Source organism: Conger conger, chromosome 2 (genome assembly GCF_963514075.1).
Source record: "Conger conger chromosome 2, fConCon1.1, whole genome shotgun sequence".
In the NCBI taxonomy this organism is placed as follows: Eukaryota; Metazoa; Chordata; class Actinopteri; order Anguilliformes; family Congridae; genus Conger; species Conger conger.
Genome location: NC_083761.1, coordinates 9,480,930 through 9,604,355, shown reverse-complemented (window position 1 = coordinate 9,604,355; position 123,426 = coordinate 9,480,930). Strand labels below are relative to the sequence as shown.

Below are 123,426 nucleotides of genomic sequence, written 5' to 3'. Positions count from 1 at the left end.
CCGGTTCAGAACGGTTCAGACCAGCTCCACACTCAACATGGTTTGCTGGTAGCTGGTCATTTCGAGCTGGTCATACCTGCATTTTACAGCCGGGTAACAATGTAAAGCATTTGAATATGCTAATAGACAAACGTATCGGTTGTTTTAGCTATTTTGACCCTCAAGACATACACTTTATTGATATCTTAATGGTAATATATTTGAGCCTTCCAAAAAACTTTGACTTTGTTGCGCAATATGTCCTCAATAAATACATACCATTTTTTTTGGAGTGATGACCCCAGTCAAAATTCCTAAGCAATGTGACTTAGGAATCTTTGTAAGAATCAAGATTTGTGACACATACGCACAGATTTCTCTGACAGGTAAAATTATGTTCCAATTAAAATTATTGTATACATGTGCTTAATTAATACATCAAAGTGTATGTTTCAAATGTTTTAAGTTATAAACATTGACTGTAAAGCTAGAAATGTATTACTTTAAAACATTTAAGACAGTAGGTGACTATTTAAAATCCTGCTTGATACCAATTGAGTCAGACCACAATGTTTGAAGGCCTGACACTCAGTGGCAGAGGACTGTAATTACACAATATAGAGAAACATTTTTTGAAATAAGGATACTATATTTATGTACAATTTCAGTATTCACAGAAATTTAGGTGGTATAAAAATATGAACCACAGGAGACATCTCACAGTTGAATGGCTTTCCTTAACTTAAACATAAAGCAAAGTCTGGCAAACCATTCTTTTCATAGAGCCAGAACTCCTCAATTTAGCGCAGAGGGGAATCTGTTTTTTTTTCTTTTATTCAAGAAAACAGATTTTTAGCCACCAGATGTCATTCTGTTAATCATTTAATCTTTATTGTGCCAAAATCAACCAGCATATACTGTACTGCTATATATTATATTCTGGTTGAGATGATATGTTATGGAGTGTATGCATACATTAATAATCAGAGCTACACATACACATTTAAGATTCTGAATCAGCAGTATCATCGATACCAGGTCAACAAGGCCACCATTCAGAGCTACCCCTTATCTGAAACAGGAAGTGAATGACAGGGGGGGGGTGATATGAGACTTCCTCCCTCTGTCACTCTACAGCGCTGTGTTTCCTGTGGAAAGGCTACCTCAGAAGAGACACCCTGAGGTTGAAGGTAGACCACAGGTCTAGCATCTGGACTTTCTGCATATCCATCACTTCACGATTAAAGTGACTTATTTGTTATTCCGTTGAACTCCTTTTAACTTCCTGTATAGAAAGTGAAAGAAGCACACTCCTGTCTGGGCACGTGAAAAAACTCCCCCCCCAGCTCAGTGAAATCCTCAGAGGGGCACAGGGTGAGAGCCTCAGCAGTATTGTTTTCAGGACTGAGTGATGAACTCAGTGGTGTGTGCTCCGTGTGTCTGCCCTGCAGATACGATGGGTTCAGGATGGATACTGAAGTGGCCAAAGTCAAAGCTTTGTGGTCATCAGGCCTGAAGTAAGAGCCAGCACTTTCAGCTTACGATGTCGTCAGGAAGCTTGAACAGGCATGTAAACAGATCAGCTGCATAGCTGATGTCGCAAGACTTGTTTTTGTAAATACTCACAGCAATTAAGGGGAAACGGATGTGTGGATGTCCTAATGGGATTGATTGTCCTTGAATAGCTGCAGTAACTTGATTACACTTGATGCACTAATACTTTATAAACAAAACTGTAAATCTTAAAAAACATGTGAGGTATGAAATTCAACTTATTTCCTGGCCGCTTCTTCTATTAGGCTTGCTTTTAGTTAAGGGTCTAACTAAAAAGGTGAGACAAGAACTTCAAGAGGTCAGTCCAGACATTGAGGTTGAGTATTCCCGCAAGACAATGATCCAAAGCAAACCTTGAAATCAACCATGAAGTACCTCCAGGAAAGACGGATGAAGGTTTTGGAATGGCCACCCCAGTTCCCAGACTTGAATATTATTGAAAATCTGTGGAGATATCTCAAACACCACATATATGCAAGGGGGCCAAAGAATATTTCTGAGCTAGAGGTGTTCAGTTCTAGATTCCAAAATCTAGAACTGAAAGACTCTTAGCTGCTTCCAGGAAGTTTACAAGCTTGTCTGAGTTACAAAGTACTAACTGACAGGATTTCCTAAGTTTTGCACTTTTGAAACTGTAAAAAAAAAAAGAAAGAAAAAAAGGAAATGTGTTATGTGCAAAATTGTACCATTTTGAGGTCAGGTTTGCTTCTGTTCACTTTCTGACCAGGGATGCCCACATTTTTGTACATTACTGTATAGAAGCAAGCTGAAGGTCTTAACTGTTCATTTAAAGTGTTGTTTGTCAAAATATGATTGAATACATGGAATCCACCCCCTTTAGCACTGCGCTGGTGTTGCAGAGTGTGGCACTGTTAAATTCCTGGCTAGTCTGACCTCAATCCATCTCTCCCACCATGACAATCTGCCACAAACATCCTTTAGTTCTCTTTATTGAATCCATTTTTCCTCAATGCCCTTCAAGCTGTTCTCCTGGCGTACCATCAAAATGATTGGTTCTCTTCAACAAATGTGCTTACAGTCTGGGATTTGTGTGGATTATCTTGCTTTGTCACCATTTTGTTTTTACTACTGTTCACACTCCTTGCATAACCAGCTGAGTGAAATGCAACCAAATCACGTGTTACCCTTTGGCAGAACAAACAAGGCAGATTAACCTTGGATGAATACGTTTTTATTGGCTAGATTAAAAAGTCTCGTCACCCAAGGCCAAGACGATGCTACTAACAGCAGCACAACCTTCTAGTCCCTGTACACAGAGGAAAACCAGTATGATTGTTTCTCCAACTTCTCCAAGGGATTAAGAACAGCCAGAATCTGTGCACAGCATTCCTGGCAAAGTATACAAATCCAGCTATTGCACATTGAATTACATCATGTACATAGTGTCTGGTAGAAAAAGAAAACTGGCTTCACAAGTTCTGAGGTTCAAAACATTTGCATTCTCTTTTACAGTTCTGTCTCGGTTGCCTGTTACCTGTGTGCTTCCAGGAAGCTTTCTCCTTTATGTTACAGCGTATGGCAAGAGTCGAGACCTAAATAGAAAATCTAAATGCCCTTAACTGTGTAGCTTTAACAGAAGTGAGGGGGCTTGGGGAAGGCATCAGGCTTGGGTTGGCCTGTCAGTCGGAAGTTGGTCAGGAACATCCATGCACAGATCTGCACTACAGTGCTGCTTGGGGCCAGATATTTCGATGCACAGCCCCTATGTTTTTCCCCAAATTGGCCCTCGTATGAAATATACCTCAATATATCCTGCTAATGTAAGCAATCAGCAATTAAAATAAAAAAAACACAAAATAAAAACAGGAAAAACAAAAACCTAATGATAGTAACAAACACCATGTACAATTTCAGTTAGAAATATATAAATACTTTTGTCAATGACTATGTATACATTCTGCATATGTGTAAATAAACATTTTAGACATATATTATAGAAAGTGTCCAGGGGTAAGATAATCAGAGTCACATTTTTGTTACTTTCAGGAAAAAGAAAGATGATTGTTCATCCTGAGCGTCAGCGACAACAAACAAATAAAAAAACGGTCCGAATGTATCCAGTGTTAAGACAAGGAAATGTAATCCATGCGCAATGCCATTTCACACTAATACCCATTAACACATCAGTGGAGTGTAACTCAAATTAGCTTACAGTACTGTACCATGTACATGAAAATGCTGAATACATTGTATTGTCTGCTGTAGCCATTTTTTCTATCACGTGAGAATGTTTTTGATTTTTTTTTTTAATACAATCAGCATGCTGGACAGCTCCAGTTGATAATACTGTGCAATTATCAAGTCCATAAAATATAGAAAGGAAAATAATGCTGAATTTCACTGACCAGTGAACAAATGTTACACTGAACATGCGCCATCTTTGATCCACACTGACAGAGTACGGTGGCTGAAGAGGACCATGTTTTACCACCCCAAGGATGTGACCGTGTGTGTGGGTGTGTGTGTGTGTGTGTGTGTGTGTGTGTGTGTGTGACTGTGTGTGTGTGGATAGGGGAGGTTGTGTCACAGGAAAATCAGCCTTGGCAACATCGAACTGCAGCATTAGGAACAGTAAAATCTGTGACTGTGATCGCTCTGCCCATGGACAAATACAAACAACATTCCAAACAAATATACATACATACATACATACATACCTATATATCTGTAATTTACAATACAGTGATTTAATCCATAATCATCTCTTAAATAAAATTGTGGTTCATTGCACTTGTTAAGAAATTAATACGATTTTAAAAGGCGAATGTCAAATCTGATTTTTAAAAAGGTGGCAAAAAGATACTGTACCGTAAGCCTGATTTAGAACAACAGTAAAAATAACAAGATTTGCAATATACATATTTGCAAAAAGACCCTCACATATACATATACATGGATGTATGTGTAAATATATGGGTACATATACATGCGCGACTAGTGCATATATATATATTGGGTATACATTTACACGCATACACACATACATATATAAAATAAATAAATACATGAAAACATTCTTGGTTCATGGTTTCCTTCAAAGCGGTATTTGGCACAGTCTTTGACTCACCATATTGTCTGCGTGCGTGCGTGCTTGCCTTGTGTCCGTAATATTGCTCCGTCCTCGCTCGCGCCTCCCTGCAGTTAAAGGGACCAAACTCTTTGGTCTGGGCACTTCCTGGCTGGTCCGTCCGGGTGCGTTGTCATGGATGTGGACAGTTGAGCGGCCCCGTCCGCAGGGGACGGCCGCGGGTCGGGTGTGGCGTGCGGGCGCTCTCTCTCTCTCGCTCTCTCTCTCGCTCTTGCTCTCTCTCTCTCCCTCCCTCTCTCTCTCCCTCCCGGGGGCGTGCGGGGCTAGATGGCGCCCTCAGTGTGCACAGTGTGATTGGGTTTGCCGTGCGGCACGCAGTTCTGCTGCGGGGGCGGCTGCTGCTGGTTCAGCAGGTTCGACGTCTCGTCCGCCAAACCGTCGTGGAGCTCCGTCAGAGTCAATTCGATTTTGGTGTACTCGCCGTCCGTGGACTGGGGCGTCTTGTCCATGCGCGAGGCCATGATGGCGTTCTGGTACTGCTGCCGCGTCACCTGGCACACACAGAGAAACACAGACTCTGAATATACATACACAATATTAAAGGTAGGCTACAATAGGCAATTTTGGACTTCTAACGGCCAAGAGAGGAAGCAAAAAACACCTTCAAACCACAACACTGTTTATCCCACCCCCTTCTCTGTAAACGCGCTGACGTTGAAACGCCATTGGCTGTGCCAATTAGAACCAATTTTCATCCAATGAGCTTGAATTATTGTCCACTTATACAATGTTCTGGTACAGAGTGTCGGGCCGTCAACTTTATATTTTGAAATTTAAGGACTAACATGTCAGTGAGCCTTTTTCAATGACAGGAAGGGATTTACAATGGTCTTGTAACAATGTTTTAACACAAAAATCTTATCTATTATTCCTTGAGAGACAGAATATCACAAAATAATCCACAATAACAACATCATATACATTTTATAAATTTATTATCGTATTTTTGCATGAAATAAGTATTTATTTCATGATGTTGTTTTTATATGATGTCGTTATTGTGGATTATTTTGTGATATTCTGTCTCTCAATGTTAAAATGTACCTATGATTAAAATTGAACACAGTTCCATTCTTTGTAAGTGGGCAAACCTACAAAATCAGCAAGGGATCAAATAATTACTGCTCCCACTGTATATGGGGTGATCCCGGACCAGCCCCCATGGGTACAGACAGCCATACATAAAATACAGTGTTTCAGAGCAAGAGATTTTTGAGATACATTAATTTATTTAATGTACCTTTTCTTCTTTTTTTGGAAATAACTTTGGCAACAACTCATGTCATGCCAATAATGGTTGGATAACTCCTTGACATTTAACAGGAGCAGTTGGGTGAATGAGAAGCATCAATTTGGATAAAGGCGCTATATAAATTCCAACCATTTATCATTTACCACTTCACTTACAGGTGGGATGGAGAGAGAGAGAGAGAGAGATATGAGGGCAAGATAGTAAGAAACAGGAAAACATTCATCAAGCGAGAGAGAGAGGCAGAGAAGGGAAATGCAGAAATGGAGCGAGACACAGAAATCACGACAGAGCTCATAACCCACACTAACAGGTTTTTGAGGTGCAGTTTTACAGCCCCACAGTGCCCCTCACCTTGATGTACTGCAGGTCGGAGACTGCTCTGACGGAGTAGTCGGGCACGTACACCTGCAGGAAGGCGTTGAGCTGGTTGTTGCTGCTCCCCAGTGTGGGAGTGATGGCTTCTATGCGGTCGCTGCGGTTCAGAGAGTCCGAGTGGTTCAGTCCAAACGGTCTCGGGGGAGACTTGTTCTCTGAACGGCACAGAGAAAGACATGATGCAGCCGTGCATTTCAGCTGTAGCACTGATCAGTGGAAACAGATCGTTGATCTGAGCATTGTGGGTAAGGTAGTTCTCAAGTAAATTGGCCGGTAACAGTTCCATCATTAATGTAGTTATTTCACTGCCCCGCAAGAGGGTAACCTATTTACTGTGTAGTACAGCACAAAACTAGCAAAAACACTCCAAAAAGGAAGTCTGGCTGAGACTGTGTTACTGTTAACTTTCAGCACATTTTTTTAATTTCACAGAATATGCAATAAACTGAACATGCCATAACATAACTCCACAAAAAATGTGGGTAAAACAATATCCTTTTCTATTTTACCTCAATCATGCAAAATAAAAGAAAATGTTTTCTTTAATAAGAGACCTCATTTTAACTGTGTGTGTTTAGTGTGTGTATTTGTGTTCAGTTTAAATAAAACAATATCAGAAAACACTGTGAGAAGAAATATGTGTAATTAAGGAATTTCTAACAAACACACACAGTAAATATACAAAACCATAAAACACAAAAAACCTCACACACAAACCACTTGCAAGCACAATCACTCAGTGGGTAGTAAAACCGCTCTTTTATTGGCAGAATTCCGAACACAAGATGGCGCTCACAGCACAGAGAACAGAACATGGCCGCGGCCTCTCAAACAGACAGATTTAAACATGTAACAGTTTTGCCAATAAACAAACGGCTTTTCCGTCGATTCGTAGCGGAGATGCTGCATCTCAGCTGACCTTGCATAAAAGTACACCGAAAACAAAATCAAAGGGGGTGCGAAGGAAAAAATAATGATAAAATGCCTTTTTCCAGATGGAAGACTTGTTCTTTTTAATTAAAGACAGATTATGTTTTCCACTTCTTAAAGAAAACGTTGAAAAGGCTTCCCCAGGGCAGCAGTAATACTGCAATTTGGATGGAATGTATATAATCCCGGTTTGGATGTCTGCATAAAGCAGCGCGACGCAGCACAGTAGCTACGCCCGGGCGAGTGAACCGAATGTGATTAGGACGCTACCTTCCCGTAGTTCCTGGTGTAATTTGGCAATCGGAAAATTCTCGGAGCGGAGGTCATTAATAGAGGTAGGTCAGGCCAGCCTCTGGCCTGGTTGGACTGAGAGTGTCTGCGCTAGTGTGGGCCCAGCGGGCTAATTTTAATTCATGTGGTTGTTTACAGGTTCGAGCTAGTGGGAGGGCCCTGGCAGGAATGGTGGCGGGGCTGTACGCTACTCAGACAGGCAGCACTGATCGAGCCACACACTGGAAACTACAGAAAAGCTTAACTTCCTACAACCTCACGCAGTCCGTCTGCAGCAAAAGCGAATATAACAACTTTTATATTTATTAACACAATGTGGGTTATTAGGTTAAAAGGTTCATATGACTGGAAATCCTTAGCAAATTAAAATAGAAAAATGCTAATAATTCGACAAAATCTGTTGTGATATCTTTACGATGTTAACATAAGAACATAACATACGGGTTTTTTTGTGCCATGCAACATGGAGTTCAGGGGGTAAGTTTACATTAATATTAAATTAATATTAATATTTGATACTTATTTTCTGTGTTCTTATGCTCTGTAACCAGGCTGACGTTGTTAGTACTTGCTTTCAGTCTTTTCAGAAATTTGTAGAATACTGCTGTATTTGTAGAGGAGACATGGAGGTAATTACTCAAAGATATAACAATACGGAGCCCTTTAAAGTGACAGTCCACAAACTGACAGGTCGTCCATTGGAAATGACTTTTGCCTCATACTAAGATAAGACATATAAACTGAGAAACAGGACAGACAGACAGCTGGGGATTCAGACAGGCAGAGAGAAAGGAAGGTTTACGTTACCTGGGGATCCCGCTAGAGACTCAGCCCTACTGACCACGAAGGTGCGAGACAGGGAGAGAGGAACTGGAGAGAGAAAGAGACAGAGGGGGGGGGAAGAGAGGAGAAAAGACTGGTCACCCCTGGGAAACAACACCCCCGCCCCCCTACCGCAAACAAACACACACAGGCCTTCAGTATGTTTCCATCTGTACCTGAACAATGTGGCCTGGATCCAGTCTGTGCTTATTAACCGTGACTCACTGCATAAACTCACTTCACATTATTGTGACTCATTTCACATTATTTCTTTCCCACAAACAGTTCAGCAAAAGTTCAGAAGTCCTCAAAATGAAAAAAAGCAAAGGCATGTTTGTGAAGGGTAGAAGAAAATAAATGCACATTTATTTAAGTCAAAGTCATGCGACAATACTGTAAAAAAAAAAAAGGTCAGCACCCCATACAGGAAGACTCACTATGGTACCCTGCCCTGACGGAGAATCCAAAAATCCTTAGTAGAAAGGGTTAAATGTACAGACTAGCTTCATGGTTGCACTACATACACTGAAAAAATGTTCATTAAAAATGACTTTCAAAAGTAGTGTCCAACGATCCTAAACAAGAATAACACATGAGCCAAATCGTTGTTCATTCTCCAAGTTAGGTCACTTTTGATATTTGTTTGCAGCAGCCTGAGACGCTGCTCTTGAAAAGGGTGCAGTTCTTAATATTCAACAGCAGGTGTCTCTAAAAACATGAGTGAATGAAAATTTGTGAATGAATGAGAGGATGTGAATGAAATTCTAAACCGTGAAAGAGCTGCGCGGGTAGCGAGCCGACGCATAACAACCGGCGAGACGAGGCGCTCGTTCCAGGACGCTATCTGCCGGTGCTTCGCGAAAACATCAACATGCTCGGCTCAGAACGTGCGGCGCTTACAGGCCCCTCCCCCCCAGGCGGGCTGGCCTATGACATCACTGAGCAGGCTGCTAAGGAGTCCCTGCGCGCGCAGTGATGACGCGGCGGCTTGGTTACCTGGCGACGCTGTCAGAGCCATCACTCCGTAGGAGGAAAAAGCTCCGGCTTCAAACTTCATCCCCTCCTTTCCCGCTTCCACCTCCACCTTTCCCTGTCAATCACCGCAGAAAAACACTGTTTCCACCAACTGGCTTTTTCTTCAGGTGTTTCACAACACTGATGTAATACTGTACAATATGCCAGGATAACTGCAATATACTCTGATGTCACAAGAGCACAGTTTTACATAAAATATGAAATTATAGCAAAGATATTACAATAAATATGCAAACAATCAAATTATTCAAAGAAACAGTGACAAACATTTCTCTATGAACTGCAATAAAAAAGAAGCTTAGTGACGACTGAAGAAGCACACTGTATTACAAATACTCCTATGGCTGCAGGGGTTTATGGGAAATTGGAATTGGACCCATTAGAGGCCTACAGTGAAACCTCACACACAAGTGTTTTTTAACGGCTGTGACCCTTTCCCTCTGCTCTCTGCAGCTGGGGTTCACTGGGAGTAGCTGGGCGTCAGCGGCCTAACCTGGAGGATGAGGATGAAGTAGTCGACGGGCTTGTTGCGGTGGAAGAGGTAGTGCTCCGGGGTCCTCTTGTTCTTGTCGTCGTACTTCAGCTCCTGGATAACGTTGGGGTGCTTGAGGAGGCGAAGGAGGATCTTCTCAGACATCTGAACAGGGCTGAAGGGCTCTACTTCTGTCCACAGAGAAGACGGCAGAAGGCCAGACTGATCAACCTTCCTATGTCAACGAATACGCATCAAACCGCGTGTACAGGCGGTCGCCAAGCCTGTGATATCAACCAGAGCTACAGAACGATGGGACATTGCTGAACTTGAGAGCATGCTAATATAATTTGGGACACTTTGAAGGAATACACAATATCAAATCAATATCGGATCAAGCTTGTGTTTAATTTTCTATTATTTTATGTCTCCAATTCTGGGCTGAAACTATTTGTGCCGTCTTTGTCAACTTTCAACAATAAACAGTGGTGTGTTTAACTTGTCAGCTGGCAGTCAGTTCTATCCTGAACTGAAGTAACAGGCTCTAGGGTACCTCTGAGTATCTGCACTAATAGTATGAGTCTGTTAATTCATGATTAGCAGGCGGGTTCATGTTCTGACTAGATCCTGTCCCGAACCATTACTTAATCAGTTTAAGCCTTGAACAAGTGTTTTAACTTTCCTGGTTCACCACAAATTTGCGCTCATTCTGGACCACTAGATAAAAATACACCAGGGGCAGATCTTACCAGCACATTTAATTTATGAAACAACCACAGGGCCCGTATGGGTCCCAGGACACGATAAGGCGTACGCACGGATGTGTTTTTTTAGGTCAGCGGACGGCCTTTCTGTAGCTAACCCCTCAACAGCCAGACTGGGCAACACTAGGAGGAATTCAGGCAGTGACACGCCGTACTTGCCTGTTGCCAGGAAACGCAATGTGGCCAGCAGAAGCTGAGGTGATATTTTAACCTTCATCTCATTGTCTGTGGGCTTGAAGGCCGAGAAATCCTGCTTCCTTTCCCGATGGGTGATTTTCTTTTTACTCTTGTTGTCAGCTGGGGGGTGAAATCGGGGTGGCGGGGTGGGGGTGGGGTAGGGGTAAGGAGAGAAACAAGAGACAGCACACCTCAGAAATGACTCCTATTGAATTTCAATGCTATCTAATCAGGGGGAAAGCCCTGCTAGTTTAATTGTCTTCGGCACGGTAAGTGTTCACAAAGACGCTCTGGCAGCAGGCAGAGCCACCTTTTATGTGGCTGTCTGCTATGCTATGCATATAAATGATCACGGGACTGATTGTTAAAATCTTCCGGCAGCCTTCCTGAGAGACGTGAACACACTGAGTAGCATTTCTCTAAGTTCAGGTTCCTGAGTGCTACACCCACCGGCAGCTCCTACCCACAGACTGCAGCAGCAAAGCTTAGGTATATACGAGAAAGCAGCCATTTTAACACAGCTGGCCAAATTGGCACAGCACGTATGTTACCGAATCACATACAATCACATCAGTGCCACTCTCCGTTAAGTGTTGTTCACATGCTGCATTCAAACAGTTTCCATGGCAATAGGAAAACAGCAAGCTTAATTGCACAGTCATCATACAAGTTGGCTGCAGCGGAAGTAACTTGTCAGTAATTTGTATTTGTGAGCAACAGTGGCTCACCATAGGGTTTTCCTTTTCCTTTACTGTGAAAGCCAGCATGAACAGATATTGCATACACCGGTGAAAGGGAGTTTTAAAAAAATATGTGACCTGCTCTATCAAAATCAGTCGTATTGACCGCAAAATGTATTTTGAGTTTTAGAAATGAAACAAAATATGAGAATGTAAGCTACCAAAGTTATCTCTCTACTCCAGATATCAACAGAGTTGTGTCCTGTCTCATTATCAACCATGCCAGCAGGTTGTCATAAACATCTGTAGTTATCTAAAACATCTATCCTTCATCACACAGAACACTAATACACTAATAATGAATCATCCTACATTTTTTTAAATCTGAAAGTGGATGATCATTTTAAGTATGTTGTAAAATATACAAGAGATCATGTTGACTATTATTGACAAAAGGGGTAATATAACCAAATGAGCAAGCAACCACCTTAATTATATAACTAACATGGAGGACAACATAGGAAAGAAACAGCCTATGCCCTCCACACAGACTGTCCATACATGTACTGACAGCGCCCACAGGGTGTGCACACAGGTCTGTCCAGCACCAGGCCTTATGAAATGACTGTTTGCTGTTGGGCACCTACTATACAAGTCTGTCTCGTCCAGGATCTCGGACTTGATGATCTCTTCAATGACGTCCTCCAAGGTGACGATGCCCAGCACCTCGTAGAAAGGGTCCCCTTCGCCCTCGTTGTTCACTCTCTGCACGATGGCCAGGTGGGATTTACCTGGAGGCAGACGCACAGGTTCAGGGGACAATATCGTTTAAGGCTTCAGTATTTCCAGAAACTACTTATTTCAGTTTCAGGAATTGTAAATGCATATATTTAAATTTTAAGTGTATTATATGATATATGATAACTCACAGGAGGAAAAAAAAGAAATTCTTCCTCTACCAAGGAAACAATAATATGTCATTCCATGGAAGCTGTACACCATTTTGAGATGTTCCCACATTTTTATACTAAGTGCCAAGTTGTGAAAGGCACCTGGGTTTTAAAAACGAAACCATAGAAACAAGAGGCCCTCCACCCAGACAGACAACAGCCTGCCCCCTTTACTCCACTGCCACAGAAATACCCCCGCTCCTCCTTTCCCAGGGCCCTCCACCCACAGCTTTAAAAGCTCTCTCTCTCTCGTTGTGAATACTGTCAACCAAAACGCTAAACAAATTCTTTTCCTATTCTCAGCTTGTGATCATTTAAAAGGAATTTTCCAGTGGGGAAAGGCTAATATTAGACCCCGAAATGAAGTTTCCATTCCACTTGGGCGATATTCTCACTGATGGCTGCCGTGTGATGTGATTGTCTTGTTTAGGCTGGGACACTCGGGTCCCGTCCCTGTTCTGTAGAAAGACCTCCAGCCACTCGTCTCACCCCGCACTCTGTGTTTGGAAAGGAAAACACCAGGAGGCACGTAATCCAGAGGCACGGCCCCTGAGGGCCCTCTCCTGCCTCCCCGTACTGCTGTAGTCCTGAGAGGCAGAGGGCCCCCAGCCAAATACGGCCACAGTGCAACTGGATCAGATCAACTGGATTCATACCTTGTTTGCTTGGAAGACACTCATTTTTACCCAAAAAGAACATAACTGTACTTTTAGGGTATATTTGGGAAATTTGATCTGAACAAAAATGTACCTCTGCTGTTGCTTTATTTCTTAACGTGGAGCAGCTAGCCATTCGTGCTCAAATAGCACTGGACACATTTGGGATAAAATAACTAAATTAAGAATATGTGTGTTAATTAGAAGTACTGTATTCATAATTCACCATCTTCACAATTCCTAAATTAGTTATTGACAGTCAGGATTGTACAGTTCAGAATATATAAAGGAGGGTTGGCAGCCTCTCTGGGGTAAAGTACTGATGATATAGCCTAAGATTGTGATTCATGTACACGTACGTTCTTAGTCTGAAATCTCGCGGAGGATGCCTGCTACACATGGTCATAGTTAGGGACTTTCTCATCGTTACTGGCCCGGTGGACATCACTGGGAGTTGTGTGGGTGGATGTTGTATACTTCTCAACTCAGGATGGCACAAGGTTTGGCAGTGTTCAGGTTCCTGACTGGAAAATGATGCAATGGGTTCCTCGCTGGAAATCGACGGCGTGTTCTTTACTGGAAAATGTGAGGGCTTTGTTTTCTTGTGATGCTGTTCATCCTTCAAAAGAATCCCTGTGCAAATTAAAGTGCTTCACAGAAGTCTAAAGAATAAACAGGCTGGTGGTAATTGTTTGTTGAAATGCGACTCAGGTTATATAATTTTTTCACTGCTGTGTGTAAAACTACAGTAGTTCCCCATGCTTGGTCCTTGAACATCCAATTGAAAGAAGGTCTAGTTCTAAGGACACAAATTAAATCTGCCTGCATCAGACGTAGATAACGATTTAATCATCTAACGATAAATTATGTTTAATTATTGAAATATCCACGTTGCTTTTAGTTTTAGTTTGAATCCTTTCTCTTCTCAAACAGGTTACCGGAAGCGTCCATACTGATATCCATCGCAACATTTTCTCTTCGTTTAATTTATGTGGCTTCAAATTAAATTCTTTCTTTTTCAAACAACGCACAGCACAGCCACGAACACCGGACACTATGGTGTCACTCCAGCACTGTGAGCCAGAGCGCAGCACTGCACAGACGTACCCAGAGTCCGTGGGACTTCACCGAACAAAACCCAAAATCTCCGAAAGGAACACAAGCTGCCCGGGATAAGGGTGGCCACTGAGCATATAAATAAGGACATTAATGCAGGCATGTCCTGCTGTCCGCTGGGCCGCAGAGCAGCTGTGGACGTCTCTGGGGGCTCTGCCATGTGTATGCGGCACCCAGTCCAGCCCAGAGACGCTCACAGAGTGGCCTGCAGTGCCCGTTTCCCCGGGTTCTGGCAGGGGAGGAAATTCAGAGGCAGTTCGTGTGTTGCTCACTATAAAAGGTACAGTGCTGGAGCTACATTTTGTGTTCCTTAAGGAACACATTTCACAAATGTACCCCCGAAGGGACCATTTCAGTACTACAAGCAAGCAAAAAAGGTACAAATTACTAGGGGTACAATTTTATGTACCTATAGGGCATCACTCCAGGGTCAAGTATTGTACCTTTTTAGGGACTTTTTAGGGTGTGTGTGGCATGAAAGTGGGGAAAGCAAGAGTGGAGATTAGCCTGTGTCAACATTAAGTGCTCTTTACTTTTTCAAATATTCTGATTACAACTTAGGGCGGCATGAATGGTGCAGTGGGTAGCACTGCCGCCCCACAGCAAGGAGGTCCTGGGTTCGAATCCCGGTTGGCCGGGGCCTCTCTGTGTGGAGTTTGCATGTTCTCCCCGTGTCTGCGTGGGTTTCCTCCGGGCACTCCGGTTTCCTCCCACAGTCCGAAGACATGCAGGTTAGGCTGATTGGAGAGTCTAAATTGCCCATAGGTATGAGTGTGTGAGTGAATGGTGTGTGTGCCCTGGACTGGTGACCTGTCCAGGGTGTATTCCTGCCTTTTGTCCAATGTATGCTGGGATAGGCTCCAGCCCCCCTGCGACCCTGTTCAGGATAAGTGGGTTAAGATAATGGATGGATGGATGGATGATTACAACTTGTTCATAAATACACCTTTTATTTTCTAGATATAAATTCATATTGTTATATTAGTGAATGACAGATCACTAAGACAGTTCGACAGTAGCAAGAATTGTACAGCAGTCTATTGCTGACATCCTCAACGCTACGCATTTTTGTCTCGTAAAAACAAAAATGAGAAAATATCTCATGGCTCTGTTCACCTTTGTACTTGCTCTGTAATTAACATGTGAACTATAAATGCTGTTATACTTTGATGGTACAATGTCTAAAATATTACGGCATAATTCAGCAATACACGGGGAAATTGTGCTCTGAGACCAGGGTACTGCAGACAGGTGAGGAGGTGGGGAGCTTTAGCCTCGATCTGCCGGGGAGCTTTAACAGGGTCTGTCCGTTAGTGAAAAGCAGCTGAAAGCAGGGCACTCTACCTCCCAGACTAATAAGAGCCTAAAGTTGAACCCCTGCAGGCCAGGTAAGTCTGGGCCGGGTGAAGTCAGGCGTTTCTGACACAATTCCCCAGTTCCAGCTAATGCGCGCATGCTCTAAAATAACCCTGATTACAACCACGGTTATCTGTTTCAGTCAGGTCAAAGATGATCAAGAAGAAGTGTCAGTTGTGCTAACAAAGATAAATGCTTATCTCTGATTAACTATTAAATGTATGAATGTACGTGAGCGATGTGTCCTGGAAAGAGACCCCATGGCCAGGATCCATTTTTAAGGGCCAAATGCAGTAATGTATAAACTTCAAAGAAGTCCATAAGCTGTGTTATTTTTCAAGTGTTTTATAGAATGAGGATTGTCTAAGAGTTATTCCCCACATGACCTGGCATTAAGCATTTGTAGAACAGTGTATGAGAAATTCTTGTCATAATGAATAATGAGTAATAAATTCCTGAATAAAAATACAAAATGAAAAGTTCCGAGTTTTTGTACAGCCTTCGGTTATGACGTGTCCTTTTTCACGTATTCAGATTCCTGGAAAGTGAGGGGGGTACACTTTGTGCTTGAACTGTGTGACAGTAGCCTATGTTCAGACAGAGAGTTCTGCCTTAAATCTTTTCTGTCTCACTGTCCCACAAAATGACTGCATACTTTCCACTTTCCCACAAAAAAAGAAAAAAGGACAGGAAAATGCGACTAATGTCTTCCAAAAATACACTGAAGACAAACACGCACTGTTTATTCATAGCTCCTTGGCTGCTATAATTACGGCTGGTTTTTTTCTCTTTTTCATGGCGGATGACCCCTTGGGCCCCTGGGAGCCGAGCGGACGGTGGACAAGCTCTGGAGAGGGTCGATCTGTGGATGGCGGTATTGGCGCCCACAGCTGAACCTATGGACCAGGCCCAGGAGACGCAGAGACCGTGGCCTCCGCGGTCCGCTCCTCTGAGGGATGGCCCAGCCAAACTCTGTAACAGCGATCAGCGCAAACGCGGGCAGCGGGAGCAGGAAACTGAGCACATAAAATGTTCAAAGCCCCGATACGTGCTGACCAAGCAAGAGAAACCATGTGTGCTGGACTGGGCGATTCGTGATTCTGCTTCAAGTCTCACGAGTCCTCTTCAAGTCTACTTCCGTTAAATGGTTATCGCGGAGATAAAAATGAGACAAAGCAAACAGCACGTCTTGCGTGAACCCTAAGCTCTTAAAGTTACAAAACCATTTTCAGTTTCAGAACATCTCCCCATTATATCACTTGATGTTAAGTACTGCTCATGAGACCCAAACGCAGACCAAGGGATATTCAGAAATTGTTGTTTATTCAGTCCAAAGTCAAAAGCCAGATAATCAGAGACAAAGCAGCCAAAATTGAGATGCCAAAGAATGGTAGTAAAACAGTCCAGGGTCGAAAATCCAGAATATCAAAAATGCGAGGTATAAACAAGAGCAAGGCAGCAGTGTATTCAAAGAGAAAAATAAAGAAAGTCATAAACCAAAAATCAAACAGGCAGAGAAATCAGAACGGATAAGGCAAACTCATAATCAGGCAAAGGGTGTCGGGAATCTCAAATAAACAGGCTTGCAAGAACTTGGCTCTGAGTATTGATCAACGTTCTAACAAAAAATACAACTGAGACTAGGGTTTAAATACACAGAGGGATGAGACAAAATAGACGGGGCAAGGGAGTGAGGATGAACTAACAAATAAACATCAGGTGAGAAACAAGAACGGGTAATTAATACAATGACGAGGGAGAAATGAAAACACGGACTGGATTCACAAAGACACACATGTAATACAAAAGGCTCCAGACCAGGGAGTAGACAATTGCAGAGTTAAGGAACATAGTGATAGGGGAGAGCAGGTGCAAACACTTCGCTGAATCAAGGCAAGCAATTTGAGATTGAGGCGAAGTTTACGTGATTAAAGTTAGTCTGTTAGTTTACGTGATTAAATTACCATTACCCAAAACTAGTGACTGTTAGTTAGTTAGATAATTTGTGTGTTAATATAATTTAGTGCTGTACAAAATCTATGTTAGTATTTATTAGTAGATTACTGCTGTCTACAAACATGAATGGAGAAAAAGCAGGAAGTAAGCGAAACGAGACTGAGAAGGAATCGTGGGAAACCGAAGAATTCCGAATCCAACCAATAGTGAATCACGCAGACAGGGAAGTGACTCAAGCTCAGAATACATTAAGACACAGACATCACAGTGGAAGACGAATGCAATGAAATATGAATAAATAAACAGAGGACCAGACATGAATAATGAAAGAGAGCAAATATACAAGAATAACGATATTAAACTAACAGACAAAACTCAGGAACATTACACTTGAAGTAGGGCTGGCCAACCCTGTTCCTGGAGATCAATCATCTGGTATTCATTCAACCCGAATTTGGCACGCCTGATTCTACTAATTATCAGATCAACAAAATCTTCAGGTGTTGAATGAGATGTGTTTTGTTCTGGTGGGAATGTAAACCTACAAGACAGTAGATCTCCATTGGGCAGGCCTGGTTTGAAGTATACATCCCAAAGTACAGGGGCTTATGAAATCAATGCTGCAGTGAAAAATGCTGTTCTCTTATTTAGCAGACACACGTAAATCACACAATCAGTATCACAGCATCTCCATTCCTTCCATATGAATTCCATGCTCTGACATTATCATGCAATATATTTCCCTGCTCTAATACAAAAGAAATGAATGGAAATTTGTTTTAACCTCATTTGCTCTCAGTGAAATTACACCCAAACTGCATTTTCACACTTGGATTTAGAGGTAACACCCACACGCCTCTAGTAGTGCTCCAGGAAGCTACTAAATGCAAGAAAGCAGTCAGAATGTGAGAGAGATGTTTTGTAAATTGGACCTGGATTTTAGTTTCCTGTCTCTCCACCAAATTTGTCATAATTTAACCCTGTTTAAAAAAACAGTTCGAACTAGGTTTTTAAACAGTTTGTAGCTGGTTGACAATTTTAGACTAGGCCTATATAAGGATATACAAGGATAACATTGTTTAACCAGTGATGACTGTATGTTTAGAACAGCACTTCATGTGTATTTTACTAGTTATGGATGACTAATGACTAAAATGTTAATGTAATGTAAATGGTTGACCATTTTAGACTATATAAGGATATACTGAACATGGTTTGTCCAGCTTAAACGATGTTTTCAAACAGCTGGTAGGTGGTCATTTCCTGCTGGAACAGGCCATTCAGCCCAAAAATGCTCGCCATTTTCCTACCGCTAAAGTGTACCTAATGCTTAGTCGACCTAAAAACTAGATGCATCCACTGTATCAAGCCTGGTCTTGAAAACTCCCAGTTTCTGAGTCCATTATATTACCTGGCAAGCTATAACCACTCTCTGTGTGAAAATATATTTCCTAATATCTGTGCGGAATTTATTATTTTGTCAATTTCCATTAATGTCCACAAACAAGACTCTCCTGTAGTTCACTCTGGTTCTCCCTTTTCATGAATTTTAAATCGTTTTATGTTCGCGACTGGACTCGGGACAGAACCGGGCAGCAGCAGACCGGAGGGACGAGCCCGGCTGAGGCGGGAGAAACCGGAGCGGAGCGGAACCCTCATTACTCCGCCTGAGAACCTCTCCCAAGGCCTTCGGAGACTTCCATCTGCTCTTTTCCACCATTCCCAGCTTATTTATGGAATGCAATTTGTCATATTTTTCCATAGTGGAATTTCCCTATAAATAGGCAGTGAGGCTGCAGTCCTGTGTCTGTGTCCAGCCACTGATGCCGGTCTCAAATATTTTAAGGTTTGATAAATATAGTAAAATCCCATGCAATGGGAAAGGATTGAAGAATCCTTGTAGCTTTTGTAGCACTTCGGAGCATGATAAGACACTAAGCCAGCTCTTCCATTATACCACCTCCGGACCCTCGAATGTAACCGCTAATAATGGGGCAATTACACACACACACACACACACACACACACACACACACACTTCTAAGATCCCAGTTTTAGTGTTGTTTGGATGTACTTCACAAGGTGATTGATAGTTGTGCTTTTTTTGCACTAATTTTAAGAGTATAGCTTTAGGTTTATCACTGTACTGCCCATAAGATGCCAATGTGACCGAAAGTGGTCGATACTACAAGAACTTTCTTGTTTTTGGTTTGCATGGGGCACCTACAGTAACAGGTAATTGGAACAGCAACTAAATGCACTCCAGGCCATGCTATATGATGCAGGACTCACCACAAAGTACAAACGTGTTTATCGCAGCAGGACCATGCTGAATATCGCAGATCACAATGGGAAGGGGTAATGTGAAAGCTGAAGACCAGAGAAGATCCAGAGACCGCTACACTTGGGCATGCCTTCTACTTCAATCAGCAAGCTTGTTCTATTCCGTACACTTCCTTGTTCTGTGTGATCTTGAAAAGCAGTGATGGCTTTTTGCTGTTCTATTAAAAGTGTCAATTAAAAAAAGTGTTTTTTCAGAGAGACCAAGGTTAAGCCTACTCAGGTATGTAGTGTGACACACTAACCTATATTCTGAATATCAGTAACTAAAACTGCTGGCTGTAATGAAGAACCACTGCTCTGAATGTGCAGCTAGAAAAAGGGCATGTTTCCATAGAGGAGAGTCAGCATTACTTGGTTTGTTGTTTTCTCCTTGACTTCAATGCACAATAACATCAATTAACATTAATGCAAGCACTACATTTTCATGCATAAACAGATGGTGTTTGGCACACACTGAAATGATCAAAAATGACCAATCAATTAAAGGCAGAGAAAGATTTACACAGTTTTGAAACAGCTGGTAGCTGGTTGACCAATTCAGACCAGCTACCAGCTCAACAAGCTCGCTGCTTCACATGGTTTGACCAGCTCAAGCTATGTTTTGAAACAGCTAGCAGCTCATACCTAGCCATGACCATCTAGACCAGCTCAATTTTCAAGATGGTCAAGCTGGCATAGCTGGATTTTACAGCAGGGCTAAGTAGTTTGTTTGCACTATTTATGTAGAAGTTAATTATTTGCTTACTGCTGAAGTATGTTATTCATAAAATTAAAAGCACTGCGGAATATGTAAGCCAGATCTACAATTAATTTACGACCCTGACAGTTAATATATTGGTGTTAAAGCACAATTCCACAGATTTCTCCAATTTACAGATCAGAGGAGTTTGGGGTTATGATTGGGTATACCAACAATCAAAGCTCTTCCATCACCCCAGGGGTTAATGTAACCACAATGAAGCAACAAGTTCCCTGGTGAGAGTTTTATTGCCCTTGTAAAAGTTTGGCTGACCCTAGACCATTTGATTGATGAAAAGCAGAAACCAGTAGTAAAAATAAAGGTCACTGGTGTAATGGGTCGACATTTTATGCATCGAGTCAACTCTGAGTTCCTACAACGAGAGAGCTGAAATTAAAACTTGCTGCTTCTCAGCTTCCCAGCGCTAATGTCGCTGAATCAACGGCACAGTGTGTATGGCTTTCCATTGGCTCCAATATAAAAATGGCGCCACTGCGGGTATGAAGCGGCATAGGGCCTACAACCTTTAATGACAACAGAGAAAAAGACGGGGATGTCCCACCTTTTCTTGTTCCATCGCAATTGTAGCAAATGCTAACATAAAGTACCTGGTTCACATAAACTACCTGGTTCACACATCCGCTAGCTGCATATTTCACACCTTGTTTTATTGCGAAACCATTATTTCATGTTCACCATAATGTTTTATATCATGTAAAAGAACTTGTTTCACACCTATGCACACGTTTATTCTTCATTATTATTTGCATGGCAGTGGCAGACAACACACAGAAATGCATTGTGGGCCCTGAGTAGTAGTGTGTTATGATGGTTAGTGCAGTGGGCTTAGCATAGCACAGCGTACCCTTGAGAAAGGAACGTTACATCTCCCTTAACAGACGGCTGTGACCTGCATGTTACATCTCCCTTAACAGACGGAGGTGACCTGCATGTTACATCTCCCTTAACAGACGGATGTGACCTGCATGTTACATCTCCCTTAACAGACGGAGGTGACCTGCATGTTACATCTCCCTTAACAGACGGATGTGACCTGCACGTTACATCTCCCTTAACAGACGGAGGTGACCTGCATGTTACATCTCCCTTAACAGACGGATGTGACCTGCACGTTACATCTCCCTTAACAGACGGATACGACATCCACGTTACATCTCCCTTAACAGACAGATGTGACCTACGTGTGACATCTCCCTTAACAGACGGATAGGATGCCAGCATTGTATTTGATCATATGACCCTTTTTCAAGACACATGACTGTTGAAATGCATTGTGATTCCTAGGCCTTTCTATGGGTTTTCTATAGGGTGCCTTAATCCATAATTGGCTAAGATGAATTTCCGCAGTAAAATATCCAACTGTATAAACAGGCAAAAATGTGTACATTGTTCAGCATCTGCTCAGCACAGAAAAGAACTGAGATCCATAAACATGTCGATGGCTACACCTCTTGTTATTTATTAGAATCCTCTTGTAAACTGTAACCCAGCAAAAGAGTTATTCCCCATTAAAAGGCAGTTTAACTACTGCCAAGAGGAGGCATCGGGGGATACTGAAGAGAAGCAAGGAAATCAGATCAGGGCCTAGGTTTGTGGGTGATGAAATAAGTTCTTGAACTCAGTGAGTAATATGCTGATGTGACTTCCTGTAGAAGAGTGAACGGTACTCTCCACCCCCCAGCCAACAGATGATTACGTTTGGCTTTTCCAAACATTGTTTTCCCTCTGTTTGAATAATCCCTGGATAATTAGCTAGTTGGTATTTGTTGAATTATGTAATTATTCAAAGAATGAAATGGTGTAGCCATGGTATCAGAGAAATTATGCAATGCAGCAACGTAATATATAAACAAATATGCCCCATCGATGGTGACATGCACAATGCCAAAGGTAAAGTGAACCACTTCCACAGCATTCCACAATTTGGCTGATTAAAATACATTGATCAAGATGTTAAACTGAGCACTGAAACAAGTTCATTAGGACACATCTGACTTTGCAAATAGAGTGTTTGTATCATATACTGTATGTGCTGCAGTTGTCTAAGACTCGGTGGAGTCTGCACCCCAAATATTGCAGTAACAACCATAACACAGACAGATGACCCTGTTTGTCACGGTCATGTTTATAAACGCACGTACCCGATAACAAACACAAGTGCATGAAAGATCCTCCTATCCCCGCGGCATCTTTACAGTCATAGCGAGGTGTTTTTCTTCGCTCTAAAAAATAACGTGTGATATAGTAAGCTGCACCACTGCACAGGAGCAGATACAGAAGCACACGGTTAATCTTGTGCAAATTAGTAAATTCTCCACACTCTGGGCACCGCGCCAGGAGGACACACTGGGGGGCAGGCCACGGACAGCGGACAGCTTACCCAGCATGCATCTGGCAGCTTTCAGGAGGAACCCTGGGCACCCATGAAAATACAGGGAGAGTGCGGCCATGCTTCTGTCAAGCAAACAGAAACGACGACAGGTAAAAAGTGGATCTGCCTGGCATGTCTTCTGTTTAAAGCAGTGCCAGTATGCCAGTAGTTTCTGTTGACTTAATTATTCAGATACATATATTTCAGTTGGTTGTGAAGCGCTATTGTGTTTATTTCGAGATGGTACATAACCATGCAAGAATAAAAACCCACAAGACACACGTTGATAGTAATTTTGACAGCACAAATGGTGTATTACGTTTTATAAATTATACATTTCTCTTTCTAGTGGTATTATGTAACATCTTATCAGTAGAGATATTGTAGTTGTGGTGTGAAGAAGAACAATAAACTGAAATTCCTGAAAACTGGCATTTTATGGTGTAGTAAATCATAATTAATACCTTTATGGAAACAATTATCCATGGCTGAAGCTTCAAGTACCGAAGAAAGGTCTCGGATGTTTGATCTGATCTAAGCTGTGGGAATGCTTGTCCGAGTAAAGAAATCAATCGATAGGTAGTATGTTCTGTCTTTTACTCTCATTCTAGGAAAGGCATGTGTAGGACAATTAACAAGAATAGTGCATGACAGAATTTTAAATAAGTGGTTAGTTTGCTGTATTGTAAAATAAAGGCCTACAAGTATTTTTTGCATATGTTTTTCCCTGGAGGTATACCCTTTACAAAGAGTTTACGAAAGCCAATTATCCCTTTTCGGTTTATGGTTTTATTAACCAACATAATTTGGTTTAAAAATAAGTAAGTTTGAATAAAAAAATGAATAGACAAACAAAAACAAATATCAGACTAAACAGTTTGTGTTGTGACGGCCAAAAGCCGAAATAATTCAAAAGACAGACCCTGCCTGCCTCAACATCTAAGGCAACGCGCACTGCATAACCAAAGATTAAGAGCCCGGAATCAAAGCATACCAGCTTCCAAGTTTAAAATTCCAAAGAGGCCGACAGCTCTGTCTTGGGAGAGTTTCAAACCTTGAGAGAGAAGCGGGGGAGAATATGAGAGGAAAACAAATGAGAGCGATCGCATGAGAGAGAATCAGAACAGATCTTTCCACGGGTCCCCTCAGCTGTTCCACCCCGCAAAGTGCCTTGTAAGTGAGAAAAGTTTTAGTTTTTTTTTTTTTTTTTTTGCGCTGAAGTTGGAGAACAGACACTGTGCCTAGTGTAATCAATGAGGCCCGCGCTGGGCTTTCCTCTTGAAAAACCGGGGTCTTGGAAGGCGTCCACGGCCGGGCATTAAAGCTGCGTTTGTGTCGCTTGGAATTTACAACACTGAGGGGAAACGGGCACCAGGACAATAATGCGGGACCGTCGCGCTGCTACAGGCGGCTAATTCTGCCCCCTGATTGCGTTACGAGCGCTGCGCCAGACGGGTAAACGCATTATGGAAAAATGCACCGAAAACGGCTTGGTCCCAAATGTCTTGGTCTTCATCGACCTTATAGTCGCTTGACATTTATGACGGTTTTATTTTATTGATTTTTGTTCGCTTTGTCCTACGGCCTCGACATTCGACAAGTAGGCCAACCTCGCTAATGTTTGAGACGCAAGATCTCTAGACTGACGTATCCTACCTTTCCTAGATTTGTATTGAAGCAATAGACACATCAATTGTCAAGTAAAAAAAAACAAGTGTCAATGGAATAAAATGCCACACTTACACATACATAATGAATGTAATCCTTGGCAATTAAGTAAGACAAGGTTAATTAAACATTTCTTATCATCTGTTTGATGCAGAAAGAGCGGAGTGATTAGACTGCTGTATTTCCACAAATCTCATGCTCCACACTGTGAAAAACAGAGGAACATTACATAAGGGCAATATAGCATAATGGCAAAGCAGATTAAAATGTGAAATAAATGGAGCAAAAACAATATGGAAGTGATGCAAGCTTTCAAAATCTACAGATAAATTGAAAAATTAATATTAAAAAAGGAAAAGTGGACAGCAACGTATAGGCTATTAACATGTATACATCTAAAGCAAACACCTTGATGGATGCTTAGTTTATGATAATTATAATTATATAATAATTTTTTCATTTTGAATCAGAAACGATGGTTCCAACAGTGAGGTGTTCTAATTGAGGTGGCACTGCACCATTGTGATTTCGGTACATTAATAAAACTATGATTTTGATTGACATGATACATCCTCAAAATCTCCTTGTTTCTATATCGTCCATATAGGAGGTGGAATCCAATCCATGCTGCAGACAAGAACCATATTTATTCAGTCATGGTAATAGCTCAACAGCTGAGAAAAAAGAATCAATCAATAAAACAATGTTATCACTTCCTCTTTTGCTGATGATGTCACTTCAGTGTTTCAGAAATGCACCGTCCACCTGTAGCCCTGTAGGGTGTCCGAACAATGACGACACTTGACAGACTATACTGCAGTATTAAAAATGGTTCAATCAGGATTACAATGTATATATGAAAGGGATTATAAAGAATGATAATAGGTGCATATTCACTGTCACAATTTTCTTGATATTTCTTCACGGATGTTTTCTTATGCCCTCCAATGGACTTCTGGTGAACTGCGGACACTGCAGTTTGTGTGAATTCATGTTATTTTATGTTATTGATATGGCACCTAATTAACAGCATAAGCAATTCCTAACCGTTTGGCTGTTGATTTAGGTAACCTTTGAATTTATAAAGTTATCAGCAGCAACACAAGCCTTGAAATCAAATCCATTAACTTAGCAAATTGACTAAGCAAATTTACCACCTGGCAACAGATAGGAAATCATGAGTGTGCAATATTACATCATTATGTAATGTATCTCAATCTCTGAATGGGAGTGGTAAAAATAGAAATGGCGGAGAACTTGGTTTTCATTGTTAGAAAAAACGGCACAACATTTTAAAAAAAGAATAAGTGAACATAACAGATGCAGACTTTGGACAAGTTTTTCCAGAATAATTTTACACCAGATCTGCATTCGGCAGAGTTCTGAATGTTCATAAACCATGCACCCTAAGAATAAAGGAACGAATCAGATCTGATCTCACGGTTTCTCTGATCACATCTGGTCTGTGCTTTAAATAGATAAGCACCTCCGTGTGGGCTGCGGAAACTGAGTCATGCAATGTGACGATGTTAATTATCTCTGTACCATCCTTTCCTTTTTTCCTTGTGCGGACCACACATCAGCCAATCACATGACACAATCATGATCCATCGGGGTGGCCAGCAGGCCACATAGGGAACATGAGCATTTTGTGTCGTCAAGCTTGTCAAATCGAAGTTTCTATAAAAACAAATGCGACACGCTTTGTGTTGTGTTTGCCATTTTTGTTGCAGTGCCAAATTCTTGTTTGGCTCTTCAATTGCATTAGTCATATGGAAAGGTGTATGCAAGAAGACTACTGATTAGCATATCCACTTGAAGCCTTGCTTAGTTCAGTTCTGTGCCCTACGACTGAACTCAATTCAGACTGTGCCAGTGTCACTGAGGACACAGAGTCCTGTGTGAAAAGTGACGAATAAAGTGTCTCCCAGGGATGGAGAAGTTTGGTGACCAGGGGGACACATCTAGTTCCTCAATTGCACTTCCTTTAGCGCAGTGGTAACCAACCCTGTTCCTGGAGATCTACCATCCTGTAGGCTTTCCCTCTAAACCTAACAAATCACACCGCATTCAACAGCTAAGATCTTCTTGAGCTGCTAATTAGTGGAGTGAGATGTGCCAAATTATGGCTGAAAGGAAAACGTACAGGATGGTAGATCTCCAGGAACAGGGTTGGTTTCCACTGCTGTAGCCTATCAGGCATTTATAGTGTATCTGTGTCAGCTGTGCAGTCCTGCGGGGACTGCAGAGTGACTGTAGAGTGACTGCCCAGCTGGGCTGGGGGACTGCAGAGGGACTGCAGAGGGACTGCGCAGCTGGGCTGGGGGACTGCAGAGGGACTGCAGAGGGACTGCGCAGCTCAGCTGGGGGACTGCAGAGTGACTGCCCAGCTGGGCTGGGGGACTGCAGAGTGACTGCAGAGAGCCTGCGCAGCTGGGCTGGGGGACTGCAGAGGGACTGCAGAGAGCCTGCGCAGCTGGGCTGGGGGACTGCAGAGGGACTGCAGAGGGACTGCGCAGCTGAGCTGGGGGACTGCAGAGAGCCTGCGCAGCTGGGCTGGGGGACTGCAGAGTTACTGCGCAGCTCACAGGTAGAATCCCAGATAGCAAGCATCTCCGGGCTGGATCTACGCCGGTTCCAGCTGACTTTGGGGCGTGGAGTCGCTAGCTATCTCGACTGCAGTGTGCCAAGGAGCAACGTATCATATCCACTTGAAGCCTTGCTTAGTTCAGTTCTGTGCCCTACGACTGAACTCAATTCAGACTGTGCCAGTGTCACTGAGGACACAGAGTCCTGTGTGAAAAGTGACGAATAAAGTGTCTCCCAGGGATGGAGAAGTTTGGTGACCAGGGGGACACATCTAGTTCCTCAATTGCACTTCCTTTAGCGCAGTGGTAACCAACCCTGTTCCTGGAGATCTACCATGCTGTAGGCTTTCCCTCTAAACCTAACAAATCACACCACATTCAACAGCTAAGATCTTCTTGAGCTGCTAATTAGTGGAGTGAGATGTGCCAAATTATGGCTGAAAGGAAAATGGGGGGGGACTGCAGAGTGACTACAGAGAGACTGCGCAGCTGGGCTGGGGAACTGCAGAGTGACTGCAGAGTGACTGCGCAGCTGGGCTGGGGGACTGCAGAGTGACTGCAGAGGGACTGCGCAGCTGGGCTGGGGGACTGCAGAGTGACTGGACAGCTCACAGGTAGAATCCCAGATAGCAAGCATCTCCGGGCTGGATCTACGCCGGTTCCAGCTGACTTTGGGGCGTGGAGTCACTAGCTATCTCGACTGGGGTGTGCCAGTGTGCCAGTGCCAGTGTGCCAGTGTGCAGTGTACAACGTTTTTGTACATTTTCAATACATTTCTGTAAATGTGCCAGAGTTCGCCAGGGATACATGTTTTGGCGGGGAACTGGAGTACTTGGAGGAAACCCATAAACAATACAATGGGGAGAACATGCAAGCTTCACACACAGAGGATCCAGGTCAGACTCCAACCGGGAACCTCCTTCTTACGAGTCAACAGTGCCAACCGCTGCACCACTCGTGGAAACTCCAAATTGGGTAAGAGAAACGGGGTATAGCAACCGCTGTAAAGAAATTCTTTACATTCTCAGCATGCGTTTTTTCAGGCTGTTCTCATTGTAATTATAGCAATAAAGAAATATACAAAATACCTTTCCCCTTCTCTCATCCAGTTAGAATGTTTGCCATTTTCCGTATGTCTCGAGAGTACTTACGTTTCGGCCCAGTTATCTATAGACACTTTCGCTGTTTTCTTTGGCCGCAGTGGACATGCATATTATGCATACTGGGAATTACCCAAGTAGAGTCCACGAGCCAAGGGTTACAAATGAAAAAGAAAATAGTTTTTACTGGCTAAATCCACAGCAGACAAAAATATAGACATGGTTGCTTGAAATGCAATCCATCAAGGCAAAAAAACTGTAGGCCTGATACATGTAAGGGTTTATGGATATTAAAGCAGAGAATAAACAATTAGACATTAATGTCTCAAAGAACATCTCTGTGGTAGCCAGTGAGATGGGAGTGTGGGCCATAGAGTAGGGCTGTGGGCCATGTCTGCAAATATAGATTTTGTGACATATGGTACATTTGAATTAGCCTTGTATTGTACGGCTTCATACAGATATGGAATTAGTTGAATGGAGTAGAGTGACTACGAACATTCAGGCCTGGTAAATCGGGAAGGCTATGGTCTTTCAGAATCTGGAATACTACAGTGCTGAATTAGTACTGTAAGCAGTACGTTTTATATTTTTTTAATAAAATGAACAATACAAAAAAAAGAGGTATGTTGATGTAGCACCATGAATTACCTGATCATCACAATATTCCAGCCATAGCAGGTAAAGTAACAACTGGTGTGTATAATTTCCTGCTGAAAACAGTTGAAAAGGTTTCTGCGAGGATGCTCAAAGAAACTCACCACCTTAGATCGCTGACAATAAGGACTAATTTCACAGATTTGCAAAGCAATTTAGGCTTTGACATCCAGTTTTAAACTCAATATTTGTCACTGTCTGGGTAGACACCCAAGAAGCCCACTCTCTTGTCGAGTAGAAACAATAGACAGATGTGGCGAAGCTCCCAACCAGTTGTGCAGATACAGGCTGAGGTGATATAGCTCGAGCAGGAAAATACTCTTACATTTGATATTAATATTGACCCGAGCCTAGCAATTGCCATAGCCGGGAGAGGAAAATGATCATTGCCTTTAAACGTAAATGCTACTAGAGGTATTGTTCTGCTAAGATTTGACGGTGTGTTCAGTCATCCGCAGTAAGTGTTTAGCAGTGGGTGTTTTAGCGATGGTTTGACTAAAAGGGCTCAAATTAAATCCGACCCCCGTAATCGGCGTGTTTATGCGGCTACGGCGGTGCAGAGCGCCCTGTGCCTTCCTATGGCCTCAGACATAACACGGGCATGAATAACACTGCTGGGAACACAAAGGTTGGAATTTGCAAGACATTATCGGAATTCGTAGGCTTTCAGTCAAAACAAAGCTTTAGTGGTTATTCTGGAAAACAGTTGTGAACTCGTTACGCACAGAACAGCTTTGCTATTCTCGACAATGATCCTAATGCTGTGTAATGGGAAATCTGACAGGTAGAACAGATTAAAAAAAAACTTTAAATAACTTCTGTTGATTATTAGAGCATTTAAAATAGAAAGGGGGTGAGTCAGTAGCACATTGAACTGGGTGAATAAAAGTCATTTTTCTAGTTAATAACTGTGGAGAGTATGACTAAAGGCTATCAGTATAGCTCATGTGGTGGTTAACACCACAAACAAGCCTATGAAAGTTCTACATATTTACAGCATTGTACATCCGCTACAGCGGTTTATTAAGAACATCTTATCTCAATGTCTGGTAACAATATTATACAGAAGAAGGGGGTGATATTACGCTATGCCCTGGAAGCATAAACTCATCTGTCATCGAGAGCCAACAGACATCTTTCATTCTGTTGATTAGACATAACCATATCTGAAAAAAAGGTATTTATGGTTCAATTATTAAAAATAATGAAAATGCTCAAGAAACCTTTCCACTTCAAAAAGGCCAACATGTAAAAGAATGCCAATGAAATTTCACTTTCATACGAAACAGATTGCACTTATTTATGCAGCATTTCCATAAAATTCTAAACAATTTAGCTACTTTTCAATTAGGAACCAGGCAATTTACAATTTACATGAAAAAGTGCATTCAACATAAAATCACCACATTTGCATATCTATTCCAGTCTTCATAAAGCAATACAATAAAGCTTTTTCACAAACACACACAAAAGAAAACCCTTCAAAAGAAGAATTCTCACATCTTATTTATGTCTGTACTCTTGTACTCTCACTGTATTCTCATCTACGAGCCTATAGCACCGCTTAATACAAAGGGAATATGAGAAACCGGTAGTCTCCACATTTAGTCCATTTTACGGGAGGGATATTGTTTTATTACAGCAAAGACTGTATGAATGAAAGAATGCCAAATGAACACCGAATATCCCTCTTCATTAAATGTAATAATAATCCTAAGCTTGAGTTTTCCCTGTGCATTACATCCATCCCAGTGTCAGTCAGGTGACCGGGAGCTGATTGTGGGCATGAGCTCAGCACAGTGAGGTAAACGCTCCGCTCTGTGCTGATGTAAAGCATCTGCTCTGCCAAGCGCAGGAGTGTGCCACAGCGATCAGGATTACAAACCCTCTCTCCACACAGTGACCGTTTCACAGGGCTCGCTCTGCCCCACACTGTGAAGCACAGACAGGCCTCAGGCTGATAGGCTTTTAGAATGGCAAAAAAGGTGAAGAAGGGATCTGGGATTTTTGGGGCAGCATAGACAGGAACGAACAGGGGGAAACTGATGGGGGGGGGACTGATGCAAAATGAGTGAAGGTACATTTTTGTTCTTCAAGGATCAAATTTCCCAAATGCACCCTGTAGGTACAGTAATGTTGTTTTTGGGTATAAATTAAAATCTTCAGGCAAAAAGGTACAAATGAGTTGCTGGCTAGGCGGTAGGGTACCGCCCCAGCAACAAGCATTGTACCGTTTTAGGCACTTTTTGTACCTTTATTTCTGAGAGCGTGGTGAACTGAAGAGGGGGGAGGGTATGGGGGTGCCAGCGATCGCGGACTGGGTAACCACACCATTGAAAATGCTATTCGCACCCTGTGAATCCAGCACAATTACAATTTGTTTCGAGAAAGTACAATTTTGGGCAGAATTGTGCGGCTCATGGATGGTTGTGACCCACACAGAGCATTTATTAAAGCATTTGGCTCTGACAGTATGAGCGTGGTTTTCATACAATTAATTGAATCGGCATGGTGGTGCAGTGGATAGACACTGTCGGCTCGCCTCACATCCAGGGCGGAGCCTTTCTGGGCAGGGCCTTTCTCAGCAGGGCCTTTCTCCCCATGCCCATGAGGGTTTTCTTCAGGGACTCCGGTTGCGCATGAACAAGGCATTGCTGTAAAAGTGAATTTGTGCCCAGTCAACTTACCCTGTATAAATAAAGGTTCATAACCCTGATTTAAAAAACCCCAGCTCAAGCTAGGTTTTGAAAGAGGGCGCGAAATGGCTCAGGCAGTAAGAGCAGTCGTCTGGCAGTCCGAGGGTTGCCGGTTCGATACCCCGCCCGGGCTGTGTCGAAGTGTCCCTGAGATAAGACACCTAACCCCCAAATGCTCCTGACGAGCTGGTTGGCACCTTGCATGGCAGCCAATCGCCGTTGGTGTGTGAGTGTGTGTATGAATGGGTGAATGAGCAGCATCAATTGTACAGCGCTTTGGATAAAGGCCTATATAACTGCCAACCATTTGAAAGAGCTGGTGGCTCGTTGGCCAGTTCAGATCAGCTCCATACTGAATATGGTTTGACCTGCTCAAGCAATGCTTTGAAAAGTGATTCAATCTGGTCATAGCTGGGTTTTTACACCATCTTCTCAATTAGGTGATCATAACAGTATTCATGACATGTATACACACACTTTATATGTCACATACTGAACTTCACACACTGACAATGTGACTTTTCCTTTACAAGTGGCAGTTTAACCCCTTTCCCCTACTTATTAAGGGATTAGGAATTCCATTCTCATGGCATGATGTAGGAAAGAACCTTGCATTTGAAGTCTGACTTGAAGTGTTTTTCAGCTGATCGTCTGATAAAGAAGAAAGAGCCTACAGGCAGGGCAATAACCTAACTCTACTTTTCTAAAGTGGTCTATGTTTGTGATATTCATAACTCTGACCTGGACTCAACAATGGAATGACAGATTACTTTAGCATTGCTCAGCAAACATCAGGAAAAGTGAAGGAAGTTGTATTCCCTTTGCAGTTTTACAAATCCAGGCACAGTCTCACTTCTCACTAATTGTGAAAGAAGACCAAAATAACAAAAATGTCAATACGCATTTACTTCTAAAAAGGATCGCAGCATTAATCATCTACAACACTGCGGTGTTTATCTTTTCTTGAATGTTGTTGGCATTTCTACATGGTGGATTTACAAAGTATAAGAATAAAGAATAAATACCTGACCATATAGACCACAGGTGCGAGAGACATGCAAAATATAAAAATAAAACAATAACTCTGCAACACTGTGTTTGCAACTTTTATTGATTGAATTCCATTTTGTCAATAAATAAAAGTTGCAAACACAGCAGGAGAGACCGTGTTGGGGAGTTATAGTTTTACTATACATGGTGGATTTGACAAAGTGTGCAAAATACCTTTAAAGAATTATGCCTAGCATACCGGCCAAGGAATAGTAGAAAAGGGACCATATAAAAGGGACCATATACCAGGCTATATCTTTTTAAATGAGATGTCGTTAAAAAGCATTTTGTTTGAGTTGTAATGCCAGAGCAGACAGACTTTGTGAATACACTTGGGCTTGATTTGCACTTCTCAATTGTTTCACTAATCTGTTTTAAGTCCATTTCATGTTGCACCAGAATTTGAGGAATGTAGGCCATTTGAACAGCAAAGCTTTCTATGGGGGTCATCAAGAGACATACGACAGAAAGAGTCAGATAGAAACCGAAGATAACAGTGTTCATAATCGTATTTTATTTTCTTAAATATATCATACTTATGCACCGACACGTAGAGAAACACCGATTCTGTCAAGACTTTAATTGAGTGGGGAACCTGACCATGAACAGAAACCACGGACCTGACCTGACAACCGTGGACTTTGTCTTTTTAACTTCTGGCTAACCAATTAGCACAAAGTTTTGGCTTTGTCAGTGATATTGTAAGTACCTTTACTGACACAATATTGGAAGTACCAACTGCTGGCGAAGCAAAAAAATAAAAATAAAAATAATAATAATACCTGCCTGAATTCGTGACTCAATGTTAAAGACAAAGCATATAGTCTTTAGTGTGAATGTGGGCCTACATGTGAAGGTAGGTAATGAAGGTGGAGAAGGGGAAAAAGTCACAGAGGAAGCCGGCGGTGTTCAAAGGGGTGTCCCAGTCCCGGCTCCACTGCTGCTCTTGCCAACATGACGCCACTTAATCCCGCTTCTCATTTCAGCATACACAGGGCTGTTACCAGGCAAAAGCTCAAACAAACTCTTTTTTTCTCCTTTTTTTCTGGCAAACGATACAACTACCCAGCTACAACAGTCTACTTTGGGAAGTAAGTGACTTTGGGGGGGGGGAATATGATATTTCAAAACAGGAATAATATGATTTAATAAAGCTGGTGTAAAAGAACGTATGTTCTATGCATATATGTACGTATGCATATGTTTAAAAGAAAACAGAAAAGGCAGTGAGTATATGTGCGGAATATGGACTAAGCAGAGATTGCCCTACATTGGGTAAAGGAGAGATGTGGTTTAATACATGCATGGGATCATGTAGCCTACAGACTCTCTATTCCACAACAAGTCTCCCATTTGTTTCATAAATAATATAGCACTGAATATAGCACTAGTAAGCAATAGCACAATATTAAACTTTTCATTTGAGTATCTACATTACCATTATCACCTCTACCTAACTAGAATATCTACCTAAAAGAGATAAAAGTTGCATACATAGCTCCTTTTTTGGCGGAAATAATTACCTGCATTACTGTATGAACTACCATGGCATGAAGAAGATTGTCCTGCTCTCACTAGAAATAGTAAAAATGCCATTTACAAAGAAAGAACATAAAACATTAAATGTTTAAGGACATGTTCTGTGAAATAGAACCATATGTGGCTACTGAGAAGCAAGTTTAAAAAAAACCCCCAAGTATACGGTCAGATAGTGTAATGCACTGGGACACATTAACCTCAGAAATAATGTCAGTGGCGCAAAGTCATATTATAAACTGAGCTCAGCATTATTGCGCTGATAGCGTACAGTAGCATATGGTACGCAGATAAGGATAAAAGCAAGGAAGATGTCAGAATTTGTAGTGTTGCAGCAGCAAGTTGTGGAATGCCCCAAAAAGATCTGTGAATATCCCAGTGAAACTAGCACTCATTTAATGGACTTCAAACAATTTAACAATTCCCTTTAATAACAGAACATGAAAACCCCTTTAAATTCAGCAATAGTTCCTAGAAATTACTGCAGGATGCAAAAGTGGGTCATATGGACCTGTTGGTAGGGTAACAGTCTGAATGTAATCAATAGCATAATATTTAATAATTAATAATTCAAACTATATTTTGTCTAATGAATCAACACAATAACTGTGTGTATGTGGCACTTTGGCCCAGAAACATTCGTTTTCAGATGTTATTGTATACGGATATGATTCTTATCAAATTTCTACTCAGTGAAAAAAAAAATGATATTAGTCCCGTGACTCATGTGCTTCCCATGACAAATTAAGTCAGGAAAAATATGGCAGATGAATGCATTTTCTAATCAGCAGCTTCCTTAGTGAGGGCAAATTAACAAAACAAACAGTTTTTTTTTTTTGCTTTAGTTACTCAAAAGAGTAGGACCGCTATGACATTAGCTATGCAAAGGAGCATACGATCAGTGTGCCGCCAACTTTCAGTGTAACATTTCCAGAGCTAACTATCTGTAAACACTGAATGAATGTCATTTTTTGCACTAGAGGAGAAGAGACCCCAAAAAAGAAATCCCGCCGCACCATCCCTCAAGGTCTAAACTGATTATACACTAATTAACAAAACATAAAAGCACGGTAGCCTGGAATCCTGTAGTGTGGCTGATGGTGCTTCAGTTGCTTCTGCAGTAAACTCCCATTTCACAGCACGGACAGAGAGAAAACAGGCTTTATATGTGAGGCAGTGTTAGGGCCATTCATTTAGAAGTCTAATCTTTAGCCCATATAGCCTTGTGGTAGTGAGATCATTTACCATAATTTAGCCAAGATTATAGCTTTGCTAATTGTTTGGTCACACTTTACATTAAGGTTCATGAATTGGCATTAACTAATGTAGTTGTTAATTAATTAATGAATGACGGACAAATACATTAATTAAACATGAAATGAACACTAGCATTAACTGCATTTGTTAACAACTAACCAACACATTTGTTACATGATATTAATACATTAGCAAACCATAAGATGAACTTATTAGTTAACCATTAATAAATACATTAGCTGACTTTTTCATTCCAATATGAATTGGCAATAACGAATGTAGTTGTTAACATGAACAAATGCATTAACAGAGCTGTAGAGATTAACTTCTCAGTAGTACTTAGTTACTACATTAGTTAATGGTGATTCAGTTTTACCTATTGTTTTGCTACAATGATGCTGAAACATGGCACATGCAGAAATCCAGATCGCACAAAATGTGTTTCTTACAATCTACGCCAATTCATTTTGTGACCACCTCCAATCCGTCATAAGCTTTCTGTGCAGTCAGTACATTTTGGCCAGAATCACTTTTCAGTGCCCCGGTCTCAGGAGGTGAACTTACGAGATGTGCCACAAACAGCCAATGAGAAATGAGTTTAACAGCACAGCGTGCCAGCAGCCAATCAGCTCAAGCACCTGTTTCCTGTCCAGCCACAAGAACAACAACAAGCGGAGAGTGAGGTGTAAGCGGACCGTTCCATCCAGAGACCGGCTTTCACAAACACGTACAGTATGGGGTTATAATCGCAAAACATCCAGGAAGAATAGATCATATAATTATGCTCTAAAGTTTTTATTTTCTTTTAAAAATTAGCAAGCTAGCAAAAAAAATTGCAACCCTGCATTGAGTTTCCTGTACATCTCCCACTCAAGCACTGCAAAACTCCAATATCGAAGAATGGGCATGATATTCTAGCACCTGTTGTTTGTTTCAATTCAATTCAGTGTTATTTGTATACCGCTTTTTAATGAGATACTGCCACAGAGACACTACAGGAATACTGGAAAAATTTTAGAAAGACTGAGCATGAACCAGCAACTTTTAGAAAAAAATTAATAAAGTAAAATAGAATAGAACTGGCTTGCACCCCCAATTTTTTAAAATACAAATGTAGAAATATTAAAAATAAAATTGCAGAGCACCGATCAAATGAGAATTGAATGTAAGTATTGGAAGTGAAGTGTGAACACTGTGTCCAGTGTGTGTGTGTTGTCCTCCAACCTCCTGATTCTTCAAGACTTGGGGCTCCCCGCAGCAGCATTTCCGAGCAAAAGTGTTGAGTTCAAGTTTCTCAATTAATACATTACATGAGCAAAATGACCAGGCAGCAAAAAAAAGCCAGTTAAACTGGAAGAAACAATCCATTGTCCGGTCAAACAACAAGCACCTCTTCACACCTGGCATGTGAGCCGATCACAGAGACTACATAAATCACCGATAACAATACTGGGCCCCTGGCCAAGTCACAGTCTGGGGTCAGGCATTACTAATCAATCCCTCAAGGAAAGAGAAGAGTGGAGCTCCCTCCTGTTCCTATAGGTTCAACAGTTAAACAAGAAATCTGTTATTGCAAGATGCAAAACCGCACAGCAGACAACATCAAGAAACATTTGTGTTCTTAGAGGCTTTCTGATAAATCAATGAATCAAATAAACAAATTCATCACAGACAGTATCCTGCAGCTGTAGAAACTACAGGTCTAATTTTCCCTTTCCATAACACATACTGTAGGCCTATATCAAATAATCCCTTGAAATGTATTGGTGAGTGCTGTGTGTATGTGTAAGTTTGTGTATGACAGTGTATATCTGTTCAAAATTGGAGTCTAAAAACAATGTTTGTCTTCCTGTAGTTTATTGCACTAAAATTGTATGATAAGATGCCTGATTTGTTTCACATAGACAGACTTGGTTCTGAACCAAGTCAAAAGTTGGATCCACTCATTAATCACAAAACTTATTTGCTTGGTACCAACTTCCTGTCTGACAAGTCCCATTTGTTTCAATCATAGACAGAAAGCAATTAGTGGGTAAGTCAAAATTTCCATTTCGCTTCTGCCTCGATTAGGCAGGAAGACCAGGGGTACCCTGTGACCTTTTGAGCTTAACCTCTTGAAAGAACGTGTGATGGTAGATGTTAAAAAGGCCATGTAAAAAATGACTGCTTGATTCTGATCAAGCCGATTAAGCTTTGTCTTTTTAAGTGTAGGGGCCATAACACTGTACCTGAAATTCTACCAAAAAAAAAAAAAAAGAAGGCAAGTTTCCACTGCACAAAAAAAAATTGTCAATGAAACTGAAAGCCGAACAAATAACACTTTCCAGGTGTTCTTTGTGGCAGTGATTTTTTTTGTTCAGAACTCCACAAGAGCCATCAAATTAATTAACAGTGACTTACAATACAAAGCACTTTGAACTTAGCATGCGTTGACCAGAGCCAGATTGACTCAAAACTTTGACCCCCTCCTAATCACTAATTACAGCCCAGGCACTGATGCCGTGCTCTCTCTGGAGAAGTGCCAACACGCACACACACGCACGCACGCATGCACGCATGCACACACACACGCACACACACACACACGCACACACACACATGCACAGACACACATGCATAGACACACATGCATGCACACACGCACGCATTCACACACACACGCACACACACACATGCACACACACACGCACACACACACACATGCAGACACACACGCACACACACACATGCACAGACACACATGCATGCACACACGCACGCATGCACACACACACACATACACACACAAGCAAGCATACACACACACACACACTCACACACGCACACACACAGCCACCATCACTACACACATCGGTCCCAAAGTGCAAACCTGAGAGACAGTCAGTGGCATTTATTTCATTTCTGTACCCTTTTTACTGTATTTGAATAAAAATAAATCATTTTTCACTTTTTAACAGAATAGTTTTATATTCGTATTGACGATATATAGAGAGGTGGAAAATCCAGGTTCAGGAGGTAAAATTCTGCTGCTCACACAATTCATCTGAGGTAGAACTAATTCATGAAATCAGCTGGCTGAAAAAGCACATGCCAGAACATTTACTTTCTGACTCCTGGACTTTCCCCCTCAGGTAACACCAGGGGGGGAAATCACAGTGCCGAAAATATTCCACTGTGCATTCACAAGTTAAAACCCTAAACATAAACACCACTTATGAGCACGTTAGGCCATCAGGACGGAATGGGAATATGGTAAGATGCCATTCATCAAAGAGCCTCAGTCACGTGTCTACAGACCGTCCACTCCATGTCTAGTTGTCCAGTGCAAGACAATATTCCCAAACAAGAGAGCCTCCTCTGTGTCTCCACAGGGGAACCCTATCTAGTTCGAGGATCCTTTGCCAGACAAAATGGTTAAATTTGGGAGCTTTCACACTTTTCACATCTATGACACAGGGTTCCATAAATAACTAAAATGGTTCTCCCATGGAGATGAGCCAAATAATCTTTTTTTCTGAGTGCGTACAAGCATTTAGGCCAAGTGGCAAAAACTATACAATAGGTACATACGACACATCAAATATGGCAAATTAAGTTGGATTTCAAATCGAGCTGGATAATGTGGATTTCACATCGAACTGGATAATGTGGATTTCACATAGAGCTTTCAAAACAGGGCATTAACTGTAAATAAGAGAGCACTGTTTTTTTTTAAAGCAAGATGCAACATTTACGTATTTGGTCATCGTATAACATCAAACATCAACATCCTGGTAAGGACTGGGATGACTGTGTGCAAAAGCTCTGGCCTCTACCCCGCAATCATTTCTAAAGCACAGACTCATGCTATTATTTGACTTTGGAGCATTCATTTAGTGTAACGATCAGGCCAGGCTCCTTAATGCTCTAGTGATGGAGACGTGGGTTCATCTCTCGGTTAATTGAGCACTCGTTTCCCAAAAGCTCATTAGTGTGTTTAAAAAAACAATGATGATTATATGATGAGGTTAGGAACAGGCAGGAAAGTGGGAGCATCAGAAAAATGCCTCTTCTCCTCCTTTCCTACCATACACCTCTATCTAATTCTGTGACTAATTCTCATAGAAATGTTTTCAGTTGTACCAAGAACCGTTCCTGCCCGGAGTAGTGTTCTCAAATATTCATTGATGCCATTTAGCATACACTCGTATCGCTTTGGGGAAGGGCATATGTTAAATAGCAGTAATGTAATGTAATGTAATGTAATGAAAGTCGGAGAACACTATTCTGGCCTAGAAGTGGGAATGGATGGTTCTTGATCCAGTCTGAGTATGCACAGAATCAATTCAGGCTCAGTACCTTGGTCAAGGGTACAATGGCAGTGTACTGCCTGGAAATTGACACTGCAACCTTTAGGTTTCAGGACCATTCCCTCGCCTTTATACCATATAAGACGTATTTGTGTCCACCTGTATGATGGAAATATATAGGCAACAGCATATAGAACACTGTGCTACATGTTTGCATTATTGCAAAAGCAGATTTTGATGTCAGACTTCCTACTTCGGCATATCTGCAGGAAAAGCCTTCTTTGAAACTACATTACATTACATATTTCAATATGGCCCTGTATCACACACTGAACCACTGCATTATACTGTAACACCTCTATCTTGCCCATGTACATGGTTTCACTCAGTTATTTCGGCTATATGAATGCTTTCACTGTACACTGCCCAAATCATCACATTTCTATTTTATTCTCATTTAACAACGTGTGAATCTTTCTGTAACAGTGACTGCCTGATTCATTGTATTCTTATGCTCGGCTGTGTCTAAACATGGCGTATTTAGATGCCTATGGGGCATACTGAATCACTGTTGTGAAGAATTTCAGTTTCTGAAATATCTTTATGAGCCATAAGAGGTTCCCATTTCCTGACATTTACTCACCTGTGCCCTGCAAGCAACACGTCCCTGCACAGCAAGCTACAGTATATCGTTCTATGTCCATTTACGAGCCTCCTTACGACTCATTACGATTACGACTGCGGTGGTTCCACAGGCAGATATTTCTCCTCAAGGGGAAAGGTGTTCTTAACTACAATCTAAACATTACACAAAGCACCTCTCAATACCATTATGTATTGCTTTAATACAGCCAGTTGGAAATTGTATAAATCTCCTTGCGGGGTAAAGTGTAAATTCAACGTTGTGCAAATGAAACTGATCTGAAGATCGGTCCTAGTTTACGATCCTTCACTCTTCTTATCGGGGTGAAATGAAACTGAAGCTCTGATGCAGAATGTCTTGGTCAGGTTTATGACATTTCCTGATAAACTGAAGAAGATGAAGTAACACAATCAGTCTGCAGCACTCGATCCAGCAAAAGCTAATACCCACTGCTGATGATTCCCTCATTCGCACTGAGATGGGTGTCACACTAACAAAGCATAGACAGTAATTTCACTTTATAAAAAATATATTGTACGTACTCTTTGAACAATATGATTGTGACATTTTTATGCGCATTAAGAAGCTTTGCATCATCTTTCACACCTGTTATTCTTTCCCTTAATCAATGTGGAGCAGTTTCGATGTTTCCCATTGACAAGTGGAACTGTTCATAGGCCAGCTCTGTATTAAAGACTACACAAGCTACACGTTGACACATTTGGGCAGGATGTGACTTCAGAGCAACAAGAAAAACCTCACAGCGTGAGTCCTCGCTAGCACCTGTCACAACGTGGGAAAACACATGCGCTGTTAACTCCTGCAGCGACCTCGTTCTGGAGGAATCTTTAACACCTCCGCACCTACTGTCCTGTAGGTTTTCACTCCAACCCTTACAAAGAGACACCTCATTCAAAAGCTAGCGATCTCATTGAGATGCGGTAGAATCAGGTGTTCCAAAATTAGGATTGGAGTCAAAATATACAGGATGGTTGATCTTGAGAAACAGCATTGGACAGCTCTGTTCTACAAAAACATCTGAAAGAATGGGAGGTCATTCGTTGCTCATCGCTGAAACACGCTTCACTCCCAAAATTCACAGATTTACTCAGCATGGGTCAGTAATTAGCCTGTGAAAGAGGAATTAATCACAGCAGAATCACAGCCTCGTACTCTGAGTGGTTATTAGCTTCTCACTGACTGAACCAAAGGCAGGCAGGGTGTCACACCTTTCTCTCATTTTGGATATGGTCTAAACTTTCCATCGGATTCTTCATCTTCCCTTTGCACACAAAAAAATATGTACTGTTCAATGGCCATCAACAGGTGGTAGGCAAACATTCTGTTGAGTGGTGTAAACACACAGGGGTTTGTCGTGTGTGTGCATGTGTGTGTGTGTGTGTGTGTGAGGGGTAGTGGTCGTGGTGGTGGGTTAGAGCAGTTATTCATTATCCAAACAGCTGCATTCCAGGGGCTCAACAAAAGAGTAAATTCTCCGCCATCACTCAGAAGCAGGCATTAAAGGAACGGTGATTAAGCAGGTTCACAAACACGATGCCCCCACCTGATAACCTCTGCGCAGCTCACCCATTCTCACGCGGCCTAATGCAGTCGAGCACAGAGAGAGAAGGGAGAGGAACTTTATAAACATTAACACTAAATGGGGGAGATGGTGAGAGATAACAGCACCCCTGACGGGAAACGCTCCGCAAGAACATTGGCCATCACCGGAGACGTGCTGATGCGAGGAAGGTGTGGGAATGCAATGATATTAAAGGTACAATAGGTAAGATTTTGGCGTTAAAACATTGTTACAAGACCATTGTAAATCCCTTCCCATCACTGAGAAAAGGCTCACTGACATGTTGACTCACCCTCTGCCTGTGTTTATATTCCTTAAATTTGAGCTTCAAAATATACAGTTGATGGCCCGACACTCTGTACCAAAACATTGTATAACTGTACAATAAGTCAAGCTTATTGTACCTTTAAAACACATCATCTCAAACCCTTACAGTCGAAAAACAATAGAGCAATACTCAGTCCAGAGCCAATATACTGAATAATAATGACTCCATATTCATTATTCACTATATATTATAGAGTCACTAATGTGCTTTAAAGAGATTAAGGAAACATTACTGTTTTCATTTCTGATACAGAATTATGAGCTCAGCGGTCACTGAAATGAAAGATGCAGGCGAGTACCTGGTTTAACTTTGTTATTCAAAGTAAAGGAAAAAGGACATCATGGCCAGATTTAATCTGAGCCCCCGTCCCCAACGGTGTACACATGAGGAACATAATCATGTTTTCTGTGCCTCTCGCTACACTAAGCGCTTTTCCTGGACTGGGACTCGACGTAAAAAGGCCCTCACACCTGAGGAGAGCAGACAGGATATAACTGAGTTTCACCACTCCCATCTTCAATATCAATTATGTTCACTTTCAAAGGCCAAGAACATTTAGGCCTATACATCTGCATACTACAGCCATCACAGACAGGACAATACAAGTGACAAAATAATCAGCACACTCAAGGACATTTTCCATCCAGTTTCTTGAAATGGACCTAATTAAAATATTCAACCATTTCAGGATGTTGAATAACGTGTCAAGAACCAGAAAAATGAAAGAGATTCATGGATATATACCTATTTGCCAAATTTCTATTGACTATAAAAGTATCAAATTCAAGGTGTGTAACAAACAAAATTCTCCTTCTTCTTCTTCTTCTCATTATTATTCTTATTATTGAGTGTTTTACTCCAATGTATGCATTAAACACCTGGGGAACTATAGTGGCCATGCTTAAATCTTCCAATGATGCTGATGTTCATTTCTGTCCAGTCATGCAGTTCAGGAGGAAAGTGCTGTGTAAACAAACACAATCTGACACAGAATTCCTAAGGGCACAAAGACCCTTTGGGTGGAAAATCGCTGCTGAAGTGTAAAATCTTTTCATTAATATTGCAACATTTGTAATCATTCCGATGAGCTGGGCAAATTAAATGTAAGCAGGTGCTCACAGCTTGCTTTCTGTGAAGCCTTATAAATAAATTACTTTCACTTTTCCGTTCCCCGAAACTAGTAAGGGCCGTCAGCTTAACTTCCCACATCATTAATGATAATGTTTCCTTAGTTTCCTTTAAAGGGCTGGCTGAAATAAATGACCGTAGTAAAGACAGGCCGCTATAAACAAATGGATTTAAACATATAAGGCAACACAGCCTACTGCATATACCTGTATGAGTGCGCACGCAGTTATGAGTAAGCTATATTTGTAAGGTGTGAGCGTGGGCTCTGTAAAACAATCTAGGCAATTTCTAATTAATACGCGGCCAAGCGATAATCATTGGCCAAATCTGCTGGTCTACGGCATGGACCACAGCTCCTGGGCCGCATTATGTTCAAAGATGCTGTGCAACCAGGTATGCAAAGGTTTGTTTGTTTGTTCCTGCCATAGGTTCCGAGTGCGGAGGCAAACTTCGCTTGCTCAACGTTTAAGACAACATGCCAGTTTGCCACAGCCAGTCCATCACTGTCAACGGTCACAAAACAACAACAGAAATACATTGCCTCACCTTTCTTAAATTCCTCCAGCATCGCATCCAGCTTGGTGTCATTGAACACAAAGTGCAAGGGGTGACTGTAGAACTTTGTGATGGTTTTCAGCGGGGTGCTGTCATCCGGGTCCACGAACGCCAGGTCTTTGACAAACAGCAGGTCCACGATATTAGATCTCTCCCCCTCGAAGACGGGGATTCGCGTGTACCCGCTCTCCATAATCTCAGACATGGTATTGAAGTCGAGGATGGCATCCCCGGCGATCATGAAACAGTCTCTCAGCGGTGTCATGACGTCTTCCACGGTCTTAGTCCTGAGCTCAAGTGCTCCCTGAATGATATTCAGCTCCTCTTTGACCAAATCGTTGTACGGATCCGTCACTCGCAGCATCTCCAGTAGTTTTTCTCTGTTGTACACGGTTCCTATCTCTTGGCCCAGAAGGTAATCTAAAAGTTTGCTAACTGGGTACGACGCAGGGAACGTAAGCAGCATAAAAAATTTGGTCAAGAATATCGTATTTGCACCAACTGCAAGGCCGTGCCTTGAGCATATGGCTTGCGGCACAATTTCACCGAAAATTACAATCCCGATGGTTGACATCACAACCGCAATCAATCCAGATCCCGCAATATCATCCAAGAGAATGGTCAATGTGGTATTCACCAAGACGTTCCCTAAAAGGAGGGAGCATAGCAGGTAATTCCCTTGACTGCGAACGGGCTCTATCTTCCTCGCGTAATTCTTTTCCTTTTCTGTACCACAGTTCTGAACTATCTGTAGCTCCATGGGGTCCAGCGCCATCAGACCCAAGTTTAACCCGCTGAACATGCCCGAAAGACAGAGCAACATCGAGATGAAAATGACCTGCAGCCAGAAGGGAAGCAAAAACTTTTTTTCCTCCACCACAATAACTTTCGTGTCATCCCCATCGTGATAAATCCAAGTGTTCTCGGTCCACGGGTCGTGCAAGCCCGCCACAGCGTGCGCAGAGGTGGCGATGCACAAGAAATACGCTTTACTCCGCTCTGTCTTCCGAAGAGGTTTGACTTCAATTTCAACTACCCCCGATGTTTTTCTGTTTAAGATTATGTTGGGCAGGATGATAATATCCGAAGTTCTGATCCCACATGGATGGAAACTGGACGTATCGTCCCGACTCTTATTTCCAGCTGAGCTGTCACCATCTCCGATGACTCTGGTCCGCTCGTGCTCTGTAAAGGCAATTTTGGACCACGTCTCGTTGTTAATGTTTTGCCCATAGACCCTCAACTTGACACGAGACCTTTCGCTGACCCGCAAATATCCCTTGTCCATATAGGAAATATCGTCCGTGTCCTCCAGCCTGAGACCGATGATTACCGTCTCTTCTGTCACTTCCTTGCCACTCGTCGTGCAAACGAAACAACCGCTGACAGTTAAGAAAACCAGAGTAAAGGCTCGAACCCGGTTAAGTGCCGCCATTTTTGCAGAGGGTACTGGGGCCGACTGCTCTGCCATGTTGATAATGGGCAACCTCTTTTGAATGAAAAGGGCTTTTAAAAATCAGAGCCAATCGGAGTCGGCCTTCATCTCCGCTGCTGGTTGCCTTGACTCGTGCATCGGGCTTGCTTGCTTCCACTACGCGTCTGAAACATTGCAGAGCAGCACCAGCTCTGTATGAACTCGTGCTTCTGCTGATTTCCCACAGACGGGCGACCCTTTTACCCAATCCAAGGGGGCAGCCGGACGAAGGCGGGCTATTCTCCAGTCCTGCAGCGAATGAAATCCAAAACAAGCGGACATCATATGCAGTACCAAGGCTGGACTTTCCTCGTGACTTGTCCTGATGGATTCCCAGGCAACCAATAACTAAAGAAGATGGGAGTGGACTTCGGGGGAAAATTGTTTAGCTCCTGTCTTCAAACATCTGGGAAGAACGTGCGCCTGCAGCAGTTGTGAGACAGCACTTCGCAGGAATAAACGTCAATGCAGCTCGTTCTAAAATACTGTGTCTGTCCGTCGCTGGCCGCTTCGTGGATTACTTGGCAGCCTCATGTTTCTAAATAAATAGTATGCATACCAATGCCCTAATTACTTTTACAAATTCCTATCTTGCCTATTCGAGTGCCGAGAGCTGTGGAGGTGACATGAGTGCAAATTCCTATCTCGTTATGTTGCAAAGAATTTAAATCTTTTAAATAAACAAATAAATGATTTACAAATAAATTATATTAAATACACTGTAAATGATGCTTGATAATGTTGTGCTAGACTGGTTTTGATTATTATCAGTATTTTTATTTACAGGCATACTTAAACAAGTGAAGCTTAGTTTCTATTCAGTTTCAGCTCAGTATTTAGCCATTGGCCATTTACAGGGTCACCTAACCTTATGCAATGGAGCGGGTGGGGGATGAGAGCTTGGCTTTCACTGCATTTGAGAGGAAGACAGAAAGTGAGAATTAACCATTTGAACGGAGAATGGGATTCATATTTATTATGGTAAGACAAGGCAGGTTTCCAAGGAGACAGCAAGAAAGGTCTGAAAGACAAGTCACTACTGGCAAAAGGGGGAAATGTGGAATAGTTTCACAGTTAATGAAAGTGGTTTGATGCATGTAAGAATGACAGAAGTCAGAATTCTGATTGGATGAAAGGGGGAACTAGGGAGGGGTCCCAGGAAAAGTCCTTCAGTCATTTTATGTTGGTAGAACACACACACCTTCAGCTGTCTAGCTGAAGCACTTGAAATAAGTAAAGATGGGAAAAATAAAACAAAAAGGAGTTAAAATGAAACCTGACACACCAGGGAGTCCACCAGATATTCTGAAACTTTTTGTACCTGAACAATTGATTTCAGTTTCAGTTGAACTATATTGAGTTGTACGGCACAGAAGACCAACATGAGTTTCCACAAGTTACTAAATCCTGTGGTTTCTTAATTTCCTTGACCCTGGAAAATAGTGTAAGATGATGCATAATAATGAACAATCACATCATTTCTATTTCATTCACCATTTGAAAAAGGCTGGTTTCACGCCAAGAATGGGCTCAATTAGCAGACACTTTTATCCAGAGTAACTTACACAAGAGGAACATATCAGTGTTAGTCTCAAAAATAAAAAAAAGTGTGATTTCACCAAGAAGGCACGGAAGTCCTATTTACCATCAATACATGCAATGTTAACCTAACAAACAGCAGTTGGCATTGAAACAAAAGACCATATCACTAAAAAGATAAACTACATTTACACAGCCATACCCATGCCATTATTGCAAAAGGAAACCCAGAGAAGGCATATCTAAGAGGGTCAGGGGAAGCATGGTGCAATCTGAAGAAGTGGGTCTTCAGTCCATCAGAAGACTGGGGCAAAGCTTCAGCTGTCCTGACTACAGTGATAAGGGGGGAGGGGCCAGGTGCTCAGAGGTAGCAGAACGGAGACATCTGGTTGGTATGTAGGGTTTGGAAATATTTTAAAAGATACAACAGAGCTGTTGCTGTAACCTTTTTGATTTTGATGCAAGCTGACATAGGCCAGAGGAGAGCGTTAAGAAGGGGAGCGAGATACCTCTTCCATCTTAAAGTCCTTAGACTCTGTGTATCATTTGGCCCTTCGTTTCATCACTGGAGATAGGTGCTGTACACATCACTGTGCGCTGTATCAGAAGGTGGGTTGGCCCCTCCTCATACGTGGAATGAATAACAGTACATATTGCAGCTTAACTCTTTAATTACAGTACAATGGGTTCAGGGCCCTGATCAAGAACTTGGTTACCTTTGAATGTAAATGTTCTTACCGATTTTGAGCTGTCTGACTTTTGATATTATTTTTCTATTAATAATATCTGTTAAGAGTGTTAGGACACTTCTTCTTCTTCTTCTCTTTTGTAATCAGGGCTCCACTGAAGTAGAGACCGACAATGTCTCAACGAGATTTCTCTGTATAAATAAAGGTTAATAAATATGTATTGGGAGAAGGGACACATTTTCGTATGTTGTACAGAAAGAATCTGCATGTCCAGCGCGCTGCTGTGATGTTCTCTGAGACGGACAGTAAGTTATCCACCGCAACTCCGGGATTCATAGCAGACAGAGAGGGAGACACTGTGGTGCGATCCACATACAGTATTTAATCGCAAGCAGTGTGAAGCGTGGCATCAGCGCGTCGTCTTCATTACAAAAGGTTTGAGATCTTCTAAACTATAACGATTAACAATGATTCAATATGACTGTTATAGGCGTGTTTAACTGACTTATCATATCTAAATTAGCGGAACAGGATTTCAGAATTAAATCAAAACAAATGAAGAGCTTCCTAATAAAGGCTTTTCGGTTTGCATGTATTATAAAAATCAGTTCAGGATCTTCATCAGGTAAACTCAGCTTTTCATATCATCATTTCACTTTTCATCATGGTCACAAGCAATATTTGTATTCTTAATAAAACACATTCTTCAATATAGACACATTTGCTAGTCTGATTAGTGCATCATGATAGGCAGAAATGTTTTCCTCTTGTTCTTGTTTTGTGGTGAAATCTCCTCACTATCCGCAGGACTGCTTTGCTCCACAGCACCCCCCGGTGGCCGAAGGTGTATCACCACTTTTGACCTGCTCAGCGAGTTCAAAAGGGTTCACGGGGCACACCTGAAAGAAGGAATTGTTAAAATAAGGTATAAGGTAAATAAGGTTAATACATTAATTTGCATATGGATACATATGGCAGTGGCTGTTCTAAATTGTGACTCTGAGGTTAGGTCCTCCAGTGAGGTATTGCCACTTGTAACGTTGAGTAAGGCCCTTGGCCTAAATTGCTTCAGTAAATACCCAGTGGAAATAACAGCGTCTCTACTAAATATCTGAACGTAAACTATGACATTTTGTGTAAAATAGAGTATTTCTGCAAATGAGATTCCTTGTGTCACCGCTCAATCACAAATTGCTATATTACTTGAAACAGAGGTTGAAGTTATAATGAGCAAAAGAGCATTTTGCCCGCAGAACATTTCGTAACTTCTATCTTGTTTTAAGCTATCTTATCCACATTTTTGTCACAGTCGAACATTCTGTAAATATATGAGGTGGAGCTGCTCATTGGACTGATCAGAGGGGTTTCAGGCTATAAGGTAACGCTCAAAAGTAAGTATGGTTAAAATGACCCTCTAGTTAATCTGTATACATATTACAAGTGATATGCCATTAAATACATATGGAAAGTACAACAACCCACTTTGATCAAAACTGGTAAGTCAAAAATCAACAGTGCACTTAATGACCACTACACAATTTGTTGCTATAGTTCTGCTTCTCTAATAGTCACTAGCAGCAGTGACGGATTTCGATGTGCTATACTGAAGTACTTCACATGGACTTTCTCCTTTCCCTTTTCTTGTGCAGTTGATACATTTCAGATTAATGAAATGAGATTCAGTCCACAAACACACATAACCAGATATATGTGGTCAGGCGTTTGAACTCACAGAGAATTTCAACAGAGATTCAGTACAAAGTTTGAAACACAAGGTCCACAAAGGGTGTTTCATGTTCAGTTAAGCATAATTCCATCCGAACATCATGCTACATTTTGTCAAATGATAACCCCATCCGGTTCAAGTCTTGGAACAGCTCTCTGAGTGATAATAAAATGTGTCTTTGTCCTTAAAAAATCCCATTCATTGCCAAATTGAAAATGACAGAACATAATTCAGCATACACTGTTGTAAGCTTCCAGACCAGGGGTGTCAAACTCAATCCCCAGGGGGCTGCAGTGTCTGCCGGTTTTTGTGGTTTCCTTCCAATCGGCTGTCAATTTAGGCCTTGAGAACAAGGTGTGTGTATTCTTTAGCCAATCGATGGCTCGAATGGACCACGGGTGCCGAGAACAACCCAAAAACCAGCAGACACTGCGGCCCTCCAGGACTGGAGCTTGACACGTGTTACAGACGCTACACCAGGGACACTCAAACCTGGCCTTCGAGGTCAGCAGTACTGCTGGCTTCCCTTCTTTCCTCTTTCCTGCTAATCAGAACGTATTTAAACCTGGGACCTGAGTGAGTTAAATCTCTCAATGAATCAATCAATAAACCATGAGTTATAAAAGACCACCAGTACGGCTGGCCTCGATGGCTAGATGTGAGTATCGCTACACCTTTATGTACCTTCAGGGCTTGGGAAGGTTCATTTAAGGAGAGCTGGGTAAAATCTCCAGTGCAGTGCTACTGAACTCCCCATCCTGGCTGCAGTGTCTGCAGGTATTTGCTCCAACCATGCACTACACCACCTGTTTTCACTGCATATTTCGCCCCCTTGGTTCAGGAAGAAAGCTCATTAGTGAGAATGAAAAAAGGCTGGTGATGCGCATGGTCGGGTTCGGGGTAAATGCCTACAGACACTGCGGCCCCCTGGTCCTGCTCTAGCCTCTGTGCTGTAGCGTAGTGGTTAAGGTACATGACTGGGACCCGCAAGGTCGGAGGTTCGATCCCCGGTATAGCCACAATAAGATCCGCACAGTCATTGGGCGCTTGGGCAAGGCCCTTAACCCCACATTACTCCAGGGTAGGATTGTCTCCTGTTTAGTCTAATCAACTGTACCTCGCTCTGGATAAGAGAGTCTGCCAAATGCCATTAATGTAATGTAATGTGCTGACACCCACCTTCCCTGCAGCACAGCAGGGTCCAGTCTGTGCGTCCGGCTGAAAGGTGAACTCTTCTGCAAACCTGGAACTCTTAAGGATGCGGGCCACCTCTCCGTCCACCTCCACCACCTCATTCACCTGCGAACGAGAAGGTAACCTAACCACGTGCGTTTTCACAAGCAGGGTATGTTTAACACAGTCTAGTGTTATGTAATTTAGGCAACACATTTGACAATGGCGATGCAGCGTTCATAGCGACCTTAAATGTATAGTGACAGTCAAACTCCAAGGCCTTCTCAGCTCCAGTGATATTTCCATCGTACGTGAGGCGGCAGCTCTTTTTCACGGCGTTTTTTGGTATCTTGAAGAGACGGTAAGTCGCAGAGACGAACTTGTAGTCACCTGAAAATACAAGGGAGAAAAAAGGAAGATAAGTGATGTCTTCCAAAGTTAGTTGAAGTGATATACAAATGTGGCTCCCCTCTCCCAGAAGTTCTGACCTCTCTGCGCTGAAATTCCATTTGTTCCAGCTCCTGTCTGGCTCTTTCCGGCTCTTTCCGCTCGTACTCACCGATGACGCGCTCCAGCTCCTCGTTGCCCACGGAGACCGTCTTGGCGGTGACCAGTCGAGGGGAGCAGAACCCCACCTCCTCAGCTAACCTCACAAGGTCCTCCCAGCACAGAGCCCCGCCAAAACACTCACCTAGCAACTCACAAACACAACTTCCTTATAGCTCTCAATGGGGGAGCTCCAGGAGAGTTCTTTCAATATGTAATTCAGCCAAAGACAGACACACATACAACATACACACACATCCATATACAACACACACATGCACACACAACATACACACGCATTCACACACCCATATACAACACACACACGCACACACAACATACACACACATGCACACACCCATATACAACACACACATGCACACACAACATATACACAGAAATATGCACACACACAACATGCACAGGTATGTACTCACCCATTTACAACACACACATGCACACACGCATACACACACAAGATACACATGCATGTACATGCACATATACAACACACACACACAAGATACACATGCATGTACACACACATATACTTGAAACATCAAAAGGTACATTACATTCCGACTGCCCAGCAAATACAGTATGAAATTAAACAAAGCACTGCCTGTCAGTACCCCACAGGATTTTGTGAGACGTGATCTCTTCTGGGAGCCTGCAGTTGCTGTAAATGTCGCTGAAATACAGCTCCCCTCCATCCTGAAACAGAGACACAGACGCAGCGATTCAGTCTGTGAACATTAAACTTATGGGACAAACGCGTGCTAAATTAAAAATTCATGTTTCAACACAGGGATATCCCTCTGCAGCATTACTGAAACGTTCTAAGAGGGACGTGTAATTCACTTCAGTCATATTGCAAACAGGCAGTATGTTGTTTATTTACAGTATGTGGACACAGTTGGCCAATGAGGTGGGGTTTCCTTCCCCTGCCGTACCTTGAGCACACGGAAAGCCTCCTTTAGCACACGCGTCTTGTCTGGAGACAGATTCACCACGCAGTTTGAGCTGCGACAACAGAAGAAGAAATAAAACATCAGGGTGACCAGTTGGATGGAAATATCAGGGAAATGGGTTTCATTTTTATGTGAATAAAATAAAACACGGACCTCAGTCAAGCTATTTAAAACAGCATAATGCATGATCCTGGGGCGAATGCTGATTACAATCGGCAATGCCAAGTATAACAGCGCATACATTTATTACAAAACATAGACATCTTACATTATAATGTCAAAGGAATTTTCTTTCAGTCCTGCCTCTTCCAGGCCCTCAATGTATCCTTGAATAAAATCCACATTTGGCTTGCTGAACCCAAATTTCTGAGTGTGGTGCTCAATGTACTTCCGGGCCACTTCAAGCTGCAAATTGAAAAATTTTAAGATGTTTATTTCCATGTTTTTCTTATTTTTTTTTACCTTTTGTGAACATTTGGAAAGGTACATGTTTACACACAAAAAAGCAGACAATCATGGGAACAAAACCAGTTTATAGTCCAGTGACAGAGGATTCCTGTGACCAATGACACGCAATGTGGTTTGCACTCTGGGCGACTTGAGTGTGTTTATATTTTTTTCCCCCACGACGTCGGGCAACAATAGAATGAAAGTTTGGCGATTTCAGTTCAGTGACACTCTGTTGCTGGAGCATAAACTGGCTTTAAGAAGAAAATGAAAAGAGAGGAGGCTCTCAATGTGGAGGCTCTAAAATAGAGCACGGATAGCTGAACCTTGCGATCACAGGGGATGTGAATTTTCGCAAAGTACAAATTATTCCCGTTCCCATATTCCCGTTTCCATTCCGCAACCCCCACTGCTGAAGGCTCGGCTAGAATTAAATGGCGGCCGTCCGCACCTGCTCCTCCGTCATGTCCACTCCCGTGACGTGGCCCTTCTCTCCCACCAGCTTGCTCAGCATGTAGACGTCCCGTCCACTGCCTGAGCCCAGGTCCAGGACCCTGCACCCCTCCAGGCAGTCCGGAACCACCAGGCCACAACCGTAGTACCTACAGCGGGGACACGGACCTGGGTTATCAAATACACCAAAATAGGCACATCTCAGAAATGTTGGAATAAGCAAACGTCTACCTTATAGTGACACTAGCATGTGCACAAACTACTTTGGTGTGTAAGAAGACAGAGTAACCGATTTGACGTAGATGCCCTCTGCTGGTGATTGTCAAAACTGCACAGTCACACCCGGCGGGTTCAAAGTATTATTTTACTTGTCGGTAACATCCGGATGCACATCTGCCAGGGCCTTGCGAATGAAGGCTGGAATGGGTTTGGCCGGAGCAACGCAAGCATTGGTCTTCAGGTCTGAGGTCTTTTTCACCCTCTTCCCATAGTAATCCTACGGAAGAAATCACAAATTATTCAACATTTTTAAATGAATTCAAATTACATTTAATGTATTCATTCATTCACAAGTTCCAGTACACGCACACTCATCGATATATTACAATATTGTTATTTTTTGTTGAGTTTAGTTTTTATGATTGATTATATTACAGTGCATTCCACGAAGCCTATGTTAGAACAGTACCTTAACATCATCATGAATCGTCAGTTCATGTGAGGCACACTTCTTTGCACACTCACTAAAAAGAGGGAACAGGCACCATTAGGATAAAGATTTCATGTCTCAAGATACAACAATTGAATTTCGCTAAACTGCATCATATATGTAGGAAACGTTTACGCACATCTTTTTATCGGTAATGCTAAAATGCTATAAAGATTTTATAATTTCCTTACATTGGAGAAGTTTACGTGATTCATTTAGCCTTATTTTACATATATATTCTTCGACACACTTAAGTCACCTTCTTTTTGTTACGGTTGCAACGGATACATGCGCTAAAGATCTAGCTAACGTTACACAAAATTCATTCTTTAATGACACTTGCATATTGGTAGTAACACGTACAGAGCATACAGGCACCAGAGCGAAGTTCAAGTTGTGAATAGATTCGGACACGCAGTTTTAGTTTCTACGTTTAGCTAGCTAGCATGATCCCAATTATAATCCAAAAATACGCAAATTCTATAAAATACGAATGGATCATTACCCGTGGGTTCCTTTCTTGCACTCCGCCATGACTGAACAATGACCTCAGACTTTGCCTCCAACTTCCTCTATGTTGCCAGCACCTTAAATAAATCCCCCTCAAAAGGTTTAATATTTAATTGCCATACACGCAGGCTGCACGTGTATGGCAATAACAAAACAACTAGATTTTGGATTACGCATGGAGGCTGTGTAGCACAACGTTTAGGGAACTGGGTTTCTATGGAGGCTACCTCATAGGTTGTGGGTTTTCAGGAATGGAACCCGATTTCTTCAGAGAAAATATCCAGCTGTATAAATATCAATAATTAAATCTCTCTAAATGTATGAATAAAAGGGTCTGCTAAATGCCTTCGTGAAAATGTTATCTATTGCTCTGGCAAACTTTCAGGGTTGCCAGTTCCCTGAATGGGAAGTACAGAAGTACAAATAGGTACATGTTGCCCTGCGATGGACTGGCGATCTGTCCAGGATGTGTTCCTGCCTTTCGCCCAATGTATGCTGGGATCGGCTCCAGCCCCCCTGCGATCCTGTTCAGGATAAGCGGGTTCAGATAATGGATGGATGGATGGAAATAGGTAAATGGAAGTATTGATAAATGTAAGCCTCTAACTATCAACCAAATACTCTTCGGGCAAAAATAATACTTTCCTTCCCATTTTACAGATCCTTTTGCATTATGTTTACCACTGTAACTCATATTTTCTTGTCCACGTGAACATGTCCCTAGTATACCAACTACATAATTATGACTATTAAAAAAACAAAATTTAAAAAAACTCTTTGCCTTAAAATATTAAGATCTGGCTGACAAAAAAACAATTAAAATGAATTTTACCTGATGCAGACTATTTCAAACCGCCCATGCTATGTGCAATTAACATTTGTCAGTGTACCTACTACTATAGAAAAGTATGAGGAAACCTACACCTATTTGGAAATTATGGTAAAACAACACATATAATTAATGATTGACTTCACAGATATTAAATTACGCAACTTTATTTCACACTCGAAAACAAAGCTTGTACATTGGGTGCACTGCAAAATTTCATGAATGAAACACAAAGGTAACAGATAATTGGAAGATTGCAGCATAAAGTTAAAAGATAGATAGGCAAGGCAAAAGAAGGCAAGTCTGCTTGTGTTTGTAGAGACAAAACCATGACAACGTAGAACCACAATCTAAACCCTTCTATTTCTCAGGCAGTGAAACTCCATTTCACAAATGGTAGCAAAGTAGATACAGTAATTCATAAACAAACATTTCAGATTCATGCAATAAAGTATCACTGAACCTCCCACTTTTTTTGTTGTTTGGTCTTTTTTACTGGGTAGGAGTGTCGGACCAGTTAGGGTACAGTACAGTACATTTATATACAAGGCTAGAAAGATGGTGTTTTTACCCCAAATTACCTTAATTACTCCAAAGTCATCTTGCCAAAATGTGGAACCCATGTGATTTCAAACATTGATGAAGCTTTACAGAAAATATGTCTACATTAAAAAAAAGAAACAATAAAACACATTAAAACAATACAACATTAAAACAACAATATCACAATAAAAAACATTTCCTCAACAATGTCAAGATCCGGAAACTCAAGTGTTTCAGAGTAGCCACCAACAAGATACATTTATATTGCATAACATTTATGTTAAATTATGTTTTTTATGTAGAATCCAGTTATACAACTGGATATATCTACTTAAGAAGTGCAGGTAAAAGACAATCCACCTGGGATGGGATTCCAATCCCAACTTTGTATTTATTTCAGCAAGTGTTGAAGTTGGCTCTGAAGATTTCTGGAGTGTTCCACACTGAAAAGAAAGAAACAAAGTTGTGTGAGGATATTATACCGCAGACTCTGAATGCAATTTTTATTGCCATTTTGTGAAGGACTAATATTTTACTTACTTTTTATGTATAGCTTCCTGCCTGGTTGGCATAGGATAAAAAATATACACATGTCAACAATAAATATGCATTCAGTCCATCATTCATCCAGGTAATGTTATTTTCACTTTGTAAAAAGTTTTGCCATACTTACTGATATTGCAAGTGGGTGGTTAAAATAGACATTTTCCTTAGACTCTGAAATGTAAATATATTTTCATTAAACCTACATTTTTAATCATAATTACTTTCTTAATTAACTAATTTACATGTTATGTCCATCATTTTTTTTCTTCTAACAAGCACACAATACTAGTGAACTTGATCTAATTTGCAAAACTTTGCAGATCTGTGTGTATCATTTCTGAAATCTGTGCAATCCTTGAAACACTGGCACACATAATGTTGGGTGCATGCAACCACCTGCAAGATTCTTTGACTGATTTGTCACAGAAAGTGGGATCACTAGCATGTGTAAATACACATTTTAAGGCGCAGGTTAATTGCTCACATCCTCAGAATGCAGTATTGCATCTTCTTGCAGTACCATGTTCCGTGCTGCCTGACCAAGAAGCTGGAAGAAGACGTGTGGAAATCTTCAGTTAATACAAATAAGCGCACTCGTCTTCAACATTACAGCTAAAAAAAAAAAGGCATTACAGCACGTTTGCCGATGCTCTCCTTTGGGGATTGGTCGGATGATTTGAGTTCTTGAGTGGGATACTGGTGTCACTGATTTGGAGAAATCAGAAAGTAGTTAATTGACCAGATTTAAAACGTGAGAGAAATTCAATAACTTTTCGTTCACCATTCCGTTTGACGAATTATAAAAATCTGTTCCCATGAAGGCCCTCATATGATCCGTCTCCACTATTCACTTGATAATTCCCCATTTCTCCAATATGGCAACCCTTAGTTATAATCAAGATAGGTTGACGCTAGACAGCGGAACCGAAACGATTTCCTGAATAAGACGATTAGCTAGTAACTTGTAGCTTGTTTAAATACATTTGGAAAATAATGGCTCAATGTTGCATCTAGCTAGTTATTTACATTTCATTATTTGCAAAACTAGAGGTTAATTTAACCATCATGGCTACTGGTTCCGTTACGCTAACTTACATAGTAAATGGAACGGGTTCCATTCACACTTTTTTACCTCTTGGCTGCGGGACCCCTTTAGAACTTGGCGAGTGAGGGCTATCACGTCCCCACTGCAAGAACCCACTTTCTCAGACAATAAACCTTTAACGGACTGTCCAAAACGGGGCTGTGGGTCTGGAGAACCCATCTTATTCCTGTAGAAGTGTCAAGGTACGGGGCGTCATGTAGGACAATCCATGCGCGTAAATTTAAACCGCGTAGATACAAGCCCAGGTCAACTGAGCTGAAATTTAAGGGAATTTTAAGCTAATAATATTTCAATTAAGAAAATACATGTGAAATATACAGCTCAATGAGATTTATGAATCTATTAGCTAGTATTATGTAGTCTACATTGATACTGCTGCTTTGGTACTGAGCTGTGAGAGTAAAAATCTATCGGAATCAAGTTTAAACACTGGGAACAGTTCTGGCCTTAAAGTTGAGCAGTGGAAATGACTATGTGAAATGTATGTATTTCCTCTTTAGTCACCAGGTTCTAAAAAGAAAATCATACTGATTGGTATATATAGATTCAGATTACTGACTCTACATCCCAGATATGAATGTCATACAACGTGTGGTTATTTGCATTTCTGTCATTTTCCTGTCAGCTTTGACCTATCTGGCCCTTCTCCACTGATCTCTCTAATTAACAAAGCATTTTTCACAGGATGTTTTTTGTTTTTTTCGTACCATTCTCTGCAAACTCTAGAGACTGTTGTGCGAGAAAATCCCAGGAGATCAGCAGTTTCTGAAATACTCAAACCACCCTGTCTAGCACCAACAATCATTCCACGGTTAAAGTCAATTAGATGAGCATTGACTGAAGCTCCTGACTCGTATCTGCATGATTTTATGCATTTCACCCTGCCACAAGATTGGTTGATTAGATAATCGCATGAATATTAGGTGTTCATAATAAAGTGCTCAGTGAGTGTAAATGTATGAAGCCTTTGAGTTCTGTCCACATGAATGATAGTGGTAACAGAGCCTTTGCTGGCCTCTTAAACAATGCTCTGTCCGTGGGCCATTCTGAAGCAGCAGTCCACCATAGTACGACATGGGGATGGGGCGACAGGGCTCAGGCAGTAAGAACAGTCGTCTGGCAGTCGGAGGGTTGCCGGTTCGATCCCCCGCCCGGGCTGTGTCGAAGTATCCCTGAGCAAGACACCTAACCCCCAAATGCTCCTGACGAGCATTGCTCAATGTGGGCCTGGAGAACCCAATGCTCCTGACGAGCTGGTTGGCGCCTTGCATGGCAGCCAATTGCCGTTGGGGTGTGAATGGGTGAATGACAAGCATCAATGATACAGCACTTTGGATAAAGGCGCTATATAAATGCCAACCAACGTGACTAGAATCTGGAGCTAACGGATCAGCATGTTCATTTGCAGTCAGTGTTTGTGATTGTGCTTAGACTGGTTTTCCTAAAAGAGGAGTCCAGTGAACCATGATGGAAAACATACCAAAGAACAACAAAACAAACAGGTGAAGAAGGTATGCTGTTATTTACTTTACTACCTGCCGGTATAGGGAAGTAGTTTCCGTTATTTGCTTGTCTATTTGCTTTGGTAACTTAAACAGACAACATAGTTTTGTTCCATTAACACATGCCACTCCCCTCTTTTGTTTGGTTCATACCTCTGTGTCACTTTCTGGCACCGTTGAAATAGATTTGTACAGAGAATCATTGGTGATTGATTGACTCTCAGTCACACACACACAAGGTGTCCAAGTTGTAGCAGAATGTATGTCAATGCCTCCATTTCAATTATGTTGCACTGTAATATTGCCAAGATGCATGATGAAAAATAATCGAATAATCAGTTTATTTGAGAAATTGCAGGATTTCCAGTGATTTTTGTGCAGGCATGAACCTCAAACAAAGACTATTCAAGAAGCCACATTTTTCACATTTCCAGATGACCAAGAGAAATGGATTAACAGTTATCTACCAAGTCCTGAAACGTATTTGACACACTACAACAAATAGCACACAATTCACAACATAGGAAATTATGTTTTGGGTTTATGTTATTTTTATTGAACATTTCCATTATTCCTTGATTTGGCTCATGTTTTTTTTAAAGAAAAATATTACATAATGAAAGGCTTTTATGCAAAACAATAAGAAATGCAAATGCAGTACCTGACATCAGCTTGCAAACTCCACTGGGAAAGTGAGGACTAGCCTGATGCGTGCAGCTCTGCTCCAGGTTCAGTGGCACAAAAATATTATCCCGCTTTACAACATCAACTACACAGAGGCTTTTCTTTTTTTGGTCTTCAAAAATAAATGATCGAATGATTCAAGTTGCGTTTTGGCTGAAAGACTAATCAAAGCAAGAGTCACTTAATACCTGAATAAGAAAGAACTCATTTTCAAATCATTAAAACCAAAAGAGTGTGACTCCTGGTATGAACACAGCTTATTTTGGTTAATATGAAGTGTGCAAATTGCAAGAAAGTAAAAAACAATTTGTCTATTAATAAACAAAGCACAATCTAGTCTAGATGAGCATATATGATGGAATACAGTTGATACAGAGATAATATCACATATAGACCTTCCTTTGTATGCCACTCATATCTTAAAATGCATAGATACACAACATTTCAGGAACATCTGTAGACCTCATGAGACAACACCCAGTAAACATACTTCCCCAGTTCGAGAAAAGATAAGTTCAATCTCATGACAGTGACATCAAAAGTATTACATTCTGTTAATACTTTAACACCAAATAAGTGAAACAGTACTTACTTTCCCTTCACTGCATTAAAGTGACAATGTTTTTCCTGCATCTGATTTGCTGCAAATTGCTGAAGGCCTTTCATTGTTCTTGGTTATCCTGGAAAACACATTGCCTGCACTTCACGACTATGCCTCTGGGGGGCGACAAAGGAACAGGACCTCCAGTGCGACAGACTGACAATCATGAGGCTTCACATTTTAGAAAAACCTGTGCTCAGGTAGCACACTAACACGGAAAGCTGTTCTACAGATGATACGTATGCTGAATGGTGGCCCGAGAGCTATTCCGGAGCCTGTAATTTCATACTGACGTTCAGACAACGTTCTCACAGCCAGGGCAATGTCTGGCCCACAGTGGTGGAAAATGTTAAACAAATTACAAATTAGTTTCTGTGCTTTAGGATTGTGTTTACAATTATATGAGCAGTGCTGCGTTGTGAATTAATTCATTAAACTTTGTTGCAAAAGTTGGTAAAAATCATTGCCCGATTGAGATGAAATATGGGTCATGTTTAATTGTGAAACCAACATTCGGCCGCCATTAATATTTCCTTTTTGTTACTTTTGTAGACTTTCAAAATGTAATTAGAATTTTCAGGTGAATTACAATGTGCAATGTCAAGTCATCTTGACTCCTCATACATCTTCTGGTGTTTATAGAAGGCGCCTTTTTAAGCAAGGCCATTTTATTTATCTGTATAAAAGCTAGTTGCCGAAGTGACCTTGCCGGTACGGCCGTTATCAGATCCGCTCCAGTAAACAGACCAGTCATGCTGAAAGTACATCTCCATCAACACATCAAACCCAAGGTAGTGGAGTTCTCCATCACCACCACCAACCAAATCTCTTACAGAAGAGGACTAGTGAACATTTCCTGCCATACTTCAGCACATACTGTATGCTTAGTCAAATAATATGATTTGCTTTACATTCTGTCGTGTCACAAATATCGGAGGGACAAAAATCTTACAAAGAATGTTATGTTATCATGGTCACTAGAGCCCACCCCTGCTCACACAACTTTTCAATTTAAGACACAAGAGAAACCAAACGGCTTTCAGCTTAAATAAGAATGAAACGAGAGTGCAGAAATGACCTAAAAAAAAACTCATCTGAAGCTTAAAGCACCTATTTCATCACCAAAGGCACACTACAGCTCTCAATAACATTTTTCTACCCAGTGAATGAACAAATGTAGCAAATGTAACATCTCCCTTGTATTAAACTGAACATTTTAATTATGGATATACACAAAGTACGCGGAGCTCATTTTCATCAAAATCGATATGTACTCAAGAATACAATCACTGCTTGACAGTACTAGGCTGTGTCTTGAGGTGGGTTATTCAATCAATACATGTTTTTTTTTTGTATTCACTTGCAAAAAACTAAGAGAGCTTAATGTAGATTAAGACACAATCATAGATACAAGACTGCTACTTGATTTATTTCTTAGCCCTAAAGGATCCTAAAGGACAGATAAGCTACAGTTCTTTGCAAAAGTCTTTGGCACCCTAGATTTTTTTATATAATATATATTTGGTCTTCAATGTTTCTGTTTTCTGCATTAGTGTGTCAGTAGAAATGAGCAAACCATTCACTTTCCAAAAAATGACATTTCATGTATTTCATTAAAGAAAGTATGAAATGAAGTAATAGCCTACTTTTGAGATAATTTGACTGAGGCTGTCTGGGATTACCTGGAGGGCCAGAACCAAGGAAGACAGCCAAAGTCGGCAGAAGAACTGTGGCAAGTTCGCCAACATGCTTGGAAAAGTACACTGAGTTTATTGAGAACCTTGTCATTTCATTATTCTTGAAGCATCTTTGCTGTACAAAAATGTTCTACAGGCGCCTAAGACTTTTGCACAGTACTGTACAATGTGCAAAACGTAAATGCAAGACTTGAATCCACTGGTAAATGCACTTATTTGCTTTCCCACTGCAATAATGACCAAGCAGAGAGATACAGTCTGATAACAATGTGGGACAATATAGCACTTTCAAACAAGCTTTACACGCCTGTCTTCACTGGCACAGAGAAGACATTTTGTGCCTCACCCTCAATCACTCACAGTCACTCAGAAATACACAATAAAAAGTCAAAACGTCTAAAGTCTTTTAAATCTTGTGTGCTGGCACTCAGCTCTGAGGGCCTGGGTTGCCAGGTTGGTGAGACCCCTCCTGCTCGCTGATGGTGTGCAGGAGGAGGCTGACTGGGGCCCGTGGCAGGGGCGCGGCCCCGTGGTCCGGCCCCCTATCCGGGGCCTGCTCCTCGGCCCCGGGGGGGTCAGCGCGCCGGCTGCAGGAGTCACAGCCGTGGCAGAAATCCCCCAGCAGCTCCCTGTGTTCCTCGGCCCCTGGCTCCCCGACGCACACGCACACCTCGATCCCCGAGTCCCCCGTGAAGCGCCGGTGCCGCCCAGCGGCCCCGTCCTTGTCCTTGTCCTTGTCCTTGTCCTCGGGGCCCGAGTCCGTCAGCTGCTCCGTTTCGGGGTCCCCCGGTTTCCCCTGGCCGGGGTCCTGGGCGGAGGCGACGGGGTCCGAGGCCAGCCGCTCCACGGACGCGTGCGCTTTGCCCTCCGCCTTGCGGCTCGTCTCCACCGGAGGGTCGGGCTCCGCCAGGCTGGGCCTGGAAGAGCGCGTGTCCGACACCGCAAGGACGGGATTGGTCTGCGGGGGAGGCAGGGGTCCAACGGGCTGCTCCGGCATCAGAGGGCTGGTGGCAGCCAATTGGCCGCCGTTCAAGGCACAGTAAGGGGGAGGAGGGGTCGGGGGGCGGTTCACCACCTCCTCGTACTCAGGCAGGAGATAGTTTGGCAGGAACCCTGCAGTAAGAGAGGAGAAAGGTGGAAAGCTTCAGATGGCATCTACAAAGGTACTGGGGACTGAGTTTAACAGACATTTGCCTTCATATAGAAATGATGGAACAAGTGTAGCTGGTGCAGGTACAATCAAAAGGGGCCTAAGGCGGTTTTATGAGGTGCTATTGTTTAAAAATGCTAACTACCCTGTGTGGTGCATGGCTAATGACAGGCCTCATTGCTGGACTTCCCTATAGGGACCCTGGGTTAGTTCTGTAAGTGTTTGTGTTCTTGCTGGTGAAAGAGTGATGGGAAGGGGCCTGCAGACTGGTTGGAGGCGAGCTCAGGGGCTTACTGAAGTAAAAGGGCAGGTTGGCGTAGCTGCGGGCCTCACGGTACGCGATGAGGTTGATCTCGTGCTGCCGCTGTTGCTGCTGCAGACGGTGCTTGCTGCGGCGGTGGTGGCAAATGCAGCAGAAGCTGAGGAGGATGATGATCACCCAGACGAGCCAGAACCCTGAGCAACCAACCACACACAGGGGTCAGGACCGTAACCCTAAGCAACCAACCACACACACGGGTCAGAACCGTAACCCTGAGCAACCAACCACACACACGGGTCAGAACCGTAACCCCGAGCAACCAACCACACACACGGGTCAGAACCGTAACCCCGAGCAACCAACCACACACACGGGTCAGAACCGTAACCCTGAGCAACCAACCACACACACGGGTCAGAACCGTAACCCTGAGCAACCAACCACACACAGGGGTCAGAACCGTAACCCTGAGCAACCAACCACACACTTTGGTCAGAAGCCTGACCAACCAACCACACACATCGGTCAGAATCAGAACACATCCTAGCCACACTGCCAACCCTGATCAACCAACCATGCACAACCTGTCATAACACGTCATAGCAACACCGCCAAACCTGATCAACCAACCACACACATCAGTCATAACACATCATAGCCACACTGCCAACCCTGATCAATCAACCGCACACATCGATCATGACACATCATAGCCACACGGCCATACACACACGCAAGGGAGACCACTTATTTCACATCGCCACGACCCGCTTTTTTAATGTGGCCTGGCATTATGAATGATAAGATTGTTCAGGATGGTCACGTGATGTTGTGCTTTAAGAGAGCCGTGTTGAGGATGAGCAGGCACCATTGCTATGCAGTGAGAGGGCACGGTGTATTTAGCCAAACCGACCGGCTCAGGCATCTGTTTACCGGGGTGGGGAGGGGTTTGGTTACTGGAACCACATGTGTCTGGCGGGAAATCAGCTTGATGCAATGCAGCCTGCCGTCCTTGACTCAGCAGATAACGTGCTTTAATTAAAGGCAAGATATGACTAGTCCCTAGTTATTAAGATAAATGGCACGTTAAGAAATCCTCTTATGAGTAATATGTCATACATGCAGTTTAAACCTGAATATTATCAACATATAAATGTAGCCAACTCTACGTAGGCTATTTCACATAAATAACATCCAAAGTGTGACGAACTTGGCTCATACACAGCAACATCCAATTTGAATATCCTGTTCTACTAAATTTCAATAATCCTGAGTAAAAACATAACTTTGGGAAAGGGTGTCTAGAATTCTAAAGCTTTAAATCCCTTAAAATGTATTGATAAATACTTGAAATCAAATGTCATCACACATTATGATTCACAATGCAATGGATGGCATGTACAACAACACCCATTGCTCTACGTAGAAAGCCCTCAGCATACAGTGAAAGCCTGAAGTCCCATGCTAATGAAAGCAAATTAAAGTCCAGAATAACAAGACGCACAATGTCCTTGGTACACACAGTGCTGATCACTTATCAGACAATTAAAAGGTACACTGAATAGTCTGCCTCGCCTTTTCCAATGTCTGCTTTCGTATGCCACCACCTTTCTGGTTTGTGGTTTGTTTTTGTTTTTTTTTGTTTTGTTTTTTTAATCAGTCAAATCAGTGCATGATAGACATGATGATCATTGTGTATCCATTAGTAGTTAAAATTACTACTTAAAAATGAATCAATACATTATTACAATTTTGAAAGAAAAGTCAGAGGATATACTGACATATGGGAAAGGGAAACGTGAATGTGAAAAGTCCCTTCTGCCAACAGCAGAATTAAGCATTCAAATGACATGATTTTCTACTATAACAGATTTTTGTCAAAGGAACAACACGCCACGCCACGCCACTCAGCAAGGCAGGGAAATGAGGCAGTTTAAAGAAAAGAGGACTTACACCACAGCTCGTAGAAGTGACTGCAGCAGTGGGAGACTCCACAGCAGTGGCCCGACTCACAGACGTAGCTCTGATTGTTGGGTCCCGAACACACCAGCCCGTTCTGCAACACAAACGACAACACAACGGTGAACATGTAACAGAAACAGACATTAATAAACTCCACCGCAAAGAACATCAAAACACACAGGAAAGGAAAGGCCCAGTTCTCAGTTCTCAGAAATTAATTCGGGAAAGGCATGAATTTAGTTTTCTGTGGTATGCTACTTACATCCTTCATTCCCACTGTGTTGCCGTTTATGACTTGAACGCGAAATTGGTTAAATAAAAAGAGAACTAGAACTAACTGCAGTAAAACCTTTGCCCTCATTCAAAAAAAAAAAGAAGCCTTCAACATAACAGAATTTCTGCTACGCACAGTGGGGAGTGTGCCACTTCCCTTTCCTCACCATAAATCATAAGTTATGCAGAACTACAGCATGACCTCACCACAGGTGCCTGCGGTTTAATCCGCAGAACATTCCCAATAACAACCACACTGCACACCGCCCGGCTGGTTATTCGTCAGTGAGATTCCCTGCAGCGGTCCCAGAAATCGGAATGACAAGTGACGAAACGAGACGCACATAAATTGGGAATCTTCGTGATCTTCCTGAAATCTCTTGTGATCACCCATTAAAAATACGGATGTAGCGGTTGATATTTCCATTCCTTTCCATCATTACATCCCCTCCATCAAAGGGATATTTTGTTCCCTAAATTCAGGTCAGGTTTTTGCAGATTACCTGTCTCATTCCCAGGTGGAAAGGCATGGCACTCGAATCCTTCGTACGTATGAGCTCTTGAAGCTGCTGGGGTGAATGTCACCAGAGAAAGAGAGGCCAAAATGCCCACATCAAGCAGGCAGAAGGCAATGTTCCCCTCAACTGTACCAGCAGCACAACACTGCGAATCCCAAGCCAGAGTGCTATTTAAGCACGGAGCTCCGCCTGCTTCCAAAAACCCTGGAGGCTGTGCCAGAGAATGTGCGCAAACAGGGTCCTGGGGTTGCAGCCCGGTTCACACGCGACCTGTCACCCTCTGGGTCATTCTCAGCCCCAGGAAGGGTCTCCCTAAAACCCTAAAAGAAGTCTGCGGTCAGGCTGCCGCACCGTATGAAGGTCAGACCCAAAACATCTATCCCCTGCCGTCCTCGTCTAGGTTAGCACACATCTCCACCTCAAACTAAGCATAGCCTAGACTTACAGCTAAATTAGCCTAGCATCTTTAGTCATTACAAAACAGGTATTTTATCCACTATTTTCTGCTTTGTGATTCATCGACTGAGCCGCTGAACCTGTGCAGCTGGAGTAGGGAGATCACAGGAGATCCCGCGGGCAGGTACCCTTATTGACAAGACAACCCAGGGCGGTGCTATGACCTACAGTTAAGGCCACCGGTTTGTCTCCACCACGTGACCTGCAGGGATTTAAACTTGTATATCCCTATAGGCACAGTTAAGTGCCTATTCATACAACTGAGTTTCTAATTGAGACGTTTTCTAAGCAATTAGTTGATCTAATATGGTGAGACTCAGGAAGGAAAAGGAACATGGATGGAAGTTTAAATGCTATAAAAAGTATGTATTTGGCTGTGTTAGACAGCTGTGTCAGTATCTCAGAAACTGCTGATCTCATGGGATTTTCACACACACTATTCTTTAGAGTTTGCAAAGAATGGTGCAACAACCAAAAATAAATCCAGTGAGCAGCTGTTCTGCAGACGCCTTGTTAATGAGGAATGTCACAGGATAATAGCCAGACTGGCCAAAGCTGACAGGAAGTTGACTGTAAAGCAAATAACCACACAACAGTGGTATGCAGAAGAGCATCTCTGAACACACAACGCATCATAACTCTAAGTGGATAGGCTACAGCAGGAGAAGTCAACAAAAATATGTTTAATAAATACCTAATAAAGTGCTTGGTGAGTGTATTATGAGACGAGTAGTATGCTAGCATGCAGTTTCAAACACAGCCTTTGAGCCAAGCTTGTGAACATCGCTGTCAATTATTGTCTGAACTTAATTAGCGGCAGTTACTTGATCAAATGAACCCCACATTTCTACAGGGGGGATTGTCCTGCTTGGTCTAATCAACTGTAAGTCGCTTTGGATAAAAGTGTCTGCTAAATAACAAATTATTGTTAACAAATCCTGACACTGTAACGGATTAGCATCACAGGCATATTCAGAATGACTAGTATTAAAGTACTACATTTCAGCATTAAAGTACTACACAATCCACCCCAGCCAATAGACTGTAAACACCAAATAATACAATTAATTATAAAAGGTTGTACAATAAATACTGCTTAGACTACTGCTACAGAGAAGGGTTCTGGGGCAATCTAAACCACTTGTGTTGTTATGAAATATGTTTGTCAAGACAGTGAACAAGAAAAAGAAAAAGGCAGCTAGACGGACAAGATTCCAGTGCTGCGAAAACTGGTTTAGTAAACGATCCTCCTTCTGGATGGAGATAATGTTACTCCAGCAGAAAATTGCCAGCATATTAGAAAACTATGAAACCCAATAGATTTTAATCAAAAACTGGAGTAATGACCAGACCAAGACAGTTAAATGCCATCACTTGTCTATAAAACTAAAATATTACAGCATTCCACGTTATACATGATACAGCTCCCAGTTTGCAAAAAAAAAAAAAGTCCAAGTCCAATTAGTCGAGGAACAGTTATAGGTTAAATCGATCGCGTTTTACAAACAGGCCTATTCGATAAAATATCATATAAATAAATGGCAGTGTTATTATTAGGGTAGCTTTTAACTATGAGTTTTACAAATGTTATATTTTGTTACAGGGACCAAGTCATCCATTGCAACCAAAACATAGTCGCCAAACTAAATCAGAGGCATAATTACATGTATTCGTGATATCTGCATGAAGTACGCTTGGTCTGGTCATGAGGCTACTGATGGAAATATCCAAAACAGAATGCGTGTTTTCTTTTTACACTTGTGAAGCGATGCTGCATAAAAATATCACACAACGTTTAAAGGGTTTACAGTACAAAAACACAGACTAGATTTATTATATTGTATTGTTACATTTTATGTATTCTGCATTCCTGGTTACTCTCACAGTTGAAAAGCATGAAAATACCTGATAAAAAAAAACATCACTGAGGAGGATTGTGCTATAGTGATATTGCAACTTTGATACTGGAAACAGTTGGTCGAGCGTCACAAAGCTGTTCTACCAGCATAACCATCAAATTATGTAGGCTACCTATTTGACTAAGCTGGTCTACCAGCACAGATATTTCCATTGTCAACTTAACCACCATAAAACCAGCACTGCCAAGCTCGGACTAGAAATAGACCAACATTAACCAGCCAGGAAATACCGGTCTAATCAGGGGATCACAGAAAAATATATATGGTTTACATGTAAACGGATTTAACAAAAACGCGTGATGTTTACTGTAAGCAATAGCAACAGACATACATTTGAACAGCTAGCCTATTGTAGCACGCTTTGCTAATGGTGACCAATTCTTGGTATTGAGCATCTACTGTAACTCGTTTTGCCCCAATGCTCGGTCACAATAGCAGGTATATACCACCAGCTATCAAAGAGGCCGATTCAGCTATAAAAAAAACTGCCTTAAAACACGCCTATTTAAATCTGCATTTAATTAGCCACATTATTTATTTTACTTTTTTTATTGTTCTTAATTCATACTACTTATTTCTGGTGAGGTATGGCTCGACCATTTTTAATGTTATTTTACTGCTCTGTAAAGCACGTTGAGTTGCATGCTTTGTATGAAAGGTGCTCTACAAGTAAAGTTGTTATTATTATATTCATATTTACAGTACATGTTCGCTTCATAATGCAAAGCTGTTATGCCAGCATTAGCCAGTTAATATGATTGTTGACTTGCCAAGCTTATTTGTTTTTAGCTCACTGGATTGTTAAAACTGCCAAGTGTATGCTTGATGGTTGTCTGGCTAACATAACAAACAATACTAGCTAACACAGTGGAAACCAGCCCATAATGATGATTCCTAAGGGGCTTCGCTTTCCTTTAAGATCATCAAGGAAGCAGTTTTAAATGTCACTGTAGCTCTGTGAACGATGGGCAATACATAACAAGCTAGAAAAGTGGTTTCCTACAAAAGGCTTGGTACAATGGCCACTTCAGAACGCGCAGGCGCAGCTAACAACTGCAAACTTGGCCTCAGAATCAGAAGTTAGGTCACTGGTTTATCCAGCGCAGTTAATCCATTTCTAACTAATAAAGAGTCCTACCACTTGAAAAGATCTATGCACGCAACGCAAATATACAGTAAGCTAACAGTCATCTTGATCCAGGTAAGGAACCCACCTCAGGCAAAAAGTAATACACGCGTAAAGGCACAAGTGCGTTTGGAGATTTTGCTGAAGCAGACAGCAGAAAATAGTCGCAGATAACAATCGTTCGGACTGTCATGTTTAACGAACGTTATTTACCTTGCTAACGTTGGCTAGCTGTTTAGTTCTTACCTCCTCTGTGGTTGTCTGTGTAGTAGGTCTGACGGGACCAGCATAGAACAGAAACATGCCAATTTTCAGAGCGATACACTCAATTTCCGTCATTATCCCAGTTTTGATCGAGCCACCGAGTGTTAATACATGTAGCAAACTACAAGTATAAATGTTCAAAAATCATTGGGATACAGCTTTAACTCTGTGCTGGTTAAGTAGCCAGCTAAGTAGCTAGCTACATGCACCGCCTTCTTGTCACAAATAATTGGACCGTATGACGACGCACTTCCTTGGTGTTGGCTGTGCGAAAGGATACCGGCTGGCTGCTTTAACTGTCACCTAGAAGTCATAGCCTCGCTATGATCGGGACTTTAGTTTTGGTTTGTGGGTGTGCAATAATGGAAACTCAACTATCTAGTTAGTTTCTAGCTCTTCGCTTGCAGTGATAGCATCAGTCGTGCTTTTATTATTATTAAAGTAAATGTATGCCCCCGTGGAGGTATATAGATAGCCTAACATATTCGTAGTTATTGGTTTAATTAAGGATTTTAATGCAATAACTTTTTCGAAATAAAAGTAATTACACAATTGACTGAAAAAACGTTTGTATTACAATGTATTGTTAGAACATTGCTTTAGTAAACAAATAATGTACACACGTACACTTTTAAAAGCTACAAATAAATCAAACTAATTGCAACCAACTAATTGAAAGAACACATGCGAAACTTGAGGGTTGAATTTAATCTTCGGTGTCCAGAAATTGTCTTGTGGAAATACACAGTTCCACATCGGTCGTTTGGTGTGGTGGTTGTATTATGTCAATATGTACGTTCTTACAGAATACATCGACCACTGTCTTTACATAGCTACAACAGGTAATTAATGTATTTAGAGAACCAATAAAAACAATGCCATCCAGGTAAAACTTTTTTTATGCATTTATTTTTACATTTATTTTGTAAGGTGTGTTCAATATAAATATTATACACACAGCTGCACTTGGAAAACATCTAGCAGAGATCCTCTGAGATAGACATGACAACCTTATGGCGTGTGATGATCATTAAAAAAAAACAGGACAGACGTCATGCTAAAAGCTGCCTTAAAGTCTGAACCAGGCCCCGACTCTAAAAGCAGCACACGGTGAGTAGTGTAGTATTTCATTTAAAGTACTCATTCACTAGCAAATATTCACAATAATTTCTCTTCCTTTTTCAGGCGTGTTCATAATGGAAATTTCTATTCAACATATTTCAATTCAAGATTTCTTTTGTATCCAGGCGAACCGATATTCCAGAGGCTTCCCAGACATAAAATATGGGCCAGGGAAAATGTGCATTAATAAGCAGAAAATTACATTCATATAAAAACATTTCAAATACAATCACTTTTTTGTCCATGTCAAGTCTACACTGCAATGAGGCAGCACCAGCATGCAACGAAGCGGTCACCAGTCCCGTTCCTGGGGCTCCCTGTAGGGTATGCCCAGGTGTGTGAACACGTCCCGCTCTGTGGGTGTGGGGAGAGGGACTCCCGTGCAGACCTTCAGGCTCCCCTGCCGCAGCACGTCCCGGTTGAGGGAGTGCTCCGACAGGCTCATCCTCTTGGTTTTGGCCAGGGCCCTCATGGAGCGGTTGAAGTGTGCCGATCCGGTGAAGTACGTGAGCGCGCAGGCGAACTCGCCGTGTGGCACAACGATGATGTCCAGCCTCCGGTGGCGCTGCCCCGGGCCAGGCAGACGGCACACGCCTAAGTACTTCTTCTGGTCTCCGTTCTCCTCGTGACTGACAAGGTCATCGGTCAGGAAGCCTGCCGGGACAACAGGAAAGACCTCAGTGAGAACTAGCAACAATATCAGCAGCTTTGAGTTCGCTCATCAGTTCTGGAAAGAAATTATTTCTGATTGAAAGTTGTGTAGTTGTCTTGTATCACTGAAGATGGTCTTGGATGTTGTAGGGAAGGGCTACACACCTCCACATCCTGGTTTAACTGTACGCTACACCACCAGATTTTACAAATTGCCTTATTATTTGAACAAAGCACGTAATATAATTACTGAAATCAGGTGGTCTAGTGCACGGTTGAAGCAAGTGCCGGCAGACACTGCGGCCCGCAGGATGTGAAGTCGAGTAGCGCTGGTCTACGGCTAGGCAGTGGTTTGGTAATTAGGGAAGTGGACTGGTAACCTAAGGGTTGCAGGCTCAATTCCCAGGTCAAGACATACTGTCATCATGTCCTAGAGTAAGACACTTAACCCTAGTTTCTACAATCAAAATATCCAGCTGTATAAATGAATGAAAGTCACTTTGAATAACAGTGTGTGCTAAATTACCAAATTGTGATACCTGAGAGGCAGTAACATTGTTTAAAAAAAAATATATATATATATATTTAAAATAATATACCAGGAAAGTATCATACCACTTTGACGGAGGCTGTGTAGTACTTTACTAAAAACACCCTTATGGGATTTTCCATCTGGGTGGGTTATCAGGACATCCACATCTCCACAGGTGGCTTTGCCCCTGCGGTAAGACCCACACGCCATGGCCAGCAGGCCTGGGTTAAACGACTGGGCCGCTTCTCTCACCTGCACACACACAGCCAGCATTAACAACACATCTTTCATAACATTCAGGTACAGAAACAGTTCTGTCACAAGCATCAAAAGAGTACCGTCTTCTCAATGGCAGCAGCCTCCTCTCTCGACATCCGATCCAGAAAATCATCATAGTGCTTCAATCCAATTTTCTGCTGGGAGTTCAGACTGGCTTTGGTCTGGATGTCCTCCAATGTGCGAAAACCCTTAACACGACGCAGGGGACAAAACATAAAGCTTTCATTTAGTTTTGATGTTAAGTGATCCCAAGATTGAGGCCATCCTAAATGGAAGATATTCAGGTTCACGAGCAACAGTTTTATACAGTAAACTAAGTGTAATAAGACCTGCCCACCTGCTGGTACCACAGCTTTGCGGTCTTGGCCCCAGCGCCCCAGATGTTGGTGAAAAGCTCCAGAACGGGCACAGCCTCGCCCATGTGGTCAATCTTGCGGAGGTGCCCACTTTCCATGATCTCGATGATCTTCTCTGCCATACGTTTCCCAATACCTTGGATCTTACAAGCTTCCTATCACATGAAAAACTTATTTTAGGACCAAGTATGGAAAAAGAACAAAAAAAACAACAAAAAAAAAACACTTGAGTCTACTGTGACCTTACCTTTTCAAGTACAAAACGAAAAAATATTACATGCATATATATTTATCACTTTTTACAAGGACCATTTATTAATTGAGGTACTGTTTTTTTGCATTTTTGTTGAATATTTTGCTGGCATATTTGTAAATGTGACTCACCTCATATGAGGAGATGGGCTTCTGGTAACTCTTCAGGGCATTGATGGCTTTGGAATAACTCAACGCCCTCCACTTGTCCCCCTGGTGCGTGTAGGCCTTGGCCAGGACCTCCAGCTTGTCTGTGATGTGCTGGTTGTGATTACTGCTCTTGGTCCGAGAGGACTGGGCGCAGACCCACTTTCCAGGGAGCGTTTTCTCCGCTGTGTTTACATTCACGTTTGTGTCTGAGTTTGCGTCTGCGTCTGAGGTCGGAGACAGCGGCTGGTGTCCATTGATCAGGGCATCCAGATCATTCTGGGAGACCCCATCCTCTTCTTTGTGTTCGTCCGTAAACTTTAAAAGCAGACAAAATTTAACAGACTGGATTGTAACATCTGTATGAGAGTGGAACGAGTGAAAGACGGAATGGAACAAAACACCTGGACTTCACACAGGACATTGCTTTGAGTTGTTTCTGTTGAAAAATGAGAGGTGGTGTTCGGTAAGCCTGCTGGTGCTGCCCTTACCCCCTCTGGTTCGTCATCTTGAGTCGGTTCAAACAGTGGTGGAATTTCCGTGGCAGCTGTTGTGCATTCATCGCCGCTGTGTGCATCTTCTTCGACTTCCTTACTGTCAGTACCCTCATGACTAACACAGTACCACATGAGTTGAGACATAGACAGCCAACAGATTTAGCAAGATTTAATAAAATGGGATGTTTTATTTATGGCATGCATTGACGCATCAACTACTTCCCCAACCAGTCATGCAGTCACATTCAGACACCTACAAATGTATTTTTTGGATTCAGTAAGAATTCCACACCCACACACACACACACACACACACACACACACACACACACACAATTTCAGGCAAGTTACATTTCATGACTCATCAACCTTAAAAACATTATATCAATATGAATGGTCTAAATGACAACACATGCACAATAAATTCATAACAGGAGTCTTTTTCAACAACAAAAATCAGATATACATTTCAGAAGATCTGTGCGACAAAAAACAACATTCAAGTGTTCACACGAGTGTGTAAATACCTGTCATGGAGGATTAGCCTGTGGTCGGTAGTGTTTAGCAGTTTTTTCCCAGCGATGCACTGACCCAGCCAGGAGCACTTCACCAGCTGTGCTGTCCCAGGCAGGCTATCCAACTTTAGCAGCCGCAGGGCACGTGCCGAGTCCATAGAGTCATCCACAATGACATGAGTGACACTGGGACCAAACTCGCCGTCAACCTGTCCCCCGTTTTGGGTGATCTGTCTCTGAAAAATACTGCACCTGGCATTCCCAATGCCTGCTGGGAGTAGGTACATCAACATGCCATCGAACAAATGTCCTGCAATGCAAAGCAACCCACAAAAACGTTACACATAAATGGTGTGGTGATGGGCATGTGGCACGTTTCAGAGTGATTAATCCTGCTACTGCATATACACCTAAAAGGCACTACAGATATAATATTGTGTCAGTACTCAATAATATATGCAGCTAAAAATATATAAGAACTGTCCTATGCTCCACAACTGTAAGAATTGTGCTACATCATTTCTCATCAGACAGATACACAGTATTTAATGCGGTTTGCAGAAGTGGATAATAATACCTGTTAACGTTTCATCCACACTGATTTTCTTTTGGGGTACTTCTTTCCCCACCCTAGCACCCGCCCTCTTCACTTTTGGAAACGCTTTCATTATACCATGCGGCTCCATTTCAGGCGGAGGAGGCGCTCTTCGCATTTATTCCACAAAAAACATTTCACAGGCACGTTATTACATGGTCAGAAAGCAAAAAGACTGCACAATCGTTCCTACCATAACGTTAGCTATTGCAGTGTATTGTGACTGGTGTAGTAGTAGTAGTTAGCTAGTCTAGTTTTGCCTGACTGTATTACTGGCTAGCTAACTATGAAGGTATATGTCACGAACATTTAATGAGAGCTTAATTTAAACAAATAGATTTACAAGACCCTAGCAATGCAATATTGTTACTCAGCAGCTAGTTATTCACGTCTAAAATATTCTTACCTTTCGGGAGCACCCAACATTAGCTGTTATCTAGCTAACGAACTCAAGTATAAACTTCCGGGTCATTGAACGCGAAATCAAAACAATAGCTAAGTCAAGCAGAAATATATATCTATATAAATAAGTACATATACTTACTCATTTTTAAACATGGTTACAAATAATCATATTGAGCCTAATTTGTTTTAATATAGCGAGCTATATGTTTTAAGCGAGAGGTGACAACGGAACTAGATGTGAATAGTCTATGTTGCCGTGGTTACATGTTTCGCGTCAGATCATCAGGAGCCAGCGTTGGTTTTTCAAAATGGCAGTAATAATGTTACAATCTTGGTCCGACAGTTTAAAAGAAGCAAAGAAAACCGCATTGTTACAAGACGGTAAGTTTAAGAAACGTCTTGTGGTCGCTAACGTATGATCATTTAAGCTGGTTTGCTTCCCATTTGCGTGTGTGCAGCTAGCATGAAGCTGTTCATGCGGCTAGGTAGCTAGAATTAGCTGCCTAATCATGTAACGTTAGCTGACTTTACAGGTAACTTGTCTAAATGTCGAAACGAACTTATTTTACCAAATATTTGTTTCAGGAAAGAGAAAAGTGCACTACCTTTTTTCTGACGGGAAAGAAATGGTAGAAGAGTATGATGTGAAAACTGACGACCTTACTGGTACGTTGCTTGCAAATGAACGTTTTTTCCTGACAATCTAGCATTGTGGACGGGATGTCTAAAACATCGTTGTTGTGCTTTTCAGTACGAAAATGGCGAAAGAAGAGTACTTTGGGAGCACAGGGCCCATGGGAGGTGGAAGTAGGTGACACATCTCCAGTGCTCACTTCAGAACCACATGTGATAATGGAGAGCAGTTCAAATGTAAGTTCAGCTTGTATCTCTCAGGTAGCTATTTTTTTGAAAATGCCCAAATGAACGTATGTATTCAAAATGAACACCAGTCGTCAGTCAAGCGCTAGTAAATTTTATCTGCAGCTGGTAAATTTGTCTATTCTGGCTACCTAGCCAATCTGACAGGTGGATCCACCCATCATCCGGATTCATTATTGTATTCTAAATGTCTAGTTGTCTGGTAAAACAGTGAGATATTTGTTGGTGAATTGTGGCATGCACCAACACTGCTAAAAAGTCAGTTTCCTGCCATGGTTTCCCTGCTGTTGAGGATTTATCAAACCGTAGGCTAGTCTTGTATGTGCACAAACTTTATACTACGCAATCAACCATCTAAAAGCAGAGATGTGGTTGTCATTTCCTCCTCATATGATACTTTCATTATTCTTATTTTTTTCCAGCCTGTGTTGATGCGTAAAGACACAAAGACAAGTTTTCAGTGGAGAGTCCGCAACCTTCCCTACCCCAAAGAGGTGTACAGCATTTCTGTTGAACCAGAGGAACGGTGTTGCGTCATCAGGACAACAAACAAAAAGTAACTTTATCACTTTTTTCCGTCCACAGGCACTTCAGGAATGTTACATATAGAGTAAATATTATTACAGCTGTGCTGGAAGGTAATATTATCATACACTAGTACCAAAGAAAGGGGGAAATGGAGAAACAAAAATATGCTTAATGCCCAATACTGCAATTAGTACTTCTCTTTATGCATTAATTCTACACTTTGCCTCATGCTGTAGATTTTGGGGAATATGTTGAGTTACTTTCCTCTTTAAAGTTCACTTCGCTTTTTAAGTGCTAACAGAAGTTTGGAAACATCCATTTTTAGCAGAACCTTAGCAGAACCACTTTAAATCAAGGATTACAACTTAAATTGTTGAATTGTACTATGGTGAATTCTTTATTAAAATCTGTAGTTTCCTAGTGTAAATTAAGTCGTAGCTCCCCAATACCTTCCATAGATGGCAGTATTGGCACAATATTGTTGGATGGAAACAGAAATTCTTACATTCCTTGTGCAGGTAGCTGATGTTATACTGCGCTTATTTGTAACGTAATAAAAATGGACCTACTAAAGTCAAAATTTCTTACGAAAAAATATGCCTGACATGGGGATTAAAGATTTAACTTCTTTTTAACTTAATGGTTATAGAGGCTGTGTTTGTGATAACAGTATGTCCAGTACTGACATTTTGGACGCATTATAAAAATGGCAGAAACTTCAGTTTTGATATATTTTCTAAACATGATCAAATATGTGTTAGTAGGAAATGTATGTATATGTATTTAGTATATTGAAATTATGCCTGAACATTTTAAAGGAGGAAAATAAATTGAGTAAGCGATTTAAAATGATTCTATCCCCATATGAGCAACATATGAGCAATTTGATGTGGGTCATGCAGGTAGAGGCTGCTGCTTTATTACTGAATTCAGAGTGCATGTACAGCCAGGTCCCGGGTGAAGAACAGCTCTGCTCTGGAGAGAGAAACAAGGCGTGCAATATTGAGGGAGAAAACGCTTCTTTCATCTTTCAGGTCGCTCAGGTGTATTGGGTAATCCCACAAATCCGCTTCTAACTGCACAGGGACCCGGCCTCCAAAGCTATTTCTAAAACAAGTAGAGCGGATCTGGTGTGTTTTTCGCCCCGAGGTAGACCCTCCACCGTCAGGGGCCTAGTTTGTGCAGCCTCTCTCAAATGGGAGCAGGAAGCCAGGGACTCCTCCACCTTTCCCCCTAGAGTGTACATCTGCTCCTGTCAGGCCAGGGTGGAAATTAGACATTCAGACACAGACCTCACGTTGGCTTATAATTATTAGTCACATCAAGGAGTGTCTTTCCCATCATTGTGTAGATTCTTCTAACATCTACCACACCCGTGAGCCGCCTTGAACAGCACTTATAAGTGTACAAATGCAGTCTTGTTGAAGTAAAAGAGATAATTCCATTTTATTTTAATTTAGGATATTATGCACTGTAGTACTGTATATGTAGCACTGTACAATTCTTGTTTTATTTAAATGTGCCATAATTTCAGGTATTATAAGAAGTTCTCCATCCCGGATCTGGACCGCTGTCGGCTGCCGCTGGAGAGTTCCGCCCTCTCGTTCAGCCACGCCAACAGCACTTTAATCGTCAGCGTGAGTTCTGCCCTCTGACCCACACCATGGAAGTCCTTTCAGCACAATGTTGCATGTCATTTTTTTCAGGCCGATTTGAAAAGCTCTGGGTCAGTGGGCCTCACTCCTGGTCCTCGTGAGCTGCAGGGTGTGCTGGCTTTTGTTGTTACTCAGCACTTAATTGATCAATTAAAACTATTAATTTCACAGTTAACTCGCCTCACCTGGTTTCTTGGGTATGAATTGTTTGCTGATATTCAGGCGAAAACAAAGACCAGCAACAAAAAACCCTGCGGCTCTCCAGGACCAAGAATGAGGACCACTGCCCTGGATATTACAGAGCCGTTAGCTTGATGTTTGCACATACATTTCTGTCCATGCTGGTGTACTGTAGACACAGTGCAGTCCTGACTGTCTGTTATTTCCCCTTCACGTGGACAGTACCAGAAACCCCGGGAGATTGTGTCCCTGGAGCAGGATCTGCTGCGGGAGCTGAAGAAGATCAAGGCGACCAGCGAGGGGGACACAGACTGCAGAACCCAGTGACCCATCTGACGCGTGGGCACACGTTCTGTGATTATGTGATATGAAGACATGCAGTCTTTCACCAGCGCTGCATACCTGGAGCTTATCTTCACCGTAGGCTTGTTTGTTTGTGTTGTTTCTCCCCCCCCCCCCCCCTTTTTGAAGGTTACTGTGTTCAAAAGATCCAAGACCCTTTAAATAAGTTAGACTTTTTGTTTGAAAAAAATTCTGCTGTGCATGGAATGCTGAGAAATTGAACTAATTTCTTCTGCTGTTAACTGTGAACTCATTTCTACTGTCTGGGGCTCGTTCCCGTTGTCCTTTTGTGTTTCCCATAATGTGCTCTTTGATGGTTGATGCAATGGAAATGCTACCTGGCAACAGGTTGTGTAATCTTCAATGCCTCTAAAAATCCAGGGGCTTTAACATCTGGGAGATAAGAGACTGTAAATGAGAAGATCTGACAGACCCTGGATTAGCAATGTCAAGGTGTGTTTCGGCATGCCGGTGGAGGGGTCGCCATGTCGAACGCCAATAAATTAGCTTAAAAAATGGCAGAGTGAAAAGCTGGATGGCATTTCTCAAGCAGAGAATTCCACTTGCGCCTCCCGCGAGCTCTGCATGACGGAATTACTCTGAGAACAGGCCACCCACGCTTTTAGGGAACAGCCCCCACTTTATTGTGCCCGTGCCTTTGGTCTTCAAAGGTCACCGTTAAGTGTTCTTTTAAAGAATCCGAGCGCTCCTCGCCAGGATCCGTTAACACCGCGCCTCACCGGAGCTCGCCATTCCCACTGGAAACCGAACGCTCTCCGGGGTGCTTGTTCTTCACGTGAAGGCCCTTAGCTTTTCCATGTTGTATCACATACCCAAATATTAATTTGATGAGCTGGTAGGTGCCTTGCATGGTGTGTATACGAATGGGTGAATGAGAGGCATCAATTGTACAGCGCTTTGGATAAAGGCGCTATATAAATGCCAACCATGTGGGTGTGCCTTAACGTAGTCCGGCATTAATTCATACCGTTTTGCTATGAATTTAGTAACGACGAGGCCCGACGAACAGTGTCCGCCATTTTGTTTCTTTGGCGTTTCCTATGTTAGGATTGTGGGTTGATGGGTATGGTTTGTAATGGGTTCCTCTGCATCACAGCGCCGAGGCAGCGTCCCCAGATTTATGCACAGCCTCGTTCACACTCTCCACACACACAATGCAGCAAACATCCCTGGGCTGGCAGCGGCTGACCTTTGCTCAGTAAAGTGACATCTTACAAGAGACAATAAAACACAGGCTCAGTGTGAGCCTGGCCCCCAGCACTGGCAAACATGACAGACTCTTACTCTCTGCTTCCAGAGGACTAATTCTCCATTTCCCCCAGTGACTGGCATCACTCAGACATTCAGTGCATGCGTGTGCGTTTTTATGCAACGTAACGCAGATGCGGATGGGAGAATGTTCATTTAAGCTTTGAAATGAGAATATTGTTAATGCCGTTGAAAAGGCCATGTCCACCGGTGTTCTCTGTAGAAGGCAGTCTTGCTTTGAGGCATTTACTTTGATAGGCAGCACTTCTTTTTTGAACCTCCACCAATCTAATTCACGTGGTCTTTACTTAAATGCACATCTGTGAGTCACTTTGGCTAAAAGCGCCTGCCAATGTAAACCGTATGATGCATTAAAATGAATTCACTTGAAATTTTGCTCAGTGTTTAAGTAAGAATGTGAGTGTTTAATTGTGAAGGGATACACGGTCACCTACAATATGTGTGAAGTTAAGCGTAGAAAAGGCCGTGCATTCAGCAGGTATGTAACCGTACTATGGGATGACGTCACCCCGTGTCTCTCAGACTGAAACTGAAGATGTGTCTGTGAGATCTTTTAAGTCCTGAACCTGTTAGGTCTGAGTGTTGACATGAAGTGACCGCTTTACATGAGGTCTGTTTGTGCTGTCATCTCTTCCCCCTTGGCACGTCTCACTTGTAATATAATACATGGGAGCTGTCTGCGGTCTGTAGGTTTGGGAGGCGCTGATGTTTGGGTGGTAATTGACTGCACACATACAGCTGAAGGCACCAGTAAGGTTCATAAAGATCACCAGGCTAATGCAATCATACAACACAAACGGCACTCAAAAACAACTGAGAGATGTAACTGAATTTTATTTGTAACCAACAACCGCACGCATATGGAAAATACAAAGCAATGCCGCAGTTCAAATGTAGCAGTTAGCAGTTGACTGTTTTCGGCCCTGAAATACACAAATATTTAGCACCGTGTCAACATGGGCTGTCCATGTTGACACGGTGCTAAATATTTGTGTATTTCAGAAGTTTTGACTTTCGTATCACAATCCATAGATATGCTGCTGTCAGTCATTGTAGCAGAACTCTGTGCTTTTCTAATGTCAGGGATAACACTCCAGGCAGAGGAAGGTGCTGTGTAAGACAGACCTGGCTTCTCTTTCCCTCTCTGTCTGCAGGGAAGTTGGTGACTTCCCTGAATGATCTGTGCGCGACTCTCTCTCCTCACCTGTTGTTTACGGGAAGCCGTTCCCCTGTTTTAGTGCTGGCAGGGGAGGTGGAAATGGTGATGGGAAGTATCTGCGTGCGCAGATCCTGCAGAGATCACATTTCCATTAAAGCATTTATTAATACCTAGTGCTGTGTGACTGCTGCAGTTCTTGGCAGTGTCTCTCTCTTTCTCGCTTCCCCCTGTTCTGTCTCTCCATCTCTCTCTCTCTCCCCTGCTGTCATCCCATCTCTTTCTCTCTCTCTCTCTCTCTGTCTTTCTCGCTCGCTTGCTTTACCCCACCCATGCCACAGGTGCTCTCTCTGCTGGTGTTTTTCCCGGCACACCCAGGGGATGCCACAATGCTTTGTGCTGTTTTCCTGTCCTCGTTATATTCAAAAATGCACATTCATTATTCAGAACAGCACTCATGACTCAGGGTCCTAAGTTTAACTCCGTTAACTCTTTTTTTTTTTAACTCTTTAGCTTTAAGAAATTTTTTTCCATGATGTATTAATTCACAGGAAAAGATAACACGTTGTGTGCATTCGCTCAAACAATATCAAGCACACTTTTTGGTTTTTGGTTTTTCTCTTTTATTAGCAATATCAATGGCCTCTCAATATCCTCCTATCTCCCCGTTTTTACATTTGCACAAACCTTCCAAAATATTGCGAACGAGTGCGGGTTTGTCTTTCCGTCTGATCGGGTTCAGTGTGAATATTCAAAGGCGTTGCATGTACTCCCAGTCTCCTTAGGGACCGGTTTGAGTCGACTGACCTTGTGTGACCGCGTGTCCCCATAAAAGCCACACACAGCTTTATAAACTTCAGCAGATCCCCTGAGCAAGCCTCGTTTCCCTGGCGATTCCCAGGCCCACATTATTCTGAGAGCTGACCAATGAGGGACAGGGGGGGGGAGAAATCCCATGGTTAAATCTCAAAATGGTGAGAATTCCTCACAGGAGACTAACAATTAGCTCAGTTGACTGTGAAGAGGAATTCCTCTTTTTACACTATTTGTTTGCACACGGTAAGTTTGTGCTTTATTTATTATTTTGTAAAAGATACTAGTGCTATAAATATACACCATTGTATGTTATTACTATGTAAAAGCTTGCACACATAAGCTACACAAACATAAGGAGTTTGCGAAAGACAGAACCTCCATGATGTTGGTCAACATGAAAATACTCTTCCTCTTGTACCTTACCTCAGACTACCACTGATTTCCTGGAATTGGATGTAGGTGTCAGTCGCACAGTGAAATGCAGATTCCCGATGTTTGAAAAGCATTTTCAAACATGGAAAGGGAGCACATTCTAGAGATACTGTGTATATGCTACACTAATAGCCTCCATCTAACACTATTAATTATTTGTTTGGCTAAACATCTTATATTTCGAAATATGAGCTGCTCTTTGTCTTCCCTAGAGACGCCTGTCTCAGAACTTCACATCTCAGTTAACACAATCATGTCTAATTCCTCAGGCCCTTTTACAAGGCAAATGTGTTAATTTTCCAAGGTAGTCCCTCATTACCCTCACCCCCCCCCCCCCCCCCCCCCCCCCCCACCCCACATCCATGATATTCCAGTATTCCCGTCTCCACAACGACCAAACAAAAGATTAATCAACCGCCAAGAGATATTCGCGAGTTGACATCTTCCCTTCACAAAATTGTTAAGAAAGCAGATTAGCGCCTAATATAATTAATAAATTGAACCAGCATCCACCCACCCCATTCTCCCCCGCCCACCCCCCCCGCCGCCATCCAATTTCACAGAGGCTGCAGGCCAATCCTTGCTCTGTCAGCACCACGCTTCTGTGATCACAAGTAGGCTGGCCCTGCTGGGCCCAGAGCACCCTCCAGCCTGCACTCCAAAGGCCAGATTATGTCAAATAACAAGTTCTTTGTCACCATTTAATTCACTTCACGGCGATGACTGTGACAGACCTGTAGGCCTTTGATACCTCGTCCCTGGCAACTATTTAGAGGAACCGTCTGTCCATAGCTACCGCCTCCCCCCTCGCTGCTCCACCTGTTTGCCTCCACACTGAGGGCACACAAGTAATCCACAATCTTCACTCCAGGAGGGAAGTTATTGGCTGTTGGCATGAGCTTTCTCAGCTGTGGGGTCTCTTGCGAAACTTTGCGGTGCTGGGAAATACAAGCTCAAGCGCCCTGGTAAAGTTAAGAAGCACAGATTCTCTTCCCTGTCCAGCAGACTGAGAGGGTGACAACTGTTGTACACCGTTCTCCGATACCATGAAGAAACCTGATGCCGTTCTTCACTGCCAAAAATGATCTTTTTTTTCTCTCAAGTGGAAAATATTAGCTTGTTTTAAGTTACTTGCTTGACAAGTGACATTTACCCTATTGGCAAATATTGAAATGAGTCAAACTGTCTTACCTCATTGCCACTATTTTTATCTTATTTAACAGAAATAACATCTTATGTGTCAATATAAGATTTAAATGCTTGTTTTGCAGTTTTTCTACAACCTTCTACTATGCTACTAGTCTTAACTCCAAAGCAAGGCCCATTTCTTAAACACATAAAGTGGAAAAAAGAAAAATACAATAGACAAGAAAAGGCTATTTTGCTTCAATTCTTTTTTTCCATTTTTAATCTTTATGTGTTTATTTCAGAGAATAAATAAATAAATTAGTCCGGAAAGGACAGAAAACCACCATCTTAGAGAATGCATGATCAGGACTGAAGGAGGGACCAGCTGAAACAGCTGGCATAGTTGATTCACAAACAGCCCAAAGTAACCCAGGGATTTACCACTGGGCAATGAAGCAGGGGATATCCTGCTGACGGAAGCCATTTTATGAGGGGGCGAAAGGAGGGGGCATTTTATCTTTTTTGAGGTGGTTGGACAGGGTGCTGGCCAGCATTACGTACCTGCCCAACTGCTTAAATGGGTCAGCCCTCTGCTTAAATCTGTGTCTTTTTGGCAAATTCATGTGACACATAGTATACGCCAACTAACTGCATTTGATTGTTTCATATTTCTTTAGTTTAGTAGGAACACTGCACACCAGGGTCTGTCTAAAAGGCAGAAGAATTATCACAGTATTAAATTAACTAAGGCCATTTCTAGCAGAGGGAATACGCTAAGGAATAAGGTAACTCAGCCCAGAAAACAGGAATAAAGGAAAAATGACCATTAGACATATTTCCATCAACAAAATGTAGCAAGTCAAGTTCCAATGAACTCACCCAATGGACACTTAAACCCCCTCCCTCCCGAACCCCCATGCTTCATGGCCATATCAAAACATTGGGCTCAAATACCACTTGCTGAGTGTTTGGTAGCAATTTCTACCGTGAAAGTAGCATTTCGTGCCAGGGTCACAAAGCTCAGTCCCAAAAGAGACAAGAACTGCTACAGCCCAACACATCCCAACACAAACCAACACGTGTGCAACAGTGTCTGCTCCAAACACACTGGCATTTAGACCACGTGCATGTGAAGTCCAATGATAAAACTGTAAAACGACAGACATTATTTACAAGTAAACTGGTATACAAAGAGTACTGCTGCATCTGCTCATAATACCTCCTGTTCCAGAGAGGTTTGGTCCACCACTAAACGACACAACTGTTCAGAGGCCACGCCGGGGCGGTCTTTCCATTACTCATCATCTTTCCTGAATGTCCTCTACGCAGGACAGTGTGTGCCTGCAGACACAGCACCTCACCGCCGCCCTGCCCTCTCCCCAGCCGCCATTAACATTGCTTAGTCATGGGTCTGCTCAAATATGCATGGCTGACCCCTGCCTCCTGGTCTCTTCCCAACAGACAGCAAGGTTAAGGAACTCCAGCTAAACCCCCAGACAGGGGGGGTACCATCAAGGGCAGACACCTGGGTATGCTGTCCCGGGCTCTGGAGGAGAACAGCCGGGGGGGTGGGGGGGGTCAACGGTAAATATTATTGTCCCGGCCCAGGAATAATATAATGTTGTTCCGGGCCCAGAAATGACACCCAGTTGCCCCGGAAACCCCAGTGTGCCGGTGTGGATCGGTGCTTTGATTGGCCCTGTTACGAGGTTTCAATCTGAGGTGAGCATTTTTTGTTTGTGTTGTTTTGAGATTAAAACGGATAGTTACTTTTACAGGGTAGCAGATACCTGTAAAACGCAACATCAAGCTCCCAAAAACCTTTCACACAGAGGTGTACCAGCACTGATATAATTACCGTGTCAGGAAGCACATCCAGACTTTATTATGCCGTTATTGTTACCTCTCTTTCGGGTTGTCTTTTTTTACTAAGCAGATTATTGACGGAAAGGACATCCCTGCCCCACAAAAGGCATGACAGAAATGAACAGCAGACAGCAGAATGAGTGCATGGGGATTTACAGTATGTACATGAATGGGGTGATGAAATGGATCTGATGGGGTCTTTGCTGTCAAACAAATATATATATTCTTTCTCAGAAGTGACAATACAAGCTGGTCCAACAGTCATCTGCATCATAGAAATGTATACATTATTGCTTACCGTTATACATTATACATTGTACATTATACATGGGACATTATCGCTGAGCCTCTTGGTGCGATAAAAAGTGAAGCTGTGGCTTTTAAGCTGTGTTTACACATAGTTCTCCCCCGTTAGTAACCTCCGGCCCTCTTCCCGCGGAGCGAAAGTACAGACCCCATTACCGGACTGGACTGAACGCCAAGCCCCTCTCACACTTCCCCAACCCCGAACTGGGCCACGCAATTCCGGGGGAATTTTCAGGATCTGGCATCCCACCCAGGCAAAGGTATAAAAGCATATGGTTTTAGTTAACAGTGAACAGTCCCTGAGAATCTACCCACATACACTGTGTAAATTACACCCTATTATAAACAAGTGGAGAGGACGAGGCAGGGGAGGCTGAGAATGAATTTGGGACTTTGAATGTTGCAGAAAGGAATGTGAAAGAGCCAGACATCTGAAAGAATAATATCTTTACAGGCAAGATGATCACTCTTTAGGGTTTATGGTTTATGAGCCTGACAGTATATCTTCCATGATAAAAGAGAAAAACAGTGACTTGGACAATTAGGGGCTTTGATCAGACTGCCACAGTTGGTTCATAACATTCTCACCGAGAACAATGCGATAGGTAGGGGGCACTCTTGTTTCATATGAAAGTTTCAGATTTTATCCAAATTAATATACAGTTTTGAAACGTCAATAGAGGATTCTGTTTGGCATAAGAACAATTTCAGAATCTTTCTTGTTTTGTGTATGAAAATAGTGTAGTTAATCTATTTTGCAGGCATCTATTACTTAATGTAATGAAATGTAATTCAACAGCAGTTAAAATAGGAAAAGACCTTGTGGACTCTTTACAAGAAAATAATTCAGAAAATTCAATTCAAATTTTCATTGCATTTCCTTTCATTTGCAAAAATAGTGTCTCATTGGGGAAAAAGGCAGTATTGTTAGGAGCGTCTCAATCAAAATAAATCAACAGTACTGTAAGACCTGTACCCTTGGCTTTTAAACTCACTGTCTGGCCTTAATATCATCAAGAATAAGAAGGAGGATGTTTACATATACACTTACAAGACCAAAAAAGTTTGATAAAATGAGCCATCTACATCTATGAGCTAATCCATATTTAATCCATAAATGTGGAGTATCTTCCACTTCACACTGCTGACAGAACATCATATAAAACAGGTAAATATTATGAAATTACCTTCATTATGGTGATTAACATTACAGTTTTGTAATATCTTTTAAGCGTTTTGCTAACTGTAACCTTGTTTTTGTCTGATAAACTTCACCTCAATATTTACTATGTTTTCAAATGTTAAATTATTCACCATGCTGCTAAAGGACCTTGCAAATAATGACAAACTAAAATTGTTATTTCAATAGAAACCCCGAAATGCAGAAAGCTAATACAGTTTACGGTGTTCACGGATACCAACCGCTCCTCTTCCACCTTCTCTCCCCCTGGCACTGCCGACCCGAGGAGTGGTTTGTTCAGATGCCATCTGTTTACAGGTCAGTTGACACCTCCATTCCTGGGAATTTTAATTAAGTTCCCCCCTCGTCAGCCGGGTACAAGGAGCGGCTACATTATCTGCCGGCAGTAGTCTGTTTCATGACCTACTTTTCAGCCATCAGATCAGAGAATTAATGACGTGGATAATCGTCTCTTATTCCCAAATTTGAATTCTTGGCGGAGAGCGAGGGAGAGCCGCCACTTGATGAATCAGCTGAACGGCTCCTGTGCCTTAGGCCTTCACGGTCGCGACCGCTGTCACTCGCTCGCCCAATTCCCAGGGTGCATCTCTGGGTCAGGGGGCATCTGCGGGGGGCTTCCCCTTCAGTCAGCCCTGGGCTGCCTTCTCCATTGGGCCCCAGCTAAGCTTCTCCCTCACCTGTAATGCTCCATGATATCTCCACTCCGTCCTCCTCTGCACTGGCCCTCAGGAGTCCAGTGGTAGGCCAATCTGCTAGGGGAGGCTGGATCCTGTCTTAGCACGTGGCCTATCCATCCTGCCTTCGCTTGAGAGCCTTCCACATCTTCTTCTTCAAGCAGCGTGAGGAGGGTGTGATTGGATATGATGCTGGACCAATAGATGTGCCGTGGCGGTGTAGGTGAGTGAGATAGGAAAGCGTTGTACTTCGTAACTTGGTCAAACATTGACACTAGTGAAATAAGGCAATATTCTGACTCGCCGTTTTTGATTCATAGCAAAATATGAAGCACTCCTCAGACACAGTCATGCGACAGTATTATGCGTTTCCTGGACCTCACCAGGCACCAGGCCTTTAAACCCTTCATGGGCTGACCTGAATCGGATGGATCACCAGTGACTGCTACCTGTAGCATACCTACTGCTACAGCATATAGGCAGATAGTTCCTGTAAACAGTTAAAACAATTGCCCATGCACTTGCAGTGGCACATAGGGTAGTTAATGATGAACTGAAACAAATGAGTAAATCTCTGTGTTGTGGATGCAAATAATAAGTCCATTTGACTTGTCAGAATTACTGACAGAACCTAATACATTACAATGCTACCTGTGCTAATGCCCTGTCCCTTTAGTGTAGCTTCAGATGAGCAGCTATAATATTTCATTAACCACAGTGTAGGGTAATGTATTATTGTGGAAGGTGAAAAAGTAAATGTTCTCGAACACATACTACAACAACAATATATCTGGGGTGCAAGGCAGTAAAGAAAGTTTAGGATTGTACATGTGACTTTGCAGAGAGCCATATGAAGCAAAATAGCTGATGTTACAAATGACCAGAACAACAGGAACACTAAACAGTCAAAATCGTTTTTTTAACAGAAAATGTTACACGTGAATTTTCTCACGAGTGTTAACTATCAAATGTTACCGAGATACAAATGACGAACATCCTGTTTCTACTACTGATTTATTTGGTGTGAACTTTATGACATTCTGGGCCGTTCTAAAAATCAACATCTGAGAATCTGAGTTTATGACAGCTGCGGCCAGACTCATTGCTCCATCTGATGTACGGAATGTTAAAATGCGTTTCAGATGTTTGAAACGGAACGAAACCCAACCTCCGCCTCCCTTTTAATTCAATTACACTAAAACTTGATTGTCATCAGCTTTGCAGCCACCTCCAACTGGAAATGACTTCTCACTGTGTTCAAACAGTGTCATGGCAAGCACAGAAGCCATGGCTGCTACCAAAGTTTTATTGCTTTTTGTCTGGCTTAGACTAAGAACTGTACGCACAAACTACTGCAGCGAGGGCAAGCACCCTGACCACAAAGCTACTGAACTGGTCAACACATCATGTTAAAAATCTCACTGAAGCAATTAGGACAGAACAGCTAGTAATTTACTTTATCCCAGGATGTCTTAAATAAATGACAGATACAGTGTCCATAGTGTTGAAATTTCTTACATTTTAATTCAATACCAAATCTGATTTTGTCATATTAACAGAATCATAATCAAAAAGCTTTTCATAACCTAATTTTTAGCTGAGTTGTATGTCAACATGACCACTTTCTCTCCCATGCTACCACACTTTCCTGGTTCCTGCCGCCTGAAATCTATGTTATGACAACGGGTGTTTTGCTACTCAGTTGAGTGTATGGGAGGTTATGCACGTTGCATAGGCTACCCAATTCAACAACATGTATTTATTTTGTTGGACTTGATATTGTTTTATGCTGTGTGGGGAGCAAGACCCACTGGAGTGCTTAGCGGTGCAGAGAAATGCTTTGTTTAAATGAAGGAATTTCTGTGTAAGCCGTGTGAAAGGCAGCCGATGTCTTGACATTTACGCTTCAGCTCTGACGAAGTGCTTTCCCATCAGGACACGCGTCCTTCTGGTGTCCTCAAATATGGGCCATTGGGTTCCCCAAAAAACTCACCATAGATATTACAGTCCAATGTCAGCTCCATGCAACAGATACAGTATATTCATTCTCCAGTGGTATCCTTGGCAACAAGTGCAGACATAACACAACTGAAGTTAGGAAAGCTCCTATCCTGATCTTGACTTGAAAAGACGACTATCTTTTCAAGTGCAGTCAGTGGATTCAAAGGTACATATACAAGTCCGAAAAAAACTCGTATCAAGATTGAAGTCTTTACAAAACCAGTCTTCTGGAAGTTTACTCTTAATACTTCTGTCTGCACTTTTGTATGATATTCTGTGGTTTTGTTGCATTATTGTCAACAAAGTTCACATCGGTTTCCGTTTCTGTATTCTTTTATGTCAACCAAAAAATAAGATTATACACTATATAATAAGGTTGTTACTTTTTGGAATATCAACTCAGCATTTGTAGACTTCTCCAGATGTTTCAGAGTTTTGTCACTGTTGGTTTACTATCCTCAGATCAATCGGAAGATAAATAGCACAAACCCTCCCCCCACCCAAAGCTTTGGGACATAATATCATCTACCCTGACAAACAACACCCCGAACTTCATTTGTAGTGGTGTTTAACTACGACACCTAGGTCTTTTTTTTACTGTGAGTTTCATTGCCTTTAGTCTGCTAAAGCTATTAGAACAATGGGACTTTTTAGAGGGTCTACTCAATCCTGGTTGAGCCGCAATGTCTGCAGTGTTTGTGTTCCACTGAGACCCTAAACTAAGCATCATACCCATGCAGCTATGAGTCAGGTAATCGCGAGCCAATTCAACATGGCTCCCCCATGCTGTCATTGGGTTGAAAGGCGGCTGTAAGCCCTGTAGAATTACACGCCTGCATGAACTGGGGTTAAGAGGCTCATACTGATGGGCTGTAATATGAGTTTTACTGGATGGCGTCATTACTGTCTTGAACATTTGGTTATTTTACAATGAGACGAGAAAAAAAATTACTAAGGCACCAGATTACTATTTAGAAAAAAGAAAGTAAAAAATGCCAGAGGATTATGAACTGGAGGGTAACAAGGAGACTGTAAGTGCAACTCCCATCCTTAAGGGGGCAGCAGAGGTGTACAGCACTTGCTTATTTACAGATTTACTACAAAACTATTTGGCTTTGGAGAACTGTTTGCAGTCCACAAAAAACAGAAATTACCTCTGCCCGAGTGTGGTGTCCTGTGTGGAACGTTCCAGAACAGGTTCCAGCGCAACTGTAGGAATCCATCTGAGCAGCATTCAAGTCTTCATAGCTCCGTGGAGAAAAGTCTCTCAGATCACACACGTAGAGGCAAGATTTCCTCACTTTGTTCCAGGGAAACAAATCAAACAAAAGCCCTTTGCTGTTCTCAAACAATTCCAAGATTCCACAGTTTTCCAGCTTAATTGTACTTTCGAGGGAATTGTTTTAAAACAGCCCTGAACGTCAATAAGTTTAGAGTCCAACAACAGAGTGTCAACTCGACTGAAATCAGAGAATGTTCATGATGATGACAATATACGGTGGGTGTTGTCCTTAGCAAAAAGTATAAACACACCCAGAGTATAAACCAAATGTTGCTGTGCCCAGCAACATCCACTGCAAATCGTCAGTCAAAGCAGCGCTCTGTCGCTGAACTATAAACTGGCCTTTAGGCTTCAAGATACCTCCTCTAGACACCTTTGTGCTTGCTACTGTACAAGACATTCTCACTCTACACTCTACTCTGCACTTAAATCCTTTGAAGAATTCAAAGTCAGTGATCTAGAACTCCACTGCTTTCAAGTGATTGTTATTCGAGTCACATATTTGTGATCTTACACCATAAAGGGTTAAATATCCTTGGTTAATCATTTTGTGATTTTGGGATAAAGAAAATAAAAAAAACTCTGGATAAAAGCATCTGCTGAATGCGTAAATGCAAATGTTGTAATATCGCGCAACAATTGTGCTGATACACAGTCACAGATATTATTTTGTGGCAGATTTATGGAACATACCTTTGGCACTGCCGCTAGCATCAGGAGAGCAAAAGCACTGTGTCTCAGTTGAAAGCAATGCTTTCAAGAATGTGCTGACAGAGGAACTGGCTGCTTTCTCCAACAGACCACGTCCTTTAAACAACTGAAAATAGATATGATTAAAGGGTGAAAATATCTACTGAAATGTTGAGATGTGAGCAGGTTGATCTGACATGCGGGGGAATAGAGAGGATGACCTGTGTTCAGGTGTTTTACTACTGAGAGTTTGACAGGAAAAATAGCCTGACTTCAAAAAAACATCAACTGGTTTGTGGTCAGCCTTAGTTTTCAGCACGTTAAATGAATTTACACGTTTGCTTCGCAAACTGAAATCTGGAAGGAAGAGTTTGTGGCAGGGGTTGTGATGTGGGAAGAGAGTGAGAGCCCTTTTCCCATTGGTGGGACCTTTAGTCGTCCAGGCAACAGTGGCTAAGAGTTTTTTCTTCTCAAAATAAAAACATTTTTGTACAATTTCTTTACATACTCGCAGTTTCTTCAATTGGGACATTACTAAATTTACCATAACTATTTCACAAAATTAAGTGTTTAAAATTAGAAATGTGTGCTCAATTATGTACTCACAAATCCGCATGGCTATGCCTGCACACACACACACACACACACACACACACCACAAAACAGGCAGAATAAAAGGTGTCAACATATGTCCAGCCATCTTTGGGTACAAAAGGTACTGCTGTCTAATTTACACAAGGTAAATATATCAATATTATGAACAAATTAATCACAATATGTTATGTATTGCCATGTTTAATTGTCATGAGATTTCTCAGTGGAATAACATTAATTCAATACCCTTGTAAAAGGATGGGGACATTGCATTGCAGGAAATTATATTAGGTAGAGGAACCATTGAACCAAGTGTGTTACTCACTGTGGTCATTAAAGATTTAGTAGCAGGTTTCTCTAAGAGCAGGGGATTTCCCCAATATCCAGGCCAAATTTCAAATCTGGATCTCCAAATCGAGCCGGTTAATCATCCAGCAGTTTAATTGACTATATAAATCTTTTCCTCCTCACCTCCATTGATGTAGCTGAAAATGGCTGCAGATTTTCACCCAAGTGGTTTGGTAATTGCTACACATTGGTGATAGCTGAAGTGTTACCCGCAACACCCCCAAACCCAATTTCCCCTCACACTAATGTACAGTGCTTTGTCACCATTGAAAAGGCTCTGTGTAACACTGCAGTCATAAAGTCAAGAACCTGCTATAAACCTCAAAACTTTGATCTGCGTATACTTGTGTATGCATATCAGGGAGTTATCTGTAATGTAAACGTTACTTCCGATGCTTATCTGTGTTGAAACTGCCGTATTTGAATACAGGAGGACAATACCAGCAGACTTGCGTGAAGTGCAGTGATTCCATAGTAACGGTGAAATCAGGCCTGTTTTTATGACTGCCTCTTATTTAGTGTCGTCTCCTCCATCGTTGAGCCCCTGTAGACATTCCTTTTCTGTAAGTCATGCTCAGATGGTTAACTGGGACATTGTTTTTCTTGTTTCTTCACTCCTGACAGATTCAGTCTACCTCCATCCAACCCCCGTCCTCCCCCCTCTTCATATGTCTCTCTGATATGTCTGTGTTAAGAATGACCACCTGAAACTGACAGCTGACAACTGACCCCCCACCCACTTCTTTTAAAAAAAAATGTATGGGTCTTCGTAAAAACATGTTACAATATTACTGACAAAAGGGTCCTTTGATCGTGGGGCTAGGACTGGGGGACCACTTGGTGGCTGCCATTGTTCAGCCCAAGTAGAGGCCTGACCCTGTCACTTTCAGGGACCCAGCGGAGTTACCCAGGACACACCAGCATCTACCCCAGCATGTGGTCACACTTGCCGGGTGCTCCAAATTCAGCCCTCCTGTGGAACCATCACACACCTGACTGGGGCATCTTCCACTCTGTAAGCTCATCATAAAGCTAAAAACAACTCATCTTCAGCACAAGGTTCATCTCTCCTTGTAAATAAAGAACTCTTTAGGTCTTTATTATACTCACAAAATCACTTTGCATTATTATCTGAACATTATAATTGTCAATATATAGTCAATATATGCATTCATACATTCCAGGACGTAAAGGTCCAGATTTACCAACACAAATTAAGTCTAGTCTTCGACTAAATTCAATTTTGACTGGAAATTCTCCATAGAGCACTCAGTTTAGTAAACTGGCTCAAAATGTAGCATTGGAATTGGCTCCTCTTCAAGTGTAATGTAAACAAAGGGGTGGGTTGGTGGGAGTGGGATATTGTGCTTGTGTCTTTTTAAAGGGGTGTTCTCATTCTTGTGGTGCTGCTTAGCCCGTTTAACCAGGGATTATTAAAGTCAGTCTGGTAATCAGTCATTATTTTCTGCTACAATAGGAGAAGTCAACAGGCCCACGAAGGACCCATAAACAAATAAGACGGTGTGTTTTGATCTTATCTTTGATCACTGTTACCCTTTCAGTGATACCACTCAATTGAGTTGCTGGTCTCCTCCCATCTACAGCACTGTATCAACCGGATATTACTACATTATTAATACAGACTTCCTCTGAGAATGGCCGTTCATGTATACAAGGAGTTAATAATAAATAAATATAAAATAATAAAAAATAAATAAAAAAACACATTGCAACAGCCTTAAAGTTGGTTCCAATTATTAGAAAGTCTATACCTTTTTCCATTTTATATTTAGTTTTTCTCTTTTCCATAGAGCACTGGATGAACCTTAAGCTGTGTGTGTGTGATGTGTGTGGGGTGGGGTTAAGCGACATAATAACATTTTTTAAACCCCAACTCCAACCGAACAGTAACATTCATGTGTGCCAGGTGAGTCCTCACAGAGACTCAACCACAGCTGCACTAACACACGAAAACCCTGCAATTACAATCAGACCACAGAATCAGTGGAACACCCTCCGTACTTCAGCCTAACATGTGGTCATAACCCAACAAAGCAAAATTCACATTTACACCAAATCAACGGTCAATCCCACCCTCAGCCTGTGTACTGTCACTCTGGGGTTTCACGGTTCAGCAGGGGAGATATGTGTCATTCGGTGTAGGAAGCTGAGTCTGAGAATCAAACTGCAATGTCTGCTGGTATTTGTGGTTTCCTTTCAACCAGCAGTCACTTAAGGCCTTGAGAACAAGGTGAGTGCATTCTTTAGCCAATCAACGGCTTATATTATTCGCAGGGGAAACATGCATCAAAAACCTGCAGACACTGCAGCCTCCAGGACTACATCTGACACCTGTGCTTTTGGACATGAGACAGTTTCTGCTTTTCCAATACATTTTCACAGCTTCTGTAAGTGTCACTATTACCATAACCAGCCTGTTCCTCCAAATACCCAATTTGCACTGCTATATCAATTAATGGACAGGGGAGTTAATGATTTATACGTTGTGGAGATAATGAGCTATAAGTATCAGAAGCGTGGCCATAAAAATGTATATTACCAACAACAAGAAATGAAACTCATGCTGTGAAGGTGACTTAAATGTCTCTTGAATGTGAAATTAGTGCAGCAGCAGAAATGCCCCGGGGAAATTAGGAAAATCAGGAGACTATTCCGACTATAAATTCACAGGAGAAGAAACAGGGATGACATTTTTTTTGAAGGAAAATAAAATACAAATAGTGCATTTTTAAAATATAAAAAAAATATTACACTAAAATGAAAGAAATGAAAAAGAAAGCTTGGAATGCCCATTACGGCACAATGAAATAAAATATTCATAAAGGATCAATTGGAAGAAACAGGACCGTTTATTATGCAAATAATGTGTTTCCGTGTTATTAAGTGCCCTAATCCACACAATGAATAAACTGGCAACAGACAGGACAAACGGCTTCTAAAAATGTTATCTGTTTAAGTGCGGTTGCTTCATGGCTTCATGAATTACTGCATGGAAGAGGTGATGAAGGGGTTTAATCTTTTGGGTTTAATGAGCTGGAGGTTAGAGAGGTTTTGGAGCCAGTATGTACCAGGCAGATTCCCTGACAAACAACATTGCTGACAGAATACTAACCATAAATTGACCTGTATCAGAAGCAGGATTACTGAGCTAGCTGGACAACTGAACCGAGGAAAAACCCGAACCCTCCCAAATCAAGAACATGGACTGAAGTAAAAAGAGCTGTTGTAGGTTTTACTCATTGTAGTTATCCTGCTTTATTGAACAGGACCCAGCTCTCTAAAAGGTTGAATGTTATGGTCAAATGAAAATAATAACAAGATGATGTAATTCCCAAATCGTTAATCTCCTATTCATTTCTGTCCCCTGTAGGGGATTGAATCTCTGGTCTTCAGCCATACATTCTACCATGCTGAAACCTATACAAAAAAGGAACATACAGTAAAACCCTAAATAAAAAGGCCCTGCACCGTGTTTTCATGCAAGACACGATAAAATGAACACCTATGCAGTGCAGAATGTGAGGAATGACACTGAGAGCCAACTGACACAACATCCAGATCAAGAGTGTACTAGGCCGAGAAAAGGAAACTGTATATGTTGTCCTCATCCTTGTCATCACACACTGTTACCTACTTCAGAGTGATCTGAGAAAAACTAAAAAAGAAAGGGGGGGGAAAGCGCAACTTGAGATGGTGTCTGAAATGTGGTGTGACTCAGCTGTGCAGTCACACCCTCTCTTGCTGTGTTACTCTGAGGGATTATTGACTTCGGCCCAACAGTTCTGCCTGGGCCACCCAGTCTCCCGAGGAAGCTATTTACAAACACGGTTCCCTCCTTAGAAAAATACAGGGCCCAATCAGATTAAAAGGTAAGTAAAAGCTTTGGAGGTGAAAGACAAACACTGACCTGCTTTTGTACACAACGTCGCGCTGAGTAGCAGCTCTGTCTCGGGGCTTTGATGAGGTTTCTGTCTGGAGCCCCGGCCTAACACTTCCTGAAGAGGCGGCCATTTTGTGGAGTCCGACGTCACTCTCAGAACGAGACTGGAGCAGAGGCCTCAGCTGCCTGAACATATTCTGAGACATTTTTCTTCTCCGCTTAGTTCCAATCTTCTCGAATATAATCAATTAACAATCATATTTCATTTTGAGGAAGCAATCAAATTTGCTAAAGGTGAGCAACGGAAATGGCTTATCTTTTTGTCTTGCTTTTGTGAATAGAATTTAAGATGATTAAGTAGCAGTAGTAACCCAGTGAGCAAAAGACAAAGTCTAGACGTTTAGAGGAATGGAAGGCTGGAACTGAGAGACACAAACAGACTAATTTAGCCCTAATTTAGGTCAGGCCTCACCTGGATATCGCCTGGCTATGTCCTAGTCGGTTAGAAACCTTTCACCTTTCAACCAAATATTGCTGGGTTTTATGAATGTATAACAAAACCATTAAATGAAGGCAACTGGTTACTGAACTTTCATTATTGTAATGCATTTAATACATATTTTAAATAAATATTACATCATTAAAATCCTTTTATGCAACCGCCAATAAAAATATATACTTGCATATGTATAAAAAACACACAAAAATGCCACAAAAGAACAGAACAAAACTTCCCAAATGCCAAACCATGTACATTTAAACCTCCATTTTACAGTTAAAACAACAGTAGGAAACTGATGATAATCAAAGGTAGCTGCCATATTTACATATGATCAAAGCTGTGTTTGCTTTGATTAAGGCCTATCTCCAGTCTAATCACAATGCACTTTGCCCTTACTGAGAAATTACTAGCACCATTTGATATGGGCACAGTGGTTAAATATCTGGGCATGTGACCCAAAAATGTAGGCTACGTAAATGATAAAATTATTATTAGTATTATTATTATCAGACAGTGACAGCTAAAGTCATGGTGTGTAATTGAGCTACCTCTTAAAATCTTAGTTACAGACAGACAAGTGAATTAGTGGTTAGACTGCATAGTGCCCTATCCTATCCACTGAACTGCAAACCAATGTAACAATGAGTTTCCTCAAAGATCAGCAGTTTCTACATACTATGGCACTGGTTCCCTGTCAATCTGTGAAACACTTGGCACAAAACTGAGCACAGCATGTTCAGGACTGAATACGCAGGACTGTCTGAGCTTAACGCAGTACTGAGCTAAACACAGAGCGGGCTTACTGTAACACTGTCTAAGCTGAACACAGTACTGTCTGAGCTTAACATACTACTGTTTCAGCTGGACATGGTACTGAGCTTAACACAGTGCTGCCTGTGCCCAACACAGTTGGAACTGAAGACAATACTGTCTCTGCTCAATGCAGTTCTCTGAGCTGAACACAGCATGGTCTTAACTTAACACAGCACTGTTTGAGCTGAACGCCGTACTCTCTGAGCTAAACACAGCACTGAGCTGAACACAGCATGGTCTTAACTGAACACAGCACTGTTTGAGCTGAGCACCGTACTCTCTGAGCTTAACACAGCACTGTTTGAGCTGAGCACCGTACTCTCTGAGCTTAACACAGCACTGTTTGAGCTGAGCACCGTACTCTCTGAGCTTAACACAGCACTGAGCTGAACACAGAATGGTCTTAACTTAACGCAGCACTGTTTGAGCTGAGCACCGTACTGCGGAGCTGAACATTCTGATATCAGTGCAGTCTCTCAGGCCCTTCTCCTTGAGCAGCAGATGTGGTGTAGCAAATACTGAGTCATCAAGAACAACACAAAAACAGATCAAAGACAAAAAGTCAACACACTACTAAACATCAGCACTCCTGCCTAATGAATCACATATGTCACGTTCCAATAAAAAAAAAAAAAACTTTATAAAAGTCAGTCTTTTTGGTCAAAAGTACAAAAATAGATAGTTTTTTTTTCACTTCAATATATATTTATATATATATTTATTTTACATTTCTAGATTTTAAACAGCTAGATGTCAGGTATAGTCATTTCCAGTACAAACTAATGACAGAGGTCGTTGAGAGGAATCCGGTCATTAGCTGTTTTTCTTGGCTTGTGCTTCTTCTCCCTCCCCCCCCCCCCGGTCCATCCTTCCTCAGCTCTCTCCCGAATGGCGGACATGTTTAGTCCTCCTGCCGAGAGGGTGGTTGATGAAATGGAAGGGCCTCCGGCCCTCGCCGTGGCCCGGGCCCCGGGGCGGGCGCTTCATGAAGTGCACCTCCCTCTGGTGCTGCCGCGTGTGGGTGCCCTTGCGGGGCCGGCCCCGGCGTGTGAAGCCCATGTACCAGCCCTGGTGCTCGGCGTTGCGCAGGGCCGTGTAGTTGTTCTCCAGCACGATCTCCGTGAAGATGCAGTCCTTCCCCCGGCCGCGGCGCTGAGAGGGGGGGGGGGGGTTGGGGGAGAGAGAGGCGGGAGGTTCAGACGCGCTAGCTCCCTCCTCCAGGTAATAACAAACGTTTATGAATTGGAACTAATCAAACCGTTTTCTTTTGGTTTTTTTTTTTTGTTAGAGGAACCCGGCAGGTTGTTGCTGCCAGCCAACATAAAGATCTGCCCCTTCAGAGAGAAGCATATGCTGAACACATTATACTCAAGGATCAAGGGAAAGGGAAACGGCTGCAATAACCAATTACTTTGGCTTCTGTTTTGTATGAAGTGCAAATCCTTCCTCGGAGGAAAATCACTCCTTGGACCGTGGGTTTTTTTTTTTTTGTGTGGGTAGAACTGATGAGGTCTTGGCATCAAATGTGTGTTGTGTGATGCCTACTGCAATGTTATAAACCGTAACAAGCCACACGTAGCAATTATGGACTACAAAGTGGTCGATGCTTCAAATATGTTATTGCATAAACATATAGAAAGTACAATAGCTTTAAGGCTTTTAAAAACAACTCTGTTGTGTCCAAGTGAAATTTTAGTCAGATAGTGATCATAACTATGGCCTCAAGGGTAATCAGTCTTTTGCATCCAATAACATTTTTTGGGAGACTTAGCCAACAATATAAACCAGCTGGCATATTATTTCAACTGACATCAACATTTTCACGGGAAAAGCTTAAATTCCACCACTACCCATCAGGCCAGTGGTTTGGGGAATATCAGGGAATATGTCCAATACTTTTCCTGTCTCTGCAGGAATTTTGGAAAGCCAGAGTGTACCACAGGGTCTTCTGGTGTGTGTGTGGTTGTCCTGGAAACATTAAACCATGTGCATTGTATTGATGACATGAACTATAATTCACAACTGTCAAAGTCACCATTTTTATAAGCAATATAACACATTTTTAGCACTCTCCTAACTTTGTTTTACTCAAAATTAAAGCTAAACCCACAAAGCGTCAGAAATTAGTAGCCACTATGGCATTTGACCATGCCAAAGACTTTTGTTTGGCGGCAATCTTTTAAATGCGTTAAATTCAGCACTGGAACAAGAACATAACATCCTTCGCATACAGGTTTTCGAGCAGTAACCGCAATATGGTCACCTGGTACAGAACAGCTGAAGGCCTCTTTGTCATCCGGCCAAAACCCTGCCACACGACCGCCTTAACGAGCCGAGCCAAGCCAAGAGCGCTAGCCACTTAACAAACTGAGCTGCTAAAAATAAACCTCACGTTCAGAAGGTAACACACATCTCAACCGAAAAAAAACAAAAAAACCCTCGCATACACGCTGTGTTGGGCAGCCGATGTAACACGTGGAATAGGATCAGGGTTCCGAGCAGATGGCCCACCTGGCTGGATTCCGGGAGGGTGGAAGCGACAGTAATGTCCCTGTTCATTACCGCGCACAGCGAGAAAGAAACACAAATCTACCCTGGGATCGAGAGCGGCTGACAAAAATGAATGAGGAGTAAGCTCGGTGCCTACACTCCACTGCCCATTACTGACAAAGCAGAAGGCGGGGTGAGCTACATGGAACCACTGTTCCATAAAGACAGACCGTCTTGAGATAGGTATTTCATTATTGGTTGCAGCTCGCTCCATTCAAAGATTAAATTATATTGCTCCCTGGTCCTTTTTTTTACATTAGCACACATTATGTTCGGGTAATGGCTCCAAATGGGAAGCTTGCTGTAGCACCTGTAGGCCGTATCTGCTAGCATGTTGATTGCAGAAGGCGGTGCTCAGCTACGGGTGACCTGTAAATGCCAGGAACACACGGAACGACCGCGGACATGGAGGCTAATTCTCAGGACACCGCTAAGCGCACGTGGTCTGAATTTTGTTTTGATTACAGCTATAATGCTGACCAGGCAGGCCAACACTTTTCCACGGGCTCATCAGAAAATGCCCCAGGACCACAGAACAACAAAGACTGTACGTACATTTAAAAAAATGTAGAAAATAAAATTATAATTATTCCCATTTCACGTTTCCTCACTTTTTTTGTATGTTTCTCAGCACATTTCTATATAAAACGCCAAGGTGTAGGTGACTTCCTCAAACAGTGTGGGTGTAGGTGACTTCCTAAAACAGTGTGGGTATAGGTGTATATAGTGTATACAGTGTGCAGTATACAGCAGGGATCTTGAGATCATGGTCCTCGAGGACTGGGAGCTGCTATTTTATCTGGGAGTCAGGTGTGAAGACGCACTAATTGTTCAGTTAATTACCTGGGAGAAAAGAAAACCAGGACTGGATTTGAGGGCCAGATTAGATGATCCCTGGTGTACAGCATATCTTTATAACAAAAGCTATGGAAGGCAGCGGCAAAGCACAGAGCACAACCAGCAGACACGTACGATACTGCAACATTACAAAAAATAACATGAACATTTATTTTCACCTTGCCCACCAGTTTCCCCCGGTGGTTCATGCAGACGTAATACCCCGTCTCCGCTCCTCGTATTCGAACCCGGCTCCCGAACGTATCCGTCTCCACGATGAGCCTGGCTGCAGAAGGCAAAGAGTGCAGATCTGTCTGTTAGGCAATGTACCGATTCAGCACCTGCCGCTTCTACTTCTGCTGTGTAGCAACGTACAAAAACTTCATTCAAAGGTAATTTTGAATTCTGCGAAAACGTAATTATTCTGACATCATTCGGTGTTCTGTCTTCTTTCTTGCAAGGGTGCATACAGTATTCACTCATACATGACACACATGCATGCATGCATGCACACACATGCACACACACACATGCATGCACACACATGCACACACACACGCATGCATGCACACACACACATGCATGCACACACATATACACACACACGGATGCATGCACACACATATACACACAAATGCGCACACACACCGTTTTACTGTTTCACACACACGCAGGCACACATACATGAAATCTGCAGGGACCATTCCTCAGGATTTATGCAAGCTTGAGTTCTTGCACAATGACAAAAACATGTGCAGCACAATTCTGTGAAATGGAAGAAGACATTCTGGAAGGACCATAAAGTTCCTTATAATTCCACATTCGCTTCACACATAACATTTTACACACAGCTTTATTTTAGCTTGCCTGTGGAACAGCATGTAAAGTATGGCTGTGAGGTTGTCACTGGTGGTGCACAATCATTCAAAAGGACATGCAATGTCAATGACAAATTATTTGTCACAATGCACTACAGAAGCAAGAAGAGTCAACTCTAGACAAGTCAATAATGCTATGCTTTTAAACCGGTCCAAGGGACTGAACCCTGCAATGTAATTACACTGCAAAACAGGGTAATTCTAATAGAGGGCCGCAGGGGATTAGGTGAATGGCAGGGTCTGTGTACAAGTTCACTTTTTAATGTAGTTTGACTACTACTTAAATTATTTATTTCAATTGGAAATATTATTTTCTTTGTTGTCATTATATCCTCTTGAGACCTGGCAGAGTATTGACACTTTTTTTTGTTTACATAATGCAAGTGTCTTGGATCTCAAAAACATGTTGCCGTGAATATATTCCAAAATAGGATTCATTTTCACTGACTGTCCTTTGTGTAGTGTAGGTTTCAGAACAGAAGGATATATGGCTCTTGAGAATAAGAAGGGCACAAAAATTAATTTCTGGGTCAGAGAAGAATGTCACCTTTCTGCATTGGTTTATGTACAGGAAAAAAAAAAAATTCTATGAAAACACATGTAACTCTGACAAATAAAAAATACCCAATCAATGAAGGGATACAATAAAACAAAGGAAGTTCTATTTAAAACAAGCGAATCACAGCACAGGTTACTGGTGTGACACACTGGGCCGGTGTGCTGAATTGTTATCACCTGACACAGAGAGAGGCTGAGGTTCACCTGGAAGTGATGGATGAAACGGCCACACATCGCTGATGAACAATCCAGCCACAGGCCGGCGTTCGGACCCCGACCTGCACTTCTGGCCCTCCGCGAGTGAAAGGCTCTCGGATGACATCGGCCGCGTTGCCAGGGAGACGCCTTGGCCCTTCTAACAGGACCCGATAGTGTGCTTTGTATTTGAGATGGTAACAGTGTTAAGGGTTCAGTTCTGAACATTCCATCTCGGTTTCTCTCCAAACTTCATAACCGGTTTTGACAGCCTGTTATTAAATCCTGCTCTGGAGGTGGTTTGAAGAAGGATTTAACTCACTCTGGTGTTTGTCAAACGGTCCTGAAGACCTGAACGATTCACCACAACGGCAATACTCTCAGCAAGCAGTCCAGCCCAGTTGACATGGTAGGTGACATCACATTAGCCATTTAACTACCGAGTACATTTCTCTTAAAAGCTAGAAATGTTAGCAACACAAAGTTTCATGGCAAAATGCCATCAACTGTGTACTGCGATCTCTCATTCTATACAGAAAGCTTTGGAAACTGTATCTGAAATGAGCCACATACAAATTTTGACTAACCAAGGATTACCCAACTAAGTACCGTTTGTTAGTTAATTTCATTATTTCACATATTTCCTGCTTCATTTTGGAGCATTGTGGGATAGCACTTTACTGGAACAGACATGGGGAAAAAAAAAGATAACATTTTGAACGCAATTAAATTGACAGTATGTTAATGTGTCTATGGGGGCTGTATCTTTGGCCCCGAAAAATCTATATTCTATACTCAAAGATATCATTTATTTGTAACGTTGCTCCTTTGGTGTCAAACATGTTTATTGAACCTAAAAATGCAAAGTTGTTGCCCACACCAAGTTCCTAATCTAAACAATGAGAGGAGGTGAGCGAGCAGGGTGGACAAACATCTGACAGCTGTCCAACTTATGTCCTCGTGTGTGTCCAATACTTCCTGCATACTCTGACAACTTCCCCTATGCTGTGTCCAATACTTCCTGCATACTCTGACAACTTCCCATATGCTGTGTCCAATACTTCCTGCATACTCTGACAACTTCCCCTATGCTGTGTCCAATGCCTACTGGATACTCTGACAACTTTGTCTATGCTGTGTCCTATACTTCCTGCATACACTGACAAAATCAGCCGCGTTGCCAGGGAGACGCCTTCCTGCATACACTGACAAATTCCCCTGTGTTGTGACCAATTTACTGTATTTATGGACTTCAAATGGTTCTCACAACCAAAGCATGTCAAAAAAATAATTTTTAACATTTTTAACATTTAACATTTAATTCTTTGTTGAGGCAGACATTATCAATTTTTTTAAACAAATTTAATTCCTAGTTCTTTCTCATCTCCCAATTTAGAAAACAGACCTGTCTCAGAACTTTTCATTTCCACCATTGTACATTATATGTCATTTGGCTCACGTTTTTATTCAATGCAACTTATAGTTGATTAGACTAAACAGGAGACAATCCCCCCGATTAAGGGTTAAGGGCCCTGCTCAAGGGCCAAGCAGCTGTGTGGAATTTACCATGGCTATGCTGGGGATCGAGCCACCGACCTAGAGTCCCAGTCTAGTACCTTAACCACTTGGCTACAGGCTACCCCCTAGGGTAGGACGATGCAAGCAAGCACACTCTCACCCAGACCTGGGTCAAATGCGTAAATCCTGCCTTCTGGTCCTCTCGGTTGGCTCAATTGCAACAGGCAAGATCAAATGAGCACACAAAAGTATTTGAATCTAATACAATTATGTATTTGCCCCAGGTCTTCTCTCCTGCTCTCAAGTCAGTGGAGGGTAGTTCCCATACTGGAGGAACGGTGTGTAAGAATTACCCAGTCTAAATAATCTGTACACACCAACACCGGTTCACTACTAGATTAGATCGCAATGAAACATTTCGTACAGGGACACAATGCGCGTATCAAGAAATGTATCTAAAATATCACTTGGCACTAATGTTAGGTCACATTAAGTACTTAAGGCCAGAAGTTGGATTGAAAACCAGAAACACATATGGCCCTAGCTGGTCACCTCTTAAATGCATTCTGCTAATCACAAATTCTCTTCACTCCTCCACAGTCCTGCAACTGCCGTCAATTGAGAGGATTCTACTTCATACACAACTGCTGCCCGGAGGAGCCATTTCTGTGTGCCCCTCCTGTAGTGCGTGGAGACCAGGGTTGCCAGGTCTAGAAAAAAAATCCATCCCAAAATGCATTGAAAATCTGCACAACGTAGCCCAAAACTGGTAGTTCAGATTGCGGAGTGGAGTAGGGGGGAGGGGTGTAGGGATGATTATGCTGTCAGATGAGGTCGGGGGGACAATGATACCAAGTAGGCTGCCATAATCTATTGGATACCGCATAACTGCCCCTCTGTCTGGCTGACAGTCAAAGGGGGTTCGCCTTCTCCTCAATCACTCATTTTCTAAATAGTAGCCCAAATGGCCCCACAGCAAATTATTTTCTACCCACAACAAAGTCTAAATTTTCATTGAAAACTGTGAGCTCGTTGAGACAAGGAGCACTAACCCTTTCCGAGTGACACCCTCCCTCCTCTGCCCGTGCTGTAGCTAATTGCTATAGGTGGTTCAACCATTTTGGACACTTAGTTTGTTCAATGCCAGACTGCTGGGCATACCACTACAGGAATCACCAGCCAGAAACTCAATATTACCAAACCTTACAAAAATGAACGCCACATTTCTCATACAAAGAATTGAGCTGCAGCGATTAATTTATGAAGTTATGTGCAATCCCCATTGTGAAAACAGCATATTTCCATTCCAAGTCAATGTATTCTGCTGAAACCCATTCATTGATTTACCCCCCCCCCCCCCCCCCCCACAAAAAAATACAAACTGCACCATGATAATGAATTATACAATTAATTACACATGAGTCAGTCACTGAATAATTATTAATGAGCCATGATAACTTAAGGCATTCACATAATCACATAGTATGAGTTGTGAGCCTTTCCAATCAGTCTGAATACTATTTATTGTATGCTGCGGACAAAATCGTTTGATCCAAAATATAGATCTACAGGCCTGAGTGATTCTAGACATTTTTATCCAACAACTGGCAGGCAATGGGGAAAACTATTCAGGAAATGTTCTGGAGGTTATAGTAAGATATGTCCTAATGGTTGTCCCAGATTTACAGTTTTCTCTTGAGAATCAAACACTAAGCCATCTAGAATTTCCATGTATTTTTTTTACATTTGGCAGTGTCACTGTTACCTGATTTTCAAAGAACCTTACAGTTATGTCCAAGGATGAATGGCAGTACTAGTATTTCAACTTACTTAAAACTTTAATTTGACTTGAGATGAATGTATTATCACTTCTAAAGCACAATATTCCCTGTTCTCATAGTTACATCTATCTATCTATCTATCTATCTATCTATCTACATGTTTTGATGTGCACTTTATAAAGCAAAACTAAGCCTATATTTCTAATGTCTCCCAGCCGACATCATGAAGTATGCAGAGGGGGCATATCCCGGGGTCAGAAAGTCCTGCACTAGCCCTTACCAGCTAAATTAACTAATAAATTCCACCACCTGCATGAAGAACAAATGCCTGTGGAAATACAAAATAGTGGGGATGACTGGATAATATGTAAGTACGTATCATATGAGACATGACAAGATTGAAGCATCTTTCCTATGTTTCTCTGTTCACTTATGATTAGGCCCACATATTTTAGTTCGTTAGACTGTGCACATGGTTTCACAACCGTCCACAAGTGCACTTTTAATAATTTTTTTAATGAAACTTTTTTTTTTTTAATGAAACTTTCTACCGAACAAAAATAGCAGTACACACGTTTCTTACCATGGACATCCCCGTCTTCAGCCATGGCATTGATTTTCCTGTTTCCAAGAACTTGCACGTGCTTGCCACTTGTCCGGCTGTAGAGCTGGTAGGTTCGAATGACCCTACGACTCATCCGGTCAGTAAGCTTGCACTGCTCATTCACATGCTGCGTAAAATTAGGCGGGGACTGAATGGTCACCTGAAATGAAACACATTAGACCAAAGCAATGAGCACTGATTCGCTTTATATCAAAATAGCTTAAATTCGTCGTATGAAAACTTATGAAAGTACACCACGCACACCACAAAATTACCAATAATTGAACTGCTCAACGGCACATTTTAATGTACAATCTTGGTCTGGGCGTATCGGAATGAAGAAAAAAATTATTTGAATTTACGCACTGAGGCAGAATCACGCCTAAATGCACTTTAAACGAACACTTGGTTTCTTTTCAAAGAGGAGAGGGAATAATGTTTAAGCATCTATTGTTCTACTTTAAAAATATCATCAGTTGTTGATGACTGGGTTTCTTCTGGATTGACTATTTTCTTTTCAGAGATGGGTCACAGGTATGTCATTTTGGTCAGGGACACTATAGATGCCAGGCTATACGATGACGACTGACTGCCGCTGTCCTAACGACGTTCACTGTGATATCCAAGCCATGGCCATAGGTACCACAACTATGATGTGTACATCCATCTTTCCCTGAGTTACATTCCGGGACTACTCTTTTCAGAAATTCGACCACCATGCAGCCCTTCCATAACGTTCCTTTCGTCTACATGGCTCTACGAGGAGCGTTATTATAGGTAATGAGACCAGTTCCGTTAGTCATCGATCTCTTATAACCTACAGGATAATGATAATGATAATGATAATCTAACGTGATCTATGAGCACATGTAATACATATGAACATATGTTACACGGGTTTGGTATATTTATTTCGACATTGAAATACAGCAAGAACTTATAGCCAACTTGTAAAATTATTTTATAACCACCGTATACGTACCTGTGCATAGAGGCAAAGGGCACATAAATGGAAGAACCTGAAAAACAACATTAATTTATTATCACATAGCTTCATATACATGTGGAAATGCGTGGCGGTTTGCAGCTTGAGAGCAGATTCACTTACAGACAGTTTGATCTCAATGGCATCGGCATCATTTTGAAGTGATTTTCCTTTTGTTGAAATTATTCCTCATGAATTCGACTGTACCTCTGTATGAGGTTCGTCGGGAAAATGCCAGAACGTGTGCATTTAACGAGTGTTTTTCCTCAAAGTTTCCTCTTCTTAAATCCGATAAAATTATATTTCAGCTAGAGGTCCTTACTGGAGAGCGGTTTTGTCATTAGGTGTCAGAAAACGAACATTGCTGATAACAATTGTCTGTTCATTAATACTTCCTCAACATTTTTTCCTTAAAAAAGTGCAAAAAAATCGGAATTAGCATTTTTAGGTTACACAAAAGAAACTTAAATGCAATACACAGAATGATGGAGACTAAAACAAAATCTTCCGTCCTCCAATATCCATCGGCGAATGAAGAGGTATAGGTATACCATTACGTGCCAGAGGGAGCAAGCATCATAAGCAACTGTTAGCCTGTATTTGAAGTTCTCGTTGAATAAAACTCCTTTCAGTGGCGAGACTTCAATTCATTAATCGAAGAGGATCCCGGGATAGATTTCATTCTAGTCAAGTCAGAGGGCGCCGAATTCTGCTTCCACTGCAGTGATAGCAATCAGTGTTGTTACTTCAGATCGGTCGTGAGGGACTTAATTTATCCCGTATGTCTCCTTGGTAAAAAAATAAAAGGAACGTCCCAAAGGAACCGGCAATGTGCCTCTCTCTCTCCACACTTAAGGTCTACCTTCCTCACCTGATGAAAAAGTAAACACTTGCCTGAAAACAGGAGGAGCTTATACAAAACAGACATCGTGCAATGACACCTTTCCGCTGGGGAGGTGTCAGAAGAGACATAAGAGCGCTGAAGTTTATTTGTATTACAATAGAGGTTAAAGTAAGAAGTAAAATAATTAAATTAATCTTCACATAAATATAGTATATAGGCGATATAGTAACTTTATGAAATATAAATGCTTCACAATCTGGTAAAAAATGTGTATACATTGCATCTAATAGTGCTTTTATTTTAAAAACTATCTGTATATGAGCAGACATTTTTAGAATTAAAACAAAGTCTGAATCTGAAATTACACCATTACGTATAAATAAGATGATATGTAACGTGCACCTGGGGATATACACAGATTACATATCTTTGGACATTTTGATGCACTTTTCGTAAAATGTCCATATTTCAGTATATCTTTTCTGTTAGAAAAAGAGCATGTACAACTGTGAAAAACGAACACTTCACACAAAAATATGTTTGAAATTTGACACTTGTAACATGTTTAATAAAGTTTAATCTAAATGTCTTCACAAGTTTAGTACATTTGAGGAACATAACTGTGCTCTACCTGGTTATGGTCAGTACACTCTGATGAAGCTTTTATTGGTGGTTGATGTCCTGTACAGTGTCGTTACAGATACGCTACAAGCTACACTGCACTTCACATAGCGAATGCAGGCTAGTGCATGCAGACGCAAACAACCGTATCCCTTGGAGGCAGGACTCACAGGCACAGAAGACAGTTCAATTAAAACTAGATTCCAAATCCTACAACAACAATAAAACATTTCAAACAACAGAGCGCCGTGCACCGTCAAATCTGCAAGCACATCATGGGATAACTAGATTTGCAAAAGGGGCTAAACTCTCACTGAGTGTGGATCAGGACTGCAGAATAATTAAATCCAATCATGTCTCCATCTCTGAGCATTAATATACTGCTGTTTGGATTAGTTGTCCTGAGGTATTGCAAGGACATGCAATACTATATTTCCATTCAATTTAACAAATGTACAGTTCTCTGACAACAGAGCCCACCCTTACAAAAAAAGCCATCTGTGTCCACAAACCACATGTGAACACCCAACCTGTGAAGTGTACACACGACCTATAAAAAGAATCCCACTTATAAAATGAGAAAAAGTAACCTATGCTATTGCAAGTCACATGTTTTTTTTTTTTTGTAAAAATGTAAAAATGTACATTCACGTGTGGAAATTGGCAATCATGTGAAAATGTTCAGTTCACATGTGGCAATTTATTTGAATATTTGAATTCCCATACAATTTAAAATCAGATTTAAAATGTAATTTCAAAATTTCACATGCAATTTCGTACGGGCAATCTGACTGTAAGCACATCATTCTGTGTTGTGATAAATTATTGATGATTATTTTTTTTCTTTTTAGGTCCAAAAATCTGTCTACTACTCTGTAGCTCTGTAGTTATAAGGAGATGGCGAGAATTCTAGCCATTCATAGGTCATGGCCTGGGTATAATGTGAAACCCATTTTTAATCTGTTGAATTTGCTCTGTTTAAACTATTGTTTCTCTCACTTTGATTTCTTGGTACAGAGCATAGTTTAAGTGCAGCTTTGGGGGACAAATTGCTGGAGCACCTAATCTTGCATAGTCAAACATTTAGTCTCACAACTGTAGTAGCTAGTCTAGCAATAAATTCATATGAAAATATTTTGGGTGATATGTCTCCGCCCAAGCCTTTGCATATGATCGCAAAAGACCAGTTTAGAACTTGTTTTTATAAATAATCTCATAGTCAGTAAATAAGAATCATTAACACAATTTATATTTCTTTTGTATTGCCAAATTACTAAAATGTAAATGTAAAATGTATTTTACCCTTTCTCATTCTATTGTTTTCCATTTCTTAAAATGTCCTTGAAAATAACTCAGCTGTTTAATATGTCCTCTCCTGCCTCAGTCCTCCAAATCTCCCCTGATCTTAACCGCAGCCCTCTCTGTTTGTACCCTGGTACAGAAATCATGTCATCAGTCCACAGTGCTGCTACTTTATACCGCAAAACCCTCAGAAGTCCTGATTCGTTTCTTTGAAGCTAGCCTCTGTTAAATCAGATTTTTTAAAGGTTATATTTAGCGATGAAATGGTCTTATTATTATTTTTTTAAACTAACACACGTACCGTAGCTCGGCACCTGGGTGCAGCCCTGGGAAAAGCTGTGGTTCCCATTAACCCCCTAAATCTGCTCTCCTCCAGCTTCTGCTTAACCTGTATTTGTGGCTGGCATGGGAATAAGGCTTTCTGCTCCATCCACAGTATGTGTGGCTCTCAGGAAGGAGGAAGAGGAGCGCAGGGACATGTGACCGCAGGTACATGCCCGCTGACTGCTCTCCACTCGGCCGTTATGAAACATCCTTTAGATGTGTGTCTGCACATCTCTATCTCCCCAGGCCAGCTAATGTTCAGCATTCATCTACAGAGCTGAATGGTCTGGAACATATTTTAAGACGAGACAACATCACTAGTTTGTCTCACGGGAATGAGGGGACGGTGGAGATTGCTCTGAATGAGGCTATTTACCCGCATTGGATTAGAACAGAGGTGGAAAAAAAATCCAGGTTCAGACAATAAATACTATTTTGTTCTAATCATCTGGAGTTTCTAATTGGCGCAATTCTTCAGACATGAAGGAGAACTAATTAGTGAACTCATGGGTGGAAGAAACACATGGGAGGGCTTGTACCTTCTGACCCCTGGACCTTCCACCTCTGGATTAGGATAAGGACAAAGTGCAGTGCAGCTTTTATTGCCTGGAGACCTTGCGGAACTCAGCGGTTGAAGACAGTGACGAAAGATTTAGTGACACCAATGCTATATATTTTCCATTATTAAGGCAGACATATTCTTTGATGAGATCATGCACACACACACACACACACACACACACATACACAGATAGACACACATGCACACACAGTGCGTAAATAGTCACAGGTGATATTTACAGTATATCATGGTGGTATGCAGAAAAAATAAAAATAAAAAGAGGAGGAGGAGGGGTTGGGAGCTTAACAGGGTGTGGGCTCTCTGCCACAGGTCTTTCAAGTCCACTCTCTACTCCAGAAGACCTGACTCAAAGATGCAAGCTGGAGGACCAGATAGATTGCATTATTTCATCATCATTTTGCAGACTGTCTTATACAGAATGACCGCACTGTCAAGTTCATTCAATGCTTTCACGAGAGCAGCAGTGACTATTAAAGAAGGAGAGAACTGACACTTCTAGAGCTGGACATAGTGCCACAATGAACTACGTTGCTAAGGCAGCATCATTGTCTATCCTGACACATATTCAGCAATAGGATGACTCCAAGTGCCCTGACTGACAGGGGACCTCGCGGTGGATGTGCAGGGAGGGGCCCAATGTGAGATCTTTTCATGGGGAAATAAGGCCTCCTCACCTGGACAACTTCACGAAGACAAGCCCAAAAGAAGGAACACTGGAGCTTGAGAAGCTCAGAGCCTTTTTGTGTCTTTTGATGGGGCCAAACTTTCTGATCATTATAGCAACCGTTCTGTTACCTGAGATTCCTCAGGAAAATATGTATGCGATATGACGTATCTGTGTCCCATTTTTATTAGAGGAGGCACTCCGTAATCCATAATGAACTTCAGTGGAACTTTCTAAGTACAGTATTAAAGACTAATAAAAATAACTATACGATAGATAGACAACTGTAATAAAGAGTAATAACGATAACTAATCACTTTTGTGTAAAAACCTTCTGGGATGAAATTCAACAGAAGGAGAATTTTTATATTGTTCTAAAACAAGTACCAAATATTTTCTGACATATTACGTATAGTATAGTCAGTAACTGTGTGCCAATAAAGAAGGATCTGAACCTACCATTGAGTTCTCGTAGCAAATGGTGCAATATCATTACAAAAGAAGTCTCTTACTGCTAGAGTCCCTCTCCACCCCAACGAGGTAGACTTCTGCCTCGGGGGCTTTTGGAGTTGGGGCAAATTACAATGACCACACCCTATCATGCCATATTTAAGTGTTGAGTGTTGGGATTTTTAGTGGTTGAGTCAGATACTGCAGGCTTCGAGCCAAAAGCAGCTGGACGGCTGAAATAAAGTGGGCTACGAAAATATGCAGGCCTTTGGGTCACCGCTGGCCTTGAGAATAGCACAGAATGGGATCCCCTCCGAGAGAGGGCCGGACTCAATTCACCGCATTAATGAGCCAGAGAGAACGTGTCTCCTAATGGTGCGTGCAGCACAAATGATGTGCTTCGGTTCTGGACTAAAGAGTTGGATTTGAAAATTCGCTAAACTCTTCTGAAATAACATATCATAAGCACATTTAACATTGCACATATTAAAGCTTTTGCGGTACTGAAGATTCCCAGTTCCACTCGAGTATATAGGTTGCACATGCCCATTCAGAAAAGTGGTCAGTAAACCGGTTTATTTTTATGCAAATGAAAACTGTTTCCATTTGCTTTAATGTGCATTTAGGGCCATCCATACTTTTCTGTGGTCTACGGTCAAAATAAATTGAGTTTTTTTTAGGAAGTCACCAAGCTTTTGAAGATTTGTTTTATGAAAATTTGAGGGTCTGCTTCATGCAAGTGTAGTTCTTAGTTATATTCAAAACTGCTTACTTGTCCTCTACTGTACTGCACTGTCTCAGGAAGGGGGAACTGTGTGTTCCACAGTGTGGCCACAGGCTCCGCCCTTATTGTGACATCACAGAACACTAACTCAACAGAGCGTGTCATCAAAGAGCTTAGAAGGAGAAAGATGGCAATCTCAACTATCAGCTCCTCTTCCTCCTTAGCCTAGCCATGTGAGAAGGCGGGAAGTACCATGCGGATATGCAGTTGTGTACGTTTACTACTCCTCTCTGAGAAAATCCAGAGAAAATGCTCAATCTCAAGACGCTGCGCATGTGCGATGGTGAACAACTGCAAGATAAATAGCTTTTTTTCCTCTGCGCTAACACTATATTTTGCCAAAATAAACATTTTGTATCTAACAATCTATGCTATCCAACGACTCATGCGAATCCAATCAGGACTCACAAAGTATGGATCAACAGCTCATCATAAGAAACTATCCCATGGGGACCCACTGTAAAAACAGCGCTGAGGTCTGCATCGGCAGATTTAAGCATGGAGCAATTTAGCCTCTGAGTTGAACCTCTCTACTGTGGCTCCCTGGTGTCACTGCAGATGAATCTCAGGATTCACCTCCATGGGCTTTGGAACTTGGATTTGGGCATGGTTTGCAGGAAACGATGCTATGAGTCCTTTCCCTATGGCATTGAGTTTGCTTAGGCTAAATGATTTCTGCTTGCCTCATGCACATTCCAGTTCTGAACCACAGTTCCCAACATACAAATACAATGCTCAGGTTCAAATAGCTCTGATGAGAATCAAAGATTATTCTTGTACTGTACAGTGTCCCCAAAAAATATTTTACCTGCACAGCCAAGTGTGCTTTTAGAAATACCCTACTACCTTGTTTATGAATGAAAGAAAATCCATCCATCCATCCATTATCTTAACCTGCTTATCCTGAACAGGGTCACAGGGGGGCTGGAGCCTGTCCCAGCATACATTGGGCGAATGGCATGAATACACCCTGGACAGGTCGCCAGTCCATCGCAGGGCACACACACCATTCACTCACACACTCATACCTATGGGCAATTTAGACTGTCCAATCAGCCTAACCTGCATGTCTTTGGACTGTGGGAGGAAACCAGAGTACCCGGAGGAAAGCCACACGGACAAGGGGAGAACATGCAAACTCCGCACAGAGAGGGCCAGGCCGACGGGGATTCAAACCCAGGACCTCCTTGCTGTGAGGCGGCAGTGCTACCCACTGCACCATCCGTGCCGCCCATGAAAGAAAATATTAAAAATATATAAATGTGACGTACACCTAGTGAGCACTTTATTAGGTATTTATTACGCTTTTTTAGACTTCTACTGCTTGCTGCTATAGTTACACACAACACATCACTTAGAGTTATGATGCGATGTGTGTTCAGAGATTCTCTTCTGCATACCACTGTTGTAATGTGTGGTTATTTGTGTTACTGTCACCTTCCTGTCAGCTTTGACCAGTCTGGCCCTTCTCCACTGATCTCTGTCATTAACAAGGCATTTCTGTCTGCAGAACTGCTGCTCACTGGATTTCTTTTTGTTTTTTGCACCATTCCTTGCGAACTCTAGAGACTAGTATGCTTGAAAATCCCAGGAGATCAGCAGTTTCTGAGATACTCAAACCACCTTGTCTGTCACCAGCACAGTCAAAGTTACTTAGAACACATTTTTTGGTTGATGGTTGATGTGAACATTAACTGAAGTTCCTGACCTCTATCTACACGATTGCATGCATTGCACTGCTACCACACGATTGGCTGATTAGATAATCGCATGAATAAGTAGGTGTAATAAAGTAAAAATGTTCTTAATAAAGTGCTCGGTGAGCATAGGTGCTTGCATTGGAGAAAAGCAAGTTTCTCACAGAAGCTGCTTCTTCTGTGTTTTTTGTTCTGTTTATTCACAGATCTCCAATGTGACTGGCCGCCCACCACGCAGGGAGTGCCCCGCAGTGCTGCGATTCTGTTTGCAAACACACTTCTGAGAAAAGCCGTCGATTCCCCTGAGCTCAACTTTAGCCCCATTTCTCACTTTCCGAGGCCACCTGGATGAGCGCACTCAAGTTGTGGCTGTGCCTGTGACAAAACACGTGTTATCCAGAGGCCGTGAAAGTGTTAAAGGCCCCGTACATTTGGAGTGTTGCCATCGCAAAAACTCGACCTGATCGTTTCTGTGGCCCTACTTGCAGTGTGGAACTCAATGTCCCAGAGTGTTTTCAGGTTTTCAGTCTGAGAAGCAGTTTAAGGTTTTCACTGCTGGGAATTTAAGGGTTGAAAAAGTGACTGAAAGGTACCTGGATTATGAGACTGTAAGCAGTAAATTTGACACCTGGAACAACTCAATGTTTTGTTCTCGGTGGATATCACCCTTTAGTGAGGTGTCACCCACTCTGTTTGGGGTACTTCGGTAAGTTTGTGCCCCTTTCATGAAGTTTGTGCCCAGGAGAGGGCTAAAAGATGGCATTTAGAGGCAAGAAAGTGTCCGAACCTCATGACCAGCTTCATAGGCATGCAGTCAGTGGTGCAGCTAGCCTGTCATTAATTTTATATGGGTGCAAGCTGTGATGAAGGCCCTACTTAGAACAATGCAACGGAAAAATGAGTTGATTTTAAACATAAAATACATTGCAACATCATCTCTGATTTAAAATGATATTGTTATTTTTTAAATGCAAATAATGCACAATGTTAATTGTGAACACACAATGTTGTTGATGAATTAGGCCTGGGTTAAATGCCTGTGTTCGGCTAGTCAGGGGACCCCCCCCATGACCGGTCATATGGGTGCGTCACACTCAAGGCACCCCCAGCTAATTCGGCTTCTGCCCACCGTACAGCCGCCATCAACGTTGCCCACACGAACGCACCATAAACCCGCGATTTCCCACACTCCGTGGTCTGGTGTCCAGTCGTGAAACCGTGGGGGCTGGCCTCCTGCCAGGTGTCACCCTGCTCCTGGCTCATTTGCTCCAGGTGCCGGGGACCCGGGCTGGTTTTCGCATTTGAAGCCGCGTTCGCGGCACAGCGGTATCGGAGCCGGGCAGGGAGAGAGAGACAGCGTCGGTCGGGGCTGTAAAAACTTGGCACGCTGGCTCTGGTTATTCTTAGAAGAGGAGTGACTGAACGTCTGAGACGGCGAGGAACAGACTCCTTTACAGAGGTATTATTTCCCAGGCTAGCGAGGGACATAAAAAAACATGCGGCCATGAGGCGGGGGGGAGGCGGAAAGGTGGACGGTACGGTGGGTAGCTGGGGCGAGTACGCGCCGTTTAACTGTGGGAAGAAAAACATGGAAACGGGAGTCACCTATTGACATATGGTACCTGAAAGACTTCTGCGGTTCATAACCTGAGCCGGGCTGTCCCAATAGGCAACAATCAGCAGCTGCTTAGGGCTCCGCCATTAGGGAGCCTCCTACTTTTGCTCATTTGTAATTTGCATGCATGTTGGGTTCATTAAAAATGTTTATAAGATCAGTTGATAAGTTTTTGTCTCTCAGTTCAAAAAAGGACAGGTAAAATTTTTTAAAAAGCATATGAATACATGTCAATGTACTCATAACATATAATGTCATCTGTTATATTGTACTATTGCAATAAAAGTGTTAAAAATTATTGAACCAAGTATAAGTGGATTTGGGAGGTGGTGCTTAATCCTAAACAAATCCTGCATAGGGCCCCTTCAAGGCTGGGGGTCACTGTTCATAACAAACGCTTTCCAAAAAAGTGTTGCTGTATGACAGTAAATATCCAGCAGTTGTGTTTGTTTAAATATCAAATCCCAAATTTAAATGTAAAAATTGACGTGGATTGAAAGACTGCAGATAGAAAATTAAAAATCAGAAATGCTTTGGTCTAAATGTTTCAGTTGGGATGGGAGCAGTTGATGGGACACAGACACAGAGTTTGAGTGTGGGGCTCGGTTGAGAGTAAGCGACCTGTTACAGTGGCTGCCCTCCCAGGAGTGTATAAATCCCACACACACACACACACACACACACACACACACACACACACACCCCTTTCCAGTGAAATAAGTCTTTTAACCTCGTGGGCCAAACACACTCACTGTGGGGAGAGCACAGCTTCGGAAAGGGAGGTCACAGGTTTACGAACTTCCAGCACATTTTTGGCTACGCTGGTCAATCACCACGTCTTCTGAGCGAGAGAGGGAAAAGTGTTTTTGAGGGGGTCATTTGTCTTAGAGTCTATTCCAATGATGTAATCTCCTAAAGTGAATAAGACATTACAGTCTGCCTTACTGGAGACCGGAGAAGCATTTGGCATAGTGGGATGAACAGTTTTACTGTCTCAGTAAGACAAGAATATGGAAAAAGTACCAACTGTAGTAATTTTTTACAGTGGTACTCCCACTCTATAGCCCTGAATTCAAAGGGATGACTCCCGGGTTAAATTGGAATAATTGGGAATAAATGGGAATATGGACTTTGGAATTAGATGTGGAAAGTTTTTAAGAGATTGCTTTAAATGAATGAAAATATAGCAGCTGGTGCTATTGGAATAAATTGCTTTCCTGGCTGGATTGAGACATTTTTTTGTTTAAACGATCTCACCTCTGTGGTCGATGGATTAAAATGACTTCAACAGAACAGCGATCTGAAAACCATTCACCCTGCTAGACCATATCTAAAATGGGATTTTGAAAGTTCATGAGAACAGTTAACTCCCCGGGCCATGTTGAAAACATTTCACCAGTATGTGCATAACAGTTGTGGGAAAAGGCGGTACATGGGTATAACGGTTGTGATACGTTGGGCACTTTTCATCATGCATAACGAGCAACTAGTGGGCCAACCAGACCTGGTACAAATGACTGTATTGGCATTCAAGCTGCGACATGCATCTTCATGCATCAAAGAATGGCTCCAGTGATGTGTGGGGTTTTGTACGGGTAGGTGGACTGTATGATGTATGATATAACATTTACAGTAAAACCATTTTGTTTTTACTACCATTTGTATGGAGGAAAAAGTTCTGCTTAACTATGTTGTTCTTCAATCCCCTCTCGTGGGGAGACTAAAGCAGGTACAAACTGTTGTTGGCCTCAGTCTATCCATTCCCCTTTGACCCCAATGTTTCCTTTGACTTTATTGCAGTGGCCTTCTGAATAGGGGTAATTTATGATCCTGTAAACACATACGAAGTAGCATTGAAAATGGGTTAACAAAGTCAATAAAAACAGACTTGAGTCCCAGGATGAGGGGGTATGTTTCCTGTGTCTCATACTCTCTTCATCTTCTCTCTCTCTCTCTTTCTCTCCTGCTCTGTCTCTCTCTCACTCGCCCTCTCTCGCTGCTGTAACAGCATTGAAGCGGGAGGTGGGTGATGCGTTTTGCAGGCCTTCTTTAACTGAGCCCCCACCCCTGCCTCACAAGCCACGCTCAAGCGGTCCCCAGCGGCGAAACGGCCGGTGGACCGGGGAGGGAGAGGGCCACAAAAGAGCGCAGAAGTAAGACAGAGGGGATTGAGAGCCCCCCAGGGACCCAGACTTCTCTCCATCGCCTGCGTTGCTGACAGCGCTGAATCTGCATGGGCGGGCCACAACACAAGCCAACTCCCCCCTCAAAACTCATGACCCCCACCACCTCTGCAGAAACAGAATACCAAATTTCACTTATCACAAATGTCTCTGCACAAATCCTTAAATAACACAATTGACTGAAGGGGACCACAGTGCTGCATTATCAACACCCAACAAACGAAGGAAAGGTTTTTGGCAAGGCTTTGGCAAATCGACATTGCAGCCGTCTGCAGGCGGGAGGACCCTACGCTAAATTCTTCGCCCTCTCTTAAGGGCCAATCCTCACTCTCACCGCCTCTCCTCGCCTCTCCGCTCGTGCCCCGCTGCAGGGCCGATTTTTGAGCCCGAAGCTCGTCTTTGAAGTCAGCACTTCTTGTCTCTCTGTAGTCCACCAGCTGTGCTGTGCAGTCAGGCGGTCATATGCAGCATATCCAAGTCATAGAGTCTGCAGGAGCCTGATCAAACTCAGGAGCTGTTATTGCGTGATGAGAGGTGGGGAATGTCCTGCAGAGAGCAACCTTGACAACCTGGGTGACTTCACGGCTGGGTAGTCTACCATCCTGCAGGTAGCAACCTTGCCAAACTGGGTGACATCATGGCTGGTTGTCTACCGTCCTGCAGGTAGCAACCTTGACAACCTGAGTGACATCATGGCTTGCAGAGAATGGTGCAAAAAAAAAAAAACATCCAGTGGACAGCAGTTCTGCATGAAAAAACGCCTAGTTAATGAAAAGGGCCAGACTGGTTAAAGCTGACAGGAGGGTAGCAGTAACACAAATACCCCACAGTTCATGAATGCATAAAGCAGTGGAAGACCATTTGTGCGCTGAACAAGCAGACTCGCAGGAACCCAACTGACCAGCAGGAGTCACTGGTGCACAATGCCCTGCTGTCCCAGCCAAATGAAACCCTCCCATCCCTGGGCCAACTGTGCCTTACCCTACTGTAATAGCATAGGCCAGATAACACCAGACCTTGGGGCCAGGAGCAGAATTAACCTGTCATACATATGGGTGCAATGCATGATGAAGGCCCATGCTTAGAACCCACTTAGGAAAAGCGAATGATACACAATGTTACTTGGCAACATTCTTGGCAACATTCATTACACAATGTTTTTCATGATTTAGAAGTTTGTTTCCACAGTACTGTGTAAAAGTTTTAGGCAAGTGTATGTACCACCCTTTGCCTTCAAACCAGCATCAATTATTCTAGGTACACTTGCACAAAGTCAGGGATTTTGTAGGTATATAGTCAGATGTGTGATTAACCAATTATACCAAATAAGAGCTAATGATCATCAATTTAATATGTACGTTGAAACACAATCATTAACTGAAATAGAAACAGCTGTGTAGGAGGGTTAAAATTCTGCTTCCAAGGTGAGGTTGCTGAAGACAGTTTAATGTCAGAAGACATACACCATGGCAAAACTGAGCACAGCAACAAGACACAAGGTTGTTATACTGCATCAGCAAGGTCTCTCCCAGGCAGAAATTTCAAGGCAGACAGGGGCTTCCAGATGTGCTGTCCAAGCTCTGTAGAAGAAGCACAAAGAAATGGGCAAACGTTGAGGACTGTAGACGCAGTGGTCGGCCAAGGAAACTTAATGAGCAGATGAAAGACACATCATGCTTAGTTATACTGCTTAATTGGAAGATGTTCAGCAGTGCCATCAGCTCAGAATTGGCAGAAACCAGTGGGACCCAGGTACACCCATCTACTGTGTGGAGAAGTCTGTTCAGAAGCGGTCTTCATGGAAGAATTGCGGCCAAAAAGCCATACCTCCAACGTGGAAACAAGGCCAAGCCACTCAACTATGCACAAAAACACAGGAACTGGGGTGCAGGAAAATGGCAGCAGGTTCTCTGGACTGATGAGTCAAAATGTTAAATATTTGGCTGTAGCAGAAGGCAGTTTGTTCGCCAAAGGGCTGGAGAGCGGTACAAGAATGAGTATCTGCAAGCAACAGTGAAGCATGATGGAGGTTCATTGCAAGTTTGGGGCTGCATTTCTGCAAATGGAGTTGGGGATTTAGTCAGAATTAATGGTCTCCTCAAAGCTGAGAAGTACAGGCAGATACTTATCCATCATGCAGTACCATCTGGGAGGCATCTGATTGGCCCCAAATGTATTCTGCAATAGAACAAAGACCCCAAACATACTGCCAATATCATTAAGAACTATCTTCAGCGTAAAGAAGAACAAGGAGTCCTGGAAGTCCCCCACAGAGCCCTGATCTCAACATCATTGAGTCTGTCTGGGATTGCATGAAGAGACAGAAGCATTTGAGGCTGCCCAAATCCACAGAAGAACTGTGGCTTGTTCTCCAACATGTTTGGAACAACCTACCTGCCGAGTTCCTTCAAAAATTGTGTGAAAGAATTGATGTTGTTTTGAAGGCAAAGAGTGGTCACACCAAATATTTGGGGTGGTCACACAAATATTTTTTCTTCTGTTCATTCACTTCTTCGGTTCATGCATTTTGTTAATTGATAAAAATAAACAATTAACATTTCTATTTTTGAAAGCATTCTTATTTTACAGCTTTTTTTCACACCTGCCTAAAACCTTTGCACAGTACTGTATGTATGGGTGGGCCTCCTCTGCATGGGGACCATAGTACATGCACTAGAACAGTGCTTTATCTTGATAAGCCACTCAGCAGCCCCTCATACACTATAAATCTGAGGAGGTAGAAGACAAACAAAATGGCCCATTAGTAAAAGAAAAGCCAAATAATTCATATGAATAAACATAATTACAGTAATAATGCTATAAAAACTTTAAGAGCGCTGCCAGCATAAGCTCCAGAATCTGAAAAACAAGAGGTAAAACATTATGGGGTGGACGTTTTCTGCAGGGAGTCCTTTTCGTGAAGGGTTCTTTCCATATGGGTGTGTGGCAGAAAAGCTCTAGCTGATTGAAATAGCACATGTTATTGTTACGTATATGACATTTTCACCTGGTGAGCAAAATACTGATCTTAAATGTTTGCCTTAGTTAATATCTACATACAGCAGTGTATTTATAAAAGCAACTTGTGCTACTTCATTACGATTAATTTTTATTCTGCAATTTGAATTAAAATGACAATGGCATTTGGGTTATTCAGCGTTAAAAATGAAAGGTAAAATGAGACGTTTTCACAGCAAACCAAGCTATGTATCACAGTTAAAACTTTGAAACAGCCGTCCTTCGTTCTACCATATATCACATTATCAAATGTATAAAAAGTGACCTCTGACTCACCTGTTGCCCCCCACCGCCCCACACATCACACACACAAACCGAAAAAAAAAACCACACACATACCACAAGAGATTAAACTCGGAGAAAAGAGAGTGAGGCATAAAAGGAGGGAGGGAATAAGAACGGAGGGAAAATAAAGTGAAAAAACAGAGCGGGGGAAGAAGGAGAGCGGGTCTTGCAGGAATTGGGTGGAGAGGGACGGAGAGGAGAGGAGAGGAGAAAAGCAGGGAGTTTGAGAGCTGTTGTGTTTATGTAGTCTCCTTCAAAGTGCCGCCTGATTCCTTTTCCATCCCGCCTGCACCAGCGCTGGCTGTGGGCCCCAGGCCTCGGGCCCCGGGCCCACGTTTGGGCCGCCAAACCCCGCCACTCGTCCTACGCCATGTCTGCGCGCCTCGTCCCACATTCCTGCCTGCCGGAGGAACGCCGATATTAATATCACACGCAAATATGCCCATGTTTATACCAGCGTACCGTATTCATCACAAACACACAAATAAATGAATAAACTTGTAAAAACATTTTTAGCGCATTGCATGATGCATTTCCTTTGTACTGAATCCCACCCCAGCGTGTTTATGTCTCTCATTCTCCATAGTTGTGTCATTCCAAAAATAATAATGATAATAATAACTGAAGTATATATCAAAATGTACAAGTAGCTAGCTGTCAGAATAAGGACTAAAAAGGATTACATTAACATGAACATGAACATGTTGATAGAAAAATCAAGACACCTGTGTATAATTATTACATGTATGTTTTCTGGTGTTTTTTAGTTTTTTTTAGCAATGTCAATTTTTATATGTTCCTTATTCAAAGCAAGCAACAGTTTTTATGTTTTACACTTAAAGTTTTTACATTGAACCCATATGTAGCCGAATAGTTTTACTGAAGCAGTTCAGGATAAGCACCTTGTTCAAGGGTATGGTAGTCTACTCCATAATCACGCAACAAAATGGATGACCAGTCATCTGTCTTGTTGCTACATACTAAATAGCAACAAAACAGATTCTACTGGAATGATATGACATGGACAAAAAGCCCTCTATTGCCCCAAAGGTACCCTCTGATCTATAATTTTAAACTGAAATATCTCAAAGATTTCAATTTTACTTCTTCACAAATGAGGCCAGATACTCCTGCTCAGGTTAAATTATTTCACATAGCCATAGCCAATTTTGTGTTAACACATACCTTTTATTCCTGGACTTGTTGCCAGGTATTCCCTATCTGAAATTCAGTAGCACGCAAACTTGTTACCTTTTATAATTTGATGGACACATGTATTTCAAAACAAGTATCACATGTACCTTGCTTTATTTTTTTAATTCTAAATCATCCCAGAAATGTGTTATTATGTCGGGTGTCATAACGTTTCAAACTTCACCAGTTGCAAAAGCTTTTTGTGTTTGGCATCAGTTATACCCCAAACTGGCTTGCTTAGTCATTGTATCTGGCTAAGAGGGGGGGGGGGGCTACTGTCTTATGGCTCTTTTCCCAAAGCAGACTCTGCCACTACTCTCAC

General features: G+C 42.1%; 7 protein-coding genes across 11 annotated transcripts; 1 reads left to right on the top strand and 6 right to left on the bottom strand.

Moving 5' to 3' along the window:
* Positions 1 to 2,703: 2,703 nt before the first annotated feature.
* Positions 2,704 to 45,579, bottom strand: cnnm2b (cyclin and CBS domain divalent metal cation transport mediator 2b). 2 transcript variants are annotated; one of them, XM_061231110.1, is made up of 8 exons: positions 45,210 to 45,579; positions 44,017 to 45,155; positions 12,088 to 12,231; positions 10,743 to 10,880; positions 9,841 to 10,010; positions 9,309 to 9,402; positions 6,246 to 6,424; positions 2,704 to 5,133 (listed from the first exon to the last, which is right to left on the bottom strand). In XM_061231110.1, the coding sequence occupies exons 1-8, from the start codon at positions 45,494 to 45,496 to the stop codon at positions 4,906 to 4,908; spliced, it is 2,379 nt and encodes a 792-aa protein (XP_061087094.1). In that variant the 5' UTR covers positions 45,497 to 45,579; the 3' UTR covers positions 2,704 to 4,905. The 2 variants fall into 2 exon arrangements, with proteins under 2 accessions (XP_061087094.1, XP_061087093.1); XM_061231109.1 differs by having other exon boundaries at positions 44,017 to 45,579.
* A 2,510-nt stretch (positions 45,580 to 48,089) lies between these two features.
* Positions 48,090 to 54,361, bottom strand: as3mt (arsenite methyltransferase). The gene is made up of 11 exons (XM_061231383.1): positions 54,258 to 54,361; positions 53,732 to 53,786; positions 53,412 to 53,539; positions 53,042 to 53,192; positions 52,412 to 52,548; positions 52,126 to 52,195; positions 51,805 to 51,886; positions 51,186 to 51,317; positions 50,874 to 51,016; positions 50,633 to 50,752; positions 48,090 to 48,626 (listed from the first exon to the last, which is right to left on the bottom strand). Exons 1-11 carry the CDS (start codon positions 54,284 to 54,286, stop codon positions 48,525 to 48,527), a joined length of 1,149 nt encoding a protein of 382 aa, XP_061087367.1. The 5' UTR covers positions 54,287 to 54,361; the 3' UTR covers positions 48,090 to 48,524.
* Positions 54,362 to 55,242: 881 nt separating this feature from the next.
* LOC133122368 (BLOC-1-related complex subunit 7-like) lies at positions 55,243 to 57,466 on the bottom strand. The gene is made up of 5 exons (XM_061232325.1): positions 57,313 to 57,466; positions 56,665 to 56,727; positions 56,308 to 56,351; positions 56,175 to 56,195; positions 55,243 to 56,077 (listed from the first exon to the last, which is right to left on the bottom strand). Exons 1-5 carry the CDS (start codon positions 57,442 to 57,444, stop codon positions 56,026 to 56,028), a joined length of 312 nt encoding a protein of 103 aa, XP_061088309.1. The 5' UTR covers positions 57,445 to 57,466; the 3' UTR covers positions 55,243 to 56,025.
* Positions 57,467 to 59,207: 1,741 nt separating this feature from the next.
* Positions 59,208 to 69,951, bottom strand: wbp1lb (WW domain binding protein 1-like b). Of its 2 annotated transcripts, none has more exons than XM_061230672.1 (4): positions 65,920 to 66,061; positions 65,135 to 65,237; positions 63,214 to 63,375; positions 59,208 to 62,882 (listed from the first exon to the last, which is right to left on the bottom strand). In XM_061230672.1, the coding sequence occupies exons 1-4, from the start codon at positions 65,944 to 65,946 to the stop codon at positions 62,197 to 62,199; spliced, it is 978 nt and encodes a 325-aa protein (XP_061086656.1). In that variant the 5' UTR covers positions 65,947 to 66,061; the 3' UTR covers positions 59,208 to 62,196. The 2 variants fall into 2 exon arrangements, with proteins under 2 accessions (XP_061086656.1, XP_061086655.1); XM_061230671.1 differs by lacking the exon at positions 65,920 to 66,061 and adding an exon at positions 69,682 to 69,951 and having other exon boundaries at positions 59,209 to 62,882.
* On the top strand, positions 69,376 to 80,295 carry dpcd (deleted in primary ciliary dyskinesia homolog (mouse)). Of its 3 annotated transcripts, none has more exons than XM_061230675.1 (6): positions 69,376 to 69,510; positions 75,636 to 75,716; positions 75,802 to 75,920; positions 76,352 to 76,485; positions 77,992 to 78,094; positions 78,515 to 80,295. In XM_061230675.1, exons 2-6 carry the CDS (start codon positions 75,677 to 75,679, stop codon positions 78,617 to 78,619), a joined length of 501 nt encoding a protein of 166 aa, XP_061086659.1. In that variant the 5' UTR covers positions 69,376 to 69,510; positions 75,636 to 75,676; the 3' UTR covers positions 78,620 to 80,295. The 3 variants fall into 3 exon arrangements, with proteins under 3 accessions (XP_061086659.1, XP_061086657.1, XP_061086658.1); XM_061230673.1 differs by lacking the exon at positions 69,376 to 69,510 and adding an exon at positions 75,301 to 75,431; XM_061230674.1 differs by lacking the exon at positions 69,376 to 69,510 and adding an exon at positions 75,444 to 75,535.
* poll (polymerase (DNA directed), lambda) lies at positions 70,590 to 75,099 on the bottom strand. The gene is made up of 9 exons (XM_061230670.1): positions 75,052 to 75,099; positions 74,628 to 74,755; positions 74,063 to 74,360; positions 73,530 to 73,650; positions 73,024 to 73,356; positions 72,621 to 72,794; positions 72,343 to 72,471; positions 72,088 to 72,256; positions 70,590 to 71,475 (listed from the first exon to the last, which is right to left on the bottom strand). The coding sequence occupies exons 1-9, from the start codon at positions 75,069 to 75,071 to the stop codon at positions 71,114 to 71,116; spliced, it is 1,734 nt and encodes a 577-aa protein (XP_061086654.1). The 5' UTR covers positions 75,072 to 75,099; the 3' UTR covers positions 70,590 to 71,113.
* Positions 80,296 to 98,507: 18,212 nt separating the features above from the next.
* fgf8b (fibroblast growth factor 8b) lies at positions 98,508 to 107,612 on the bottom strand. Its single transcript, XM_061224460.1, has 4 exons — positions 107,538 to 107,612; positions 106,535 to 106,715; positions 101,201 to 101,307; positions 98,508 to 98,786 (listed from the first exon to the last, which is right to left on the bottom strand). Exons 1-4 carry the CDS (start codon positions 107,610 to 107,612, stop codon positions 98,508 to 98,510), a joined length of 642 nt encoding a protein of 213 aa, XP_061080444.1.
* Positions 107,613 to 123,426: the final 15,814 nt, after the last annotated feature.

Bases quoted from the DNA above. Each gene is read 5' to 3' on its own strand.
- cnnm2b (XM_061231109.1), bottom strand. From the start codon at position 45,496: ATGGCAGAGCAGTCGGCCCCAGTACCCTCTGCAAAAATGGCGGCACTT. The intron at 9,403-9,840 runs GTTAGGCCGCTG...GGTGATTGACAG, and splicing joins ACTTCATCCTCATCCTCCAG to GGAAAGGTGGAGGTGGAAGC. The intron at 6,425-9,308 runs GTAACCAAGCCG...TGTGCCGTTCAG, and splicing joins GGCTCTGACAGCGTCGCCAG to AGAACAAGTCTCCCCCGAGA.
- as3mt (XM_061231383.1), bottom strand. From the start codon at position 54,286: ATGGCGGAGTGCAAGAAAGGAACCCACGG. The intron at 53,540-53,731 runs GTACTGTTCTAA...TTTCTTCCGTAG, and splicing joins CGATTCATGATGATGTTAAG to GATTACTATGGGAAGAGGGT. The intron at 51,017-51,185 runs GTGAGTACGAGC...TTGTATTTTCAG, and splicing joins GGAGCTGGAGCGCGTCATCG to GTGACTACAAGTTCGTCTCT.
- LOC133122368 (XM_061232325.1), bottom strand. From the start codon at position 57,444: ATGGGTTCTCCAGACCCACAGCCCCGTTTTGGACAGTCCGTTAAAGGT. The intron at 56,196-56,307 runs GTAAGTATGGCA...TATGCCAACCAG, and splicing joins ACCACCCACTTGCAATATCA to GCAGGAAGCTATACATAAAA. The intron at 56,078-56,174 runs GTAAGTAAAATA...CTTTCTTTTCAG, and splicing joins CAGGAAGCTATACATAAAAA to TGTGGAACACTCCAGAAATC.
- wbp1lb (XM_061230671.1), bottom strand. From the start codon at position 69,774: ATGACGGAAATTGAGTGTATCGCTCTGAAAATTGGCATGTTTCTGTTC. The intron at 63,376-65,134 runs GTAAGTCCTCTT...TTGGTTGCTCAG, and splicing joins TCACTTCTACGAGCTGTGGT to GGTTCTGGCTCGTCTGGGTG. The intron at 62,883-63,213 runs GTAAGCCCCTGA...CTCTTACTGCAG, and splicing joins CAACCTGCCCTTTTACTTCA to GGTTCCTGCCAAACTATCTC.
- poll (XM_061230670.1), bottom strand. From the start codon at position 75,071: ATGTTGGGTGCTCCCGAAAG. The intron at 72,795-73,023 runs GTGAGTCACATT...TTCATGTGATAG, and splicing joins AGCCCATCTCCTCATATGAG to GAAGCTTGTAAGATCCAAGG. The intron at 71,476-72,087 runs GTATGATACTTT...TTGTCCCGGCAG, and splicing joins ACACAGCCTCCGTCAAAGTG to GCTTCCTGACCGATGACCTT.
- dpcd (XM_061230673.1), top strand. From the start codon at position 75,359: ATGGCAGTAATAATGTTACAATCTTGGTCCGACAGTTTAAAAGAAGCA. The intron at 75,921-76,351 runs GTAAGTTCAGCT...ATTTTTTTCCAG, and splicing joins TAATGGAGAGCAGTTCAAAT to CCTGTGTTGATGCGTAAAGA. The intron at 76,486-77,991 runs GTAACTTTATCA...CCATAATTTCAG, and splicing joins ATCAGGACAACAAACAAAAA to GTATTATAAGAAGTTCTCCA.
- fgf8b (XM_061224460.1), bottom strand. From the start codon at position 107,612: ATGAAGCTATGTGATAATAAATTAATGTTGTTTTTCAGGTTCTTCCAT. The intron at 101,308-106,534 runs GTAAGAAACGTG...TGCCTTCTGCAG, and splicing joins TGAAGACGGGGATGTCCATG to CCAGGCTCATCGTGGAGACG. The intron at 98,787-101,200 runs GTGAAAATAAAT...CCCCCCTCTCAG, and splicing joins GGGGGAAACTGGTGGGCAAG to CGCCGCGGCCGGGGGAAGGA.